This window comes from Lontra canadensis, unplaced genomic scaffold (genome assembly GCF_010015895.1).
Source record: "Lontra canadensis isolate GAN:19392208 unplaced genomic scaffold, GSC_riverotter_1.0 scaffold12, whole genome shotgun sequence".
NCBI lineage: Eukaryota > Metazoa > Chordata > Mammalia > Carnivora > Mustelidae > Lontra > Lontra canadensis.
The window spans coordinates 10,966,946-11,100,359 of NW_022631006.1; the positions used below are offsets into that span (position 1 = coordinate 10,966,946).

Sequence of the window (133,414 nt, forward strand, 5' to 3'; positions counted from 1 at the left end):
GTAAGTATCTTGATTGCTTCCGTGGTTACTACAGGCTACACATTGACAAGGTTGTATAGAGCTACACACAAACATATACACAAATGAATGCATATATAACTAATGAAATTTAAGTAGACTCTGCAGATTGTGTCAGTGTCAGTTTTCTGGTTTTGATATTGTGCTGTGGTTAAATGAGATGTTGTGGGGGTGGAAGGGGAAAAGATACTGGGGAAGCTTATTTGTACTTCCTTGTGTATTTCTTTGCAAACCTCCTGTAATTCTACAATTATCTTAAAGTAAATTCTAAATACACAAAGAAGAAAATCTAAGAATTGGTGCAGTGCCATGGTTTCTCACCCCCCCCTTTTTTTTTAGAAGATTTTATTTATTTATTTGAGAGAGAGAGCAAGTGCATTAGTGGGGTGAGGGGCAGAGGGGAAGCAGACATTCCCACTGAGCAGGGATCATGACTTGGGGCTCAATCCCAGGACCGGAGCTGAAGGCAAAAGCCCAGCCCGTCAAGCCACCCAGGCCCACTGCTTTTTCATTTTTTAAAAAAGATCTCGTATAACACTTCACTTACTACTTTAAACAAACTGTAGCAGTAAATGTTTCTTGAATTGTTGCAAATAATTGGGGGGAAGGATAGGGAGGAGAATGAGTATGTGATCCAGTGAGAGTGGGAAATAGATATGTCATTGACCAAAATGGAAACAGAGCCCCTATGGAAAAAAGGGAGACAGAAAGAGCATTTAATGAACATTTTCTGAAACACTGAATGTATCCGTCTTGTTCATCACTGAACATTAAAGAGGGCTGTTTCTGATACAGTCTTAGGAACTCAGTACTTTTTTTTTAATGAATAAATTCAGTCCCCAAATTGATTTTTTATGAATAAATTCACTGAAAGTCAACATGTGTGAACTTCAGGGCTTCTGATAACTTGTGAATTAAAAATTTTCATTAGTTCAATTAAAGAATAATTATATTCCTCATTCCTTTTTTTATTTTAAGACTATATTTATTTATTTGACAGAGAGAGATCACAAGTAGGCAGAGAGCCAGGCAGAGAGACAGAGGAGGAAGCAGGCTCCCTGCTGAGCAGAGAGCCGGTGTGGGGCTCAATCCCAGGACCCTGAGATCATGACCTGAGCCGAAGACAGAGGCTTTAACCACTGAACCACCCAGGCACTCCAAGAATAATTATATTCCTCATTTCTAACTCTAAACTAAATGCTCCAAGGGGCACCTGGGTGGCTCAGTCAGTTACATGTCTGACTCTGGATTTCAGCTCAGGTCATGATCTCTGGTGGGGTTTTAAGATTGAGCCCTGCATCGGGGTTGGGCATGGAGCCTGCTTAAGATTCTCTCTCCTGTCCCTCTCTGCTCCTGCCCTCGCTCTTTCTCACAACTAAATAAATCTTAAAAACAAAACAAAACAAAACAAAACTGAATGCTCCTATTTAGCAAGAGTTCAGGAGATCAAGTGTCATGGAGCTATTCTTACTACCTTTCTACATCATCCAAACAAGGGGTGAAGCACTTGTGGGTACAAAAAAGGCCAAAGTCACAAAGACTCAGGAAAACAAAGCACTTTTATCTCATTGTATTTTGATCTTCTGGTTTGTCTCCACCTTCTAGATTATAAACTCCCTTAAGGCAAGAAATGTGTAGGCCCAGCTGAGATCTAGAAAATAAACCTTTATTGAAGGGACGGGTAAATTAGACAAAATCCCTGCCCCAAGGTGCTGATAATCTAGTAGGAAAGGTATGACACATATAATAAAACATTTTTGTTTTAACCTCGGTCCTGCTGGACCCGCCAGATGGGGAAGGAATACAGAATACTTGAAGACTGTTCATAAGCATGGCCCAAGCTTGTTAGGTAAAGCAATGGGAAGATTAGTTTTGTTGGAGAGAAGATCCTATTTCACTGAACTGTGGGTCATAACATTATGCCCAAAGAAACCAGAACAACAACAAAAAGTACATACTATATGATTCCATTATATAAATCCCTGAAATATGCAAACTAATCTATATTGGCAGAAAGCAGATCTGTGACTGCTAAGGGATGGGAATGGGGAAGAACAGGATGGAGGGATTACGAAGGAGGGGAAGAAACGTGGGGGGTGATGAACATGTTCACTCTCTTGATCATGGTGATTTCGGTAGTGTATACACATGTCGACACTTGTGAAATTGCACATTTAAATATGTGACGGTTCTTGTACATCAATTATTCATCAATAAAGCTGTGTTTAAAAAAGGGCTGCGATTGAGCCAGGTAATAGAGGGTCAGACCGACAAACTTCTTCCTTGGGAGCAGAAAGGTCTTATGCGAAAAACAAGTCAGTAACCTAACGCTGTTAGTCAAACCCGGGCTTAGGGAAGGAAAACAAAAAGCAGAGAGGCTGGTATTAGGCCCGGGAACAATCCGCAGCCTTTGGTTAAGGCGGGTGGTGTATGCGTTGTCTGTGGGGGACATCTCTGGAAGGAAAGGATGGAGCCCACAGTTAAGTGTGGGAGAATTTTTTTCTGGCAGAAACAGAGGAAGTTGGAGGAAGAAGGTGATCTAGGGTGAGAAGATGATGTGGCATTTTGGACGAGGAGAGTAAGACTTCTCGCTAACGCACAGAGAAGAGGCTGGGAAACGCCGCAGGACAGCGTAGGCAGGGGCCAGGCCCAGTTGGTGTAGCGGACGGCGGCCAGGCCCGGTTAGCGGAGATGAGACCACGCCGCAACTCCAGGCTAGATCCCAGAGGCCCGGAACCTTACGCCTTCACTATAGCTCCTTCGAGTTCCATTCCCGGAGCGGGGGACACATGTCAGTGCGAGTGCCGCCCAGGTAGCCAATGGAGACCCTGAGCAATCACCCTAGCCTCCACGGGAAACCCGGAGCAGTAGGCGGAGGAGCCCGTGCCCGGCGCGTGCGCGCGGCACGGAGGGAGGCGGCCTGGACGGGAGGGAGCGCGCGCCCTTCACGTGACCCAGCCCGCGGGCGGCGACGCACACGACGCGCCCCTCACGTGGTCTGTCTCCAGCCCCGTCGCCGGCGGAGGCGGAGGCGGGCGCGGGCGCGTCCCTGTGGCCAGTCACCCGGAGGAGTTGGTCGCACAATTATGAAAGACTCAGCTTCTGCTGCTAGCGCCGGAGCTGAGTTAGTTCTGAGAAGGTTTCCCTGGGCTGTCCTTGTCCGGCGGCCTCTGCTGCCGCCTCCGGAGACGCTTCCCAATAGATGGCTACAGGCCGCGGAGGAGGAGGAGGTGGAGTTGCTGCCCTTCCGGAGTCCGCCCCGTGAGGAGAATGGTACTGGACCCACGCAGGCCCCGGCGGGGGAATGGCCCTGAAGGGTGGCTGGCAGGGAAAGGGGCTGGACCTGACTGGCAAGTGTGCGTCCGGATCCGTGCTTCCTGGGGCGAAGGAGCCCGGAATTGCCTTGAGGCTTCCGGACTTGCCCTGGCGGGACGGGAGTGCAGTTCGTTCGGGGGTGAGGGGCAGGAAGCAGGTAGCAAATCTGGCACGACAGCTCGCCGCGGGAATGCCCCGAGCGGGGACCTGGCTCCAGCGAGGGCCCCTCGAGGAGGCAGAGGCGCGAGCCAGGGAGTACCTGCTAGAGCCGAGGGGCCGCAGCGCGCCAGACGCAGCGCTCAGCCTCCAAGCTCCGCATCTCCCGGGAGCGCGTTCCTCCTGGCGCCAGTTGCTGGCAGATAAGGGAGCCAAATGCTCTGCTCAACTTCGGCTTGGAAAGGGAAGGAGGGCTGGGAGGAAACACAAAAGGGATAGAGGACACGGGATTGAGCTGTGCCGTATTTGCTTGCGCAGCGGATACTCCACAGGTACGTTTTCCTTCTGGAGCCAAAGAGGAGGGATTTGACGATATTGATGGTAGATCTGGTTTCCAGTTTTCCTTAGCAAGAATTAAGGATTTTTATTGGGACGCTGCTGTAGGTACCGAGGCGATGTGTTACTGGTATTTATGTCGAACTTTCTCATCCGTTGCCCTAGAGAAGGGTTTTAAACCTACCAAGTACAGTGGAGACAGGGATTCGGTGCATTGCAGCTTTTGATGGAGCTTTTTGCTGTTGTTGTTGTTGTTAAGGCCAGGAATCAGATTGGAAGTTTACAAAGAAAGTAATTTAGATCAGGGACTTGAAGAACAAAGTGTTTTTCTTTCTGGTCAGTATTTGATAGGTTTCATGCAAACGTCTCTCCCTCTGCTGGAGTCTGGCAGGTTTTACTTTTCTCCAGAAGTTAATTCAAGTGCCATACAAAAGTGAAACCACGAATATTGTTATACTCTGAATAAATAGTGCACCTTACACTATTTTCCACCTTCTGTGGTAATGTAAAGTCAACAAAAGCGTCATTTAATTTTTTTTCCTTAATTTAAAAAAAAGTGTTACTGACACCAGATTTTTAAATTTATTAATTAAATGGGTGTTAAGAGAATCTATTTTGGAGGGAAAAGTTGAACCATAGTGTCTTTTTAATGAAAAAAAGCAAACCATTAATACTGACTCTTCAGTTATGTGTATAGATTTTTTTTTGATGGTAAATAGCATATATCTGAGCACACCCCTTTCACTATTTTGAAAAACGTTTTTAGATACTTTAGAAAATGGAAATCAAGATGATTCATCATGTTCAAACCAGATAGCTTTATTTCTAATGACTTTCTAGTGAAAGTCTATAATTTCTTAGTCTTACCTCAGATGCTCTTCTTAAATTCAGCCTTTTAATGTCTTTTTCATACCTGCCTTGAAACCCAACCTTCAAAAATTAAGATGTAGTGTGAATTTCTCCTGTTTCTGCTGTCTTTTCATTTATGTCCAGGTTTTTTTGGTGGCAGATGCCCCCCTCCCCCAACTTAAGCTTATATACATAAGTTGTGCACTGTCTGTGGCACATAATATTAACTCAGTGTTGGTTGTACATGCATACAATCCTGTTGATTCTCCAGGGAGAAATTCTCATTGTAAAATTCGAAATTGAGGGTCTGATTTTATTTTATTTATTTTTTTTTTTAATTTTTTTTTTTAAAGATTTTATTTATTTATTTATTTGATAGAGATCACAAACAGGCAGAGAGGCAGGCAGAGAGAGGAGGAAGCAGGCTCCCTGCCGAGCAGAGAGCCGGATGCGGGGCTTGATCCCAGAACCCAGGGATCATGACCTGAGCCGAAGGCAGACGCTTAACCCACTGAGCCACCCAGGCGCCCCTGATTTTATTTTTTACATTGCTTGAGTCCTAACTGCTGCTATGTTTTTTTTTTCTTTCTTTACAATTTCCAATTAAACCATAGTGAAAACTTAAAACTGAAAACTGTGGTTGTCCAATAATAATTTGTTGAGCCTCCTCAAATTTTAGGTCAAAGTGTGACCTAAAAGTTCAACAAATTGTGTTCTATCTACACTATAGTTCTTGTTGTACACTGTTAAAGTATTTGATTCTGGGGGCCACCTGGGTGGCTCAGCTGGTTAAGCATCTGACTTTTGGTTTTGGCTCAGGGTCCTGGGATCGAGCCCTGTGCCAGGCTCCCCACTCAATGGAGAGTCTGCTTGTCTCCTCTCTGTCCTTCCCCCAGCTTGAGCACTTGGCACTCTAGCTCTTTCTCTCTCCCTCAAATCAGAATAAATCTTCAAAAAAAAAATAAAGTATTTGCTTCTGGTAATCAGTTTTTTCTTTGACACTAAAAGAAAGCATACAAAAGTTTCCTGCATTTTAAAAAAAAAAAACATTTAAGCAGTCAGCCAACCAAAAAAACACAATACAAAACAAACAAGATACCAAAAACAAAGTTAAAAACTGGAGTGGAATCAAATTTTGTACAAAATTGTCCACCATGACTACAGAAATAATTTGTTTTATTATTTGGTATTTGGTTATTTAGTGTTTAATATATTCTTTTTTAAAAGATGTTATTTATTTGTCAAAGAGGGAGAGAGCACAAATGGGGAGCAGCAGACAAAAGGAGAAGTAGGCTCCCCGCTGAGCAAGGAGCCTGACGAGAAACTCAATCCCAGGACTCTGGGATCATGACCTGAGCTGAAAGCAGATTATTAACTAACTGAGCCACCCAGGCATCCCAGTTATTCATATATTCTAAGCACTGTGATAGGCACTGGAGTGCCATGTGTTAGACAAGTTTTCCGCTTTCAAACAGCTTATGTTCTAGTTATTGATAAAAGATCTAGTTGTTGTCAGTGGAAGATGTATACATCATAAAACAAAAATTTAGCGTCTACTGTATTGCAGACACTGTGGTACTTAATAGTTTTGAAAGGCAGTACAGATAGGCAAAAGCAGAAGGGTGGTACGATACTATTGCATAGATTACTTTGAAAATATGGAGTAATAAAGGAGAGAAAGGAAAGTCTGGGTGGGGTTGCACAAAAGCTGATGGTAGAGGTGAGTCTTACAGAGTTGGTAGGAATTGGAATTAACCTGGAAATAGGGGCATTGAGTTGGTGGTTTTAGTCTAAGGAAACCGAGCTTTAGAAGAGAAGAGCATCCTTAGTTTATTCTGGGAACTACTGTACATGTACTTTAAACAGTTTGGAATGAGTGGAGTATGGGATGATATTGGGTACTGGTGGAAATGTTTTAGAGACAAAGACCAGGTTCCTTTTTCTTTTTTTAAGATTTATTTACGTATGGGGAGCCTGGGTGGCTCATTCGTTAAGCTTCTGCCTTAGGCTCAGGGACGATCCCTGCATCTGGCTCCCTGCTCGGTGGGAAGCCTGCTTCTCCCTCTCTCACTCCCCCTGCTTGTGTTCCCTCTCTGTTTCTCTCTCTGTCAAATAAGTAAATAAAATCTTAAAAAGAAAAGATAGATTTATTTTAAAGAGAGAGCATGCGTGAGTAGGGGCGGGGGACAGAGGGAGAGGGAGAGAATCTCAAACAAAATACACTGCTGAAGACAGACTCTGATGCAGGGTTTGATCTCAGAACCCTAAGATCATGACCTGAGCCAAAACCAAGAGTTGGACCCTCAACTGACTGAGCTGCTCAGGTGCCCCAAGGACCATATTTCTGAGGACAATGAATGTTGTAAAAAGAAGTTTGGATTTCATACTGGAGATGTTGGGGATCCACTTAAGAAAATAATATGGGGGTGAGTGGAGTGTGTTTAAATTGGAGAGACCCATAAAGGAGGAGGCTATAGCAAGACTTTGACCAAGTGTCAAGGTCTTGAAACAAAGAAGTAGTGGAAGGAGGAACAGATTGATTGAGATGTTTAGGATTTAGAATATTTAGAACTTGGTTACTTTTGTGTGCTCTAAAGTATATGTGTGTACTGGCAAATGTCAGTAATAAGAACCAGACATAAAATGAAAGCATGTTTTACTTGAAGTCATTACTTAAAATATGTAAATGTAATTCTTTTTTTTTTTTTTTAAGATTTTTATTTATTTGAGAGAGAGAGAGTACAAGTAGGCAGAGAGGCAGGCAGAGAGAGAGAGAGGGAAGCAGGCTCCCCGCTGAGCAGAGAGCCCGATGTGGGGCTCGATCCCAGGATCCTGAGATCATGACCCGAGGCCAAGGCAGAGGCTTAACGCACTGAGCCACCCAGGCGCCCCTGTAAATGTAACTCTTAAAGGCAATACTTAAAATGTACATTTTTGGGTTTTATTTTTTAAGATTTTTTTTATTTGGCAGAGAACAGGAGAGTACAAACCGGGGAGCAGCAGAAGGAGAGGGAGAAGCAGGCCCTCTGGTGAGCAGGGAGCCTGATGCAAGGCGAGGGGCTCAGTCCTAGGACCCTGGGATTATGACTGGAGCCGAAGGCAGTCGCTTAACCAACTAAGCCACACAGGTGCCCCTGGTTTTGATTTTTTTTTTTTTTTAAGATTTTATTTATTTGTTTGACACAGAGAGAGAGATCACAAGCAGGCAGAGAGGCAGGCAGAGAGAGAGCATGCTGGGGCTCGATCCCAGGATCCTGAGACTATGACCTGAGCCGAAGGCAGAGGATTAATCTGCTGAGCCACCCAGGTGCGCCCAGTTTTTATTTTTAAATGAAGGTCTATTGAGGCGCAAGCAGTTGTGAAAATTTGAGAGTTCCACCAATCAGATGTTTTTGGTCTAGTGCTCTGATATTCTCTTTATCGTTCTGATAGAGGAGATTTCATACATAAAGAAATATAATAGGAGAATGATTCACCATACATCCATGACCAGTTTTGACAGTTTGAAATGTATATTTTGGGTCTTCTATTACTCCCCCCATTCCTCCTCAAATGGATAACTTAAAGCAAATCTCAGACATTTTTTATCTGTAAATACTTCATTGTGTATATCTCTAAAAATGATTCTTAACACATCCACATTACTATTAGCACACTTGAAAAATTAGTAATTCTTTAATATTATCAAATATTCAGCCTATTTCCCTGATTACTTGTTTTTCTTCTTTTGGTTTGTTTATTTAAATCAGTATCCGAAGAATTCCATACAGCATCTGGTTGATAAATAAATCTTTCAGTCTGTAGCAGCCCCCTTTTTGTGTGTGTGTGTGTTGCCACTTACCATTTATTTAGTGAGAAAAATCCAGATCATTTGCCCTATAGAATTTCCCACAGTTTGGATTCTGTTGGATGCATCCATATCGTGTGATGTAACTTGTTTCTCCTCTATTTCCTGTGGTTAATCTGGGGATTTGATCAGATTGTAATATGATATTTTGGCAAGAGTACTTCACAGGTTGTGCTATGTATCTTGTATTGCATCACAAGAAGCACAAGCTTTCTGGGTTTTTTTTTTTTTTTTTTTTTTTTTTTAATGTTAGGATTGACCCGTGGGTTTGCTGTTGTTAGCGGCCCGATCTTTCAGTGGTAAAGTTCTTCATTAGACATTTACACAATAGTTTTAGTAGTAGCCATTGGTGATTATTGCCATTGATCTGTTATTTCATTCTAGGTTTCTCTTTCCTTTATTTTTTTAGAGGTAGTAGGGGAGGGGCAGGGTGGGAGGGAGAGACAGAATCTCAAGCAGGCTCCACACCCTGTGCAGAGCCCACGTGGATCCTGAGATCACAACCTGAGTGGAAGTCAAGAGTCCAGTGTTTAACTGACTGAGCCACCCAACACCCGTTGCCTTATTTTTTTGAGAAACCTTTCAGTATATGATAAATTTTACAGTCTTTTAAGTGACTCCTCCTTAAGTGCCTGTTTTTGTGTTTTTTTTTTTTTTAAGATTTTTATTTATTTATTTGACAGACAGATCACAAGTAGGCAGAGAGGCAGGCAGAGAGAGAGAGGAGGAAGCAGGCTCCCCACTGAGCGGAGAGCCCGACGTGGGGCTGGATCCCAGGACTCTGGGATCATGACCTGAGCCGAAGGCAGAGGCTCTAACCCACTGAGCCATCCAGGTGCCCCTGTTCGTTTGTTTTTAAAGATTTATTTATGAGAGAGAGAGCAAGAGCACTAATGCTTGAGTTGGGGGCAAGAGCAGAGGGATGGGGAGAGAATCTCAAGACTCCCTGCTGAGTGCAGAGCCCTATGTGGGGCTGGATCCCAGGACTCTGAGATCATGACCTGAGCTGAAATCGAGTGCCACGCTTAAATGACTGAGCCATCCAGGCTATTAAGTGCCTGTTTTAAGCTTGGTATCTAGAGGTACCCAAATGCAGAAAAATAGAGATTAGCTTAGAATGAGCATTATTTGGCTATCTGTGGGTCTTGATATGAGTTACTTATTTGAGTTGATATAAAATAACTTAGATAAATATCACTTTTAGAAGGAGTTTTGCAATTATTAGATTAGTTTGAATATGAAAGAAATATTTGACTTGGAAAATTGGACCTCTTTTTTTTTTTTTTTTTTAAAGACTTTATTTATTCATTTGAGAGAGAGAGAGACACAGAGCACGAGGGAAGAGGGAGAGGGAGAAGCAGACTCCCTACTGAGCTCAAGTCATGACATGGGGCTTGATCCCAGGACCTGGAGATCACAACCCAAGCCAAAGGCAGACACTCACCCACCTAAGCCACCCAGGTGCCCCCTGGTTTTTCTTTATAAAAAATGATTGGTTCAAATTTGAATTAAGCTGGTAACTTTCAGTCATTTTGTTGAATCTTTGGTTCCATTTATCTTAGATTTGGAAAATTACTCTGGGTCTTTTGAGGGTATGTGTATTAAGTTTCTTGACCATTTAAGGATTTTAGAACCTTGTTGAAGAAATTTCGGTGTATGGAGGTAAGCACTTTTTTTGAAGTTGGTAGACCTGGCTCTTCACATAAGCATCTTTGCCCAATCATACCCCCCCTTTTTTTTTTTTTTTTTGAAGATTTTATTTATTTATTTTGAGAGAGGGAGAGAGGGTGTGCAAGCAGAGTGGTGGGGCTGGGCAGAGACAGAGGGAGAAGCAGACCCCTTGCTGGGCAGGGAGCCTGATGTGGGACTTGATTCCAGGACCCCGGGATCATGGACTGAGCCACCCAGGCACCCCCAAATCAGACTCTTTTATGAGCACTACTGTTATCCTCTGTCTGTGAAAAGGAGATGATAATCTTTCTTCTACTTGATCTAAGGAGTGATTATAGTATTGAATTTGTGAGGCACTATTAGTCCCGCCTTGCATCATGAAAACATGATGTTGATACATGTTGATAACTTAACACCTCAACTGTTTAGCTACCAGACTGCTGGAAACCACAACTTGTGGAAACCCAGCTCTTCATGGAAAGAAAAAAACTTCTGAGTTAGCCATTATTGGGAATATAGCAACCTTTAGCCCAGAATTCACTGTTTGAAAAATACAAAGTGAAATTTATTAAGTTTAGTCACCTAATTTCCTCTGACAGTTTGGTAGTACATTGGGAATACATAGAAGGAAAGTTATCTGAGAGGCAGACTATTACTGTAAGACTGAGGAAACATTAACTAGGCTGGAAAGATAGGGTTGTAAATTACTCTTCAGTATGTGAACCATTGGTCTTCCTTGTCTTGAAGGGTATCATATACAATACCTAATACCCAGAAGGCACTCTTGATTAAGGAAAGTGTGTAATAGGCTTTAGATAGATTTTCACGATACTAGCTAACATGTATTAATATTTAGCTGTGTCATTGTTCTAAATGCTTTACATATATCATTGCATATTGTTATGCTCAAAATTCTATGAAGTAGGCACTGTTTTTTCCTCCATTATTTATAAATGTAAGTAACAGACAGGCATAGTCACTCACTAAAGGTCATAAGGCCAATAAGTGGTAGAGGAGGTACTGACTCATCAAATTAGGCACTTGGAGAAGGACCTTAATATTCAGAGGCATATATATTTGTGAGATCTAAGATGGCTGATGTTGTAAGTAAAAAGTTAAGGTCATTTAATTGTGTCACCTTAAAATTTATCTTACCATATTTTTTCCTCAAATGCTATAAAAGTTTGAATTCCCTTTATTACCAAATTCCTTTATTTTTTTTTTTAAAGGTTTTATTTATTTATTTGGCAGCACAAGCAGGGGGAGTAGCAGAGGGAGAAGCAGGCTCCCTGGTCAGCAGGGAGCCCGATGTGGGGCTAGATCCCAGGACCCCGGGATCATGATCTGAGCCAAAGGTAGCTGCTTAACTGACTGAGCCACTCAGGCACCCTATTACCAAATTTCTATGTAATAATCTTAGGAGAGATTGTTCAAAATTCAGTTATATACATTATATTTGACAATTACTATATACATTATATTTGACAATATATTGACAAGTACAGAGAATTACTAGTCAGAAGGCATCATTAGTAGTTGGAAAAGTTATTAATTAAACTAAGTAGATTTTTATGATGGGTCGAACTCCTGAGTAAAAACTCTAGAAACCTAATATGAATGTTATCAACAAAGTATCATACTACTTAGGGATAATAGTTTAATATGGTTTACTGCATATGAAGGCTGCAGTTTTATAATACAGAATGTCCTAATATTTTCTTCAGATTTCTCTTTTTCAGATTAGCTTTTGTGGCATCATCTGAAACATATCAGTTGTTACTAGATTAATGTGATGGATTCATCTAATTCAACAGATTTTGTCACTTTGGGAAAAATATTTTATTAGGCAACAAGGAGCCAGGAATAAAAGTGAAGAATTTAAATTGTACTGTTTGCTGGTATGTTACATTTTAAATTAAATGTATGTAATTTGAATTCTTTAGTAATTGTTTTTTGCTCTGGAATCCAGTTAGATGAAAGTGTGATCATAATACAATAGGCATCCATGTTCCTACCACACAGCTTGAGAAATAAAATACAACCGATAAAATTGAAACCTCCTATGTATTCCATCTAAAATCCCATTCCAGGGGCACCTGGTTGGCTCAGTGGGTTTAAAGCCTCTGTTTTTGGCTCCTGTCAGGATGTGAGTGTCCTGGACGAGCCCCCTATCGGGCTCTCTGCTTGTCAGGGGGTCTGCTTCCTCCTCTCTCTCTGCCTGCTTCTCTGCCTGCTTGTGATCTGTCTGTTAAATAAATAAATAAAATATTAAAAAAAAAAATCCCATTCCACTTTCCATTTCTGCAGACATAACTATCATCCTGTTGTTCCTTTGCATGCTTTTATAGTGTTGTATATATACAAACATACATATATGCACACACATATGTCTTTAGAGAGAGAATATATAACACATATATTTGGTTTTTGTAAGTTTTTGATATTTGTAAGTTTTATATATATGGACTTTTTGTGGACTTTTTAAAAAAATCAATATTAGGTTTTTGGAGATTTATTCATCTTAATAATACATGTGAAGTCTAGTTTACTCCTGTTATTTTGTTTTTATTTATTTTTCTTTGTCTTTATTTCCATTCAAAGTTAACAGTCTACTTCTCTGCACAACAGCCTTGCCGTGCGTACTTAGTTTGCCTCTTCTAACTGCTGTATGTTATATGAATATACTGTTGTCCATTTTACTGTTACTAGGCAGTTTGATTATTTCCAGTTTTTTACCTATAATGATAAAGCATTCTTGTATGTGTCATCTTTTGTACAAAAGTGAGAATTTTTCTAGGATACATATATATAGAAGTGGAATTGTAAATCATAGGATAGGTGCATCTTCAATTTTATAGATATTGCTAAAGTGTTGACCAAAGTAGTTGTGTGGTTTATATTTCCTGTAAAATATATGAGAGTTCCTACTTTCAATATCTTTGCCACACTTCATTGATTGGGTTCTTTTATTTTGCTGGACTCATGAATATGAAATAGTTCCCCATTGTTTTAATTTGCATGTCACCAGTAATACTGAGTATTCTCTTGTGAATTGCCTATTTATAATCTTTTCTCAGTTTTCTATTGGATTATCTTTTTCTTATTTATTTACCTGTAGAAGTTCTTTAGGTGTCCTGAAAACTTTGGCGGAGAGTGGTTTATGAGCTGCAAATATCTTCTCCAGCCTGTAGCTTTTTAATTTTTCACTTGGTTAATAGTAGGCTGTTTACTTATTTTTTAGGCTGTTGATGTTACATTGCTTTTTAATTTAGTGTAATAATTTATCAGTATTTTCTTGTTTTTTTAAAAGTTTTATTTTAGTAATTTCCACACCCAATGTGGGGCTTGAACTCAACCCCAGCTGAGCCAGCTTGTGTCCCATCATTGTTTGCTTTATAGTATATGCCTTTTTTTCCCCGAGGTCATAAAGTTACTCAGTTTTTTTGGTAGAAATTTTATTTTATTTTATTAAATATTTTATTTATTTTTTTTGAGAGAGAGCGAGAGAGAAAAAGCACACAAGCAGGAGGGAGGGGCAGAGGGAGGGGGGAAGCAGACTTCCTACTGAGTAGGGAGCCTGATGCTACCTGGAGTCTGCTCCATATACACATACGTTATAGGTCTGCTGGAGATTTGAGCAGAGTTAATATGCAGTATTTAGGATACCCTTTATGTGACTTTCTCCTTTGAAGACCTTTTCCCATCTCTTCAGCTGCTATTGTTACCTTGGACTTGATATTGTGTTTTTTTAAGCCAGTAAGATTGTGAGATTTCTTTTGGAATTTTAGCTGTTCAGTAGTGGGGAGCAGAGCTTGTTATCAGGCAAAAAGCCTTAAAAAATAAGAAGGTCGTTCAGTGCTATTCTTTAATTTAAAGTGTAGGCTCCAGTCAATTTCAGTCTGCTTTTGGTCTTTAGTACTGTTAATTAGTTGTTTTTTGTTTTTATTTTTGTTTTTATTTTTTTTTAAAGATTTTATTTATTTATTTGACAGAGAGAGATCACAAGTAGATGGAGAGGCAGGCAGAGAGAGAGAGAGAGAGAGAGGGAAGCAGGCTCCCTGCTGAGCAGAGAGCCCGATGCGGGACTCGATCCCAGGACCCTGAGATCATGACCTGAGCCGAAGGCAGCGGCTTAACCCACTGAGCCACCCAGGCGCCCCTGTTTTTTGTTTTTATTTTATACAGAGTTTATGGTTGTTATCTGTAGGAGGGTTAGTCTACTAGAACTAACATAGCTTGCAGCTCCTTTCTAATATTAATATGTAGAATCATAGAGTATTTAGTTGTAAAAATAGACTGATTTCCACTTACCTTTAAGTAGAATTTTTTTTTAAGAGCTTTTATTTATTTGACAGAGCGATCACAAGTAGGCAGAGAAGCAGGCAGAGAGGGGTGGGGGGAAGCAGGCTTTCTGCAAGCAGGCTCCCTCCCTGCTGAGCAGAGAGCCCGATGCGATGCGGGGCTTGCTCCCAGGACCCTGAGATCATGACCTGAGCTGGAGGCAGTGACTTAACCCACTGAGCCACCCAGGCGCCCCTTGAAGTAGAATTTTTAAAACAGTCTTTAATTCCCGCCCCCCAATTTTTGGCGTTAGCATCTAGGCAGGAAGGATATGCTGGTATTAACTTACAGAGAGAGTAAAATGTTAGAAGTTTTATTTATAATGTATGTGCCCCTTATTGCTGAAAGACAGGAAGAATTTATAACTTAACGGAATTTTGAAGCATTAAAAAAAATTGTTGAGATTTGACAGTGTGTCATGCATTATGCTGAAACACCTTGCATGGATCATTTTATCTGTAGAGCACCCCTCTAAGGTAGGTATTATTATTAGGTCAGGTCAGAGACTTGTTTTAGGTTCCGTGGGTAGTAAATAACTAAGCTAGAGTTCTAAGTCAGGTTACTCTGACTCCAGAATTTCAGTCCTTTAACCACTGAAGATCACAAATCTTTATGTTTCTTTTTAGGGCTGGGGCGCCTTGGTGGCTCACTCTGTTAAGGGTCAGACTCTTGATTTCCCTCAGGTCATGATTTTGGGGTTTTGAGATTGGCCCCTTGTTGGTCTCTGTGCTGAGCGTGACACCTGCTTAAGATTCTCTTTCTTCCTCTCCCTCTACCCCTCCTGCCCATTTGCTGTATCTCTCTAAATAAATAAATAAATAAATAAATAAAATCTTTAAATAAAAGTTTCTTTCTAGTGCTAACATTCTGTGTTTGTATTTAGTTTTTACTTAAAACATTTAAGTTTAGGAATTTTCAGGTTTGTGTTTAGAGTGTGCCACCTCTTGGTAAAATTCAGTAATGCAGGTGAGCAAAAGAAGTATAAATCAGAATTTATGTGTTGAGAATTAAGGGCACATTTCATTGGGTATCTGATGGCAGAGCAGAAACAGAATTTCAAAAAATGCAGAAACCTATTATTGGAAAGGATTTGTAACTGTTACCTGGGGTATGTGGCTATCAGGTGTGTGAAGCCAATCCCTAATGCAATAAACGAGGGCCATGAACAACAGGAATGCTGTGTGTGGGGAGAATATATTTACATTTGACAACTACACAAACAAAGTGAAAGGCAGTAAGCCCTTAAACAAAGTTGGTGAATACTTAATGTTGAGGAAGCTGTAAGAGATAGTTTTGAAACATACAAGTGTAGGCACAGAATTTGGTAAAAATTTGCGAGCATCAAGAGTAATTAACAATTTAAGTGACTTAGCAGACTATTTCATTAAAGTTTTGGATGGATTTGCCAATTAGAAACTACTATGGAAGATTTGAGGTTGTGAAGGGATAGTACTGGCTGTTTGTTTAGAATTAAGAATGGTAAAATGAAACTAATCTGTGAGCAAGATTTGTACTAAGACCTGAAATCCCAACAGCATTCCTGTTTTGAGTAGTTATATATTTTATCAAAATACTCAAAAAATCAATACCTAAAGTGACTGAAGTGTCTTAGGTTGATGGTGATTAGAAAAGACCATTGTTTCTGGAAAAAAGCTAGATATTTGTACTCAGAGTACTAGATTTTTTGCTCATTGGTGTTCAGGTTTTGTGTGTGTGTGTGTGTGTGTGTGTGTATAAATATAAAATATATATATATATATGCTTTATTTAAATGCTTTTGGGAGTGGGTAGGGACAGCACAGAATCTGATGTTGAGGCTCAATTTCATGACCCTAAGATCAGACCTGAGCCAGAACCAAGAGTTGAATGCTTAACTGACTGAGCCACCTAAGCACCCCTTAAATGCTTTTTCTATTCAATTTGCTGCAAGAAAAATAACTTCATTAATGAACACCTAAAATTCTTTAACCCTATGCTTTCTTCCCCTGTCACTGAAAAGCAACTCTTACTTAATACAAGGATCTGCTGGGATTGTAGAAGTGGGTAGAGGTATATTAGTGTTGAAGAAACCATGTAGAGGAATATGAAGGGCGTGGTACATGCTTGTTGGATTGAATTGACTCAGAGGAACATGAAAAGATCCACACTTTTGTGGGATTCAGAGCATGGGTTGATGTACCATGCCGTGTTGGCCAAATCTGGCCAAGGCCTGTTTTTATGATACATATATACTTGTGATTCATTTTTAGGAGTATTTCAGTGAATATATATCCAAAGTTTTGCAAACCAGCATTTAGACTTAACTAGGCCATTAGTTCATTGCTGTAGAGCAGTCATTTTGAAATCTGTTGATCTGATTCCTCCATCCCTACCCCAGCCCTATTTGAACTATTAGCTAGCATTGTTTCAGGCAGGCTGCAGTTAAGGAGCAGAATAGGGGAAAAGCTAATACTAGTTATCAGTAGTTAGTATTTAACAGTACCTTTTAGGGAGAAACAGAACTGAAAGACACTATGAGAAGAACTTGCCTTCCTTAGCCACTGGTCCCAGAAAGAAAATGAGACATACTTGGAGTTCCTTTGAGCCAGCTGGACCTGAAGCTGAAAAGTGGAGCTTGGGTCTGCAGCTGGCTACTAGCCCAGCAGAGGTAAAGAAAGGAAGAACAGATAAGGGATCTGAAGATCAGAGAGTTTTGGAACTTGCCTGGGGTCACAAAGAACGTAAGCAGCAGAGCAGGGGTTTGAACCTGACACTCTGACTCAAAAGCCTCAACTCTTTAGCTACATAGCTGCAGAGAAGTGAGGAAGTATGCTCATGTTGGGACTTTGAAAAACAAAAACAAGAAAATGATGCCTTTTAGAAGTATGTTAGCCCTTCTGTTTTCTTTTTTTCCATGTTCAGAAAATTATATACGGAATGATCACATAGGAATTCCCCTTTTAATGTATTTCTGCTCAGTGGCTTATTTAAAGCATGTCATCAAGTGGTCTTGAAATCCTTACTTTAAATTTTTCTTTAAAAATCAGTAGAGGGGGGCACCTGGGTGGCTCAGTGGGTTAAGCCTCTGCCTTAGTTCAGGTCATGATCTCAGGGTCCTGGGATCGAGCCCCGCGTCAGGTTCTCTGCTCAGTGGGGAGCCTGCTTCTTCCTCTCTCTCTGCCTGCCTCTCTGCCTACTAGGATCTCTGTCAAATAAATAAATAAAATCTAAAAAAAAAAAAAATCAGTAGAGGTTTTGGAGTCAGGGCAAACTATTAGCTGTGTGACTTTGGGCAGTTTCCTAATTTCTATGCCTAAGTAGTCTCTGCATCTATAATGTGGGGATACTAATAGTACCCAATTTATAGAATTACTGTGAGCATAGAATGAGTTAATACATATAAAATATTTAGAACAGTGCCTGACAAACACACTGTATCTACTACCTAAAATTATCTCTTGTTATTTGTATTTTGGGCAGAGGGTTTACAAAAGATGCGATGTGAACTATTTTTTTAGGCAGCATCTTTTATATGATGTATGGGTAAATTATATGTGGATTGGGAACTTATATCTAGTTATAGAGGAGTCATAGCTTTGGGTTTCCCTTTGTGCAGTGACTCCTGAAACTGAGTATTTTCCTTGTGGAGGACTTTGAAATCTACTACTCATTGTGTATCTTATCATCTTGCACCTAGCTGTCTGCCGCATGGTTGATCTAGGGTCTCCCACCAAAGTAGAATAGTTGATGCTGCCTTGTGTGCAATCTGTGATCCCAGTTTGTTTTTCTAAGAGACCATGCCAAGTGTAGCTTGTGGTATTATGGGAGTCCTTATTTCGTTAGCACCTAGAAAGACACCCCTTGCGGCCCTCCTTCTCCCTCCCCAATTTGTATTCCTTTGACCTTCATTTGTTATACAGAGCAAATTCTAAACAACCACTGTCTGGGGTGCCTGGCTTGGCTCAGTCAAAAAGCATGTGATTCTTCATCTAGTGGTTGTAAATTGGATCCTCATGTTGGGTGTAGAGGTTACTTAAAACAAAACAATAAAACAACCACTGTCTTCAGGGAGTTTGCATTTGAAAACATATGCCTCAAGGCATTTTATGAACTTGTAACTGTAGTAGATCACTTCTGGAATATTCTCTTTCTGACTTACTCTAAATTAACTGTATTTTAAGGTTTTTTTCTTTATCTTCATGTTGGGTTCTCAGAATCTGCAGATTGGTGTTTTTCATCAGTTCTGGGAAAGTCTTCTTATCTCTTTAAACATTGCCTTTGCCCATTCTTTCCCTTTTCTCCTTCTGGAACTCTGATTAAACATTCATTTGACCTCTTCATTCTGTTTTACATGTTTCTTAACAACCTGCCTTTCAGGCAACTTCATTTTGGTATAATGCACATATTCTAAAATTTGCCCTTTGTAAGTATATATGTTTGATTTTTTTAAAAAAGATTTTATTTATTTATTTGAGAGAGAGCATGAGCAGGGTGGCAGGGAAGGAAGGAGAGGGAGAAGCAGGTTCCCTGGCTGAGCGTTGGGGGAGGGGAGGCTGGATCCAAGGAACCTGGCATCGGGACCTGAGCTGACGACAGACACTTAACCGACTGGTTCGCAATACATTTGTTTAGTTTTATAGCCACCACAATACAGTTTCAGAACACTTCTGTCCTCTCACAAAGTTCTCTTATATTTGTTTGCAGTTTATCACTGTTCTTACTTTCAGCCTCAGGCGTTTACTAAACATTGTTTCTGTGGTTTTGTCTTTTCTAGAAATTTCATGTAAATGCAATTATGTGATCTTATGTGCCTTACTTTTTTTACTTAATGTTTTTGAGGTGTAGCTATGTTGCATGTTATCCTTAGCTTGTCCCCCTTATAAGTAGCTAAAGCCAACAGCACCACCCAGGCAACCCTTTTTATTTTTCAAAATATTACTTTATGCTTAAGACTTAGCTAGGTTTCCATTTAGATCTTCATCTCTGTTGCATGGAAGAAAGTTGGAATCTTGGCATAGAGTTGTACGACATGTAAGATTTTGTGTATTAATGGTTGTTAAAATAATTTCATATTGTATATCCAAATACGCACCGAATAAACTCTTTATATTCTTTCAAAGGAAAATATTACTTTATCTGATGATGAATAGACTGTAAGGTGGCAAGGGTGACATGAATGGATTCTGGTAAGCCAGGCAAGAAGTGATGATGGCTTGGCCTAGAATAGTAGCAGTGGAGGTGTGGGAAGTGGCTGGATTCTGGATATGTTTTGAAAGCAAGTTGTCAGGTTTTGCTCATGAGACTATTTATGAAGTCGGTAAAGAGAAAATCAAGAATGTCACTAAGATTTTTGCCTTAAGAAAATAGAACTGGAGGAATAGAGTTGATATTTACTGAGATGAGGAAGACTATAAGAAATGAGTAGATGAGGGGCACCTGGGTGGCTAAGTGGGTTAACGCCTGTGTCTTCCGCTCAGGTCATGATCCCAGGGTCCTGGGATCCAGCCCTGCATCAGACTTTCTGCTCAGCGGGGAGCCTGCTTCCTCTTCCCTTTCTCTGCCTGCCTCTCTGCCTACTTGGGATCTCTGTCAAATCAATCAATCAATCAATAAAATCTTTAAAAAAATAAATAAAATCTTAAATAGAAAAAAAAAGAAGATGCCTGTTAGACATCAAAATGAAGCTGTTGAGTGGGCAGTTGGCTATATGAACATGGAGTTTAGGGAGGGATCTAGCCTGGAAATAACAAATTTGGGAGTCATCCAGTATATTGTGATAAACTGTATGTGAGCACTGAAAGAGTGAAAGTAATTGGGGGAAAAAAGTCCAAAGTATGAATGAATATAATTGGAAAAAAAAGAAGTCCAAAGATTGGGGAGAAAGAGGGGTGCCTGGGTGGCTCAGTCGGTTAAGCATCTATCTTTGGCTCAGTTCATGATCTCAGATTTGTGGGATCAAGCCCAGTGTTGGGCACCCTGTTTAGTGGGGAGCCTGCTTCTCCCTCTCCCTCTGCAGTTCTCCCTGCTTGTGCGCACACATGCTCTCTCTTTCAAATAAGTAAATAAAACCTTTAAAAAAAAAAACAAAAACAGAAAAAGATTGGGAAGAAGAGTGGGGGGGATCAGCAAGGGAGATTAATGGAGTGACCAGTGAAGAGAAGACCAAACTAACTGATGAAGATGTTTAAAGAAGGTTGAGAATGGTAACTTTGTTAAATGCTGCTGGATAGATCAATGAAGATGAGCCCTGAAAATTGAAGTTTGGATTTAGGGAAAGTCATTGTTGATCTTGTTGGAGCTTCTTTCTTTTTTTAAAGATTTTATATATTTGAAAGAAAGAGCACACACAAGCAGAGGGAGCAGCAGAGGAAGATGGAGAAGCAGGCTCTCTACTGAGCAGGGAACCCGATGTGGGGCTCATTCCCTGGACCCTGGGCTCATGACCTAAGCCCAAGGCAGATGCTGCAACTGACCCAGGCATCCCTTGTTGAAACTTACTTAGAGTGGTTGATTTGAAAGCCTGACTGGAGTGAGTTTTAGAAAGCATGGGAGGAGAAGAAAAGGGAAGAACTTCTACCAGTGATCTGTACCGTAGATGGAGGCAGAGAAATGGAGTGTTAGCTTGAGGGGAAGCAAGCAAAAGTTTGTTGTGTTTTGTTTTTTAAAATGAGGAGAATAACATGTTGTGTGCTGATGGGAGTGAGTTAATAAAGAACAAAAAAAATTAAGGAATTGGTGGAGAATGTCCTTTAATGAGGTTTATGGGATTTAGGGCACAAGAGGAATGGTTGGACTTAAAAAGAAGTACGAATAGTCACAGGAAAGAAGGCAGAATATGTGGGTATAGATACTTATTGGTGGATATATATGATAGAAACTTGTCCATGTTCTCTTCTGGTTGTTTATGTTTCTCCAGTTAAATGGGAAGTGCGTTCATCTGTTGAGAGTGAGTATGGAGAAGAAGGTTTGGAGGTTTAGGAGAGAAGGATGTAGTGTGAAATCATATAGGAGAATGACAAAATGGACTAGGGATGTATAATGTGATTATTGGGCATCATTAAGGAGCATTTGAGGTTTGTGGTCCTTGTTTTAAAGTGAAACTAGAGGGCATTGTTCTCTTTTGTCTAGTTAAATTAACAGTAAGTAAGCAGTTATGGAATAGTTGGGCAATAAAATTGAATCAGGGTTGGGTTTGCCAGGTGTATTCTAGAAGCAGACACTAATTTTTGGTACAGTGATTCTAGAGAGAGTCCTGTTCCCCCTGCCCCCAGGTGTAGGGAAAGCAAGTTTTTCAAAGGAATACTAGATTTTAATTGGAATAGAAAGGTGGTGGAGGAATTACGCTAAGTGAGCTCTAGTACATAGGATATTTTGCTGATACAGGGCCCTGTGTTCTAGAGGTTATCCTTTGATTTTTATAACGAGGGTATCATGATGTAATTTGTTCCCACCTGAGTGAGTCTATTTAAAGAACCATTTAGGGGACCTGGGTGGCTCAGTTGGTTAAGCTGTTGCCTTTGGCTCAGGTCTCGATCCCAAGGTTCTGGGATGAGCCCTGCATCAAACTCCTTGCTCAGCAGGGAACCTGCTTCTATCTCTACCTGCTGCTCCCCTTGCTTGTACATGTACACACACTCTCGCTCTCTATGACAAATAAATTAAAAAAAAAATCTCTCTTTTTTTTTAAAGATTTTATTTATCTATTTGACAGAGGGAGACGCAGAGAGAGAGCGGGAACACAGGCAGGGGGAGTGGGATAGGGAGATGCAGTCTTCCCATGGAACAGAGAGCCTGATGTGGGACTCTATCCCAGGAGAGATGTATTTTGGCAGATTTTACCAGAATTAGCAAGCATTAGGGGAGTAGACTAAGGTTTATTATTGGGGTACCTGAAGGTTTTGAGAGGAACCTGCAGACCTTTACCAATCATAATATTATCTAGAATGTCTCTTCTCTCAGAGGTTTCTTTTTAGAACATTGGCTCTTCCTTTTTGGACTGTCCTGATGATGTTGTATGGAGGATGGATTCTGTGGTTTTTAATCTACTTTGTTATAATTTATAAAAGTTTCATCTGAGCCAGCACGTAATGCCTCTTCCTTTTTAATCAGTCACAAGTAGCGGATGAGGATCCAGAGTCTGAGAGTCTAAGGATCTAGGCAGAAACTTAAATCGTGGTATAAAAAATTAATTTAAAAATACCTTTTAAATTTTAAATATTATTTCAGATTTATAGTAATTGAGGAAAAGGTGTTACTCTTCAACTGTGATCTTAGATTTGTCTTATGCTGTTACTTTTTTGCATTATGAATTTGCGACTATTTGGTTATACATATTTAAGATTGTAACTGCAGTCTGGTGAATCAAACATTTGTAATCATGTAATAACCTACCCTATCCCTGTTGGTGTTAGGGTCTATTTTTCCTGATATTATTTTTCTTTTGATTAGGAGTTACTTGGTATTTTTTTCTGTCTGTATACCATTAACCATCCATGCCCTTATGTTGTATATATTTAAATTAGAAATAAAATATAGCTGGGTATTATTTTTTTAGTTAAATCTTACAATCACTTTTAATTCATTTCTAAGTGATCCACTTCCTGGGATCATACCAGCCCCTCTTGAGGTATTTGGCCCATACTGGGAATCTGAAACTTGATGTTCCTTTTTTTATTATGTGAAGCAACAGTATCTTTACAGTATGTTGTTTTAGTAATCTAAATCACAGTGGGCTTGAATAGAATGATTGTTATATTTAAGTGTGTTGTCTTGAGTAAGTCTTTACTATATACTCTTGGTAAATGCTTAGTGAATGGATAAAAAGTTAAATAGTATAGAACTATTTCTTTTTATGTACTTATCTTTAAATTATTTCATTGTATTATCAGTGGGTTAATTTATAAGCCATCTTTTAAAACTTTTTGTTTCAGTCCCAGAAATCCTGGATAGAAAGCACTTTGACCAAGAGGGAATGTGTATATATTATACCAAGTTCCAAAGACCCTCACAGGTAAGCATACCCTTGTTTTTTGGGTTCTTCTAGAAAATTAGATGTAAATTACATTGCTGTTTGCTTATTAAAAACCAAAATTATTAAAGTATTTGTAGCTACTATTAACTTTTGTCCTTACTTACCCATTTAAGATTGAGAGGAGAGGGTGACTGGGTGGCTTAGTTGGTTGACGTCTGTCTGCCTTCGGCTCAGGTCATGATCCTGCGGTCCTGGGATCAAGACCCATGTTGGGGTCCTAGCCCAGTGGGAGCCTCCTTTTTCCTATCCCTACTTGTGTGCTCTCTCTCTCTTAAATAAAAAAAGTAAAATCTTAAAAAAAAAAAAAAAAGAGAGAGGAGATATCATTAGCACAGTAAAGGTATTCTGGAGTTCTTAATGATGTTTGCAGCATAAAACCTCTGAATTCTTCAGAGTATTATTCCTTTTCCCTAAGCTCCCCCAAATCATACTGGTATATTTCAAAGATAGGGCAGTTAAGACTCTTTTAACTGATCCACTGATTTTGAGAACTTAAAAATGTGTTTTTATTTATTGAACATCTGTTGAATACCCAATACTATGGTTCGTTCATGTTAAAGAAATCAATACAAACCTAATAGTTCCTGTATTTGTCAGAATATAGATACAGCTCAGCATCTGCTAAGAAACCTATCATCAGAGATTGTAGACAATTCTGACCGACTTTGATGTTTCACATGGCTTTGATAATAGAAAAATTTAAGACACTAGTTAAAATTTAAGAAAAAGTGACCTCTTGAGGTATTTATTGAAGTAACATTTTTCATAAATTTTTTTCCTGAGGCCTAAAAATAGATAAAAACTTAAAAGGGCAAATCAAACAAAGAGTTATTTTCTAGAATACAGAGCACCTCTCTTCATAGACACTTAGGAAAAATTAGTTGAGAAAGGCATTTACAAGATTTTTGGATCTTCGTACCTTTCTCATTTCCTATCAAACCTTGTTCTCTATCCAGTTAACTTCTTTGCAACTTTTACGTCTGTTTGATATATGACTGCTACAAAGACATTGTCAAGTTCAGAGCTAGAACAAATTAATCCTAAAATGAAACCACATAAGACCCTGTGTAGCCAAAGCAATCTTGAGAAGGGGAAATAAAGTTGGAAGTTATCACAATCTCATATTTTTTTTTCAGTTTTTTAAAAAATTTAAATCCAATTAATATATAGTGTAGCATTGATTTCAGAAGTCAAGGTCAATGTTCATCAGTTTTACATTAATACCCAGTATATCACATGCCTTCCTTAATGTCCATTACCCAGTTACCCCATTTCCCAGTTACCCCTCTCCCCTCCAGCAACCCTCAGTTTGTTTCCTATGATTAAGAGCCTCTTATGGTTTGTCTCCCTCTCTGATTTCATTTTGTTTTAGTTTTTCCTCTCTTCCCCTATAATCCTCTGTTTTGTTTCTTAAATTTCCACATATTGAGTGAGAACATATGATTGTCTTTCTCTGATTGGCTCATTTCGTTTAAAGTAATACCCTCTAGTTCCATCATGTTGTTGAAAATGGCAAGATTCAGTTTTTTGATGGCTAAGTAGTAGTCCATTGTGTGTGTGTGTGTATATATATATGTGTGTGTGTATGTATATGTAACACCACACATCTTCTTTATCCGTTCATCTGTTCATGGACATCTGGGCTCTTTTCATCGTTTGGCTATTGTGGACATGCTGCTATAAACGTTGGGGTGCAGGTGCCCCTTTGGATCACTACATTTGTATCTTTGGGTTAAATCCCTAGTAGTATAATTGCTGGGTCATAGGGTAGCTCTATTTTCAACTTTTAGAGGAACCTGCATACTGTTTTCCAGAATGGCTTCACCAGTTTGCATTCCCACCAGCAGTGTTAAGAGGGTTCCCCTTTCTCTGCATCCGTGCCAACATTTGTTGTTTCCTAACTTGTTAATTTTAGCCATTCTGACTGGTATTAGGTGGTATCTCATTCTGGTTTTGATTTGTATTTCCCTGATGCCAAATGATGTTGAGCATCTTTTCACGTGTCTGTTGGCCATTTGTATGTCTTTGGAGAAATGTCTATTCTATTCTTCTGCCCATTTCTTGACAAACCGAGATTTCAAGATACACTATAAAGCTGTAGTAATCAAAATAGTATGGTGCTGGGATGCCTGGGTGGCTCAGTCAGTTAAGCATCTGCCTTCTGCTCGGGTCATGATCCCAGAGTCCTGGGATTGAGTCCCACGCTGGTCTCCTTGCTCGGTGGGGAGCCTACTCCTCCCTCTTCCTGCAGTTCCCTCTGCTTGTGCTCTCTTTCTCTCTGACAAGTAAATAAAAATCTTAAAAAAAAAAAAATACGGGGGCTCCTGGGTGGCTCAGTGGGTTAAGCGTCTGCCTTCGGCTCAGGTCGTGATCTCCTGAGATTAAGCCCCGCATCGGGCTCTCTGCTCAGTGGGGAGCCTGATTCCCCCTCTCTCTCTGCCTGCCTCTCTGCCTACTTGTGATATCTCTCTCTCTCTGTCAAATAAATAAATAAGTACATCATTAAAAAAATACACAATACATATTTTATTTATTATAAAGATTTACTTAATTAACGTACAGTATATTATTAGTATCAGAAGTAGAGTTCAATGATTCCTTAGTTTATATAATACTCAGTGCTCATTGTATCACATGCCTTCCTTCTTGTCCATCATCCAGTTGCCCTATCCCCCAACCCCATTCCTCCAGCAATGCTCAGTTTGTTTCCTGTGATTAAGAGTGAGAAAGAGAAGAATCTTAAGCACTCTCCACACCAGCGTGGAGCCCATTGTGGGGCTGTATCCCATGACCCTGAGATCATGACCTGAGCCGAAATCAACAGTCAGACCCTTCCTTAACTAACTGAGCCACCCAGGTGCCCCAAGGCAGTTATTATTTTTATTTGTTTATTTACTTATTTATTATTTTAATAACATTTTGGTGCATTTAATTGTAATAGTTCCTCAGTAGGTTTTGATTTAAAAGGTTGCTACATTCAGTCTATGTAAAATACTGTATGTGCTCTTTTATAAAATGTTATAATATATTTTTTGATATTGCAGATATTTTATAAGAATGGTGGTTGGTATTCTGTTAGTGTATATGCCACAATTTATATACTTGTTCCATTATTGAGCAAAATTTGGGTTGTTTTCAATTTTTAGCCATGATAAAGTAATGAAGACCTTAGTGGATAAAACTTCCTTTGTGTTTAGTTTTTTTTCCCCCCTCTTAACATATGTAATGCCAGAAAGCTTTCCAAAAGGGCTAGAGCAATATATGTTATTACCAGTAGTGACAAGAATGCCTGTTTTACTGAATATTGACTAGAATAACATTTTTTTTGTCCGTAAGGAAAAGTGATTAGTAGGAGGAAGTGTGTCTTAAATTTACATTTACTTGATTATTGAGAAAATATTTTTTAATGTTTTTTAAATATTCCTTCAATTTTTGGTAGATCTGGTAAATGTTAGATAATTAAAACAGATATCCTTAGTATCTCTTCCAGTCATTCTGTGAATTTTTAAATTTCTTATTAAAGATGTTTTGTTACAGAGTGCCTGGGTGGCTCAGTTGTTAAGTGTCTGCCTTCAGCTCAGGTCATGATCCCAGAGTCCTGGGAACGAGCCTCACATTGGGCTCCCTGCTCAGCGGGGGAAGCCTACTTCTCCCTCTCCCTCTTCCTGGCTTGTGTTCCCCTTTTCATTGTGTCTCTCTCTGTCAAATAAATAAATAAAGTCTTAAAAAAAAGAGAGAGATGTTTTGTTACAATGTAACATTACATTTCTTTCTTTCTTTTTTTAAAGATTTATTTATTGGGGTACGAAGGTAGCTCAGTCCATTTGACTTTGGCTTGGGTTATGATCCTGGGGTCCTGGGATTGAGCCCGAGTCAGGCTTCCTCTTTGGCAGAGAGCCTGCTTCTCCATCTCCCTCTGCCTGTGCATGCTCTCTTGCTCTCTCTCTCAAATAAATAAATGAAATCTTTAAAAAAAAAAAAAGATTTATTTATTTATTAGAGAGTGCCTGCACGTGAAGTGAGGGGTATAAGGGAGAGAATCCTTAAGCAGACTCCCCGCTGAACGCAGAGTCTGACATGGAGCTTGGTCCCAGTAACATTATATTTCTTAACCAGAGAGCAGAAGGGACATTTCCAAGGTCACATGGCTAATAATTCATAAAGGTGGAATTAGAATTTAGATCTCCTTAGTTCAGTATGCCAGTTCTAAAGTAAGATACTGTTCTTTCTTTGGGAGAAAATTAAGGTTTTGCTTTATTAAAAAATAGATAATATTGTTGAGGAGTTATTTCCTATACTTTTGTTCATTTTTGTTCATTTTGTTCATTTCATTTTGCCATAGAAATTTAATATTAGGTGTTAAATCTCATTCCGTTACTAAGTATCTTTGGCTGTAGCCTCCATATGAGACATAATTTTCAAACACTGGTAGCTGGTCATTTCTTTCTGTGCTAGTTGAAATTTTTTTTTAAAGATTTTATTTATTTATTTGACTGAGAGAGAGATCACAAGCAGGCAGAGAGGCAGGCAGAGGGGCAGGGAGTAGTAGTAGGCTTCCTGCTGAGCAGAGAGCCTGATGTGGGGCCTGATCCCAAGACCCTGAGATTGTGACCTGAGCCGAAGGCAGAGGCTTACTGAGCCACCCAGGCACCCCTGACATTTTTTTTATAAGATTTTATTTTTAAGTAGTCTCTACATCCAACATGGAGCTTGAACTCACAACACTAAGATCAAGAGTTGCATACTCTTCCAAAAGGGCCAGCCCTTAATACTAGTTGAACTTGAAAATTAGTTTAGTTTAGTTTTTTTTTTTTTAAGAATTTATTTATTTATTTGACAGAGAGACACTGGGAGAAAGAGAGCACAAGCAGGGGGAATGGGAGAGGGAGAAGCAGGCTTCCCACCAAGCAGGGAGCCAGATGCGGGGCTTGATCCCAGGACCCCGGGACCATGACCTGAGCTAAAGGCAGACACCTAATGACTGAGCCACCCAGGTGCCCTGAAAATTAGTTTTTTATGTATAGATTAATACATGGATTTACAAGATACCAAAATTTATAAGTGAAAGCCTCCTTTCTACCACTGTACCTTAACTATAAATTCCCCTTCCTAAAGAAAACCAATGTTAACTATTCTTTGGAATACCTTCTAGAAATAGCTAGATACAGTCTTTGCATGTCCTAGCAGATGTATATTTACTCCTCTCTCTTATTTTAAGTACATACTGTTAAACCCATCATGTTTATTATCTTGGCAGTAACCCACTATTTTTAGTTATTGCATCCTTTTAAATTATATATCTGGATCATAGTTTTTTTTAGTAGTTCCTTAGTTTCTTTTTAAAGATTTTATTTATTTAACAGAGAGAGCACACACACAAGCAGGGGGAACAGCAGGCAGGGGAGCCTGCTGAGCGAGGAGTCTGATGAGGGACTCAATCCCAGGACCCTAGGATCATGACCTGAGTTGAAGGCAGCTGCTTAACCAATTGAGCCACCCAGGCTTCCCACCTTATTTATTATTTATTTTTAAAGATTTTATTTATTCTTTGAGAGAGAAGGAGAGAGAGAAAGCACAAGTAGGGGGAGCAGCAGAGGGAGAGGGAGAAGCAGGCTCCCCACTAAGCTGGAAGACAATGTGGGGCTTGAACCCAGGGCCCTGGGACTATGACCCAAGCCAAAGACAGACGTTTAACCAACTGATCCACCCAGGCGCCCCTTAGTAGTTCCTTACTGATGAACATTTTAGCTATCCTGTTTTTCTTTTTGTTACTAGAAAAAAAAAATTACATAGTGAATGAATAACCTTGTACATTAATCATTTTACACAAGTGCTACAAATATTTTTCAGCTTACAGTTTTAGTACTGGAATTGTAGTTTGAGAGGGAATCTACATTTTTTTCATTGTGATGAGTATAACCAAGTTGCCTTCCATCAAGATTATACCAGTTTATACTCCCACCAGCATAAAAGACTATTCTATTCCTTAAGATAGTGTCTTAAAGGATCAAAAAAATCTTTTATAATCAAATGGTCTTTTCATATGTATGTTTTTTACTTGTGAACGGTTCATGTGTTTTCCTTTTTTAATGTAGATTTGATGAAACTATATATATATATTAGGGAAGCTAAGCTTTTGCCTGCAATAATTTTTTTCCTTTTTTGTCTTGAGACTTTGAGTGGCATATTTTTGTCATGTAGAAATGTTGTATTTTTGTGTAGTTAAATTTGCCAGTCTTTTTCTCTTTAGGTTTGTAACAACTAGTTGTACTTAAAAAAAATGGAAACTATTTTAAGTATTAGGTGGGTGAGGGAATGGGTAAAATAAGTGAAGTGGGGATTAAGAGGTGCAAATTTCCAGTTATAAATAATAATGGAGATAAAATTACAGTATAAGGAATATAGTCAATATTACCATAGTAATATTGTATGGTAGCAGATGGTGACTTCTCTTTATCTTGGTGAATACTGAGTAATGTATAAAATTACTACATACTGTGTTGTGTACCTGAAACTAATGTAATGTTATATGTCAACTACAACAAAAAATGTGGAAACTGTGAATTTTAAAAAATAGTTATTTGAGTGTATAATCAATGTATAAATGACCTATGTTGTCTACTGAACAATTAGGCTAAGATATAGTTTTCCTTTGTTTTGTATTATTATATGGATTTTATGTAGTTTAAATTCAAAAAAATTTTTTTTTAATTATTAAGTAATAAATTTACCTTTTTTTATAGATGCCTTCCAGGATGTCAGATTTGTCAGCAACTCGTCAGGTAAGTTTAATAACAAAACTGTTGTACAGAGTTTGAAATATAAAACTATTTTATTAGAAGCATTAGTTAGATGGGATAAAACTCAGAGGTTATTACATTTGAGGGTTACTTTACTCAAATTTGGGAGTTGAAGGATTGGACGAGGCTCCTTGAAACTCAGTGAAGCTAGTTTCACTGAAACTTGGCTCAGTGAACAGATTTCTAAAGTTGAATGTGAATTAGTTAGGTAAAGATTGATTGAGGAAAAGGGATTTAGGCAGAGAGAAGAGGATGTGGGAAGGCCTGGCAGTGAAAGAGATTATGGTTCTGTAAGCAAACTGCAGAATGTAGAATATAACAGGGATATTGGAGAGATTTGATCTGGAGAAATAAGTAGGGACTAGATCATTTAAACTTGTGTACTATGTCACATAGTTTTGTTTTCGTGTTAAAAAGATACACAGGGAAGTAAATTGCTTAGCTTTTCTTCTTTGGTAAAAGCAGTTGGCATCTTGTGGAGATTCGATTAGGAGAAAAAATAGCTTAGAAGGTTTTGTAATAATTCTGGAAAAAATGAGAGCCTGAATTAAGATAGTGGCTGTGATGATGAAGAGAAGTACACATATTTGAAGGGATTAGTAACATAAACTCAGTAGGATTTGGTGAATCCTAATTTTCTTGACCAGATACTAAGTAAATACTAATGTTGTTCATTGAGATCTGATGAAGGAATATAAGATTTAGGAGGTCTCTGGTAGGTAGGCTAGGAAGAAAAGTGCACAGAGTGAGTTCATTTTTAGATATATAGAGTTGTTTTTATTTTTACCATTTCCTGTCCCATTCATTCCTTCATCTAGACGCAGAGTTTCAGGTGGTATCTTTTCACTCAAACCAAAGATCTTCCTTTAGTGTTTGGTATAATGGAGATACAATAGAGATGAATTTTCTCAGATTGGTTAATCTGAAACTATGTTTTCATATTTTTATTTTTCATGTTTATTTTACTGTCTTTTTGAGAACTATTTCCCCAAGATACAGAATTTAGCTCTTTTGAGCCATTGGACTCCTGGGACCCATGCCCAGGCCATGGCCATCTTTGCCTTCCTCTCGTAGCAGATTGTCTTTCCTCATTTAAACTCTATACTACAGGTTTTTATCCTATATATTTTTATAGTGTAAAGTATATATATATGACTATGCTTTTACACTAAACACTGTATAGTTGCATCCCATATGCTTTGATATTTTTATTTTTATTTTCATTTTGTTCCACATATTTTCTAAGTTCTTCTGTGACTGTCTTCGATCTATGAGTTAATAAAAGTGTGTCATTTAATTTCTGAATACTTGAAGAATTTCCCAGTATTTTCTTTCCTTTTAGAGAGAGAGAGTGCACACAGGTGAGTAGGGGAAAAGACAGGAGGGGCAGAGTGGGAGAGAGAGAATCTTAAGCAGCTTCCACACCCAGCACAGAGCCCCATGAGATCATGACCTGAGCCGAAATCAAGAGACGGTAAACGGACTAAATCATCCAGGAACAACCCTCTCCCTTGTATTTTCTTTTTTTGGTTTCTCGTTTAGTTTCACTGTGGTCTGAGAAAATACTTTGTATGATTTCTATCCTTATTCTAGTTTATTGAGACTTATTTTATGGCCCAGAATATGTTTAATCTTGGTAAATATTTCTGTGCACTCAAGAAGAATTTTTATGGGGTGCCTGGGTGGCTCAGTGGGTTAAGCCTCTGCTTTCGGCTCAGGTCATGATCTCAGGGTCTTAGGATTGAGCCCGCATCAGGCTCTCTGCTCTCTCTCTGCCTGCCTCTCTGCCTACTTGTGATCTCTCTCTATGTCAAATAAATAACATCTTAAAAAATTTTTTTTTAAAAATTTGATGTTATAATTTGGGTGAGATAAGGGATGCTACACAGAGAAGATAAAGGTTGACATCCTATTCCTTTTGTTCCTCCCCTCCCCCCGTCTTTTCTCTCTGTGTTTCATTTCGGATAGATTCTATTTTGTTTCAGGATTTTATTCATTTATTTGATAGAGTTTATGTTTTTAGGGTGCTGGATTTTATCTTTCTGTTAGGGGAATTTTGACTTGTTTTAGGATGCAATTAAGTTACTTTGGGCTAATTTGATCCTTTCAAATATTGCTCGTACAGTGTGTCATGGCACATAGTGGTGCAGGTCTAATTTAGCCCTTCTTGTTAGGCATTGCTATTCTGAGGACCCTTTTATAGGTCTTGTGTATTGAGATCTCTTACTCTGGCTGGTAGCAACACAAACTATTCCCTGTCCTTTATGAACTTCAGGAGTTATTTAGCCTGCTGTTGTCTAGTAGGTTTTACGTTCGCCTTGGGTAGTTTGTTTTTATTCATGTTTAAGAAGATCCTTCTGCAGATATTGGGAAATCTCATGTAGCTCCTTCTTGTTTCTTTCCCTACAGACTCTAGCTTCTTGGCTTCTACAAACTGTGATATGATTTTTTTAAAAAGATTTATTTATTTTAGAGAAAGAGAGAGCATGTGCACATAAGCAGGGGGCCAGGGGAGAGGGAGAGAATCTATAAGCAGACTCCCTACTGGGGGGGGAGCAGACACAGAGGCTCATTCCCAGGACCCCAAGATCATGACCCAAATTGAAATCAGGAGTCAGATGCTCAAGCAACTGAGCCATGCAGGTGCCCCTGTGATATTTTATCAAATTAGACTACCTGGCTTCAATGGGACCTGCTTCCTACGTAGTAGTATCCTGTAGTGCTACTAGGTAGAATAGAATATAGTTGCTTTCTGCCCTTGACCCTGGGCAGCCCTTGTCATCACTGTATAGATTAGTTTGCATTTTGTTGAATTTTGTATACATGAAATCATAGAAATATGTACTGTTTGGCATTGGATTCTTTCATGAAGCATGATATTTTTGAGATTATATTGTGTTTAATATTCTAATATGAGATATTCCCATGCTGAATACTATTCTGTTATATGGCTATACTACATTTTGTAGATAACCCCACACTAGATATGGAGGACTGTATCATCAAAAAAATGTACTTATACTTTTTTTTTTTTTAAAGATTTTTTATTTATTTGACAGAGATCACAAGTAGGCAGAGAGGCAGGCAGAGAGAGAGAGGAGGAAGCAGGCTCCCCGCAGAGCAGAGAGCCCGATGTGGGCTTCGATCCCAGGACCCTGGGATCATGACCTGAGCGGAAGGCAGAAGCTTTAACCCACTGAGCCACCCAGGCGCCCCTACTTATACTATTTTAATGCTATGTTAAAAGTGTTAATTCATTGGTATTGTAAAATTAAAAAGTTAAATTATTTTTATACTCTTAATTGGCTTGTTCATTTTAATTCAGTTTTCCATTGACTAATTTTTTGAAAGGTCTATTTAAAATTTCATTTCTTTCCTTTAGGTGTTTTTGTGGTCGCTTGGTCAAGCAGCATGCTTGTTTCACTGCAAGTCTTGCCATGAAATACTCAGATGTGAAATTGGGTGACCATTTTAATCAGACATTAGAAGAATGGTCTGTGGAAAAGCATACAGAACAGAGCCCAACGGATGCTTATGGAGTCATAAATTTTCAAGGGGGTTCTCATTCCTACAGAGCTAAGGTATGTTACATACTTGATTTTTAAATTTCATTTATCTTGTCTAAATAATACATAATACATATGTTGTCTGAAAATTTATATAGCAGTAGATCAGAAAGTTAGTCTCAGTCATTTCTTTATATATTTTAAAGTTCTTTGTGTAGGTGCATATACATATAGAAGTGTTACATCTTCATATCTTCTGCTCATTTTTTGATATGATTATCTGTTTTGTTGAGTTTGAGGAGTTCTTTATAGATCCTGGATATCAATCTTTTGTCTGTACTGTCATTTGCAAATATCTTCTCCCATTCTGTGGGTTGCCTCTTTGTTTTCTTGACTGTTTCCTTTGCTGTGCAGAAGTTTTTGATTTTGATGAAGTCCCAAAAGTTTATTTTGGCTTTTGTTTCCTTTGCCTTTGGAGACATATCTTGGAAGAAGTTGCTGTGGCTGATATCGAAGAGATTACTGCCTATGTTCTCCTCTAGGATTCTGATGGATTCCTGTCTCATGTTGAGGTCTTTCATCCATTTTGAGTTTATCTTTGTGTACGGTGTAAGAGAATGGTCGAGTTTCATTCTTCTACATATAGCTGTCCAGTTTTCCCAGCACCATTTATTGAAGAGACTGTCTTTTTTCCACTGTATATTTTTTCCTGTTTTATCGAAGATTAACTGACCATAGAGTTGAGGGTCCATATCTGGGCTCTCTACTCTGTTCCACTGGTCTATGTGTCTGTTTTTATGCCAGTACCATGCTGTCTTGGTGATCACAGCTTTGTAGTAAAGCTTGAAATCAGGTAACGTGATGCCCCCAGTTTTATTTTTGTTTTTCAACATTTCCTTAGCGATCCGGGGTCTCTTCTGGTTCCATACAAATTTTTGGATTATTTGCTCCAGCTCTTTGAAGAATACCGGTGGAATTTTGATTGGAATGGCATTAAAAGTATAGATTGCTCTAGGCAGTATAGACATTTTAACAATGTTTATTCTTGTGATCCAAGAGCATGGAATGGTCTTCCATCTTTTTGTGTCTTCTTCAATTTCTTTCATGAGTGTTCTGTAGTTCCTTGAGTACAGATCCTTTACCTCTTTGGTTAGGTTTATTCCCAGGTATCTTATGGTTCTTGGTGCTATAGTAAATGGAATCGATTCTCTAATTTCCCTTTCTGTATTTTCATTGTTGGTGTATAAGAAAGCCACTGATTTCTGTATATTGACTTTGTATCCTGCCACGTTACTGAATTGCTGTATGAGTTCTAGTAGTTTGGGGGTGGAGTCTTTTGGGTTTTCCATATAAAGAATCATGTCATCTGCGAAGAGAGAGAGTTTGACTTCTTCATTGCCAATTTGGATACCTTTTATTTCTCTTTGTTTTCTGATTGCTGTTGCTAGGACTTCTAATACTATGTTGAACAAGAGTGGTGAGAGTGGGCATCCTTGTCGTGTTCCTGATAATCATATCAAAAAATGGGCAGAAGATATGAACAGACACTTCCCCAATGAAGACATACAAATGGCTATCAGACACATGAAAAAACGTTCATCATCACTAGCCATCAGGGAGATTCAAATTAAAACCACATTGAGATATCACCTTACACCAGTTAGAATGGCCAAAATTAGCAAGACAGGAAACAACATGTGTTGGAGGGGATGTGGAGAAAGGGGAACCCTCTTCCACTGTTGGTGGGAATGCAAGTTGGTGCAGCCTCTTTGGAGAACAGTGTGGAGATTCCTCAAGAAATTAAAAATAGAACTTCCCTATGGCCCTGCAATTGCACTACTGGGTATTTACCCCAAAGATACAGATGTAGTGAAAAGAAGGGCCATCTGAACCCCAGTGTTTATAGCAGCAATGGCCACTGTTGCCAAACTGTGGAAAGAACCAAGATGCCCTTCAATGGACGAATGGATAAGGAAGATGTGGTCCATATACACTATGGAGTATTATACCTCCATCAGAAAGGATGAATACCCAACTTTTGTATCAACATGGATGGGACTGGAAGAGATTATGCTGAGTGAAATAAGTCAAGCAGAGAGAGTCAGTTATCATATGGTTTCACTTATTTGTGGAGCATAACAAATAGCATGGAGGACATGGGGAGTTAGGAGAAGGGAGTTGGGGGAGTTTGGAAGGGGAGGTGAACAATGAGAGACTATGGACTCTGAAAAACAATCAGAAGGGTTTGAAGAGTTGGGGGGGTGGGAGGTTGGGGGAACCAGGTGGTGGGTATTAGAGAGGGCACGGACTGCATGGAACACTGGGTGTGGTACAAAAACAATGGATACTGTTATGCTGAAAATAAATTTAAAAAAAATGATTAAAAAAAAAAGTGTTACATCTTGGTGAATTGAACATTCTATCATTATGAAATGTCTTTAATCTTGTCTTTTTTTTTTTAAGATTTTATTTATTTGCGAGAGGGGGAGAGAGAGGGCACGAACGGGGGTAGGGGGAAAGTGAGAAGCAGAGGCAGACTCTCCCTTGAGCAGGTAGCCCAACGTGAGGCTTAGTCCCAGGATCCTGGGATCATCACCTGAGCTGAAGGCAGATGCTTAACCAACTGAACCACCTAAGTGCTCCTAAGTGGTTTCTTTATAAGCAACACATAATTTTTAAGTTTATTTTATATGTCTCACTTTTTCTTTGTTCCCTTTTCTTGTTTGCTTTGTTTTTTTGTTTTTTTTTTTTTTTAAGATTTTATTTATTTATTTGACAGAGAGAGAGAGATCACAAGTAGGCAGAGAGGCAGGGAAGCAGGCTCCCTGCTGAGCAGAGAGCCCAATGTGGGTCTCAATCCTAGGACCCTGAGATCATGACCTGAGCTGAAGGCAGAGGCTTAACCCATTGAGCCACCTAGGCATCCCATCTTGTTTGCTTTAGATGAAGTGTTTGCTTTGGATTAAGTATTTTTTTATTATTTCCTTCCTTATTAGCATCTTACTTATACATTCTTTTTCCTGTAGATTAAGCTTATAATAAACACTGGTTAAACATATTTTGATTTATTGTAAACTAGTCCTTTCACTATTTTTTGGACAGTGTGAGAACCTTTAGAATACTTGTAACTACACTTATTTTTCTTATGACTTATGTGCTTTTGTTGGCATAATTTTATTTTATTTGAAGATTTTATTTATTTATTTGACAGAGAGACAGCGAGAGAGGGAACACAAGCAGGGGGAGTGGGAGAGGGAGAAGCAGGCTTCCTGCTGAGCAGGGAGCCCAGTGCGGGGTTTGATCCCAGGACCCTGGGATGGGATCATGACCTGACCCGAGGGCAGCCGCCTAACGACTGAGCCACCCAGGTGCCCTGTTAGCATAATTTTAAACCCCACAAATACTATTTTTAATTTATATTTATCAACATTTTACCTGTTATATTGTCTTTGTTCTACCTGCCTCCCTGCCTTGATGGGAAAAGCAGTGGTAAAGGTGGGCACATCTCTCTAAGTTTTCTTCTTCTTTTGGATTCTGATTCCAGTTTCTCATTGTCTTAGTAGATTTCTGATGCCTTCATACACGTTATTTATTTTCTAGTTTCTCTATTCTTAGGGGCAGAGTTAGTTCAAAACCGTCTAGTCTACCATTGTCCAAGGTGGAACTTCTCATTTATTCCTTATATAATTTTTTTTTAACTTTAAGCTGCTTTCCAAATACTTTATGCTAAATATAATAATGAGTTAAACAAAACTAACATAGGAAGACTTGGTATATCTCATTACAAACTTTTTTTTTTTAAATAATATTTATTTGAGAGAGAGAGGGAGCACTACCAGGGGGCTTGGGGGAGGGTGGAGGAAGAAGCAGATTCCTTGCTTAGTGAGTGGGGAGGGGGAGCCTGATGCAGGGCTGGATCCCAGGACATTGAGATCACTTGTACTGTCACTTAAGACAAAAATACATTTTTTAATCCTGTAAACCAGAAGAAGTTACTTCACAGATGTGACGGCTTATTTTCTATAGAATTTTTAAAAAATTAAACGTGTAAAACTATCTGAACAACCTTGAAATATTGAGTAGAAAATATCTTTGTTATTTTACTTCATAGTCACAATTCTGTTATAAATAGACCCGATCATTGACAAAACTTTCAGATAAACAATATTTGTCTCTCCTAATATCAAGAGTTGTAGAAGCTTCCATTTTTTTTTCATTCCTCTTTCTTTCTTTTTTTAATATTTATTTATTTATTTAGAGAGAGAACACAAGTGGGGAGGGGCAGAGGGAGAGAGAGAAGCACACTCCCCACTGAACAGTGAGCCCGGCTTGGGGTTCGATCCTGGGACTCTGGGATCATGACCTGGCCTAAGGCAAACCTTAACTGACTGAGCCACCCAGGCACCCCATTCTTCTTTCTTTTCCCTTTTCTTATCACGATAGCTAAGCTTCAGCAGTTTGCACTACTGCATGTTCAAAGTTAAACAAGTCAGTAAATAACTGGATAAATTTGTAAATCGAATGAATGGTAATCAAGTTTATATAAATTGGAAGAGTTTATGTTTTAAAGGTTAGCAATTAGAGTATCACTGCTTCTATAGCTCTTACAGAATCATTTTCCAACTTTAAGGTCATTTGTTATTGCTTATTCCTACGGGTATTAAGTATATTAAAAGTAATCTATCAAATCTACTTCATAATAATCGGATCTAAGTAACATTTTTATAATACTGTATAATGTTGCATTATGAAACCTATGAACATATTCAGTTATTTTGTCCTTTGAAAATCTTTTTTAGTATGTGAGACTATCATATGACACCAAACCTGAAGTTATTCTGCAACTTCTGCTTAAAGAATGGCAAATGGAATTACCCAAACTTGTTATCTCTGTGCATGGGGGCATGCAGAAATTTGAGCTTCACCCACGAATCAAGCAGCTGCTTGGAAAGGGTCTCATTAAAGCTGCAGTTACAACCGGAGCCTGGATTTTAACTGGAGGAGTAAACACAGGTAATGTGATGATTATAGCAATTTTATTTGGTGTGTTTGTAAATGTTTCATAATATCAGTTAAATATTTGAAATAATAATCAACACCAAATATCAACATAAGCAGTTTTTCTGTTAAATAATATATATAGTTCCTGAGTATAAATGGTAACTGAGTTCCTGAGTATAAATGGTAAAAGTATTTGGTTTTCATTTATTTTTAAAAAAATAATACACTTTAGGGATGCCTGGGTGGCTCAGTTGGTTAAGCCACTGCCTTGGGCTCAGGTCATGGTCCCAGGGTCCTGGGATCGAGTCCCGCATCGGGCTCCTTGCTCAGCAAGGACCCTGCTTCTCTCTCTGCCTCTGCCTGCCACTCAGCTTGCTTGTGCTTTCTCTCTCTCTCTTTGACAAATAAACAAAATAAAAAAAAAAATACACTTTAGAGCAGATATTGACAAACTGTAGTCCCATGCATCAAATCCAACCCATTCCTTTTTTTTTTTAAACGAAGGTTTGTTGGAACACAGCCACACTCATTTGTTTTTGTATTATATATAGTTACATTTGTGCTGCAACAGTAGAGTGAAGAGTTGTGTCAGAGACTGTTTACCTTGCAAACGCTAAAATATTTACTGTATGACCCTTCACAAAAAAAGGTTGTTGATCCCTACTACAGAGCCAGCTGTTACTTCTGACTTCTGGTAAATTGATATAAGAATGGTAATCCATTGCCTAGACAGTGGTAAGAAGTAGCTTTCAAAATTAATTATTAATATACTGTAGTTTTTCTTTTTTTTTAATACTATAATTTTTCATTTCAAATCTTCTCTGTGACATATACAGGTTAGCTATAAGAAAAACAAATTGGGGGCGCCTGGGTGGCTCAGTTGGTTAAGCAACTGCCTTTGGCTCAGGTCATGATCCCAGAGTCCCAGGATCGAGTCCTTTATCGGGCTCCCAGCTCCACAAAGCATCTGCTTCTCCCTCTGACCTTCTCTCTCTAATGCTCTCTCTCACTGTCTTTCAAATAAATAAATAAAATTCTTAAAAAGAAAAGAAAAGCAAATTAACTTTAATATCTAAAGTAAAATGTAGTTATTATTTAAGTTAACTTGCAGACATCTGATTCCTTATGAACAGCTGGTTTTTGAGCCTCATTGTGTGTCAGGCATTCTTCTGGCTGCTGAAGATATATTATCCCACAAAACAAAGAAAGTATTTACCTTCATGGAACTTGTATTCTAGTGGAGGAGATGCAGATAATAAACAGATAACTAAATATGTTATATGTTAGGTGATAAGTGCTATGGGGACACATGAAATACAGAGAGAGGATGGTGAGGGATGGTAGAGGGGACTTCATTAATAAGGTGACATTTAAGTAGAGATTGAAGGAAATGAGGGTGCATGATAAGGATAATGTGAGGCAGAGCATTTAAAAGAGAAAAAAACTGCTGGTGTGTTGGAAGAATGGTAAGGAGGGTCCATTGTAGCTAAGTGGAATGATCAAGGAGTGCTAGGTGATGAGTTTGGAAAGTTAATGGGGTGCGGTAGGGGATGGGATGGGGTGAGGTGGGGTAGGGTGATGAATAGCAGGAGCAATAGGCACATCGTTATATAAAGCCATATAGGCCATTATAAGCACTTTTGCGTTTACTCTGAATAAGAAGGGAAGATTTTAAGCAGAGTTGACAAGAGCAAAGATCACTTGGATGATGTTTTGAAAATAGACTGTGAACAGGCAAGGCAGCAATTGGAAGACCAGTGAAGATGCTCTTTCCGTAATCCAGGTGAGGAATGAGATCTCATGCATTATAAAAACCCAATTGAGTGTTGTGTTGGTTTTCTAGGGCTGCCATAACAAAATATCACAGACTGGGTGGGTTAAACAAGATTATTTTCTCACAGCTTTGGAGGTCCAAGATCAAAATGTTAGCAGGTTTGGTTTGTTCTGAGGCCTCTCTCCTTGGCTTGTGGATGGCCACCTTCTCATTGTGTTCTCTTCACCATACATGTGCATTCCTGGTGTCTCTTTTTGTGTCTAAAATTTTGCCTTCTTAGAAGGACACCAGGCACATTGGATTAGGTTCCACCCTAGTGGCCTCATTTTTAAAAGCACACCCTCTTTAAAGGATCTGTCTCCAGATAAGGTACGGCACTCTGAGGTACTGGGATTAGGATTTCAGCATACGAATTTTGGGAAGGATACAATTCAACCCATAAGTGATAATGAGGAGTCCTGTGTTCTTTTGAATTGTCTTTTTCTACTTTTCTTCTAATTTTCGATTCAGTTGGACAACTTTTGTAGTTGCTTATTGTGTGTGTGTTTTGCTTATGGTCCTGAGCCATACTCTTCATTTTTTTTTAGATGATGTGTAGAGCAATAACAAAAAACTACAGTTACTTACAGGAGGAATCTAAGAGAGGACTAGGCCTAACAACATGGTAAAAGTTACTTTTACGTGTGTTTCAGGCAGTTGTAGTGATTTGACATTGTGGGGTTTTTTGTTTTTTTTTGTTTCCTTTTTGGTCCTTGTGTTTTCTTTTGTAAGTTTGTCTTTTGGACCTTGTTGATTTTTATCTTCTTTGTGTAAAGAAAAATATCAACAATTATAATGTTACAGGATTGTTCTGAAAACAGTAACTACTTTCACATAAAGTAACTGAATTTTATATGAACAGGTGTGGCAAAACATGTTGGTGATGCCCTCAAAGAACATGCTTCCAGATCATCTCGAAAGATTTGCACTATTGGAATAGCACCCTGGGGCGTGATTGAAAACAGAAATGATCTTGTCGGGAGAGATGTAAGAATGATTTTAAAAATTTGTTATATTTGAACTTCTATAAACAAAATTAGAGCAAGAATAGTGCAAGTTACCTTAAACTATTCACGATCATACCATACTTTTCAAATTATGTTTGAGAAATACTTTCCTGAGGTCTTTTCTTTTTTTTCCCTTTCTTCCTGAGGTTTTCTTATGATCCTTCCAAAAATGCATTTATAGGTATAAATAATTGTCATTATAGTATTAGTACATTTTGGTTTTGGCCTTTCTCTGTAACTGTTTCATACTTTTCCAAATCATGCCAGTCTTTGTAATTAAATTTTTAATGACTATATGAGATTAAGAATTAATTTTACTGTCACTAAGAGTAGTAATCAAATGCTAGCATTTTATTTCAGTAGGTTAAGGACTGTGAATTGATTATAATTATCAAGAGAGTACTGAAAAGGAATTACTGAATTATAACGATCACTTTAAGTGAGATTAAATTTCTAATATCAGTTTTAAAGATTTATGAGGGCTAGAAAAATAGAAAAATATAATTGATATTAGATTGTTCTTATTCAGTGTCCTTTGTATATTGCACTTTATTCATTAATAACCTAACCATTTCTTTATGCTATATACTCATTTATTTTGTTTCCTTTGCATGTGATAAAATAATAATATGTATTCTGCAATAAGAGTTGAAATACAATTGTATGGTCTGTCCCATTATTGATTAATCATCAGCTGGGTTGAAAACTTGTGCTTTTAGACATACTTTTTGATATTTTCTATTTGTTACTATATTGTAAATAGAATTTTACCTCCTATTTTCCTTTACAGATTATTTCAAAGTTTATATTTTCTCTATATTATATTTAAGCCTGCCCACTAACTCTTATATTTGCTCTTTTTTAGGTGGTTGCTCCTTATCAAACCTTGTTGAACCCTCTGAGCAAATTGAATGTTCTGAATAATCTGCATTCCCATTTCATATTGGTGGATGATGGCACTGTTGGAAAGTATGGGGCAGAAGTCAGATTGAGAAGAGAACTTGAAAAAACTATTAATCAGCAAAGAATTCACGCTAGTAAGAAAACTTATAAATTTGTTATTGTTGAAATAATTCTAGGTATATTAATGGCCAGTAACATTCTAAAAAGGTTCTTTAAAGTGCTCATTTCCTTTTGTAGCAAGACAACATACAAAACGACAAAAATGACTGATGTTAAACAAAATAGAAAGACTTCGGGCAAGAAGTCTGAGGCCAAATAGGGTACTCAGATATTGATTGCAAAGCCACAGAGGTTCATTGGAAGCTCTGTTGCTATGTAATCCTATTGCAGCCCAAGGATTTCAGAAATACTTGTAATGTGTGATATATTCTAATACATGACTTGAAATTCACGATTGAATAGGAGAAAAGAATACTTCATTGCAAAGTAAGAATCATCTTGTTTAAAGTTTATAACATGAATAGGTATCACGCTTTAGTAGATAAGTCTTTTTTTTTTTTTAGATTTTATTTATTTGACAGAGATCACAAGTAGGCAGAGAGGCTGGCAAAGAGAGGGAAGCAGGCTCCCCGCTGAGCAGAGAGCCCGACGCGGGGCTTAATCCCAGGACCCTGGGATCATGACCTGAGCTGAAGGCAGAGGCTTTAACCCACTGAGCCACCCAGGATCCCCAGTAGATAGGTCTTGAAAGTTAGTATTCTTGACACTTGTCTTCCGTTCCATCCACAGTCATACTTTCTGGTTCAACATCTAGATTTTTCTTTCAAAGAGAAGTAATTTTATAATCCTGGGACGCCAAGAAGGTGGGCTCTCTGACAAAAGAAATAGAAATACAAAATTATAGAGTGATGCATTCAGATATGATGGAGTCATATCCTCTCCTAAACTTCAGGACCATTTTAGAATCCTACAGTTACTTGCATTTCACATTCTCTCATTGCATTGCGGGCTATTATAAAAACAAAAATTGGTATTCTTCACTATCTTTTCTGTCATTCTTGAAGAGGTCCTAGATTTTATTGATCCGTTCCATTTATGTAATCCTGACTCTGTCGTTAACTTCTATATTAATGTTTCAGTGCATTTGAAATCTGAAATACACATTTTAAAAGTGAATAAAAACAAATACACATTAGAAGTTCAACTCAGGGCCGCCTGGGTGGCTCAGTGGGTTAAAGCCTCTGCCTTCGGCTCAGGTCATGATCCCAGGGTTCTGGGATCGAGCCCCACATCGGGCTCTCTGCTCAGCGGGGAGCCTGCTTCCTCCTCTCTCTCTCTCTGCCTGCCTCTCTGCCTACTTGTGATCTCTGTCAAATAAATAACTAAATAAAATCTTTAAAAAAAAAAAAAAGAAGTTCAACTCATTCATTATTGAAAAGCAGACTTGGGGTGCCTGGCTGGCTTAATGGGTGGAGCATGTGACTCTTGATCTTGGGGTGTAAGTTAGAGCCCCACTGATTACTTCAAAAAAAATCTTTAAAAACAAACTAAAGGGGCACCTGGGTGGCTCAGTGGGTTAAAGCCTCTGCCTTTGGCTCAGGTCATGATACTAGGGTCTTGGGATCGAGCCCCACATCAGGCTTTCCTGCTCAGTGGTGAGCCTGCTTCCTCCTCTCTTTCTGCTTGCCTCTGCCTACTTGTGATCTCTCTCTGTCAAATAAATAAATAAAATCTTTTAAAAAAATAATAAAAACTAAAAAACGAATTGGTGTTAGAAATTTCTTCTTTTTTTTTAAAGGTGAATGACTTCAATTTTTTTTTTTTGAAGATTTAAGTTATTTATTTAACAGAGCTACACAGTGAGAAAAAAAACCACAAGCAGGGGGAGTGGGAGAGGGAGAAGCAGGCTTCCCGCCAAGCAGGGAGCCCGATGCAGGGCTCGATCTTAGGACCCTGGGATCATGACCTGAGCCGAAGGCAGACGCTTAATGACTGAGCCATCCAGGCGCCCCGATGTTATAAATTTCTTGTGAAGATTTCAATGAGTGAAATATACAAAATAATTTTTACTTTTCAGTGAATGTAAATTCTGGTGCGTGCTTAATCATATATTGTATCTTCTAACTTTGTCATTTAGAACAGACTTCACTCGGTATTTGATTTACTTAGGCTAGATTGCTATCATGTTGAATGTTTGACATGAAGTCAAAACAGTCTTAAAAGAAATTTTATTTTGGCTCTTTATTTTGTGTTTTGATTAAGTAAAAAATAAGATTAAATGACTGTATTTTGCCTAATATCTTGTAACCTTTTACTTTTTTAAGGAATTGGACAAGGTGTCCCTGTGGTGGCACTTATATTTGAGGGCGGGCCAAATGTTATCCTCACAGTTTTAGAATATCTTCAAGAAAGTCCTCCTGTTCCAGTCGTCGTTTGTGAAGGAACGGGCAGAGCTGCAGATCTCCTAGCATATATTCATAAACAAACAGAAGAGGGAGGGTAAGTGTGTGATTACAAAAAGATTTCAATAGCTATGTATAGAGGCTTGTGGTTTTCAGAGTATTAGATTCATTTTATGAACATGAAAATTTAAAGTTTAATATAATACCTTATAGTTCGAGGAAATAGCTTATCTAATACATTATTGGAATGAATTAAAGTATAACAGTCTACACAGAGGACAGTTTTGCAAGATCTGTCATACAGGGCATATATCTTTGGACCCCTTAGTTCCATTTCTAGGAATTGTTTATACAGATATACTTTTTCATACATGTGAAATACATTTTTAAAAACATGAAAGTTACTCATTACGATGTTTATAAAGGTAAAAGACTGGAACAAAATAGAATGTGTCAAGAAGGCTAGATAAATGATGGTGTATCTACATAACAATAGTTTGTAGCTAAGAAGTGTTGTTATCTATGTACGATTTGGGGAAATTACCAAAGTATATACATGGAAAAAGGAAAGCAGTTGACATGGAACTGGGCGGATGAAGATAGTAGGAAGGATTTTCACGATGAATTTTCATTTTTATGTTTAATATCATATTTTTGAGCCATATAAATATATTACCTGTTGAGGAAAAGAGAAATATATGAATGTGCTCATGTGTAAGACATCTTGGTAAAGTATTTTTTAATACACCCTAATATCTTAAAGTTATCTTTAAAGAGTATCTTATAAAATGTGAGTAGTGCTGTTGCAACACGTGCCTTGTAAAACTATTTAAAATAATTTAAAGAGAAAAATAACTCCCGTTTATTTTTCCCCCATAGGGGAGTATAGTTGGGAGTCTTATAAGGGACAATATTTCACTCAGGGCCAAGTATTTAATATTAATACATTGTCTCTAAAGGTCTTATATGGATTCATTTATACTTCATATTAGATTCTACAAATAATAGAAATTGAAATCAGTGAATTAAGTTAGGTTTCCTCTCACTCCAGCAATCTTCCTGATGCAGCAGAACCGGATATTATTTCAACCATCAAAAAAACATTTAACTTTGGCCAGAGTGAAGCAGTTCATTTATTTCAGACACTGATGGAGTGCATGAAAAGAAAGGAGCTTGTAAGTAGATTCCAGCAGAATAAGACTTTTTATTTCATTCAAAACATGTTGGTGAAATACTTTTTTTTTTTTTCTGAAGATTTTATTTATTTATTTGACAGAGATCACAAGTAGGCAGAGAGGCAGGCAGAGAGAGGGAGAGGAGGAAGCAGGCTCCCCGCTGAGCAGAGAGTCTGTTGTGGGGCTCAGTCCCAGGACCCTGAGATATGGCCCCAGCCGAAGGCAGATGCTTTAACCCACTGAGCTACCCAGGTGCCCCGAAATACTTTTTTTTTTTTCATTAAAGATTTTTAAAATTTATTTAAGAGAGAAAGAAAGAGAGAGCACAAGAAGCAGAGGGTCAGAGGGAGAAGCAGACTCCCTGCTGAGCAGAGAGCCTGATGTGGGACTCAGTCCCGGGACTCCAGGATCATGACTTCAGCCAAAGACAGTCACTTAACCAACTGAGCCACCTAGGGACCCCAGTACTTTTTTAAAAAAAAGATTTTATTCATTTTAGGGTGTCTGGGTGGCTCAGTTGGTTAAATGACTGCCTTCGGCTGAGGTCATGATCCCGGAGTACTGGGTTCGAGTGCCACATAGGGCTCCCAGCTCCATGGGTGTCTGCTTCTCCCTCTCACCTTCTCCCCTCTCATACTCTCTCTCTCTCTCTCTCTTTCAAATTAAAAAAAAAAAAATTATTTAGAAAGTGCTTTGGGGCAGAGGAGGAGGGAGAGGGAGAAAGAGAAAGAATCTGAAGCAAAATCTGCACTGAGCTCGGAGCCCTATGTGGGGCTCCATCCTGCGGCTCGATCCTGTGACTGCGACTGTGAGATCATGACTTGAGCCAAAACCAAGAATTGCACACTTAACCAACGAAATGAGCCACTCATGTGCCCGGAAATACTTTTGTTTTTAATTTGGATTTAAAATTTTGTAAAATATTTTTAACCATGTAAAGATGTTATTTATTGTTTTGTTCAAGCAGAGTGATATCAGAGAAGGATTATGGTTTTTATATGGTATTGAGACATAGACTGCACTTCTGTTTGAGGGCAAGTTAATAACGGGCCTCAACAGAGTATATCTAGAACCAAGGAAAAACTGTAGAGAGTATTTTCTATCTCTCTGGCTTCTCGAAAATATATTTGGAGGGGCACCTGGCTGGTTCAGTTAGTAGAACAGTGCAACTCTTGATTTCAGGGTTGTAAGTTCGAGCTACACGTTGGGGTATAGAGATTACTGGGGAAAAAAGTCTCAAAAAAACAAAGAATATATTTGGAAAAAAGTTTATTTTACTCTGATTGATTGCTCAAATTAAAGATCAGTGTTGCTTAATTTCAGTTATCTAAACATGAGCTTAATTTTCAGAGATAAAATTTTTTAACAGTGATGATAGATAGATGATGACATGGTTTGATCTGTTTCTCATGCATTTCCTTTTGTACACAATAAAGTTGCAAAGTGTGTATGGGGTTGTAATAGTCTTTCAGTTTATGAAGAATGTTATTAGATAAAAACCTTTCAAGTGGCATTTTACTTAAAATAATTGAAAGAAATTTCCAGTAAAAGGATTGAAGAAAACATTTTTCATTCAAGAACATAAACATATATATTACTTGAATTAAATGTTCACTCTGTAGAAAGAACATCAGGATTTACCCAGACACATAATCTGTAGTCTTAGGCCATAAGTTGCTTACTCTAGTAAAGGACCTAAGATAGGTCAAGAAGTGAATATAATGTGAAACTAAATATTTTTAGGATACTTGCCATTTTTATTTGGTAAATTATAGGTTTTTTAATTTTGTGGGGATTTTTGTTTGAAATGAAGTAATTTCTGATCAAAGCCCCAAAAAACTGTATCTCCCAGGTAGTTGGAAATTACTTTTTGTTTTATATACCTTATTACTTAGCTTTGAAAATACAAAGGTATAATACTATGAATTGATCTTTAGATCACAGTTTTCCATATTGGATCAGATGAACATCAAGATATAGATGTAGCAATACTCACTGCACTGCTTAAAGGTAAGATTTAAGAATTTTTAAATTTTTAGTATCTTATTTATAGCCTATTTATGTAAGATAGGACTTTTCAGTATAGGTAAATGTTTAGGACTGAATTTTTCAATAATTGTTCTTTGTGGAAGGCACAGTGGTAGCTTTCTGTGACAGTAAATGGGTTTTTGTTTTTGTCTTGTAGAAATTTAAAAAATTTTTTAATGTCTAGCAGGGTTTTTGTCACCAGACTCATTTAATTATAGTATTAAGAATGTTTCACATTTTTAATTGTCTGAAAGCAAGTGTTTAAAGGTAATGAGGTCTTGATGGATAGAAATTAAAGCATTCTTAAACATGCTGTTTTCATTCTGAAAGGAAGTTTGGAAAGAAAGCTAGTGGTATCTTTGAGGACCAAAGGGTCAGTGCACATCACATTGAACTGTGTTGTCCTCTCATCTTGCCAGAGACATCCAAATGATAAACAGAATTACAGTGAAAAATCTTACCAAAAATTAGAAGCTGAAACTGTGTCCCATCTGGGTGGGTACTTGAAAGTTCCAAGTATACAATGAAGTGGCGGGAGCAGAGCAAGAGGACACTATGCTGTTGTCATTCACAAGAATTTGCCAAACACTAGACCATGATAAATTGCCAGTAGATCAAACATTTTAAAAATACTATAATAAAATATATGTACATCTTGGGAACAAGACATAATAAGTAATAGAAAATTCAGAAACGATAAATGGGATTGCATATATACAAAAAATAAAATGAGAACACCTAATATTTGCTATATACTTACTTTCTGCTAGCCACTGTTTATACTGTTTATCATTTACTCTCAAAACAACCCGAAAAGACAGATTTCCTTTTATCTCCTCATTTTATAAATGAAGAAATTAAGGAATAGGAATCTGGAGGCACCACAAAGTTGTTATAAATGAATTAGTAAGATGATGAATACCTCATGGAAAAATGAGTTGGAATTTATGTAAAAGATGTTAGCGGAATAATATAAATGCTTAGGGAAAATATGGAAAGATGGTCAATATTATAATTAAAACAAAGTGAATCTTAATACAGAAGCATTTTACTCCGCTATTGGGTATTCTTAAACCATTGATAGATGGTATCACCTTTTTGGAGCATATTTTGGCAGTATATCAAAAGTTATAAAGTATATATTCTTCACCCAGTGTTTTGGCTTCTACAGAATTATCCCATTTAAATAATCAAGCACGTGCATGAAAATATACTCAATAAAAAATTAACCTGAATGTCTACTAGAGTATTTGTTGAAGCAACTTATTTCACCTCTAAAAGTTATTATTAATATGTATATAAGATAAATTTGTATGCATTGTTCTACAAAACTAAGGTATGATGTTAAGGTACATAAAGTAGGCTACTAAATACTTTGTATAGTATCACTTTTGCTTAGACAGTTTAAAGTATTTGTATGAATTTATATATGTACAGAAAAGCACCTGTAAGTGTGTTTTTCATAATCTTAACATGGTACTATCTCAGTGATGGAAAGAGATCATCTTTGCTTTATTCTTACTGTTCTGCATTCTGAATTGTTTGGAATGAATGAGGGCTGTGTGTTTTCTGTAGTTGGAAAATAGAAGCCCTCAGCCCTGGGGTAACCTTACCTCTCTGAGGCAGGCTACCTCTGAACAGTGACTGAAATGAGCTGTGTAAGTTAATTAAAAGGGAAGAGGGGGAATTCATAAGTGTTCACATTTTAATGGAGATAAATTAATTGAACTTGTCAACTGTTTTCTTTATTCAATAAGGCACTAATGCATCTGCATTTGACCAGCTCATCCTCACGTTGGCATGGGATAGAGTTGACATTGCCAAAAATCATGTGTTTGTTTATGGACAGCAGTGGCTGGTATGTAAATAATCTACATACACTATGTCATTAAATTATGCTGTGTAATAATAAAGTATTTGCTGGAACTGTGTTTTAACTTGACATTTTATGCCTGCCTAAAATGAAGAATTAGTTTAGTTAACATTTCTATAACATCCAAATCCATTTAGGATCCTAGAAATGAAAGAAGTCTTAGAAATAGTGCCTGTATATCTGTGTTTATCAGGGATATTGGCGTGTAATTGTCTTGGGTTATTATCTGATTTTGGTATCAGGATAATGCTAGCCTCATGGAGTAAGTTTGGGAGAGTTTCCTCCTCCTGTATTTTTTGGAGAAGATTAAGAGGATTGGAATTAATTCTTCTTTGAATGTTTGGTAGTATTCACCAGTAAGCTGTCTGGTTCTGCTCTCCTATTTGTTGGTAGGTTTTGATTATTGATTCAGTCTTCTTACTAGTAATTGGTCTATTCACATTTTCATTTCATTGTGATTCACTCATGGTAGGTTGTGTTTTCCTGGGAATTTAGCCATTTCTTCTAGATTGTTCAATTTTTTTTAAAGCTTTTATTTATTTATTTGAGAGAGAAAGAGCACAAGCAGGAGGAATGGCAGAGGGAGAGGGAAAAGCTAGCTCCCCTCAGAGCAGGGAGCCCGTAGGTTGTCCTTTTTTTTTTTTTTTTTTTTTTGTAAGATTTTATTTATTTGAGAGAGAGAGAACATGAGAGAGAAAGCATGAGCAATGGGGAGGGGTAGAGGAAGAGGAAGAAGCAGACTCCTGCTGAACAGGGAGCCTGACTTGGGGCTCAATCCCAGGACCCCAGGATCATGACCTGAGCTGAAGGCAGATACTTAACCAACTGAGCCACCCAAGGCCCAGTTGTCTCAATTTTGTAGTGTATAATCATTCATAGTAGTCTTTTATAATCATTTGTATTTCTGTGGTATTAGCCATAACATCTCCTGTTTTATTTCTGATTTTGAGTCCTCTCTCTTTTTTTTTTTTTTTTTGGTGAGTCTAACTAAAAGTTTTTCAACCTTTTATCTTTCCAATGAATCAGCTTTTAGTTTCATCTTCTCTATTGTTATTTCAGTTTCTATTTCATTAATTTCTATTTTAATCTTTGTTATGTCCTTCTAACTATGGGTTTTGTTTATTCTTTTTTTAATTCCTTGAGGTGTAAAGTTAGGTGTTTGAGACTTTTGAGATTTCTTGAGGTAGGCATTTATTGCTATTAGCTTTTCTCTTAGAACTACTTTGGTCGGGGCGCCTGGGTGGCTCAGTGGGTTAAGCCGCTGCCTTCGGCTTGGGTCGTGGTCTCAGGGTCCTGGGATCGAGTCCTGGCTCTCAGCTCAGCAGGGAGCCTGCTTCCCTCTCCCTCTCTCTCTGTCTGCCTCTCTGCCTACTTGTGATCTCTGTCAAATAAATAAAACCTTTAAAAAAAAACAAACTACTTTGGTCCATTCTACAAATTTGGTATGTTGTATTTCCATTTTTAATTGTTTCAAGGTATTTTTGTTTGTTTGTTTCTTCTTTGACTCATTGGTTGTTCATAGCATGTTGTTTAATTTTCACATATTTGTAAATTTTCCAGGTTTTTTTTTCATATAACTAATTTCTGGTTTCATACCACTGTATGTTTCATACCATTGAAAAGATGATTGATATGATTTCAGTTCTCCTAATTTTACTAAGACTTGTTTTATAGCCTACCATATGATCTATCCTGAAAAATATTCCATATTCACATGACAAGAATATGTGTTCTTTGGTTTTGGATGTGGGTGTTCTGTAAATAACTGTTAAGTCCATTTAAGGCCAGTGTTTTCTTACTGATTTTCTCTCTGGATGATCTATCTATCATAGATAGATAGGGAGGGGGTAGTATTAAAGTATCCTACCATTACTGTATTGCTGTCTCTTTCTCCCTTTGTGTCTTTTAATATTTCCTTTATATATTTAGGTTCTCCTGGGTTGGATGCATAAATATTTACAAATCTTGTATCTTCTTATTGGATTGACTCCCTTATTATTATGTAATACCTTGTCTTATTACAGTGTTTGTTTTAAAGTCTGTTTTGTCTGAGAAAAGTATTGCTATTCCATCTGTCTTTTGGTTTCCATTTGTATGGAATATCTTATTCTGTCCCTTCACTTTTAGTCTATGACTTTACATCTAAAGTGAGTCTCTTGCAGGCATCATATAGGTGATGAGTCTTGTTTTTTTTAATCCATTCAGACATTGTTTTTTGGCATGATGGATGAATGGGTAAGGAAATTGTGTATATATATAATGGAATATTATTCAGCCATAAGAAAGAGTGAAATCTTGCCATTTGCAACAACATAGATGTACCTTGAGATCACTATGCTAAGTGAAATAAAATACCATATAATCTCTTTTGTATGTGGAAGTAAAAAAGAAAAATCAAGCTTACAGATAGAATAGATTAGGGGTGGGGAAATGGGGAAGATGGATGAAGAGGGTCAAAAGGTTAAAAGAAGAAAGGGAGCGGGGGGTGGAAGGGAAAAAAAAGAAATAGTCCTCTGTGTACAAGAGAATTCATTACAGTGTTATCTTAGATATTTAGACCAGTTCCTTCTGTGGTCTTTCCCATATTTCTAAATGGCAGCAACCTTTTCCCAGTTTGGGGGATAAGAAACCTTGGTGTCATTTTTTTATTTTCTCTTTTTCATATATTCTAGTCCAATTCCATTTGTAAGTGTTTTTAGATCTACTTTCAAAACACCCATTTTTTTTTTTTTAAATCATCCTGGTCCATTCTACTATCACCCTTCTATATTGCTTCGTAGCATCCTGTTTGGTTTCCATGTTTTTATTGTTCCTCTCCCTCTGGACAGAAGATGGATCACATCACATTTATGCAGATGATAATCCAGAGCCCTTATGGTGGCCTGTAGGGCTTCATATCTTCTGCCCTGTTACTACCTCTCTTACCTTACATGTTAATACTATTCCCTTTGCACTCTTTTATGTCGCCATAAATTGGTATGTTCTTAAAACATACCAAGAATGCTCCCCTGATGTTGATACTTGCTGATTTCTCTCTGGAACAGTTTCCTCTAGATGCCTGCCTGGACTTGATTCCTTTTTTTTCATTTCCTTTTTATAAAAAACATTTATTTATTTAAGTAACGTCTACACCCATTGTGGGGCTCAAACTCACGACCCCGAGATCAAGAGTTGCATACATCTGTCTGAGCCAGCCAGGCACCCCTCTTTTTCTGGTTTCTAATCAAACATGTTCTTCTCAATTAGGCTTTTATGGTTCACCCTGTTTTGTTTTGTTTTTAAGATTTTTATTTATTTATTTGTCAGAGAGCGAGAGAGCAAGCAAGGGTAGCAGCACGCTGAGGGAGAAGAAGGCTCCCTGCTGAGTAAGGAGCCTGATACGGGACTCGATCCTCGGACTCCAGGATCATGACTTGAGCTCAAGGCAGACACCCAGCTGACTGAGCCATCTGGGTGTCCTCACCCTATTTTTAAATTTTATTATTTTAGGTTTTTTTACTGTAGAGAGAGAGCATGCTGGAGAGCACTAGGGTGTGGGTGGGGATGGGGCAGAGAAGAGAGGGAGAGAGAATCCCAAGAAGATGCCATGCTGAGTGCAAAGCCTGACTGGGGGCTTCATCTCATGATACTGAGATCAGAACTGGAGCCGAAACCAAGAGTCAGTCTCTCAACCAATTCCACCACCCAGGCGCCCATCCCTTCTTTAATAGTACTCCCCTGTGATAGCATTTTCTGTGTTTTTTGCCATTTTTTCCTTTAGCATTTATCATCATATATCTTAGCTATTTTTTTTCTCTTTTTACTTCTAGAAAGCAAATTTTATAGAAGCAAGAATATTAAAAAATATTTTTGTTAACCTGCTGTATTCACAGACTGGCATAGTAAACACTGGACAGATTTTTGTTACATGTCTGAATCACTAGAAAGCTTGGCAAAATAAATATTCATCCCCACCTTGGATTATTTTACCTTGTCTTTTATAGAGGATGAGCTAGATCTTATCTGTCTACAAAATGTAAACAGAAAATTACAGAAAAGTGTACATAGCATAAACTTCATTGTAGCAAATTCTTTTTATCGACAGATATACATTCAGGGGTATCTACAGGCATTATGTAGCCATAGAACCTTTCTGAAAACTGTTTTTATGGGGGTATGTTTGTAGAGATGAGGGCCAGAGAAGACAAAGCTTCCTTTTATATCACTTTAGTATTTGATTATTTTTTTAAACCATGGAAATGTGTTTCCTATAAATAATAAAAAAGTCACTTCCATTCTTACAGGACTACAGAGGAAAAAAATTAATGTTAATCAGCTGTGGTAAAACTGTAACAGTAAACCAACCTTTTGTTCCATGAAGAGTTTCATTGGGTTTTTTAATCTCACATGTAAAGGCTTGGACAAAGCCTTTATCTTCTGTGTATATGTGGTTTATCTCGTGGATTTGTTCTGCACAGTATTATCTATTTGATTTTGTGCTTTCCTTCATGCTAGAATTTGCAGCATAGTTGTTTTACTCTTCATTTTTTGGGAGTTCAGAATGCACCGACTATATGAAGAAATGTGGAACAAAATAGATACTTTTTATTTAAATCTTTTTTTCTCAGATGTGGAAATTTTGTCAGGCTTTATTGTTTTAAGGCAGTGGTTATAAACCTAATTCAGATAGAACACTTCTTTTTGTTCAATTCATATAGAACATATCAGTTTTGTTATGACATTTTTAATTATTTTTAAAAATATTTAATTTATTGATTTGACAGACAGAGATCACAAGTAGGCAGAGAGGCAGGCAGAGAGAGAGAGGAGGAAGCAGGCTCCCTGTGGAGCAGAGAGCCCAACTCAGGGTTCTATCCCAGGTCCTGGGATCTTGACCCAAATCGAAGGCAGAGGCTTTACCCACTGAACCACCCAGGCGCCCCATGACCTTTTTATTATATGAAAATTGAGTTTCATTGAGTCCTTTCTATACAAACTTTAAAAGGCAATCAATGCCCTATTGTCATAAAGACAAATCAAAGTGATTTGTAATAAAAATACTCAGTGCAGAGGTGCTTAAGAATGCAACATATAGATGGCATAAGTAATTAGATACTTGCACTTACTTTATGTAGAATCAGTGTAAATCCTGCAGTTGTGATGCACACTAATACAGGAATATTGTTGGTTCTTAAATTCCATGGGAGCAGAAAAACACCCACTACAAGTACAGGACCAAGGAAAGAGCAGGAAGAAGACCAAATAAGAATTAGAGTAAAAATAGTTAATGTTAGAATAAGAAATAACTTATCAGAATTATTTGTATGTGATGAAGACTCTTAACTAAGAGGAATAACATGCCATGATTAATTACCAGTTGTCAGTATGAGAAAATAAAAAAAGTTTTACATTGTTACTAATTAGTTTGGCCTCATCTTTAAGTGCAGTGTCAGAATATTTCCCTTGTTATCACATAGAACCAAGTGCTAAAAAAATACTGCAGAAAAAAGATCTTTCATCTTGAAAACCCATCATGTATAAGGTTTGCATTTAGTCTGTATCCTTCAAAAGATCTTGTGACCAAATCCTTTGCTGAATGATGAAAATAGAAGATAGGTTGGAGAAAGAAATGTTGTAGAAGCTAGTCTGTAGAAATTGTGCAGGTGTCTAGTAAACTTCTGAAGACAGAGATTGAAAAACGAGACGTTAAAAAAAAAACAATCATTTTGATACTGATTTTTCACCACAAAGTTTTCTCTTATCATATGGTATATGTATAAAGTATATTAACATTAAATATATTATGTTCTATTAATAAAATATCCCTTCTTAACAATACTCAATGAAATCTCTGTATTTGTGTCTCCATTAATTTAATAGCATTTGATTCAGAGTTTGTTGAAATCTATATAAAGAGTCCCTAAAAACTTGAAAGGTATAGCTTGTAAATGTTGACTGATACACATGTGTTACATTAAACTCAAACAGCACAGATGGTGTTCCTATTAGGAGATGTAATTTTTCTCTAATAGTGAATAATTTCTGTTAAAGTTCTAAAGAAGGCTAAGTACCATCTTATCTAATTTATATGGTAGTTGTATTTTTGGAAAGTTCATTTTGTAAAACAAACCATGACAATACTTTGTGTTTATATGTAAAGCAGAACTATTGTATTTTTATTCATGAACATCTAACAGGATAACAAAATTGTGTGAGATATGGGATAGTTCCTTTTGAGTGAAATTGTCTGGCATGTTGTATGATCTCTGGTATCCTTTGAATGTTAGTAATGGCGCCCTCAGTTATTGAAATGATCCCTCCAAAGAAACCTTTCCTAAACATTAAGAACTGTTGCTCTAAGGTATTTTTCCCCTAAATTTACTTGATGGATTCTCTTTCTCTCTCTCTCTCTCTTTTAATCCCTGTGTAACTCTCCTGCAGACATACTGCTTATGAAATGTTCTTTGGGGAATGCTACTCTGTAGAGGTCTTTTCTTCTATTCTCTTTATACCTTAAGCCCTTGCCTTTTACTATTTTGTGTGTGGTTTTTTTCTTTTGAGGTAGGGGAGGGGCAGAGGAAGGAGAGAATTTTAAGCAAGCTCCACGTGCAGCACAGAGCCAGATGCGGGGCTTGATCTCACAACCCTGAAATCATGACCCAAGCCAAAATCAAAAGTTGGACACTTAACTGACTGAGCCCCCAGAGCCCCTATTTTGCAGCTTTTCAATTTTGTTCTAAAACCGTTCAGGAACAAATATGGACTTGTATTTAGAACTATTTGTGTAATTGGATTGTGAAACATATTAATTAACATTTATATTCTTTTAGGTTGGGTCCTTGGAACAAGCTATGCTTGATGCTCTTGTAATGGATAGAGTTGCATTTGTGAAACTTCTTATTGAAAATGGAGTAAGCATGCATAAATTCCTTACCATTCCTAGACTGGAAGAGCTTTATAACACAGTAAGTGCATGTTAAAATTCTTTGTTGACTAAAAGCTTTATCGCCTTTGGCAAGTGTCATTTTGCTTGAACATACCCAATTTTACTGCTAAAACCTTTAATGATTTGCTTGTTACTTGGAAGAAGTAAAGCCAGTCTTAGGGTGGATTGACAGTCTGAAACCCTTTCCTTGTTTCTGGAGATTTTCCCTGTCACCATAGTCACATAGGAAGGAGGTAAATTGTTACTAACCTTGTCTTCCATTCCTTCCTGTCACCCCTTTTTAAAACCATAGGATCAGGATCAGCTTCTTCTTCTTCTTTTTTTTTTTTTTTTTTAAGATTTTTATTTCTTTGACAGAGAGAGAGGCACAGCAAGAGAGGGAACACAAGTAGGGGGAGTGGGAGAGGGAGAAGCAGACTTCCCACCAAGCAGGAAGCCCGATGTGGGGATTGATCCCAGGACCCTGGGATCAGGGCCTGAGCCGATGGCAGACACTTAACAACTGAGCCACACAAGCGCCCCTAGGATCAGATTCTTTTTTTTTTAAAAAACATTTTTTTTTTTTTTTTAGATTTTATTTATTTATTTGACAGACAGAGATCACAAGTAGGCAGAGAGGCAGGCAGAGAGAGAGAGGAGGAAGCAGGCTCCCTGCGGAGCAGAGAGCCCGATGCGGGGCTCGATCCCAGGACCCTGGGATCACGACCTGAGCCGAAGGCAGAGGCTTAACCCACTGAGCCACCCAGGCGCCCCCTATGATCAGATTCTTAATTATAGTTATTATATTTCCTTCTTTTTCCTCTTGGTAGTCATTTGTTACACCAAACTTCTTTTGATGCCTTTTCTTTTCTTTTTTTATGCCTTTTCTTAAAGGAGAAACTACACGTTGTTTTTTCTTTTCTCCTTTTTGTTTTTTACGTTCATGACCTTGTGGTATCCACCTTTTAGCTTGCATACCATTTTTCTTTTTTTTTTCTAAAGAGCTCCTGAAAACTATTACCTTTACAAAGCCTTTCTCATTTCACATGTCTAGCATTGGAGAGAGTAAATACTGCCCTTGTTACTGGTTTTCCTTGTTAACAACATTAATATAATTGTATTATATTTTGAGGTAAACTATTAACCAAATCCTTGCTTTCTAACTTTGACTTCACTGCAAAGCTCTGTTCATTCATCAGTTCCTGCCTGTTTATCTCCTCCTTTTCATTCCTGTCTTTGTACTTTTTTTATAATAGTCATACCACTTCAGTAATCTAATCTCCTTGTCCTTTATTCAAATCATTTTTAAACTAGTTACTATAATCCTATGTTTTACCATATCTTTCCCCAGTTAAAAAAAAAAATTTTTTTTAAGATTTTATTTATTTATTTGACAGGCAGAGATCACAAGCAGGCAGAGAGGCAGGCAGAGAGAGAGGAGAAAGCAGGCTCTCTGTCGAGCAGAGAGCCCGATGCGGGGCTCGATCCCAGGACCCTGGGATCATGACCTGAACCAAAGGCAGAGGCTTAACCCACTGAGCCACCCAGACGCCCCCCACCAGTTAAAAAATTTTTGCTAGCTCCCCGGTGTGTATAGAATAATACCCAAGCCCTCAGCTTGATTTCCAAATTTCTTCAGCTTATGATATTTTGCCCTAGCTAACTCTTATCAATTGGCCTTTTATTCCCACCCCACCTTCCCATACTGGATGTTTCAATTATGTTGCCTATGTACTGTTTCCCAAAAATAAAAACTTCTAAAAAAAGCTTTTCTTGTTTACATACTGCTGGTGTGTGTTTTTCTCTCAGCTACTCTCTACTTACTGGTATTTTATTCATTATTTAGAATGTAGTTCTAATGCCCTGCCACTGCCTCCATGAATCCATTGGCATAGTTAGTTGAGGACAATTATATCTTCTCTGTGGATTGTAGATTTCTTTTGAGTAGGGAGTATATCTTTATTTTCCCCCATTTTTTTTAATAGTATCTAGCAGAATTAGATTGAACTTTGTTAGCATTCTACTCTTTTCTAGCAAACAGATAAAAAAATTAAAAGGATTATTCATTGTGCTGAAGTAATAAGGTTTATCTCTGAAATGTAAAGCAGATAAAAAAAATAAAAAATAAAAATTGATCCCATTAGCAAGGCAAGTAATTTTTTAAATTGTGTAACTCAGAGTTATTAAGATGATAGTTACTTTTCAGCATCAATTATTGATAAAATTTTTTTTAAGGTTAAAGGATTATGTACCAAAGTAGTGGAGGGTCTTCTCCATTTCTCTCTGCTATGTTTATGCTCTCTTTCTCTCAAGTAAATAAATTTTTTAAAAAATTTTTAAAAATGAGAGGGTACAGCTCCGTTATCGTTATCTTTCTTTCCTTCTTTCTTTTCTTTTTTTTTTTTTTTTAATTTTACTTATTTATTTGACAGAAACAGAGATCACAAGTAGGCAGAGAGGCAGGCAGAGAGAGAGAGGGGGGAGCAGACTCCCCGCTGAGCAGAGAGCCCGATGTGGGGCTTGATCACAGGACCCTGGGATCATGACCTGAGCTGAAGGCAGAGGCTTTAACCCACTGAGCCACCCAGGCGCCCCTACAGCTCCGTTATCAATGAAAGAAATGTAAATTAAAGATAGAATTAAAAGCTTGCAAAGTTTGCGTGATTTATTTATTTTTTAAAAACTTCATTTATTTGACAGAGAGAGACACGTGTGAGAGAGGGAACACAAGCAGGGGCTGTGGGAGAGGGAGAAGCAGGCTTCCCGCCGAGCAGGGAGCCTGATGTAGGGCTCGATCCCAGGACCCTGGGATCATGACCTGAATTGAAGGAAAACACTTAACGAATGAGCCACCCAGGCACCCCAGTTTGTTTGTGAGATTTAAAATTTGTGTTTTTGCATAAATAAAACATAACCTAAATTATACATGTTATTAAAGGTGAGTATGACAATATGAAATGGTTTATCTTTTCCTTTGTTCCATTTTATGAACAGAACTTATTTAGCTGAAAAACAATGTAATTTGAGCAGGAGGGTTCATAAAGTCCTATAAGTAACAAAAAAGTTGTTATATTATTTTAGAAGAAAAATAATAGTTTGCTTTAATTTTTTCTCTTTAAAGAAACAAGGTCCAACTAATCCAATGCTATTTCATCTTGTTCGGGATGTCAAACAGGTAAGAGTTCCTTTTTATTTTTGAAAATGCTATTTTAAAAATTGGTTACCTTTCATCTGTTTCTAAAACACATTTAAATATCGTACGCCTTAAAAATAGCAATAAAATGACATTTAAAAAAAGATTATTTATTTAACAGACAGAGATCACAAGCAGGCAGAGAGGCAGGCAGGGTTGGGGGTAGGGCAGGAAGCAGGCTCCCTGCTGAGCAGAGAGCTCCATGTTGGACCCTGAGATCATGACCTGAGCTGAAGGCAGAGGCTTAACCCACTGAGCTACCCAGGTACCCCATAAAATGACATTTTTTAGAACAAGATAAAATAGGGGCTAAATCTGTGGTGACATGGAAATAAAGAGCGTAATATATCAGAAGTCAAGTAAAAGAAAAGTTTATGAAATAAGACCAAGTTACCTGAGTTTCTGGTTATCTGAGATTGAGTGTGATGACTTTCATGATGCTCATTGTCTATAAAGAAAGATCATTGACAGAATGTATCTTTCTCTGTGTTCCAAAGAAACTTGTTACCTTGACCTGTAAAGGATATTGAGTAAATACATTGAAGGAAACACTGGATAGTGATCTTTGTGGCATATTTTGCTAGGGAAAATGGTGAAATGTTGAAATCATCCATGAATGCTCTCTTAATATCCATACTGACTGTGATTAAATAGACAACACTATTACATGATCTAAAGCCATCCTGTGGTGACCAAATTTGATATACTAATATCCCCCTTCTCTTCTGTTGGGATCCTTTGTGAATTAATAGTTTTAGACATTTACTTATTTTTTTTTAAAGATTTTATTTATTTATTTGACAGAGACAGAGATCACAAGTAGGCAGAGAGGCAGGCAGAGAGAGGAGGAAGCAGGCTCCCTGCTGAGCTGAGAGCCAGATGCGGGCCTGGATCCCAGGACCCTGAGATCATGACCTGAGCTGAAGGAAGAGGCTTTAACCCACCTAAGTGCCCCAGTTCTAGACATTTATTAAAAATGTTATAGTCATTTAAAATACTGATATCTAATAGTTTTGCTTTCCTAAATGAAAAGATAATCATTTAATGAAATGAAATATTTTTTAGTTTCTGAGCTAAAATGTTTGTTTTCTAGAATTCTTCATTCAGACTTCTACTTGCTGTTAAATGGAGTTTACTATTAAAAAACTGAAAAATTAAAATAGAAATGTCATTTTCTGTTTTAACTTTTTGTTTTGTCACTTATTTAATACTAAACTAAGATCCCATGGGGAGAACCTAGACTTTATTATATTTAAAAATATTTTTTCTTTAATTCAGTTTTTTAATCTGTCATTAAAACATTTTACATACCATAAAATTGATCCATTTAAAGGGTTTAGTTCAGTGGCTTTTAGTATATTCACAGTTTTGCAACTATCACTACAGTCTAATTTTAGAGTAACCCTGTACTCCCCATTAGTAGTCACCCCCCATTTCTGCTTTCTTCTCTGCTTCCTGCCACTCTCCTGCCTTAGACAACTGTTAATCTACTTTTTATCTGTATGGATTTGCCTATTCTGGACATTTCACACTGAATTGTGTTTTTTTTTCGTTGTTGTTAAAATAATTAAGGCTTTTTTTCCCCCCCAGAAAGCTTGAGTGATGGGGAAACCTTCAGTCCAGGGATTTCTAAAACACATTTGCATTATGATTTACTTATGTGGGTTAGCAGAAGGAACTATAGTGTTTTTAATTCTAGAAACAAGTAAGAGATTTGTTATAGATTGACTATTTTTACATTGTTGGCTATACTAAATAAGTCAAGTTTTTTTATTTCTGTAAGTGAAAAATCCTAAAGTAAAGTAGTAATTGACTATTATCTGATTCAAATTAATAAGTGAGTATTGTAAGTAGTATTTGTATAGTTTGAGAAATTGCTTATCATACTTTTTTTTTAGGTAACTCATGTTATTTCCTTTAATTTGAGTATTTCCCATTTAAGTGGGGTCATATCATGGTATTTCTCAAATTTTTAAAAAAGATTTTTATTTATTTATTTGACAGAGATAGAGACAGTGAGAGAGGGAACACAAGCAGGGGGAGTGTGGAAGGAGAAGCAGGTTTCCTGCTGAGCAGAGTCTGATGCGGGGCTCGATTCCTGGACCCTGAGATCATGACCTGAGCAAAGGCAGATGCTTTGCGACTGAGCCACCAAGGCACCCCTTTGTCACATTTTTAAAATTTATTTTTTAAATGTTTTTTTGTCAAAAAATTTTTAAAGAAAACTAAAAACGTACATGATAATCCTCATTCATAAAGCATATTTTGAGGTTGCTCAAAACAAAAAGAAAAATCTTGCATTTAAGGTGAAAAATGTGTTTTAAATATTTATATGAGAGAGAGCGAGCATGAGCAGGGGTAGAAGAAAAGAAGAAGCAGAACCCCCACTGAGCAGGGAGGTGGACACAGGACTTGATTCCAGGCTGATGGGATTAAGACCTGAGCCAAAGTCAGACGCTTAACTGATTGAGCCACCTAGGCATCCGAAAATATTTTTTGATTAATTTCAAATCAGAGATTTAAGGAATATAAGTATCTAGAAATTTAAAACTTCACAGATGAAACCAAATTATAAAAGGTATAAATATTTTTTAAAGTACTGCTGCACCTAGGGGCCCCTGGGTGGCTCAGTCAGTTAAGTATCCATTTTGTAAAGATAGATTTTTCTTGATTTTGGCTCAGGTCATGAGCTCAGGGTCATGAGATCCAACCCTGCATCAGGCTCTACACTCAGCATGGAGTCTGCTTGAGATTCTCTTTCTCCCTCTTCCTCTGCCCCTGCCGGCCCCTGCACTGTACGCGCGTGCATACTTGCGCGCGCTCTCTCAAATCTTAAAAAAAATTTTTTTAAAGTACTAATTTTATGAAGTTATAATTAGGGAAATGGAAAGAATGGTGATGGTAGGAGGGTAGAATTGGTTGATACATGTAAATTACCTAATGATTAAACCCTTTTAAGATTATTTAATGAGATTAACCAAATATTTGATTCTGAACAGGCAATCTTCCAAATTCACAAATGGCTCAGGTTCCAAAAAATTGTTGCCCTGGGAAAATGAATTCTTAGTTCTACACAGTGTTATAAAGTGGTGGTTTAAATCTTAGATGAAGCTATAGAAACTTGTGTACTGTATAATATAACCAATATAGTTTTGGCTAAAAAATACTTATAAGTACTTTTGGGCCTGTCTAGAAACATAATTAACATTTATAGCATTGTTTTTGCAGGGAAATGTAATTTATGATAACGTGCCACAGTGAAAATAGAGTACTTGGCTCTTGGAAGCTCCTTTGCTTCTATGCGTGAAGTATTAGGACAATGGAAAGATCGAATGATCTTACTGCTATAAGCCATGCTTCTGTCACAATACCTTTGTGACTTTAAAACTTCAGAATCACTTCTTTTTACAGAAGGAAATGAGAAACAAGTTACTTCCTTCTCCTGTAAAGTTAGCTGCTGGCAACCCCAGCTTCCTGTAACAAATAAACATTTATCATTTTAGAGAATAGGTGTATTTCTAGGCATGCTTGGAAATATTGAGAAATATCCTATTTAAAACTAATGTTTTGTTTCCAGGGGAATCTTCCTCCAGGATATAAGATCACCCTAATCGATATAGGTCTTGTTATTGAATATCTTATGGGAGGAACCTATAGATGCACCTATACTCGGAAACGTTTTCGATTAATATATAATAGTCTTGGTGGAAATAATCGGGTATGTAATATTTTGGGGGAAGTCTATATATGTACTTTGTATTGTATACTTTATAAGCTAAAAATTCTTAAAAACTCACATACCTTAAAAGTTTAAAATTACTGATATTCTTAGAATGGTGAAAGTAGCATCTTAAAATATGATATTTTCAACTGTAAGACTACATAGAAATATTTTGTAATTGAAATCCAAATCATTTTTTTTCTGTGTGTGTATAAACACATTTGTACATATGTATGAATTAATTCTCGAATTTTTATGACATCGGTATATTTAAATCTATAAAAACTTAATAAACTTTCATTTTCAGAGGTCTGGCCGAAATACCTCCAGCAGCACTCCTCAGTTGCGTAAGAGTCATGAATCTTTTGGGAATAGGGCAGATAAAAAGGAAAAAATGAGGCACAATCATTTCATTAAAACGGCACAGCCCTATCGACCAAAGGTATGTTCACATAAATTTTACCTTTTCTGGATTTTGTTCTGTATAATTTACTAGTATTTATGAAACAGAAAACTACTTGTTTTAGCAAGAATGAACTTTTGTTCCTAGATACATCTTTGATTATTCAGTTTGCCATATACAGAAAGATATTTATTATGAGTTAACAATTCTATCAGGTTTTTTATATTTAGCTATAATAAAAATTTTTAAATGTTTTGATAAATGCTTAAGTGCCTCCTTTTATTCCACTTTAACTTGATTAACAACATGTAAGTGTTTCAGGCATACTCTTCTTCCATTAAAATTGTTTTATCAGATACTAGTTGAAATATTTAGGCCCTTTAATTTCAGAGAACTTTATTACAGTGTTTTTTTTGTTTTTGTTTTTGTTTTTTTTTTTTTTAGAAATACCATTTCTATAAAACCTGAGCTGTAATAAAGTATATAAAATTTATACCATTTTGATTTGTGCAGTTATATGAAGTTGAAGAAAATATAAAAGACTTTATAAAAATTCTCACATTAATGTCATATGGCCTTATTATAATGAATCTTAAACATTTGTTTTTCCTTGAAGATTGATACAGCTGTTGAAGAAGGAAAGAAGAAGAGAGCCAAAGATGAAATTGTAGATATTGATGATCCAGAAACCAAGCGCTTTCCTTATCCACTTAATGAACTGTTAATTTGGGCTTGCCTTATGAAGAGACAGGTCATGGCCCGGTTTTTATGGCAGCATGGTGAAGAATCAATGGCTAAAGCATTAGTTGCCTGTAAGATCTATCGTTCAATGGCATATGAAGCAAAGCAGAGTGACCTTGTAGATGATACTTCAGAGGAATTGAAACAGTATTCTAAGTAAGTTATATTTTATCATTTCAAACATTTAAGAAATACAAGATCATGTTTAAGTGGAGGTTATAGTGTCATGCAGTAAATGGATATATAAAGGTATAATTTTATTGGCACAATTAAAATGTATTAGGTAATATTTATTTATTTTTCTTATTGAAAATAGAGGGAGCGGGGAGAGGGAGAGGAAGATAGAGAATCTTAAGCAGGCTCCTCACTGGGGCATGGACTAGGGCGAGTCTTGGGCTTGATCTTCCAACCCTGAGATCATGACCTAAGCCAAAATTGGGAGTTGGAAGCTTAACTGACTGAGCCACCCAGGCACCCCAAAATTTATTAGGTAATTCTTAAAATTCAGAAGGAAACTTTCCTGTTTATGCATGTAAATAGAAGTTATTGTTTACAATTCAAGAGTTAAATATTTTGGCAAGAAAGAAGAAATGCCAGAAGTCAGTTTTAATGCACATACTAGCAATTAATTAGATTAAAAGTTCCATTTGAAGTGGTAAGGAAAAGAAGAAAGTAAGGTTTTTGAGCTGTGTTCCAAGGAAATGAATTGAATTCAACCAGGTCATTTCAGAATGTGGATGTACATCTATGGAAGAGTAAAACAGTTCACAGATGTTTACACTTAGGGTAATAATGAATATTAAGCTGGAAAGATGGTTTGTAGGAAACTTAATGATAGAAAATAGGACTTACCTCTCCCAAAATGGGCTGTCTTTGGAAGAGAGTTAGTGTTATTACTGAAAATAACTCAAGCCGGGAGGGGTGCCTGGGTGGCTCAGTCAGTTAAGCATCTGCCTTCAGTTCAGGTCATGATTCTGGAATCAAGCCCCACATTAGGGTTCCTGCTCAGTGGAGAACCTGCTTCTCCCTCTCCCTCTACTGCTCCCCCTGTTTGTACACTCTTTCTCTGTGTCTCTCTCTTTCTCTGTGTCAAATATATAAATAAAATCAACTCAAGCAGGGATCTTATGATCACTTAACTCTGGGGATCTAAGATTCAGATATTTTTCATGATTAGATTAGTGTCTATTCACATTTTTCTTTCTATGGGGTACCAAACCTCTTTTATTTATTTATTTATTTATTAAAAGATTTTATTTATTTATTTGACAGAGATCACAAGTAGGTAGAGCAGCAGGCAGAGAGAGAGGGGGAAGCAGGCTCCCCGCTGAGCAGAGAGCCCGATGCGGGGCTTGATCCCAGGACCCTGGGATCATGACCTGAACTGAAGGCAGAGGCTTAACCCACTGAGCCACCCATGCTCCCCTCTTTTATTTATTTTTAAAAATATTTTATTTATTTATATATTTGAGAAAGAGAGATGGCAACAGAGGTAGTGAGAGAGAACACAAGTGGAAAGGAGAGGGAGAAGCAGGATCCCTGACGACACGGGGCTCCATCCCAGGACCCTGGGATCATGACCCATGCCTGAGGCAGTTACCTAACCAGCTGAGCCACCTGGGCACCCCTGTGTTTGAAATACTATATAAATAAGAGTTTTTGTAGAGAGCAGCTTAACATTGTCAGTTTGGGTTTCCTGTGAGACTAGAGTTTTTATTTCCAAGACCAATGAAAAATTCTCTGTAGTCTACCTTTTCAGACTTGTTCTTAATGTGACATATTTTAATATTTTGTGACATTTGCGTAGTAATAGATATCTGGAAACAGAGCCACTATGATTCTAATGCCTCATAATTCCCTGAGTATATGTTAAAATATTAAATGTAAATGTTATTATATTAAATATAAACATTAAATTTAAAATGTTATGAAATTGTATAAAAATAGTGTCTAAAACTGCAGTTTGGTAATACGAATGTTTTGGCTTTTATCTTTTGATAGTGATTTTGGTCAACTAGCAGTTGAATTACTAGAACAATCCTTCAGACAAGATGAAACCATGGCTATGAAATTGCTCACTTATGAACTGAAAAACTGGAGTAATTCCACCTGCCTCAAGTTAGCAGTGTCTTCAAGACTTAGACCTTTTGTAGCTCACACCTGTACACAGATGTTGTTATCTGATATGTGGATGGGAAGGCTGAATATGAGGAAAAATTCCTGGTACAAGGTATAACTTAGAAACAATTATATAAAGTATGTGATTAGATAAAAAGAGGAATTAGCCCAGATATATAGTAAAATGCCTTGATTTATGAGGGTGGTAGGGGTGGCATTGTTGGCATTTTATCTCTGGTGGCATGAAGTAGCCTTTTTTTTCCTTCTGTTCTTCACTCTGAATCCTTTTCAAGTATGATTATTGCCCCTCTCTGAGCCAGAGCAAGAGGGCAACAAAGGAAGTATTGGTATTTACAGCCCTGAGCAGCCATGAAAAAAAATTGCTTCTTTATTAAAAGATGATTTCCAAATTCTAAAATTGAGCTCCTGTCTGCTAACTTAATAATTTGTTACTTTTTTCTTAAATAATTTACATGAAGTATATTGGGTATGTGTAGTTTTGATGGTTAAGAATTTGGGTAAAATATTGGCTGGTACTTTTGGTTTCATCATAGTGAGAGATACTACTTTAAACTTTCCTTTTCATTATCTTAAATCTAAAATAAGGTACAGAGATGTAGAACGCAGAAATCAGGCAAGTGGTTTAACCATTGTAAGTAGATAACAAATACTGATATCTAATAAAAATAATGGTGAAAGATTAACCAGTAGAAACCCTGATACTCAATTATAATTTCTTTATGCTGTAGGATTATGCAGGTAATAACATAAAATTTTACAAATAAACCTCTTTGTTTATAGAGGCACAAGCTGAGTAAACATGTGATGACATGGAACAGTTGCAAAGAGATTAAGGATAAAATTATGCACATAATAACTTCATAAGGCTTAAATTTTCTTTAAAAAAATGTATTTTCTGAACAAACAAATAATTATTAGATCTTTTCTATATCCTCACATCATAGTGCTCAAATGTTTTGTTACTCCTTAAATCAATTCAACCTGGGCCTCTTTAAATATTATACGCAATTATAAAAATGAAGTTCTTGCTTTTTCCTATACTAATGGGCAGATTGGCTAACAAAATATTTAATACCTTTTTATTCTTGAAGTTAATTAATTTTAAAATGTAAACTTACATGTTTCTAAAATTTTTAGGTCATACTAAGCATTTTAGTTCCACCTGCCATATTAATGCTGGAATATAAAACAAAGGCTGAGATGTCTCATATTCCACAATCTCAAGATGCCCATCAAATGACAATGGAAGATAGCGAAAACAACTTTCAAAACATAGCAGAAGAGATTCCCATGGTAAGGAGGAAGAATATTTTTAAGTAAATATAAACTTTTGTGAATAAATATATGATGTGTTATTTTTATTTTAGGAGGTGTTTAAAGAAGTAAGAATATTGGACAGTAGTGAAGGAAAGAATGAAATGGAAATACAAATAAAATCAAAAAAGCTTCCCATTACAAGAAAGTTCTATGCCTTTTATCATGCACCAATTGTAAAATTCTGGTTTAATACGGTATGTTATATGTTTTTTAAATTGTGTGAGCATAATGTTTTTAAAGGATAAGCTTTAAGGGATCTTGTCTAAAGTCGATATTTATCTTGATATAACTTAGACCATTGACAAGCCATTTTCCACTTAAAAGAGTATAAGTTTAACTTAGTTTTATTCCAGTTGGCATCATATATAATGATAAATGCTAACAAACCTTAATTCTGATTGGAACTAGAAATTGTCTAAACAGAAATGTGATAACCATTTATCACCTGCCTTTGTAAGCAGGTATCAAATACTAATCAAATCTATCAAATCGACCAATAACATTGGTGAGGATTAACCAGAGGAGACATTGATATATCTTTGTGCTTTAGGATTTTGCAGAGAATGTGTAAAATTTTTGAAATGAACCTTTTTGCAGTGTTAATTTGAAGGTAAAAAGTAATCTGGATCATTCATGAAGTTTGTTTATCAGTGGCATAATAGCTTATTTCCTTAATCATATTATGGTACATATTATATCTGACCCTTAATTGGCTTTTGTTTTGTGGAAGAACGGTTTATTCTCCTAGATCTAAGAGTACATAGTCCATGGGGTATGGACTAATATCAGGAAACACATGAGATTAGCCCCAGCTTTTAACCATGGGTTGAATTAGTTTTTATTCCCCTTCCCAGAAAAAATCTTAAGTTGTGTATTTTCTTAGTGTTTTGTTGTTTTTCATTCTCATCATGTTTGCATTCATGTGAATGACTGTTTAAAAATGGACCTGGGACATCTGGGTGGCTCAGTCGGTTAAGTGTCTGCCTTTGGCTCAGGTCATGATCTCAGGGTCCCGGGATCGAGTACCGTGTCAGGCTCCCTGCTCAGCGGGGAGTCTGCTTCTCTCTTTCTCTCTGCCTCTCCCCTGGCTTGTATGCACACGCTCTCTCTCTGTCGCTCACACTCTCTCAAATAAATAAATAAAATTTTAAAAAAAGAACAACCCTGTTGGCCAAATAGAAATTTCTTTTTTCTTTTCTTATTTATTGGGAGTTTCCTGCCCTGCTTTGCAATAGCTTAAATCATGAATGTGATTGTTTTAACGCTGGTAGAGGCAAGGAGACTGATGAGAGGATTCTTAGATACAATTGTCCAAGGATAGACAAATCTGGGTTTTCCTCTGAAACGAAATAACTCTTCAGATGTTATTATACATAGAGCTTACATAGTATAATCTTTTTTTTTTAATTAATTTATTTATTTCACAGACAGAGATCACAAGTAGGCAGAGAGGCAGGCAGAGAGAGAGGAAGGGAAGCAGGCTCCCTGCTGAGCAGAGAGCCCGGTGCGGGGCTCGATCCCAGGACCCTGGGATCATGACCTGAGCTGAAGGCAGACTCAACCCACTGAGCCACCCAGGCGCCCCTAGTATAATCTTTTTTGTTGAGAGTATCAAAGGTGGTATGTTCCCGTACCTAGGGAAAATGCTTTCCATATCTGTTTTTATTTCTTGGGATTCAACCTCATTGACTAGGATTTAGGAGAATACCAGTTGTGTGCTTTCTTCAGCAGCACATATACTAAAATTGGAAGGAAAATACCAGTTGTCTTTCCTGGGAGTAGTATTTGATTGGAGGAAGGAGGAAGCAGGTGGTATGTGTTTCTTGATGATGATGGTGATGAAGTTCTTTAGTATACTTAATATGGTACTTTAGGTGTAGTATAAATTAAGTGGAATTATATAAGCTATGCTGAGAACATAAATATTTTATTATAAAATTCTTCTTACAGGAAATACTAAAAAGTCATTGAAGTTCTAGAACACCATAGTGTTCTGCTCCAGGAACCATTTATTTATTTATTTATTTATTTTAAAGATTTTTTTATTTATTTATTTGACAGAGATCACAAGTAGGCAGAGAGGCAGGCAGAGAGGGAAGGGGGAAGCAGGCTCCCTGCTGAGCAGAGAACCCAATGCGGGGATCGATCCCAGGACCCTGAGATTATGACCTGAGCCAAAGGCAGAGGCTTTAACCCACTGAGCCACCCAGGCGCCCCACCATTTATATTTTGATTGATAAATGCAGTGTCTGCACTGAAGTTACTTGTAAAACTTTTTTTTAAGACTTTATTTATTTTAGAGAGAGAGCACACATGAGCAGGGGGAGGGGCAGAGGGAGAGCGAAGACTCCACCACAAGCATGAAGTTCTTCTCACAACCCCGAGATCATGACCTGAGCCAGAACCAAGAACCAGACGCTTAAACTGACTGAGCCACCCAGGCACTCCTAAAACTGATTTAACAAATGAAGCTTGGAGATAGTTCACAGGGGTTTATTTAGTCTCTTTTGTGTGTTGGATTGAAAATTTTGATAGTAAAAAATTTTATCGTGTAATTAATATTCATATTTTGTGTTTTTCTAGTTGGCATACTTAGGATTTCTGATGCTTTATACATTTGTAGTTCTTGTACAAATGGAACGGTTACCTTCAGTTCAAGAATGGATTGTTATTGCTTACATTTTTACCTATGCTATTGAGAAAGTCCGTGAGGTATGTCTGTAGTTTTTTTTTTTTTTTTTTTTTCCCAAAGATTTTATTTATTTATTTATGTCCTTAGTTTTCGTACCAGTTACTTACTGTATATAGGGAGGGTGTTTGGTTTTTGACATGTATGTGGGTATGTGTATGTGTTATTCATAATCAGTAGGTGATAACATAGAAGTGTATAACATGTTTATTTTTGATATTCTAAAAATTACAACATAAGAATAGAGACTGGTAAGTTAACTTTGTCAGTTACAAAGTTGATGATTTGTCTCAGAAACATAGCCTAGATCTGTTTTATGTTTTGTTTCCTCAACATTTATATTAATGCTCTTTGTCACTCTTCAGAAAGTATTAATTACACATATAGCCAATCAGGTAGGTAAATTATAAACTGGTTTTTACTTTGCTGTTATATTGAATATCCCACTGAAGTGTGCTATATTACCTATTGAATCGTCATTTAGATTTAGATTCCTGTGTCTATCACAGTTTTCAGTTTAAATTTTCTAACATCTTGATTTTGAAAAATTCTTTTTTCCTTAAATGTTTATACTTTTTATTCAAGCAATTAACTGCATAATTACAGTTTTATAACATACTAACTTAAATACTTTGAATTATTTCATGTCTTTGCTGTAGATTTAGAGAATACATTATGCTGTAAAAACAAGTGAAAGCCTTGTACTTCCTTCCACTTGGGTGTCATAGGAATTTGTCTTCTTAAATAGTTTATTGTACATTTTTAATTCCTCTGAGTGCCATGGTTTATATGTTTATGAAATCTGTTGTTTTACCAACATGTTTAAAACATTAAATTGTTAAATGATAAAAAAAAAGTTTAAAATAATTTTTTTTAAAGATTTTATTTATTTATTTGACACAGAGAGAGAGATCATAAGTAGGCAGAGAGGCAGGCAGAGAGAGAGAAGAGGAAGCAAGCTCCCTGCTGAGCAGAGAGCCCGATGAAGGCCTTGATCACAGGACCCTGAGACCATGACCTGAGCTGAAGGCAGAGGCTTAACCCACTGAGCCATCCAGGCGCCCTCAAATAATTTTTTAAATGCATATTCAGAAAAGAGTTATACAAGGACTCATTAGATTGTAACAACTGGTTGCCTCTAGTGTGAAGGGAAGTTAATTGGCTAAAGGAAGAAGAATGGAAGGGAGACTTTTCAGTGCTTATTTTTATATACACTGTGATTTTGAATCTATAAATATATTACCATTCCCCACAAAGAAGAAATTTTAATTTTTTTTTAAGATTTATTTATTTGAGAGAGAGCAAGCGTGATTGGGAGGAGGAGCAGAGGGAGAGAAACTCAAGCAGACTATCCGCAGAGTGTGGAGCCCAGCACATGACCGTGAGATTATGACCTGAGCCAAAATCAAGATTCGGTCACTCAACTGACTGAGCCACCCAAGCAATGCAAATTTTTAATTTTTATATTCAAGAGAAGAGATAAGTACAGATACTTAAACCATCGAGTTGTTTGCTTTCTGTAAATAAGACACCTTTGGAAGATCCTATCAGGATATCCTGTTGTTTCGATGAAAAATAAAACAACTTTCAGAAGTATCTCACTTTCTAGAGAGCTCTGTTCTAATTTAAGATTTTCAGCTTCTTAGTAGAATGACCTTGGTTGAATAGGTCATTTATTTGTGGGTATATGTATACACACACACACACACGTATGTAGAATGAGGATATAGAAGTATCTGTCTCTGATATCTTACTGAATTGTTTTAGTGATAAAATACATCATCAGATCCCAAGATAATCAAACATACTTTGACAAATACTATATAATTTAATTTATATGTGAGATTTAAGAAACAAAAGCAGAAACAGACCTATAAATACAGAGAACAAAATGATCGTGGGGAAGGAGGAGAGGAGAGATGGGTACAGTGGGTAAAGGGGAGTGGGTAGCACAGGTGTTTAGTTACGGAATGAGTAAATTCCAGGGATGAAAGATAACAGCACAAGGAATATATAGGCAGTTGTATTGTAATAGCATTGTATGGTAACAGGTGGTAGCTGTACTTGTGAGCAGAGCATAATATATAGAATTATTGAATCACTATGTTGTATACCTGCAACTAATGTTTCACACTAACATGTGTTAACTGTACTTCAGTTTAAATAAATACTTTGAGGGGTGCCTAGGTGGCTTATTTGGTTAAAGTGACTGCCCTTGGCTCAGGTCATCTGGGATCGAGCCCTGAGTTGGGCTACCTGCTCGGCGGGCCGTCTGCTTCTCCCTTCTCCACTCCGGCCATGCTGACTCTCTCTTTCTCTCAAATAAAATCTTAAATACAAAAATACTTTGAAATACTAAAAGATATGTAAAATTCCATTGTGATATTATAATTGAATGCTGATACATGTTTTAATAGGAAGAAATTGATTTCTTAAACAATTCAGTTTAATTTCTTTTTTTTTTTTAAACCTGTAGATCTTTATGTCTGAAGCTGGAAAAATAAGCCAGAAGATTAAAGTGTGGTTTAGTGATTACTTCAATATCAGTGATACAATTGCCATAATTTCTTTCTTCATTGGATTTGGACTGAGATTTGGAGCAAAATGGAACTTTGAGAATGCATATGATAATCATGTTTTTGTTGCTGGAAGATTAATTTACTGTCTTAACATAATATTTTGGTATGTGCGTTTGCTAGATTTTCTAGCTGTAAATCAACAGGCAGGACCTTATGTAATGATGATTGGAAAAATGGTAAGTTGAGAGGCATCTGATAATACTCATGGGTTTATTGATATTTTTTCTTGAAATCCTAAAAACCTGTCCTTAATATAGTTTCATTTGAACTAGAGTATGTTATTTCATGTTTATTTGCCTCATACTTCATATGGGCCAATCTTCAAGATACTGATTTTTGAAGAAAATACGTGATGGGATAAGATTAAGAAAACCATATTTTATTCATTTTATCTTAAAATGTCTTATTTTTTAAATGCTACTTTCTAGGGCTATTTGAGATCAGAATGAAAAAAAAACAAATTTGTTAGCTACCATTTGTGAAGTTATTTTCATCTTTACTAATGCTAGCCTAGTCATCTGGCACCTGCAGCAATCTAGTAAAATCTGTTTACTCACAACCACTGCGGCCTGTCTTCAGTCTACATTATAGCTAGAGTAATTTCAAAATGCGTATCTGAGTATGTTACTTGCCTTCTTAAAAAAAACTTACACTTTCACATTACCCCTAGAGATCAGTATACTTAATGAAATCCATGAGTTCTGCCCAGTTTGACTGTTGCTTTTCTTTATTTTTCCAATAGGAACATCTTTGCTTTCTTTTAAAGTGTCCTCTCTTATCATTTTTGACCTCTGGTCTATGCTATAGTGACACAGGCCTTTCTATGTTTTCTTTAACATATCCCCTACCAAGGTACCATAAACTAATGTTCTTCTTTCTGCCAGGAATGACTACCCTCATCTACACTCAGATCATTAGCTCTTTCAGTTACATACAGATCACATTTTCAACATAATTTTTGTTTTGGGGAGAGCTTTTTTGGTCCTTTCCCACTAGATCAAGTTTATTTGCTTTGAAGTTTTATGGGACCTGTGTTCCTCTACAGAATATTTATCTCTGTGTCTAACCGTATTTTAAACTATTTTTTACTAGATTATTTATGTACTTCTCTAGACTATAAACTCTTTGGAGTAGGACCCTTGTCTGGAAAAAAAGACATAAAAATAGTGAACATTCATTGTGTTTTAATAGGTTGATTTCTCTTAATTTTACATGCTTAGCAGCAGATTATAAATTTTAAAATCTATAATCTTCCAAGTAGTTTTTAATGTTTATTTTATTCTCCTGTGCAAGATAGTATAATAATTAATAGGATAGTGCCTCTGAACTTCGTGAAATTACATTTCTCCTTTTTGATTTTACCAGTCCTGTAGTTATTTTAAATAATTGTATAATCTAGTTTGGAGCTTGTCCTACATAAGTATTTTTAGGAGATTTTATATGGTATTAGTAAACTATCCATGTGGTTTATTGATGAAATTAGTGAGTAGGGGACATAGGGATTCATGGAACAAGATAAATCTGGATGCTTTTATTAAAGTAGCGGGATCTGATCTGTTCTTTGAAAGCTTAAGATAGATAGGAGTAAAAAGGCACAACCTGACTGGAACTTTTTTTTTTTTTTTTTTTTTTAATGGTACAGCTCCTTTTTTTTTTTTTTTAAGATTTTTATTTATTTAATTGACAGATCACAGGTAGGCAGAGAGGCAGGCAGAGAGAGAGAGGAGGAAGCAGGCTCCCCACTGAGCAGAGAGCCCGATGCGGGGCTCGATCCCAGGACCCTGAGATCATGACCTGAGCCGAAGGCAGAGGCTTAACCCACTGAGCCACCCAGGCACCCCTGAACTTCTTTTATAAGGAGTTGTTGGTTAGCTGTCAAATTGGATAAAAGGGCCTAGCCTGGATAACATAAAATATTGAAAATTGGGACCTTAGGAAAGGAAAATATAGGGGAAACCACTGAAGAGTTTCCCCTCCACCAAATTTGAGTTTTCTTTTCCGTAGGAGAAGTGAGTTGACATTTCTTTATCTTCCCTTACTATTTCAGATAGTCTTTTCAGTGCATGGATGCTAAAAGCAGCTACTCAGATTATTTGTTAGATGATGATTTTCAGTCCTTGGGGAGAGACTGAAAAAATCTCCCAAGTGTTTCTTTTGCAGGGCTCAGGTTCCCCACACTAATCTTGTTTCATTATTATGTATTTGCAAGATAATGCTAGCTAAACAATGCTACCTGTGGTTTATGTTTTTAGCTTCCTCTTTTCTCCTCTCTTCACTGATTCAAACTATTTTTTAAAGTTACAGCCAGAACATCTTTTCCTGATATAATATGTCCAATATCTTGCTTTCTTACTGGCAGGGTGGTTTTTTTTTTTTTTATGTAAATGTCAGGTTTAATGTGTAATTTCTTACACATTGAACTGAAAAATCTAAAGTGTATTGTCCCTACTTCTGCCGTAAATTGCTTTCAGTTTCCAGTGGTCAAAAAGGCAGACACTATTATACTATTGTTTGTTTCAGTTTTATTTGTCAGAGAGGGAGAGAGTGCACAGGCAGGGGGAGTGGCAGGCAGAGGGAGAAGCAGACTCCCCACTGAGCAAGGAGCCTGATGTGGGACTTGATCCCATGATTCTGGGATCTTGACCAGGTGAAGGGCAGACGCTCAATAGACTGAGCCATCCAGGCTTCCCTATACTGTTGTTTTTGTAAAAGTAACTTTTCCTTCCTTATTCTAAATTTATTCATTGTAGAAAATTTTAGTAAATACAAACTACTGTCCAGAGGCATCCACTGTTAACAGTGTGGCATATACTTTTTCCATCCTTCAAGACATACAGGAATACATGCTTGTATGTTAAACTCCACACAAATAAATGTATATAATAGCTTTATCAAAGTAGGCTCGTTGTATGTGCTGTTTCTCAACTTTTTTTTTTTAAAGATATGCTCCCTTTTAATAAATGTAAAAGTCTATTCCTAGAGTTTCTGAAACCCCTTTCCTTAATTGTGGAAAATCTTTGTCTTCTAATTTAAATTTTCCTTCTGAATAATCCCACTAGCTCAAAGGATTACTACCATTATCAAAATGGGATTTTTTTTAAAGTTTTCTAGATATAAAGTTTAATTATTTGCTTTCTTGGCTACACATTTCCCTTCCAGTAGAATATGTCCTCTATTTCCCCAATCGAGAATTACTGGTTTACTATTTGTCATTTCAGAGAAGTACTCATTATTTATCTATTTTATATTCTTTCATAAAGTTGTGTTTGCAGGAAAAGTTAGGGGATTTAGGCTTGTGGGAAAAAATTAGTTTTAGCAGGGCACCTGGATGGCTCAGTGGGTTAAGCCTCTGCCTTCAGTTCAGGTCATGGTCTCAGGGTCCTAGGATCAAGCCTCGCATCCGGCTCACTGCTCAGCAGGGAGCCTGCTTCCCCCCCTTTCTCTGCCTGTCTCTCTGCCTACTTGTAATCTCTCTCTCTGTCAAATAAATGAATAAAATCTTTAAAAAAAAATTAGTTTTAGCATGCAAAAAGGTGCTCCAGCTTTCGTTGCCTACCAGATTATTTAATGATTTAGTGGCATCGGGTTAATGTAATGGTAGTGTACAGTAAATTAGAGGTATAGGAAATACAGAAGTGAACAACCATAATAATAAAAGATGGAAATTGGGGAAGTAGGGAGAAGCCAGGAGAAAGAAATAGGAGCTGTCTGGATTTTCATCTGAATCTTGTCTCTCACATGCTTCCAGCACTCCTGCCAGTTTTCCCATCTAAGTTATGAGGAATTCAAATATATATTTCATTTTCTTCTTTATCTGTGATCCTTAGAACTATTCTCCACCAGGATTATTTGTCTTTCCCCTCTTCAGCCAGTCATTTATCACATCATTTTCTGTTTCTCCTAGTGCCATTTTCCTTTTCTACCCCGTTTAGAACTTTCAAAATGGTTAATATTCTAATTTCCCGTTTAACTAGGTGCTGCGGAGTGTAAGAAATTCTTCATTAAAGTATACCTTTAAATAATAAAGGAGATGAGTTTTATAATAGTAGGTTTCTAGATTAATTTAACCTTGTTTCTTTTGTCATTATGTATCTGTTATATGCTATGCACTATACTAAGCTGAAACTACAAAGATGAATAAAACATGGTGCAGAGCCTCGTAGAACTCAGAGTTTAGTACATAAGACAAGCGTGTGAACAGATTAATAGCTACAGAAAGATAAACTTGTGTGAAGACTGATGAGAGGGGCGCCTGGGTGGCTCAGTGGGTTAAAGCCTCTGCCTTCGGCCCAGGTCGTGATCCCAGGGTACTGGGATCGAGCCCCGCATCGGGCTCTCTGCTCAGCGGGGAGCCTGCTTCCTCCTCTCTCTCTGCCTGCCTCTCTGCCTACTTGTGATCTCTGTCTGTCAAATAAATAAATAAAATCTTAAAAAAAAAAAAAAGACTGATGAGATAGTACTATTTCTGTCATGAAGGCTTTCACAAAGAATATGGTATTTGAAAGTTTGGCAAATAGGAACTTTTCCTGAGCAGGGAATTTCTAATCAGAGAAAAGGCTTTGAAAGGTTTAAAGATACAAAAGATGAAAATAGAAGAAATATTCTTTATTAATATCATTAATAAAGATCACACTTAGGAAAACTGTGTGGTAAATACTAACCTTTTCCCATTCACTCCATGTATCTGTATCTTCAAGCTAGAAATCTTCATTTTATATATGTGGAAATGAGATATTTAAATGTGTTTAATTAAATTTAGATCAGGTGTAAGGAAGGTTTTCAAATAGGCTTTATGTGAAAGGTGTGAAATCCAGAGACTTCTGTGAATCATTAGTTATAGACTTTGAATAATTTTAGGATACCTCAGTACAGATTTGAATATGGTTTTGAATTTTTGACTTGGCCTTTTTGTTTAATTACAGATAAATATTTGGATTCCATAGTATTTCAGATGTCATGAATAATGTTTTGATGATTTGTCTTTTAAACTATTTTATCCCAAGATTATGTTGAAACCTTGTTATGACAGCATACATTCTCTTAGTATGTATGTTAAACCCTCAAAGAAGGCATTATTTGACTATTTTACAAATAAGAAAACTGAATCTTGGAGAGTATTAGGACTCTTCGATTGCAGGTCTCAGAGACTAACTCTAAAAAGTAAATTAATAGGCAGATTTGTAAGAATTTTTAAGGTGAAGAATCAAGTCTAAATAATTACATATAAATATTTTGTAATTTTAAAAATTAAAAAAAAAGCAGAACTATGGTCTTTACCTTTCACATTCCTGCCTTCCATTTCTACTCACTATTTATTTGTTTGAAAATTTTATGTAAATGTCATAATAATTTTTTAGGTTATTTTATTACAATTATTGGTTTTTTAGGTTGGTTTATTGTAGTCATTGGTAAAGTACAGATTTATCATAAGTGTAGTCTACCTTGATCTGTGTGGATTTTCCCCTCCTAGATTATTTGTGGATAAATACTACATCGTTGGAATGAGACAACATTCACTTTTTTAGATATAAATGCTGAGCGCTTGTACCCCTAATTAAGTGGATAGAAATTGAAGTTCTATTATGGGATTTCAATTCACTCTTAGGTTTCTTGAGTAATGACTTCGAAGTTCACATTGTGACTTAATAAAAATTATTTTTCATTGATTTATTAGGTGATAGTCCAATTAGGCTTTTTTTTCAACTTTGTTTAAATTAAAGAATTGCAGACTACCTGATTTGTGAAAGGGCTTTTTAACCAGTTAATTGGTGTCACTTATTTTTTCAACACCCATGCTGATAATTCCAGTTTATTATTTTATTTAGCTCCTAGAGGTTTTCACAGCCCAGGATAATGCATCATGGTATAGGGTTCAAGATGATTGAGAAGAATGTCTTTCTGTGTATGAAGTAGGCAAAGGACAGTTATCAAAGGGAGGTAGAAAAGTGAGTCTGAACCTCCAATACAACAACACTACAGTTTTAGGAAAGAGCACTTACAGAAATTGATTCCATGAATCTGCTCATGTATCTATACCTCTTTAAATCTTCATGGAGTCAAGATAGGCAGACTCCAGTTGGAACCAGTGATACAGTTCGTCATATAGAATGTGCCCCTGACCTGTCTAGCTTCACACATCACCTTTTACCATAATCTTGATGTTAAGATTTATGTCGTGATGAGATTTTCCTGAATGCTAGTACTAGGAGTGAAAAGAAACTCAAAGACTCCAGTTATTTATTAGAACATTAGAACTATTTTAAGATGAAAAAGTTATCATTGTTTTTAAATTCCCATGTATTTTAACAGTGTTCATTTTTTAACAGGTAGCCAATATGTTCTACATTGTAGTGATTATGGCTCTTGTATTACTTAGTTTTGGTGTTCCCAGAAAGGCAATACTTTATCCTCGTGAAGCACCATCTTGGACTCTTGCTAAAGATATAGTTTTTCATCCATACTGGATGATTTTTGGTGAAGTTTACGCATATGAAATTGACGGTAAGGGTTTATGTTTATAAATTCATCTTTTGGTTATTTTGTGTTTTAAAGTCATAATTGCATTACAATAATATTACATATTTTCACAAGTCAAACTGTTATTACGAACCTAAGCCTCCCAAAATACATTCATTAATAAGCCCAGAAAAAAATCTATAAACATTAATCCAAAAAAGTACTTTAGAATTTTTTCAGCCACAAATGGGAATCTGGCCTAACCTGGCTTATACAATAAGGATATTTATTAGCTCATGTAACACAAAGTTCAGAGGTAGAATGGTCTTTGGAGTTTGTTAATTCATAGTTAAGAACACCTGTTCTTTTTTATTCTACTGCTTTGTAATCACAGTGTCTGATTGATAGGGGTTTCCTTTCTGATTAGAAGACTGTCACTAGCAGTGGGAGGAAAGGGACAGTGTTTCCCATGGTTCTCTTAAGGCTAAAAAGTCCCTTTCTCAAAAAGCTCCTAGTAAACCTATTCCTTAAATCTCATTAGCTCAAATTGGCTTTAGTTTGCGAATCTATGAAACAGTTATGGCAAGGATGATAGGATTACAGTGATTAGACCAGTCATGGTAGGTTGGATAAACTCTTAAATTAACAAAATCCAACTGTGAATACATTTTCTGCATAAGGTAATAAATTTTTTAAAAAATTGTTTTAGCTAATGAGGCTAGATAACTTGTGGACATAGGTGATGTTGCTGGCTTTCGGGGATGTTCTTCTACTGAGGTCCACAGTTGCACTTTAGAATCTTTATTTGGTTAGTTTGCTCTTGATCTCTTTTGCAGTTTCTCTCGTACCTCCCTTACCCCCACTGGTTGTTGCTCCCTACCTACCTATTTACAGGTGATTAGGTCAGGAGGTGGGTACCTAGTGGTCTTTAGTTGTTACCAGGTTTTGCTTAAAACAGTGAAGTTTTACCAGCCTGGTCAAACTTTGTGTTCAGTGCTTTCCTGTTCAGTGTCATTTTCAGGTTTTCATTTTCTGCCCTTTTTCTAACGTGGCTCTGGTATAGTTGTTATAAAGCATTGGATATAGCTTTTTAGTCTCCCTCATCCTCTTCCTTGGGTATTTGCTACATCATACAAATCTGAATAGAATGAAATGCATTGATAAAACTTTTTAAGATTGAAAGAACCCTGTGCATTCATTTGCCTGTGAAACAATTTGAAAGGAATGATACCGCCATTGAGTGTTTTAATGGTGTGTATGTTCTTAAATGATTGCTATAGAAATACTAATTGTAAGCATTTATATAAAACTTGTCACTAATTCATGATTATTTAATTCTAATCCTTACACTACTTAACTTGTTTTGCTTAATTCTTTAATACTCTGCTGGGTACTAAAGCTCTTCTTTTCCTTGCTTTTTTATTCAGCTGTGTTTTGGCTTCAGAAACATTCCTGGTGGGGTTAATGAAAAGCAAGGAATTCAGACCTAATCATTGTATATATTGACCACTCTTTCAACTCTCTTGTGACATAATAAGATTAACTCAGTGATCTTTATATTTGTAAATTTACTATGAGTTTACTATACTATTTTATAGTTCAGTTATTTTTCTTACAGAAATGATAAAGTGTGGCTGAATCTGCAGATTTTATTCTACTTACTGTTCCTCAAGCTAAACTCTTGTGCAGATATAACGTACAACTATGTACCTCCTCCTCTGGAATAGAGTAGTAGAACAGATACCCATATCCCTCACAAAATTTTTCTGTGTTGCAGTATTTTTAAGTTTGTATTCCAAGTGCTTGCCCATAAGCTTTTTACTAGAGTCTGAAACAGATTTGTACATATTGAAACTTCCTTCAAACAAACAAATACTAATCAAAAATAGTTACTGGTGTGATTACTGTATCTAATTTTTGTTCTTCTTTCTAAAGTGTGTGCAAATGATTCCACTATCTCTCAAATCTGTGGTCCTGGAACATGGTTGACTCCATTTCTTCAAGCAGTCTACCTCTTTGTACAGTATATCATTATGGTCAATCTTCTTATTGCATTTTTCAAGTAAGACTTTTATTCAGTTGCTTATTGTAATGAGATTTAATATATAATTCTTATTTTGAAGGAATTATACAAAATTTCAAGTCTAAAGATTTTCTTGAAGTTTAAACTACTATAATTATCTTAGAAAATTACAAATGAGAAGGCATACTTTTTCAAATCAAATGAGACTTTAAAGTTGAGACTTAATTTATCTTTCAACATGTAGTTCTTTTATAAATTTAACTTTTATTTGGGAGTTATACTAAGTTGCCAAGGAATACACATGTTCAGTATATAAAACAAAAAGGCAAGTCATCAAAAATCTCATTAATATTTTGGCATATATCTTTCTGTTTTTTTATGAATATATATGAATCATTTTTTCTCTTCAAAAATAAAATTCTTAATATTTTGTATACTGTTTTTGACTAAGCAAAACATGAATATTATTCCACATTAATAAATATCTCTATTTTATTTTTAATGCCTACCTGGTATTCTATGATGTAAAGACCTTAATTTTTCAAACAATATGATAACATTGTTCAGTTAGGTTGTTTATAATTTTTTGTTCCCAGAAAATATGTTGTGGTTAAATTCTTGATCATTCCTTAATTATGTCCTTAGATTGTTTTCCTAAGAGTAGAACTGTTCAGTACACATTTTTAGGACTTTGCATTTAAGCTAAAGTAGGCGTGCATCCCCAAATCTCTGCCGACACTAGGTATTATTATCTTTAAATTAAGGTTGCTAATTTGATAGTACATAAGAGTATCTTGTTTTGGTATGCACATATTTTGTTGCTACTGAGATTGAATATTTTCTTATAGTTATTTACATATAACTTTAAAATCGTAAGATCATATTTTCTGCCCATTTTTCTGGGAGTTTGTAATTATAAGACCCTCAACAATACCAAACTTGTGCCTTATACTTACTGCATATATTTTTTCCAGTTTCTCATTTGCTTTTTAGTCTTGTGTATGGTAGAGTATTCTTTTGAATCCTTGTTTAGAGCAGAACTGCAGTAAAATCTTTAGTATTTAAAATTTTATTATGTGATTTAGCTATGTTTTATTTTAATTCTTTGTTATTCAAGCAATGTATATTTACAAGTGAAGGCAATTTCCAATATTGTATGGAAGTACCAACGTTATCATTTTATTATGGCTTATCATGAGAAACCTGTTCTGCCTCCGCCACTTATCATTCTCAGCCATATAGTTTCTCTGTTTTGCTGCATATGTAAAAGAAGAAAAAAAGATAAGACTTCAGATGGACCAAGTAAGTAAAATATATTAAGGGAAATGTTTTTATTTTATCATTTAATCAGTATTATAGTGAAAGTTAAGTATTAATTTTATTCAGAAGACTTAATTGGTTTATTTTACTAATAAAAAGCTTTTGTTGAATTTGCCTGAGCATAAAGGAATTTTAAGTATAATACAGTATCTATAAAAGTGTATTTAGTATTAAACTTCTTTTTGAATATGGCATGTCAGTTTGTTTTTGTTAAAATGGTAATATAAACCATGACATTTGCTGTTCTACAAACCATTTTTTTGCTGCTCTGTAAACAACACTTTCAGTTTATTCTGTATACTACATGAGACTAATCATCATATCTGTGCTTAAAATTTTATAGTGACTTTCTATTCTACAAAGTTGATTCTTAAATCCTCTACCTGGATAAGTGAGGGAGAGGAATAAAGAGAGATAGGGGAAGAGTGGTTTTTTTTTTAAATTATTTTTATTAACATATGTATTATTTGCCCCAAGGGTACAGGTCTGTGAATCACAGGCTTACACATTTCACAGCACTCACCATAGCCCATACCCTCCCCAATATCCATAACTCAACCAGGGGAAGAGTGTTTTGTAGGAAGAGGAAATTAGAAGAAGAAAGGTACCTGAAACTGTTCTGCTGAAGAAAAAAAATGGAAATACTTGTCTAGTGCTTTAGAAACATTAGAGTAAAAAGAGAAAAAAATTACAGATGATGGATATAGTCTTATGAACCCTAAATCATAAGACTCATGAGCTGTAATTTGATATCTTGATAGTCTTCGTTGATTTTTTTTTCTTCTTTTCCCTCCTTAGAACTTTTTTTAACAGAAGAAGATCAAAAGAAACTACATGACTTTGAAGAACAGTGTGTTGAGATGTATTTTAATGAAAAAGATGACAAATTCCATTCTGGGAGTGAAGAGAGAATTCGTGTCACTTTTGAAAGGTTCAGAAGTTCTTTAATTATAATTGATTATGTCACAGTGGATTCTGATATGCCTTATACATGATCATTGTTCAATTTATGTCAAATAAGTAAGCTTAGTAATAGTTCTATATATCAGAAGACAATTCACTTCTAATACTTAGTATAAGTCAGTAAGTCAGTTTCTTATTATTTTTTAACATTTGTTACAGAGGACAGAAGAATTAATGTTCTTTACTAGTCAGTGAAGAAAAGTGAAACTATATTTTAGAGCTTTTTTTTTTTCTAATGGCTTTGCTACATTCTGGAAGCAGATAGTATAGTTATAATGGTAATGGTATTTCTATGTATATGTAATTTTATACTCATTTTCATGTGTCTTACTTTGATGTGGGCAAATTATAATAATAACAAAAATGTTTTTTGAAATCTTGATTTTATTATAATAAAATCAGCACCAGACCCGTTTTAAACCGTAGGTGTGTCTTTTATAAAGAAATAAATAATCATTTTATTTTATATCTTAGCTTATTTGAGTGCATGTAAAATTTCTTTTTACTGTTGTCATTTATTGAGATTACAAAAAGAGTCTCTAAAACATTAATTTTTAACATTTATAAAAAGCCTGTGTTTTTCCCTACAGGGTGGAGCAGATGTGCATTCAAATTAAAGAAGTTGGAGATCGCGTCAACTATATAAAAAGATCATTACAGTCGTTAGATTCTCAAATTGGCCATTTGCAAGATCTTTCAGCCCTGACTGTAGATACATTAAAAACACTCACTGCCCAGAAAGCTTCGGAAGCTAGCAAAGTTCACAATGAAATCACACGAGAATTGAGCATTTCCAAACATTTGGCTCAAAATCTTATTGACGATGGTCCTGTAAGACCTTCTGTATGGAAAAAGCACAGTGTTGTAAATACACTTAGCACCTCGCTTCCTCAAGGTGGTCTTGAAAGTACTAATCCCTTTCTTTGTAATATTTTTATGAAAGATGAAAAAGATCCCCAATGTAACATATTTGGTCAGGATTTACCTGTAATACCCCAGAGAAAAGAATTCAATTTCCCAGAGGCTGGTTCCTCTTGTGGTGCCTTATTCCCAAGTGCTATTTCTCCTCCAGAACTGCGACAGAGAATACATGGGGTAGAAATGTTAAAAATGTTCAGTAAAAATCAAAAATTAGGCAGTTCTTCTAACAGCATACCACATCTGTCATCTCCTCCAACCAAATTTTTTGTTAGTACACCTTCCCAGCCAAGCTGTAAAAGCCACTTAGAAACTGTAACCAAAGATCAAGAAATTGTTTGCTCTAAAGCTGCAGAAGGGGATAATGTAGAATTTGGAGCATTTGTAGGTAAGTTTGGCAAACTACTATTTGTATATCAATATTCTTTTATTAAAATTAATACCTTAGAGATAAAATAAATAGCTAATTAATAAAACTATGCACTTGTATGGTTAAGTGGGGACTGCATTTCATAGAATATAGTTCTAAAACTTTTAAAAGGAATCAGGTGGGGGAAATAGGTTGAATTGAGCTGTAATGGTTCTGTTAGCACATAACCTCTTCAGTGAATTTACTCTAATAACATTTGTATATAAAACTTACTTGGTCTCTTACTTTTGATTTTGAGAATCTTTTATTGAATTTGGTTAACTTGTTGAAAGAACCTGAGTGATTCATAAATGTTAGATACTTAGGGAATAATAAAAAAGGTACAGGGGAGGCTAGATAGAAATAACTGGAAAAGAACAGTGTCTTATAAATTGGGTGACCATATAATTTTTCATCTCAACCTGTACACTTTTGATAGTGAAAGGGTGTGCTAATAATTACAATTAGGCTAATAGGGAAAGCCAGGACTCTACTTGGAAAGTGAGGATTTATGGTCAAACCACTATTACCCAGAGAGGAGAGCATTTCAGAAAGGAATGATTCATTCTTACACTTCAGATAGCTAAAGTAAAATAAGGACTGAAAATATATTTATTTTGGCAATGATAAATTGATGGCTTTGGTGGAATCTGTTTCAGTAAGTGGTTGAGGGAGAAGCCAGATTATATTGAAATAAATTGTGAATGGGAGGAGGGAATGTAAAGAGGAGTACTTGGGGAGCAACAATAAAGCTCACTGTGAAGGTAAAAAGAAAGAAATAACTAATACTGTGGTTCGTAGGTAAGGTTTTTTATTTGTTTTGTTGTTAATGATGGAGAAGACCTAAGCACATTTTAATATTGACAGTGTGCCATTGGAAGAAGGTGAAGAGAGAATATTTCATAGAGCTAGCTAGGTCTCTATTATTTGGGAGAATATAGTGTTCTAACAGTCTTCCTATTAGATTAGTAAAGTTTAAAGTATTTAACAAGTTCTTAGATGGGGTGCCTGGGTGGCTCAGTGGGTTGAAGCCTCTGCCTTCGGCTCAGGTCATGATCCCAGAGTCCTGGGATTGAGCCCCGTATTGGGCTCTCTCCTCAGCAGGGAGCCTGCTTCCCCCTTTCTCTCTCTCTCTCTCTCTCTGCCCTGCCTCTCTGCCTACTTGTGATCTCTGTCAAATTAATAAATAAAACCTTAAAAAAAAAAAAAAAAGTTCTTAGAAAACAACTTAGGTTGTTTGTGGGCATGACCAGAATGTTCTGAGGCATGAATGAGGCCCTCTGTCTCTTCAGGTTTGAATTTTTCCATCAGGTAGCTTCCTAACCTGGTCTTAACATTTGTTTGAGCCTTCCTAACTTAGAAGTTTACCTAGGAATGAAACATGTATGGAGATTGGTCAGAGAATATGGTATGTCTATATAATCTCCACATTGAGGTAAACCCTGTGAGTTATCTAGGTACTGAGCATCCTGATCTCTGCTGCTAGACTGTGTGCATTTCACTGTAGATTTATAGAGACAACTTTTCCTACATAAAATCTATCGCAATTTATTTTTTAACAGTATAATACAATCTGTATGCTAGTATATTGTCACTTGAATGAATATGCATAGATAACCTACATATTTATTTCTAGATACGATGTGTGTGTGTATAGTGGATATATTATATGTGTGTGTATATAGTGGATGTATATGTGTAGTAAATATTATATATGTAATTTTATATTTTTAAAAATAATTTTTAAAAAATTTTTATTAACATATAATGTATTATTAGCCCCAGGGGCACAGGTCTGTGAGTCGCCACATTTACACACTTCACAGCACTCAGCATAGCACATACCCTCCCCAGTGTCCATAACCCAACCACCCTCTCCCTCTCCCTACCCACCCACCCACAACCCTCAGTTTGTTTTGTGAGATTAAGAGTCTCTTTGTAATTTTATATTATTAATATTGAAAGTAATTGCTTCCCTTTTTTCTTTCTAAATTTCAAGCAATTCATATCACATGTAGGGTTGTTTGAGGAGGCCTTTGACTTTTGCTGTTACTGTATACTGAACTAATCTTCTCTAGCTTCTTGACATATTTTTGATATATATCCAAAGATCTACAGGAAACTTCAAAACTACTTAGAAAACAATACAAATCACTTTTTTATGTAGACTTTAGGCAATGACATTATTTTGATAAGAAAAAAGTATATATTTTATGTTGTAATTTTTTTTTTCTCTTTAAGGACACAGAGATAGCATAGATTATTTACAGAAGTTTAAAGAAGCATCAAACAAGATAAAAGAAATATTATCTGTAAGTAAATCCTTACAACAGCACAATTAAATCTTACTTTGCTATTTGGGGATTTAGTTCAAAATAGAATTGAACATTTCAGTAGAAACAGTTTTAGCAGAGACCATCATCAACATGATTATCCCAAGTATTTAAAAGCTGTACACCATATAAAAAGAAGAAACAGAGCACCCAGGTGGCTTGGTCAGTTAAGCATCTGCCTTAAGCTCAGGTCATGATCTCAGGGTCCTGGAATCGAGTCCCACATCAGACTCTCAGCTCATTGGAGAGTCTGCTTCTCCCTTTCACTCTCCCTTTGTGCTCCCCCCCCTTACTTGCTCGCTCACTCTCTCTCAAATAAATAAAGTCCTTTAGAAAAAAAAAAATATGAAAAAATCTGTGAATAACCTGCATTTTTAAATTGATGAAAATAAAAAACACCTATTTAACATTTCTCTTTTTAAAAATGCTTCTCCCTGTACATTTCCCCGTGACTAAATACTGAACTGAACTCTTTCCCAGGCCCAGAATTTTATTAGAACATAAACCTATCAGGGAACCTGTAGCCAAGCAGTAAAAAGCTAAATATGGCAATAACTACAATATAATGTGCAGGTGTAAGATACTCAATAAAATGTTTAAGTAAATTTTTAAGTGTATGGAATAATGAGTAAGAAGTATTTCTTAACCGTTGCTTTCATAAATACCCATAATGATAGTCTTAATATGAGGGAAAGGAACGAGTAGGGAATCCAGTTTTTTTAAAGTTGTATCTCTTGTTTTATCTTTCAGTTTCGGACAGGGAGGGAGGGCTGACTGGGAATTATAATTTAAAAACAAGAAGACATGGATGGAGTGAAATTGAGCATTCAGATGATAAGAATTAACAAGTATAACTTCTTTTATGGGAAGACTGACAAAATTGTTGCACAGGTGTTTTGAGTTGGAAAGAAAGACTGCTAAAACTGTTCTCTAACTTACCATTTAGGAATCTGTGTATTTCATCCTATATAAACTATGCAAACCCTTTTTAATATTAAAGGGGATTAAATAAAAAAGTAGTCTGGGGAGGGTGCTTGGGTGGCTCAGTTGTTTGGGCATCTTCCTTCGGCTCAGGTCATGATCCCAAGGTCCTGGAATCGAGTCCTACATTGGGCTCCTTTTTCAGCGGGGAGCCTTCTTCTCTCCCTGCATGCTGCTCCTCCTGCTTGTGTGTGCTCTCTGTCTCTGACAAATAAATAAAATCTTTAAATTTAAAAAAAAAAAGTGATCTGGGGAGTTGTTGGTACTCTTAAGGCGTTTGTTTTTCTAGTAAGGCTGGTGGAAAGCACGATGAAATACATGAGAAAGAGAAGGTTCAGAGTAACCATTGTGTAAAGTTATTAAGAAGTCAAGAGAATACCAGGAATATAATTTCTCAGCTATAGAGTTGAAATAGCATGAATTCTTTTACTGGCCATATCAGCATTTGGATTTCTGCCAGGAAAACCGAAGGCTAGGAAAACCGAAGGCTAGGGAAAGTAAATCTTTGGAGTGATGCTGACTAGAGGATTGGCATGACACCACAGTAAAAGATTAGAACTGCTAACTAATTGGAAATCTTAAGAGTTGTCAAACTCAGCAGTCAGAACCTTAAATTCACCATCTTCTTGCTCAGAAGACATATTTCTCCTCCTGTATTTCCTGCTTCTGTTAATAACATTAACATTTTGGTTTACTAGGACAAAACTGCACTCCTACTTTCTTCCATTTAATAGCCAAGTCTAAGTCATTTTGCTTCCTAAATATTTTTTTTAGTATCTGTGCTTCTCTCAGTCCTCAGTAACAATTACAGTTACTCTGACTTAGGCTGTCATTCTCTAATACGTATTTCATTAAACTTTTTTTTTTTAAGATTTTATTTATTTATTTGACAGAGATCACAAGTAGGCAGAGAGGCAGGCGGTGGGGGGGCGGGGGGAAGCAGGCTCCCTGCTGAACAGAGAGCCCGATGCAGGGCTTGATCCCAGGACCTTGGGATCATGACCTGAGCTGAAGGCAGAGGCTTTAACCCACTGAGCCACCCAGGCGCCCCTTTCATTTCAACTTTTAAAATGTCTCTACACATGTCACAGTGGCAGTTGAAAGAAATGTATCAGCACATTCTCGTGGCATCATTTTGCTATGATGAAGCAATTGGTGTACACAGGAAGTCATTTAGGATAAATGGATGTTCCTTAATGGGGAAGGGTATATGTGAAGGTTTCCCCACAGATTTCACCTTTTAACAACAAACCTATTAAATGAACTTAAAGCCAGGACTATGCTGAAAATTTATAAATGGGCAGGTAACTTTCTGGTAAAAGCAAGAAGAAATTACACATTTCTGTGAGGAGGCAGAAAACTGGTGGTTGTGTTTTGAATTAAACAATTTTGAGTAATTTACTTAGAGAAAAAGAACTCAAACTGTAAGAATAATGAGCTCTAGCTCATGGTCATCAGAGACTTAGAGTTCTTGAATGTTTATGATTTATACACCCCTTTGAAAATCAAATGAAAGCTATAGACCCTCTTCCCAGAAAAATGCACATACACAAAATTTTTATCTGTTAAGGTACATGGAGTTTTACAAATACCTTGAAGCACATCACCAATCCTGCACTAGAATTTCTGTCACTAGAATGAAACCGATATGTCATTGCATCAAAGAGTTTATATCAAGGAAAGCACTTAAATAAAACAAATAAAAAATAGCTAAAACTGGTTTCAAAAGAAATCAGAAAAGAAATTGGAGTTGCTTTGTGGCTACAGGTAAAAGTGAGAGCATTCTCACTTGACTGTATAAATCAGCTATATATGAAGAGTGCAGAGCATCAAAGGTAGAAAAGCTAATTTTCTTGAGATGTAAGCTAAATCTACTTAATAAAAGTAATAGTTTATTGTAGTAACATTTTAAAACTCACTGTTTCTGAAAGGTGGTAGAGGTTTGGGAATAATTTTGAAGTTGCATAATAGTGTGTGACATGTTTATAGTTGAAAAGAAAACAGTATGAATGTATTGGATTGTCCCCACATTAAGTTTAATGCAGTTTGTTCATCCAGGAAAAAGTACAGGTAAAAAGAAGAAAGGAAGGGAAAACTAGACTATAAAATACTATTCAGGTAGAACAGTTGAAATAATGAAGATTTAGCTAAACATTTTGGTGACTCCAAAATAACCCTTCTGCAAATAACAATTTTTTTTTTTTAAGATTTTATGTATTTATTTGACAGAGAGATCACAAGTAGGCAGAGGGGCAGGCATGGGGGCGGTGGGGGAAGAGGGGGGAAGCAGGCTCCTTGCTGAGCAGAGAGCCCGATTGGGGGGGGGGCTTGACCCCAGGACCCTGAGATCATGACCTGAGCCTAAGGCAGAGGCTTAACCCATTGAGCTACCCAGCGCCCTGCAAATAAGAATTTAATAGGAAGGATTGGATCAGAAATTGTTGAGAAGGAAAATGCTTTGTCAGTAAACACAAATTGGGTAATTGAGTAGAAATTTGGAAAAGTCTGTTTATGTTTTTTTTTTTTTTTAAGATTTTATTTATTTGATAGAGATCGAGCACAAGTAGGCAGAGGGGCAGGCAGAGGGAGAGGGAGAAGCAGGCTCTCCCCTGAGCTAGGAGCCTGATGGTGGGGCTCAATCCCAGGACCCTGGGATCATGACCTGAGCCAAAGGCAGCCCCATAAGTGACTGAGCCACCCAGATGCCCCTATTTATGTTTTTCTATCACTTCATAAGCTCAGATGAATTCTAACTTTAAATGTAAAAACTCAAATCATTTAAGAAAATAGAAATATTAAGTCAGTAAAATCAGGAGGACTTTCTAAACATTCAAGGAATTGACAATATTGAAGGATGTGAAGAGATTTAAGTACCAAAAAATGGAAATCATAGATAAGTCAAAACAGATCTGGAAAAAAATTGAAATGTGACAAATAATGATCAAATAGATCTTTGTTATATAAGCAGCTCATATAATCAATAAGAAAGCTACCCAGAACCTCCCTTCTTTCCCATAAAAACCACTCTTCCACCCTCTAAACTGTTATAATCTGTCCATGTTGGTGTAAAATAGCTTTTTGTTTTTTAGGTGAGCTGATAAATGTTTTATTATTTTCCCTACAGCTTTTCCTATTTTCCCCCAATTTTTTTATGAAGTTGTATCACTATGAAAAACAATTCATTCAGATGGATTTATGAACAATAAGCAAGTAGGATATTTTGATGTAGCTTTTTTAGATTGTCATTGAAGAAAATTAACCGTGACTTTTTTGGTCACAGTTAATTTACTCTTTGGTGTAATTTACTCTTTGGTGTCCAGATAGATTAAAGCATATTGAACTAAATAAATACAGAGACTCTTTTGCTACTTAGAACAGTTATTTGAAATTCAGTTTGTTTTTAAATTGTGTATTTGTACAATATGCAGAATGATGTTCCTTCTGAAAACACTTTGAAACATGTGAGTTCTCATGGTGGATTTACTGAATGTCGCAAAACTTCTATTCCTCTTCATTCAGAACAAGGTAATTTTTGACTACATGAATTATATTACCAAACATGCTCATTTAAGCTTTAAATGTATTTTATGTATGTCACACACCTGAGGAGTAAATGTTTTCAAGAGTCAGAAAGTGATGATTCTGGTCCATCACTGTTGCTTTAAGCTTGAATAAAATACATAATCCTAATATTCTTTTTTTAATTTTTTAAACAAATTGTTCAGTACATAAAGATGAAATATATAAAGACTTGATTTTTAATGAATCTGCTGATTTTAACTTTTACAAATGAATCTGTATTTTAATCTATATAGTCATTTAGTTAACATATTTTTCTAATTTAACTTTTAAAAATAGCTAATGCATTTATTTGTTTCAGAATTGAAATACAAACACATTCAAGCAGTTTGAAAATAGCCTCTCATTTCAGCCTCACATGTAACCACTTATTTTTATTTATCCTCTAGAGTTTCACACCTACGCATTTTTTACGGCAGAAGTCTTTTCTTCCTCTCATTTTTTTTTTTTTAAGATTTTATTTATTTATTTGAGAAATGGAGATCACAAGTAGGCAGAGAAGCAGACAGAGAAAGAGGAGGAAACAGGCTCCCCGGCTGAGCGGAGAGCCTGATGCGGGGCTCGATCCCAGGACCCTGGGATCATGACCTGAGCCGAAGCCAGAGGCTTTAACCCACTGAGCCACGCAGGTGTCCCTCTTCCTCTCATTTTTACACAGAAAGTAACATATCATACATGCTGCTCTGTACCTTTACTTTTTCACTGGGTAATATAAAGGCCTGGGGATGTTTTCATATCATACTTTGTTATGAATCAGTTATATATGCATATAAATTTATTAATCACCTTCTTGTTAATGTGCATGTAATCTTTATAAGGTTCCTTAAGAAAAACATCTCTACCATGTCCACCTGACCATCATTTCCCTTTTCACTCTCTTTTGGTATAGATCAGTATCAACTTGGATGTTTTCCAGGAGTGCAAGTTGGTTTAACATTAACATAAAAAATATAATTGACTAGGGGTACCTGGCTGGCTCAGTCAGTAGAGTATATGACTCTTGATTTTGGGGTAGTGAGTTCAAGCCCCATGTTGGGTGTGGAACTCACTTTAAAAAAGTACACACACACACACATATACATATATATGTATATATATTTTATCTCATTTTAAAATAATTATTTGTGTATGTATCATTGAGGCATGATAGTAACAGGTTAGAGGAGAAAAATCGTTTGATTGTTCCAGTAGCTGCAGAAAAGGCATTTGATGAAATTCTGCATCCATTCATTATTAAAACTAGCAAAGTTAGAATGAAGTTTCCTTAATATGAATAAAGGGTATCTATAAAAAGTTATCACAAATACCGTATCTTATAATGATACTTTGAAAGCCAGGTGGGGAATCAAGGCAGGGATTCTGGCTGTTACCATTTCTATTTAACATTGTAGCTGGAGAAATAAAGTAAGAAAAAGTAATGGTAGAAGGGTTAGGAGGGAAGAAATAAAACTCATTTTCAGTAACATGGATATTATTTCTAGAGTTAGCATGCTTCTAATTTTGCATCCTCATATTTCAGTTTTAGATAATAACTATTGACCTCCCATTAAAGAAGGCAAGGATAGAACTCTTCCTCTCTCTGTTCCCCAAACACACACACACACACACACACACACACACACACACACGTGTGCACATATACACTCACATGTTTACTCTTTCCCACCAATGTAGTCCTGTTGTCATTTTGGCTAGATCAATACTAGATTCTCTGCTGTTTAACTACATTTCTTCAGGATACTTAGATGCATAATACATCTGTCAGTTTCATTATCTTGAAAAAGTTTTGCCCAGACTCTTTTAATGAACTTAAATCTGACCTTCCCCCCCTCTACATTTGGAATACAGGTTTTGTTCTAAGTTTCTCCATCACATTCATTCTGAGGTTTTTCTTTACTATATCATAAAGTTGTGAAATCTAAGGTACTTTAGAATTTAACATCCTGGCTTTTTAAAATAGGCTTAATCTTAAAGTTTATTTAGGATAAAAAAACCAAGATATGATAAAGATGGTATCTTAAATCACAAGAGAAAAGATGAGATATTTTTTTCCGTTACTGTAAAATGATGTATGTATAAGATTATTATTTGCAATGTTGTAATGGCAGGAGATTGAAATCATACCAAATGTCCATCAATAGGAGTTTGGTTATTATTCTGTACTATAATTGTGTACCCATAGTATGAAATTCAATATAGCATCAAAATAGAATAGAGAAATTTTCTGCGTACTGATAATGGAAAGATCTCCAAGCTTAAAGTTATAAAGCCAATAAGAAAAAAAACCCAAATATATAATAAATATCATCCTACCATTTATGGTTTAAAAAATGGTAGGTGTGCATACACACAAAATATTCATGGTAGGATATACAAGAAGTGGAAATACGAAGAGTAAGACTTTTTCCTTCATACTCTTTTTTACTGCCTTTTTACAAAAATAAATAATTTTGATGTCCAGTAAAAAGACCTCTGTCCTTATGCAGTTCTTATCTTCAGCAATGTTGGGGAGACAATAAATTATCTTACGAAAGTTACAATGTGTAGAAACACTTGCGTTTGGTAGTTAATATTAAAAAAATTTTTAGTTTTGTAACTTATGTTTTAAATTTTTCTTCAAGTGGAAAGTAGCAGTAGAAGGCCATCTACACAAGAAACTCATGAAGTAGATTCCAAAGCAGCTTTACTACCGGTTTGTACATTTCAATTAAATAAATGTGTATTTTAAGGTACATATATTTATGTATTTAGGTACATATGTATGTATTATTATTTTTATACTTTTATGTATTTCATCATGGTAAATGTAGTCTTTAATCCCCACCCCCTATTTATCCCATCCTCCTACCCATCTTCCCTCTTCCCAAATCATTAGTTACTCTCTATAATTAGAGTCTTATTTTGTCTATTTCTATTTTTGGGGTTTTTTTTTTTTTGCTCATTTATTTTGTTTCTTAATTCCACATATGAGTGATCATACAGTGTGTGTCTTTCTCTAACTTATTTCACTTAGCGTTACACTCTCTAGCTCTATCCATGTTGTTGCAAATGGCAAGGTTTTATTTTTTATGAGTAAATAGTATTCCGTTGTATATATACCATATCTTCTTTATCCATTCATCTATCACTGGACATTGGGCAGCTTCCATTGTTTGGGTGGTATAAATAATGCTGCAGTAAACATAGGAGTGCATATGTTCCTTTGAATTAGTGTTTTGTATTTTTGGCTAAATACCCAATAGTGCAGTTACTACATCACGGGGTAGTTCTGTTTTTAGCTTTCTGAATAACCTCTGTACTGTCTTCCATAGTGTCTGTGTCAGTTTGCATTCCCACCAGCAGTACAAAAGAATTCTTTTTTCTTCACATTTTCGCCAACACTTGTTTCTTAATGTTTTTGATTTTTGGCCGTGCTGACAGATGTGATGTGATACCTCATTATAGTTTTGGTCTGCATTTCCCAGTTGATGAGTGATGTTGAGCATCTTTTCATGTGCTTGTTGGCCATCTGTATGTCTTTTTTGGAGAAATGTCTTTTCATGTCTTCTGCCCATTTTGATTGGATTATCTGTTTTGGGGCTATTGAGTTGTATGTCTATGTATATTTTGGATGCTAACCCTCTATCAGTTATGTCATTTGCAAATATATTCTCCCATTCCATAGGTTGCTTTATAGTTTTGTTGATTGTTTCCTTTGCTGTGCAGAAACTTTTTGATGTAGCCCTAGTAGTTTATTTTTGCTTTATTTCCCTTGCCTCAGGAGATAGATCTAGGAAAATGTTGCTACAGCCAGTGTCAGATTACTATCTGTGCAGTAGTTAGAAAATTTTAAAGAAAAGTTTATGCAAAAGAAAGAAAGGCAGGAATCTCTTGTTTGTACTGGAACTAATTATATGAAGTTATTCCCAGCCAGCTGAAGTAATGTTTGATTTTAAAAACACTCTTTAAGAGCATACTCTGGCAAGCAAGACAAATAGCTTGGGAAAAAGCAGAAAAATTGCTCCTTTAGTCAGTCAAGTATAGAAACCTCTAAAAATTTTTCTGGATCATCAAGAACATGTTAACTTACATTGTTCTATAAGGAGATAGATAATATTATTGAAAATCCTGTTATCAAAAAATTATTTCCATGAGGAAGGGGAATTAGTGAACACAGTTTCACAGTAGCAGTTCCTCTTTTCTGGAAGGACCCATTGTGAAACTAAGCAGCACAATTTTGCCATAAATAAATTTCCATTGAAGATGACTTGAAAAATGCCAAATAACAAACTTCTGGGATTTGAGTTACATAAACAGTATTGAGCCTCTAATAACTTAAGATAGTAGAATTATTGGCTACAGATTTAAAACAAGTATGATTAAAGTGATTAAAACCATAAAAAAAAGAAAAGATACTATTCAAAAAATTCTGGAAAATTAGAAAAAAAATCTAGAATAAAAAGGAACTCATTGGGAGATATGATAACATAGATCAAGGATAGCTGAATAATTACTAAATTGGATCAGAACATGCAATTATGATTTTATTTAATCCTATTTCCAACTTGCTGTTGAATAAATTTATTCAAAGATCTACTTTGACACTTTAGCTAGTTATAGTTAAAATTGGATGAAAAATCTGCAGAATAAAAACAATACACACATATACAGAAAAGAGCTTCATTGAAATATGCCTACATGTTTTTGGTAATTTGTTTATAGTGTGCATGATTTTAATTTTACTCTCTATGTTTTGTTGTGTTTTTCTTTTGACGGTGGGCACATATTATTTAAGAATATAAAATTGTCATCAGAAAAAAATGAGCCAGACTGTAATTATGTTGTAATAAATAACAATCATGAAATTCTTTATTCTGTCTTGTGCAGTGGCCTTAGGGCAGTTATATCCATTTATTATTTTATTAGTTCATTTGTATGAAAGTCCTTACTTCACATTAATTTTTCAGCCTTTATTCTTAAAACATAGTGTAGGAAACAAAACAGGGTTAACCATTTATGCTTCATCTGAAGATTTTTTTCTTTAACCTTTGTTTTGTGTTTGTTTTGACTAAAGGATTGGTTACAAGATAGACCATCAAACAGAGACCTGTAAGTAAGCCTTTTCTTATCATTAACCTGAAAGTATCATAGTTATTTGAATGTTGTCTTTTTTCTGTTCTTTATGCCATTTCTTAAAATACCCCTTTATATATGGATCATGATGATTTATTTTATTACTATTTTTTAAAAGATTTTAATTTATTTGAGAGGGAGAATGAGAGAGAGAGCACAAACCAAGGGGAAGGCAAAGGGAGAAGCAGACTCCCTACTGAGCAGGGAGCCCAGTGTGGGTCTCAATCCCAGGACCCTGGGATCATGACCTAAGCTGAAGGCAAACGCTTAACCAATTGAGCCACCCAGGCGCCTGATGATTATTTATTTTAGTGCCTTTTGTCTCTACATAGAAGAGATTGGGAAAATCATTTTTTATGAGTTAATGTATATATTTTAGTTATTTTGTATAGTTACACTGTTATTATAGCCATACTGTAATTACTACTCTACTAAAATCTTCCTTATGATGATACAATTATGATTTTATTTAGTCCTATTTCCAACTTGCTATTGAATAAATTTATTCAAAGATCTACTTTGACACTTTAGCTTTGCAGTTGGCTGACTTCTGTGCCCATCATAAGCAACAAGCTTGCATCTGCTTTTGGAAAGATAATTAGAGTAGTAATTACACAGTATACATTAGAAAGTCTGCATATAGGAAGATCCATGACAAAGCTGACATGATAAACCAGAATCCAAAGTAGAAACAAAAGGCAATCTGATAGGTAATCATCCCAGCAAAATAAAAATTTTTAGTACAGATTAAGCATAAAGATAAAGAATCAAAGATAATCTATGTGTTTCCAGCCTGAGAATTAGTATTATAGAATTCTAAAGAACATTAAAAAAAAAAAAAGGTCCTCATGTTTTGATGCCCATTTAATCCAGGAAGCATGGTTAAGTTACTTTCATATATGGGCTACCTGAGAAAGAAATTATATATTCCACAGTGTTCCCTATTTTCTTCTGTCTCCCAGAAATATATGTGAATATATAGAGAAAAAAGTAAACCAGGTGCCACATGGATATGCAATATTCGGGTTCTTTGGATATTCAGGGCTTGCATGGCATTCAGAAGACTAAACTATAGTTAGAACTCTTTAGAGTGTACGGTCTTTTATAACCAAAACCATAGGATGTAAATGCAGAATAGGTACTTGAAGTTAACATTCACTCAGCTAACAAAAGAATGTCTCATAGAATGTTGAACCATAGAAATACCCAGAAAGGTGGAGTTGGTTAGCACTCTTTGGTTCCTGAGAAAAGAGTAGTTCATTAGCAAGGGGATGAGGGTGGGGTCAAAATATTTAGTATGCTAAAATATTTATATTGAGGTGAAAACCAATGGGAAACATCAGGATCACATCAAGTTAAGAACTAGAAAGAAATGCAGAAGTTCCCTACTTCAGAGGACCTTTCTGAATCTGGTCTTTTTAGTCCTGAGCAAGGCCCCAAAGCAGTATGATGGGAAAGCTAAGTGTCTAACCCATTTTGTTTGATTCTTATTGCATTCTCCTTTCTATTATACCTGTCTAATTTGCACTGGAATTCATGGAATTAATAGACCCTCCACTTGGTATCAGTATATGTTGTTATAACTAAATATATTCAATATTGGAAAAAATTTTTCAACATTAGAAATTAAGCTATGCCAAATGATGGCTGTTTGCTGTTCTCTCAGTTCTTTGCCCATCAATTCTGTTGGAAGTATTTTTAGAATTTTGCAGTTATTTCAAGGCATTCTTAAGGTATAGTACAGAATTAATCTCCATGAATAGAGAAGTCATGGAGCAATTTATTAGTACTGGAACCTTCAGTTTGGCAGCAAACCACTAATAATATTTATGTAAGCATAAATTGGAGGTACAAGTTGATAAAGTATGTGTATATTGACATTCATATCTGTGTATAAATTTGACATTGGCTTGAGGGAAATGGCATATGCTCAAACAAAAGTGAGTCTAGATCTCAGAATTACTCTATAAGTATTCTATTAAATAATCATAATAACCATAAAATTAAAAATTGTGGTAGCCAAAACAAAAATTCTGTCACAACTTATATTTTTGGTTTTCTTTAGGCCAACTGAAGAAGGAACATTAAATGGTGAGTCCATGTGGTAGATTTAATGTGAGAAAATGAGGATTATATGTGATCTGTTATAGCAAATACCTCATTCTAGCCAAGAAACTTTAGACTTCATGTTTAAAAGAGCCAAGGTAGTAAAAATTTCTAACCTCAGCTAGTTTTTCTTCTAGCAGCTTCACAAATACATGAACTCTCCATGTAAATGCTGCCATGTCTTTACTGTCACCCCACCCCCCTTCATCCCTGTGACATAGTCTGCACTTTCCCTTGTACTCCCTGTTTCAGGGAATGATACTCTTTCAGTCAGTTGGGTCAAACCCAAGGAGGAGTTATTCCTGACCCCCTTGACCTTGTCCTCACCTAGTCCGGTTGTATTTACCTTTTAAATATCTCTAGAATCCATCTTCCAGTATACACCATGCTGCTGCTTTCCATTCACCCTCTTCATCATTTTTTAAACCTTCTACTGAAGTGTATAGTATGCATACAAAAAAGTAGAGATAAACCTCCACCTCAGTGAATTCTCACTAGGTGAGTATATCCATGTAATTAGCACCCAGATCACAAAACAGCTCCTCATGTCCTCTTCTCGTTGTAAGCTCTGTCCCTAAATAACACAGTGTATTACTTCTGTCTGTGTGTATGGAATCATAAAGTGTGTACTTTTTTGTCTGGCTTTTTCTTCCTAACACATGTTTGTGAGATTCATCAGTATTTTTGTGTGTAGTGGTAGTTGGTACATTGTCATTACTACATAGTATTTCCTTGTGTGAATATATTGAGTATATCCATTCTATTATTTGAAGGGTATTTTAGTAGCTTCCACTGTATGATTATTATGAACAGTGCTATAGTGAGCATTCTTGTCCATGTTGTTTGGTACACATATGTATTTTCTGTTGGGCATGTACCTGGGAATGGACTTCATAGGTTGTAGGGTATATATGTGTTCACATTTAGTAGATAGTGCCACGTAGGTTTTTTCCCTTTTTTTAACTATGTTATATTGGTCACCATACAGTACATCATTAGTTTTTGATGTAGTTTCCCTGAGTCATTGTTTACGTATACCACCCAGTGCTCCATGCAATACGTGCTCTCCTTAATACCCATCACTGCCAGTCAGGTTCCCTTGCATTCTGTCTTCTGTGCTGCCACCAGACTGAATCTCTTCTGCTTTACATTTCCTCCCTGTCATTCCTTCCTTAACATGGCATATTTGGTTCCTAACAATTAAGTATTCCCTGATTCTGTAGCTTTATTTCCTATAGGTATGCCTGTACTCTTGCTCATTAATTTGTAGTCTTGGTTACATATCCAGGTACTTGTGGAGAATCACTTAATGCCAACACATAACTACAGAATTAGAATATTTTGGAGTGATATCTGGGCAGGTGCACATTGAAAAAGCCCCACAGGTGATTCTGATTTGTATTTATTATAAATTTATATATTATATAACATTTATATATAAAATTAGTATTGAAAACTGCTGTTGTAGTCATACTAAACAACTTGCAGTTTCTCAAGTATAGCATGCGCTTTAACAATTCCATGCCTTTGCAGATGTTGCCGTGACCACACCACTGCCTTCCAAACTACACTCGTTTTGTGCTTCTCTTTTCTGAGACATTCTTCAACCTTCTCTCAAGCAGGAGGCATTTGGTACCCCTCCTCTAAAGTCCTATTAGTATATACACATCATACATACACGTCTATATGCTATAGTCCATATGTATGTATATATTATATATATAATGTGTATATTTCATAGTTACTACATGTATTAAAAATGTTGACTGACTTCCTTCTCTTGCAAGACAGTATTTTCTTTTTCATTTATAGTCTAAAAACTTAACACATAGCAGATTCAGTTTATTCTCCACTCTCCGTATTATGATTAAAAAGTGAAGTCCTCAAATACATTTAAGTATGGAGCAGGGGCTTTGGGGGTATGTTTCATATTCCAGAGTTCATCTTCTTATGGTCAGCCCACTTAAATTGGTTTCTTGGCTATAGGCCCTGCCTCCTAAAGGTTGAAAACTAAAAGATATTTTTCTTTTTGACCAGGGGAGTATAGGAAGAATACAGTTTATGACAGGAGAGTATCAAACGTGCTTTTTTTCTTTTCAGGTATCCCAGTGCACAGTTAGGACTAATCTGGCATAATAAAAAAGAGTAATATAGCAAACATGTGATGAATATATTTTACTGTTTTTTTCTGTTTTTGCGAAAAGAGCTTACATGAAGGAACTTAGGATGATTATAAGAGAATAAGCAAAAATTTATGCCACATTAGTACTTTTAAAAGGGTTTCATTTGTTTATTTGCCATTTTAGGTCTCGCCTCTCCATTTAAACCAGTTATGGATACAAATTACTACTACTCAGGTCAGTACTATTAAAAACAAAATCTTAACAATATTTTGAGCTTTTAGGGATTTCATTATTTTTCTCTCATTTTTGTGCAGCTGTGGAAAGAAATAATCTGATGAGATTATCCCAGAGCATTCCATTTACTCCTGTGCCTCCAAGAGGTAAATCCTAAAAGTAAAGAAGTGAAAGGGAAAATAAACCTTTCATTAATAATGTGATATTTAACTGTTGTATAGAACGTTAGTGGTGACAGAAGGAAGGGTCACATTAAGTATCAATTACATATAAATTTTAATTAGCAAGAGTCAAGTATCAGTCATCAGAATTATTAGATTTCTCTGTTTCTGGCTTATCCAGAAGTAATAGTGTATTCTAATTCAGCAAGGCTCTTAATCCATTGTCTAGTAAAGAAAGCATAGATAATTTGACATCACAGGGTTGTGGAACAGTTGCTTTCTTAAAAAGTTTTTCTTGAAAATGTTCATAATTTCAAAAATGCTTATCATTACTAAATACACATGAATTTTAGAGGTATTAGTAGATTCTTGATTTCTGAGAATTTGTTGCCCTTAAACTTCTTTTATAAAATGACACACAACTTTGTCCAGTTCACTTTCTGTTCCTTACTTAATCTTAAAAAAGATAACCTGCTAATTTTTATCTACTTTGTCATTTTAAGAGAGTCATAATTTGACCTCAGAATGTGTCCATTCATCTTGCAGGTGAGCCTGTCACAGTATATCGCTTGGAAGAAAGTTCACCCAGTATACTGAATAACAGCATGTCTTCTTGGTCACAGCTCGGCCTCTGTGCCAAAATAGAGTTTTTAAGTAAAGAGGAGATGGGAGGCGGTTTACGGAGAGCTGTCAAAGTACAGTGTACCTGGTCAGAACATGATATCCTCAAATCAGGTCATCTTTATATTATCAAATCTTTTCTTCCTGAGGTGGTTAACACATGGTCAAGTATTTATAAAGAAGATACAGTTCTGCATCTCTGTCTCAGAGTAAGTGCTAGTGAATGTGTAACAGTGGAAGATTATTCGAGGTTCATCTTTTCACTTCTAAAGTTTGTTAAGCCAAATAAGATCTTAGTTTCAGTGTTCAACAAGGTGTTTTTTGTGTGTTGTTGTTGTTGTTGTTCTATAGGAAATTCAACAACAGAGAGCAGCACAGAAGCTCACATTTGCCTTCAACCAGATGAAACCCAAATCCATACCATATTCTCCAAGGTAAATCTTGAAATATTTCTTAACATCTTTTGGTTTTATGTGGGTAGCATTCTTTTTGACCTTCATTATTAATGCTGAATATTTAATTATTTACCCATTTTAAAGCTCAATTATAATTTTGTTCTAATTTGTTTAACTATTAATTATTGTAGTTAGTTAAAATAGTTAAATATAGTTAAAAATTCAACTATTTAAATTATTTAAATTAAAGCTACTTAAATTTAAATAGCTAGAAATTTATTAATTATAAAACTATTAATTTCTAATCTATTTAACTATTTTTCGTAAGGTTCCTTGAAGTTTTCCTGCTGTATTGCCATTCAGCAGGACAGTGGTTTGCTGTGGAAGAATGTATGACTGGAGAATTTAGAAAATACAACAATAATAATGGTGATGAGATTATTCCAACTAATACACTGGAAGAGATCATGCTAGCCTTTAGCCACTGGACTTATGAATATACAAGAGGGGAGTTACTAGTACTTGATTTACAAGGTAAATTTATTAAAGTATTGCTAAAGTGAAATTGTACAGTAGATTCTCAACTAGTTGTATGTTATGAATGATAAACAGAAATCCACTAACTTATAGATAGGTAAAACCATGTGTCAGTAATGAAGCTATTACTAAAAAGTAAGTAACAGCCATAGCATATAGCCATCAGGGCCCTGAATAGTGGCATCTTGTTATTTCAATTGTTATTTAGGTGATACAGATGTTTTGATAAGCAAAAACGTACGCAATCCACTATTCTACTCTTAGATGTGTATGTAGCCCCAGTCTTTCTTTCTTTTTTTTTTTTTTTTAAGATTTTATTTATTTATTTGACAGAGAACACAAACAAGGGGTATGGCAGGGAGAGGGAGAAACAGGCTCCCCTGCTGAGCAGAGAGCCTGGTGTAGGGCTTGATCCCAGGATCCTGGGATCATGATCTGAGCCAAAGGCAGATGCTTACCCAGTTGAGCCAACCAGGCACCCCGTAGCTTCAGCCTTTTAAAATTATAAAGAGGGAGCGCCTGGGTGGCTCAGTGGGTTAAAGCCTCTGCCTTTGGCTCAGGTCATGGTCTCAGGGTCCTGGGATTGGGCCCCGCATCGGGCTCTCTGTTCAGCAGGGAGCCTGCTTCCTCCTCTCTCCCTGCCTGCCTCTCTGCCTACTTGTAATCTCTGTGTATCAAGTAAATAAATAAAATCTTTAAAAAAAATTATAGGGGCACCTGGGTGGCTCAGTGGGTTAAAGCCTCTGCCTGCGGCTCAGGTCATGATCCCAAGGTCCTGGGATTGGGCCCCGCATCGGGCTCTCTGTTCAGCAGGGAGCCTGCTTCCTTCTCTCTGCCTGCCTCTCTGCTTACTTGTGATTTCTGTCAAATAAATAAATAAAATCTTTAAAAAAAATTATAGACTTTTTGAAACAGTAACAAGTGTATCTGTTGTTCCTGATGTTTATGTTATATATTATTGTGACTTAAACTACCTAAATACTTAATGGATTAAAACAACCATTTTATTTGATTACAGTTCTTTGGTTCAGGAATTTGGATGGGACATAGTGAGGATGGCTCATCTCTGCTGTCTTCTCAGAGGGTTTGAATGGTTAGAGCCTAAGCATGGACAGCTTGCTGGAGTCAAATGTCTGAGGTTTCTGTTCACTGACATCTGAATCCCTCAGTTATCCACCATGTGATCTCTCCCCATGGCTATTTAACTGGGGACTTTCTTATAGCATGGTAGTTTCAGGTAGTTAGACTTTTACATAGCAGCTAGCTTCCTCCAGAGAGAAGGCAGTAACTCTTAGGACTAGGTCCAGAACTGGTGCAGATCTCTTCCTCTGCATTTTACAGTCCAGGTGATAAGGATAACTCAGATTCAAGAGGTGGTGAATGGCTTCTGAGTAAATACTACTTCTTGAGTAAAGTAGCGTGTATACAAAGAAGGAAAAAGTGATCATAACCGTTTTTGCAGGTAAAAGGGGGAAAAAAACAGAAATTGTGGCTGGGAGAGGGCCAATTTGCTTACAGTAATGTCTGAAGCTTCACAGCAGGGTCAAAGGAAAGTAAAATTTTATGAGTAATTTGCCAACTCTGCCTGAGTGGTACTTTCACATGATAGCTTCCATAATTGTTTTTCCTTAAAGAGCAGCCTTAATTTCAAATGTCAACACAGACCAGATCTCAGAATCACAAAGATGATTATTTAGAATGTTTATCACTTGATGGCTTTTTTATTATAGACATAAGTCACAAATATCAAGGATTGTGCTGAAAAGCAAATGGCATTGTTTCGAGCTCAAGAAAGAAAATCTGTAAAAATAACTATCCTTTTTTTAGTAGTTCACCATTTTATATAAATGATTTAGTAGTATATATAGTGACAACTGGTATATATTATTAGATGGGTCAATCCAGTTAAGTAAAAAGGATCTTCAAGTTTATTCTTTTTTTTTTTTTTTAAGATTTTATTTATTTGACAGAGATCACAAGTAGGCAGAGAGGCAGACAGAGAGAGAGGAGGAAGCAGGCTCGCCACTGAGCAGAGAGCCCGATGAGGGGCTCGATCCCAGGACCCTGGGATCACGACCCTAGCTGAAGGCAGAGGCTTTAACCCACTGAGCCACCCAGGAGCCCCTTAAAGTTTATTCTTAAATAAGTATTATTTAATTATCTTCAAACATGCATAGGGGGTAAAGCCAAATTGATTTTGTCTGAAACAGTTAATTTGAAAGATAAGAGTTAGTGTGCCAGGCTGGGTCATTTAGTAGGACTTGCAACTCTTTTTTTTTTTTTTTTTTTTTAAGATTTTATTTATTAATTTGAGAGAGTGTGTGTGTATAAGCGGGGAAGGGGCAGAAGGCAATGGAAGCAGGGAGCCCAATTCAGAACTCCATCCCAGACCCCCAAGATCATGACCTGAACTGAAGACAGACACTTAACCAACTTAGCCACCCAGGCGCCCTAGGACTTGGAAACTCTTGATCGCAGCATCATGAGTTCAGGCCCCATGTTGAGCGTAGAGCTTACTTTGAATAAATAAAACGATGGAAGTTCTTTTCAATAAGCAAAGTAGTTGTGTTGTTCTTTACATCATTAATATGTTCCTGGAGCCATTTTTCTTAGGAATATTTGACACAGTTACTACAGACAAGTTAAGCACTATAGAAATATGTAAAGAACAGTTTTCCATCTTTACTGTTTTCTCTTCCTCTGTGAAGACAAATACACAGAGGCTTTTTTTTTTTTCCTTACCTTTTTTTTGTCTTTTTCTTAAGAGAGAGCGTAAGTGGGGAGGGGCAGCGGGAGAGAAAGGATCTTCAGCAGGCTCCATAGTGTGGAGCCCAACTCAGGGCTCAATCTCACGACCCTGAGATCGTGACCTGAGCTGAAATCAAGAGTTGGACACTTCTGAGCTACCCAGGAACTCCTTTCTTCCTTATTTTTAAATCATTTTGTTTTGTGTTGTGATTTTCCTCCAACTAGGATGATGCTGTGTGTGTGTCTGTGTGTGTGTGTATTTCACTTGTTTTTTTCCTAACAGTATATCATGGGCATCTTTTGGGTCATTACTGATAAATCTAAGTTATTCCTTTTAATATCTGCATAGCTTATAATATAGAGGAGTGACATGATTAACTCTTTTTGTTTCTTTTTTTTGCTACTACAAACAATGCTGCAACAAGCATACTCATGGACTACTACTTTTATTTCCATGACGTAGATTCTTGAATTGGCTTAGTAAGAAGAAGAGTTGAGTGCAATTTTTAAAAAATATTTATTTTTGAGAGAGAGAGCACGAGCAGGGGGCTAGGGTAGAGGGGAGAAGCAGACTCCCTGCTGAACAGGGAGCCTGATGCAGGACTCAGTCCCAGGAGCCTGAGATCATGACTTGAGCCAAAAGCAGACGGCTAACCAACTAAGCCATCCAGGTGCCCCTAGATAAGTGCAATTTTAATAGCTGCTGCTGAGTTACTTTTCTAAAAGGGTAAGAGCACTGGAATTCATATGTAAGACTTTATGTGAGTGCCCGTTTCTCCACAGACGACTTTTTTTTTTAAGGATTTATTTATTTATTTATTTATTTATTTTTTTTTAAGATTTTATTTATTCATTAGTTAGAGAGAGAGAGAGCATGAGCACAGGCAGACAGAGTGGTAGGCAGAGGCAGAGGGAGAAGCAGGCTCCCCGCTGAGCAAGGAGCCCGATGTGGGACTCGATCCCAGGACGCTGGGATCATGACCTGAGCCGAAGGCAGCCGCTTAACCAACTGAGCCACCCAGGCGTCCCAAGGATTTATTTATTTTATTTGAGAGAGAGAGAGCGTGAGCAGAGAGGAAGGGTAGTGGGAGGAGGAAAGAGTCAAGCAGACTCTGCACTGAGCACGGAGCCAACGGGCCGGGGGCTCAATCTCACAATCCTGAGATCAGGACCTAAGCTAAAACCAAGAGCTGGATGCTTAACTGACTGCACTACCCAGATGCCCCTCCAGTATTGAATATTCTTAATCTTTGCCAATCTGATAAGTAGTAGGTCAGTACATAGTCTTTATTTATATGAATAAGTAGATAAGAGAAACTGAAAATATTTGACTACACTTTTAATACCGCTGGGAAAGGATGAAGGTAAAGGAAGATGTTTGCAATCTTACTCTTCATGTAACCTGAATTTTGCAAGAAGATCTATTCGTGAGTTAATGTATGAGTTTTAAATATCCAAAATACTTTTTAAATGGCCTATAAATTACCTAATTGTTCTTTGCTAACTAAGTTGTAAAAAGGGATGGGGCACCTGGGTGACTCGGTTAAGAATCCGACTCTTGATTTCAGCTCAGGTCATGAGATTGAGCCCTGCATCCAGCTCTGTGCTCAGTGAGGAGTCTGCCTGAGGATTCTCTTCCTCTTCCCCTCCCTCTACTTGCATTTGCTTGCTCTCTCTCTCTTAAATAAATAAATCTTTAAAAAGGTGGGATCTCGAGATCATGTAGACCTTTTTTTTAACATAAGTAGATGTTTATTTGCAACTTTGTCCCTGTTTGCATCACAAGCAAGTGCCATTGACCAACTCTGACAATTAACTCTATTCCTGGTGTAGGAGCTGTTTGTCTTTGGTACAGTGTTAAGGTCTTAAGTCAGATTATGAAATAACAAGAGAAAAACTACAGGCTTGAATAGTTTAACAGCATATATGTTTGATGCTGTAAAATCTCATGACTTTTCATTATGCAAATGTCAGTGTTTATATCAATCATATAAATTGTCTTTTTTTTTAATATATATATACATATCAAGGTGTGGGTGAAAATTTGACTGATCCATCTGTGATTAAAGCAGAAGAAAAGAGGTAATAAATTTTAATTTCATTAAGATAGTTTATAATTTCAAATTCTACATTTGTTTGCATCAACTGCCTTTTTTTTTTTTTTAAACTACCAATTCTGCAGATCCTGTGATATGGTTTTTGGCCCAGCAAATCTAGGTGAAGATGCAATAAAAAACTTCAGAGCAAAACATCACTGTAATTCTTGTTGTAGAAAGCTGAAACTTCCAGGTAAACATTTTCTTAACCAGTCTAATTTATAAGTTGTTAGGAAATTTGGTTACTACTATACTTCATAAGACCAAGGGCACAAATACACATTATTTAACAAATGGATCTATGCTTTTTTTAATTGCTTATAAAAATACAAAGTTCATTGATTTAATACATATTGATTATGTGTCTGTTGGATGCCAAGAATTGTACTAGATGTTGACAATACAGTAGTGAACCAGACAAATGCCCTCTATGGAATTTAGTCAAATCTTTAATACCGGGGCACCTGGGTGGCTCAGTGGGTTAAAGCCTCTGCTTTCGGCTCGGGTCATGGTCTCAGGGTCCTGGGATCAAGCCCCGCATCGGGCTCTCTGCTCAGCAGGGAGCCTGCTTCCTCCTCTCTCTCTCTCTCTCTCTGCCTGCCTCTCTGCCTACTTGTGATCTCTGTCTATCAAATAAATAAATAAATAAAATCTTTAAAAAAAAAAAATCTTTAATACTGACAGGATTAACAGGGAGTTATAGGACTGTATAAATGCCAAACAGAAAAACTAGAACAGGTAAGCAAATCACTTAACACAAACTTAAGAGGTTGGGGAATCCTACCTGGGGAACTGACAGATTGCCTAAAATTGAAGGTTAAATAGACTTTCAAGTTAGCCTGGCAGAGTTGGAGAAAGACTAGTCTATGAAGCAGGAACAGATACATTCTCTCAGGATTGTAATTTTTTTATATTTAAATAATTATAAATTATGATTGAATCGAAGTTAAAGCACAAACCTGTGGTTCTCACCCTGTGGTGTGCATCAGCATCCTTGTGGAACTTCTTAAAAATTATAGGTCTCTGGAACTCAGCCTTGTGTTGTATTTTTTAAAGTCCCTGTCATTATGACCAATAATGCAGTAGTTGGAACTAGACTGCATGGCTCCAGAAAATACCTGCATTATAGAGGTATAGTTTTGCTTGCTTATTTATTTGAGGATTAAATGAGTTGGTATTTGTGAAGTATTTAGAACAGTGCCAGGCATATAGTAAGCATGTAAATGGTATGTTTTTTAACTTCTTACTTGTTCATTATGAGTATACAAGAAATACCATTAATTTTTATGTTTGTTTTTTGTTTATTGACTTGTATCCTGCAACCTTTCTAAACTCACTTAATTCTAGGAGTTGTTTTTGTTTTGTTTTATAAACTTCCTGAAATTTTCTGTGTAGATAGTAGAGACAGTTAAATTACTTCCTTTCCAACCTACATACCTTTTTTTTCTTTTTCTTGACTTTTTGCACTGGCAAGGAATTCTAGTACAGTGCTGAATAGGAATAGTGAAAGTAGACTTGCTTTGTTCCCAATCTTAAAGGGGAAGTGTTCAGTCCTCCATCATTAACATGATGTTAGCTTGTAAGGGTTTTGTAGATGTACTTCATGAGGTTGAGAAAATTTTCTTCTACTTGTTTCTTGAAAATGCTTATCCTGAATGGTGTTTAATTTTGTCAGGGTTTTTTGTTTTGTTTTGTTTTGTTTTTTGACGTCTATTTATATGGTCATTTGTTTTTTCTTCTTTAATAGGTTACTATTACGTTGTATTGCATTGATTTTTGAAATGTTGAACCAGTCATTCAGGACAAACTGCTTTGTCATAATATATTATCCTTTTTTATGTATTGTTGAAATCTGTTTGCTCATATTTTGTTGAGGCTTTTTCATCTGTGTGCATAAATAATATTTTTCTATGTTTCTTTTACCTTGTACTGTCTTTTGGTATCAGAATAATACTGACCTTAAAAAGAAGTTAGAAGTTTGTTGTGGGGAGTTGATTGTTTAGAATGGATACTTTCCCCCTTTTAAATGTTTGATAGAATTGTCTGGTGAAGCCATCTCATTGTAAAGTTCTTTGTCAGATTGTTTTAAATAAGTTTAATTTTTTAGGCAGATATATGACTATTGGGGTTATCCATTTTTTTTTTAGTGAGTTTTAGTAGTTTGTGTCTTTTAAGGAATTGGCTTATTTAAATTGTCAAATTTATGGGCATAGGATTATTTATATACTAATCTTATATTTTTAATGTTTGGGGTCTCTTGAATCCTCTCTGTTATTATGGTAATTTGTCTTTGTTTCTTGGTTATTCTGGTTACAGTGTCATTTTTATTGATACTTTGAAAGAACAAACTTTTCATTGTTTTACTCTACTTTCTGTTTTCAATTTTACTGATTTATTCTCTTTATTATTTCTGGTTTTTTGCTGGCTTTCATCTAGTTTGTTCTTTCTCTCATTTGTTAAGGAAAAAAGCTTAGATTATTGATTTAAGACCTTTTTTGTTTTTTTTTTATTTTTTATTTTTTAAAAGATTTTATTTATTCATTTGAATGAGAGAGAGAGCAAGAGGGAGAATACAAGCAGGGGAAGTGGGAGAGGGAGAAACAGGTTTCCTCTTGAGCAGGAAACCTGACACACAGCTCCATCTCAGGACCCTAGGATGATGACCCGAGCTGAAGGCAGACGCTTAAGGACTGAGCCACTCAGGCACCCTGAGACCTTTTTTTAAAAATTTTATTTATTTTTATTGACATAATGTATTATTTGTTTCAGGGTTACAGGTGTATGATTCATCAGTCTTACACAATACACAGTGCTCGCCACAACACATAGCCTCCCCAGTGTCTATCACCCAGCCACCCCATCCCTCCACCCTCCTCCAGTCCAGAAACCCTCAGTTTTTGTTTTTGAGTTTTTGAGTCTCTTATGGTTTGTCTCCCTCTCTGGTTTCATCTGTTTCATTTTTTTCCTCTTTTCCCCTATGATCGTCCGCTTTGTTTCTCAAATTCCACATATCAGTGAGATCATATGATAATTATCTTTCTCTGATTGACTTATTTCCTTTAGCATAATACCCTCTAATTCTGTTGATGTTGATGTAAATGGCAAGATTTCATTTTTTGATGACTGCCTACTATTCCTGTGTGTGTGTGTGTACATCATCTTTATCCATTCATCTTTTGATGGACATCTGGTCTCTTTCCATAGTTTGGCTATTGTGGATGTTGCTGCTATAAACATTGGGGTGCACGTGCCCCTTCAGATTACTACATTTGTATCAATGGGGGATTTGAGACCTTTTCTAAGAAAACATTTACTGCTATAAATTTGTCTTTAAGCATTATACTGACTGCATCCCATAAATTTTGGTATGTTTTATTTTTGGTTTTATTTAAAATATTTCTTATTAAAAAAAATAATAATAATTAAATAAAATGTTTCTTATTTTTCTTGACCTTATTTTCTGACCTAGGGACTATTTAGAAGTGTTTTTCTTAGCTCTCAAATATATGTTAATTTTCCAGATAGCTTTCTGTTGTTGACTTTTTTTTTGTTTAATTCCATTATGAGAGTATGCTTTTGTATGATTTCAATTTTGACAGTTTTTTTTAACCTTAATATAGTTTCTCTGTGAATGTTACATATCCACTTGAAGAGAATATTATAATGTTGATGGAATGTTCTATAAATGTTAATTATGGAAAGTTTTTTGATAATGTTCAGGTTTTCTGATATCCTTGATGTTTTGTCCCCTTGTTCTGTTGATTACTTAGAAAGGAGGTCTTAAAGTACAGTTATGGATTTGTCTATGTTGCCTTTCAGTTCATCAGTTTTTTCTTCATGTGTTTCGAAGTTTTGTCCTTAGGTACATACACATTTATAGTTGTTATGTCTTCTTCGTGAATTGATTCTTTTTATCATTATAGAATGCCATGGTAATTTTCCTTGTTCTGAGAAGTCTACTTTGTCTGATATTAACATAGCTACTCCATCTTTTTTTTTTTTTAAGATTTTATTTATTTATTTGACAGAGAGAGAGAGAGCACAAGTAGGCAGAGAAGCAGGCAGAGAGAGGGAGAGGCAGGCAGAGAGAGGGGGAAGCAGGCTCCCTGCTGAGCTCGATCCCAGGACGCTGAGATCATGACCTGAGCCGAAGGCAGAGGCTTAACCCACTGAGCCACCCAGGCGCCCCCCACCATCTATTTTTTGATAAATGCTTTTATCAAGTATATTTTCCCATTCTGTTTACCTACATATATTGTTTTTAAAGTGGGTTTCTTTAAAAGAAAGAATGTGGGATCCAAGCATATAGTTGAGCCTTAGGTTTAATTTGTTTTTTGTTTTTAAGTTTACGGTTTCCATTTTTAACTGGCATTTCAGACTTTTTACATTTAATGTAATTATTGATGTGGTTAGATTTAGGTTTTCTTGTTTTCTGATTGACGCCTTTGGTTTGTTTTTTTGTTTTGTTTTGTTTTGTTTTGTTTTGTTTCCACTTCTCTTTTCTGTTTCAGTATTCTGTTTTATCTCTCTGTTTAGTTTTTTAGTGCTTGCTCTTAGTTTTTCCTAACAAGAATATGTGTGTTTTGCTTTTGTTCATGAAGGGTATTTTTACTGGATCTAGAATTTTAGGTTGATACTATTTTCTTTCAGGGCTTAGAAAATGTTCTGTCTCTGGCCTGTGCTACCTCTGATGAAAATTGCACAGTCGTTTGAATTGTTCTTTCCCTATATGTGATGTGTCATTATAACCTAGCTCCTTTCAAAATTTGTATTTTTAGTGGTTTGATTCTGATACATATAGTTATAGCTTTGTCTGAGTTTATCTTGATTCAGGTTTACTTAGCTTCTTGAATTCACAAATTTATGATTTTTATCAAATTTGGGGAGTTTTTAGCTCTTCTTCAAGTATTTGTTCTGCATCAGTCTCTTTTCATCTCTTTCTGGAACTCCCATAAGAATATTAGACTTTTTTTTTTTTTTTTTTTATTTGATAGAGAGATCACAAGCAGGCAGAGAGGCAGGCAGAGAGAGAGGAGGAAGCAGGCTCCCTGCTGAGCAGAGAGCCCGATGCGGGGCTCGATCCCAGGACTCCGAGATCATGACCTGAGCCGAAGGCAGCGGCTTAACCCACTGAGCCACCCAGGCGCCCCGAATATTAGACTTTTTGATATTGTTTCACAGGGACTTGAGTCTCTGATTTTTTTTCCTTAAAAATTATTTTTTATCTGTTGTTTAGATTGGATAATTTCGATTGATGTATCAAGTTCACGGACTCTTTCCTTATTCTTCATTTCTTGATTCTCCTACCCATGCACTGGATTTGTTGTTTCAGTTATATTTTCCAGCCCTATAACTTCCTTTTGGTTCCTTTTAAACTGATATTTCTCTGCTGAAAACTTGTTTTTCTATTCTTCTTAGGTCTGTTTGTCATGGAGTGTGGTTATAGTAGCTGGTTTAAAGTCTTTAATCGTTCCATCTCAGTAATCTTGAGGTTGGCATGTCTTGTCTTTTTTGAGATTCTTTGAGATATTTCTAGTTCTTTGTATCTCTAATAATTTTAGCTGGATATTTTGAAATTATGAGATTCTGGGTCATATTAAAAATACTCTAAAGAGTGTCGATTTTTTTTGTTTATGTTAGTAGACAGCTCGGTTAAGCTCAGTTTACAATCCCCGTCTACTTTTTGTATATGTGATTCCAATGTCAGTTTGGTTTTCAAAGCCTTTGCAGTATTACTCTGATTTCTTTCACTGTAAATAGACATGGTCAAGTCTAGGAACTGACTGGAGGTTGGCACCATCGTTTAGTCCTCAAAGCCTCTCCTGTGCTATCTTTCCAAATGTGTGCCATTGGAGGGTGAACTTGGGATTTCTTACACAAATTTAGAGTGCCCCTCTCCATTTTCTTCCATTCCATGATTTCTTCCATACTTTGTGATTCTGAAGGGCCTCTTTTTAGGCAGGGTAGAGGGGCCAGGGACAGAGCAGGTACTCTGATTAGAAAGCCAGGATTGTGGCCTCCCTATATTGTCCCACATTTCCTTCAGCTGAGTCCATTTCTGATACTAAGTGTCAAGGAAAAAGAGAAACTTTTTAAATCATAAAGATAGTGATTTTTAGTTCTTGTGGTCCCAGGGAAGGGTTTTTATCTTGGAATTACAGGTACTTGCTCAGCTGCCACACCCTGAGTCCCTCTCCATGACTGGGCGTTGTCTTATGTAACATCCAGAGGAGCAAAAAGAGAAAAATAAGAAAGAGGGCATTTCCCTCAAGATTCTCCATTCCACAGAGTCCTCCTTCCTGATGTCTGGCCAGGAAATTCTAGAATTTTTTCTGTACATGCTCACTGTACATTTCTGAAATTAAGCTGTATGTAATTCTAAGCCTGGAAATAAGAGGGGGAAAAAACCCCAAAACACTCACCACTAATCGAGGTCATTCTTCAAGTTTTGATCCCCTTCCTCCATGTGTTTGCTCACTCTTTTCAGGAGTCTCAGATAGTGGCCTTATGTTTATGTGAAGGGTTTTAACTTGTACTCTGTGGAAAAGATAAAATTGAATGTGCTTAAGTCCATTTTAGCCAAAACTAGAACATAACAGTGGTGAATTTAATAGGCAGCCCAGATACAATTTTTATTTGGTTATTATATAATAAAGTATATTACTTAAAATGGTATATAAATTATGTGTCATTTGGAGCCAATGTTATTTTAAATATAGTATATCTATTTTTTAAATTATTATCATAATTAGTATTTTATAGCTTGAAAGAGACCTTAAAAGCAATCCAGTCAAAATCTGTCATTATCCAGAACATATCATTAGAAGTGACATGATTTGTTCATGGTTACACCATAAGTTAACATTTTCAGGACTTGAATTATAATTGGGTTTCTCTCCATTGTTCTTGGTGTACGATATAGCTATAAGTTAATTTGCATTCCCTAAGACCATAGTGACAACAATCTTGGAATTAAAAATTTATCAAAACTTACTCATATAATGTAGCAAGTATGTATTTGGATATTGAATACAGGCTATCACTCAAAATAAAGAGTTCATATTCTGAGTGCCAGTTATATTTTATGTAGAGATAAAGAAGTATATGGATATATGTAGGACTGTGGTTAGTTTTAAGTTAAATTTGTTATTATTGCATTGTTTTCCAATTTTGCAGCCATTGTCTATAACTCCCAAAGTGATTTCATCCTATCCCATAGCTATAAATATAATCCAAATACTGATAATATCAAACTTAACTGAAGACATACTGTCTTTCCTGAGCTCCTGTTTCTGTATTCAGTTTCCTACATCTCTACTGGGATACTTTATAGCATCTTTATAAGTAGTACGTCCATTGCAGAACTCTGGACTCATTTCCCACCCCTACACTTCCCTATCTCATTGTTTACCCAGTTGCTCAGGCTCAAAACTTAAAAGCTAATTGGTTTTTCTTCTCTCACCTTTCATAGCCAGTCTGTCAAATTCTGTCTACTCTTTTTCTGAATGAAGTCTTTCTAGAATTCATCCATTTCTCTTAATCCTAATTGCCACCATTCGTTTCCTGTGTTCTTGCCAAATGCCCTTAACAAAGCTTCACATGACAGAATAGTCACTTAAATTTGATTATGTTCCTCCTTCAACACTATTTAATACTGTCAGCTTCATACCTTACCATAGCTAGCATCCCATAGATCAGGGGTCAACAACTTTGCTGTAAAAGGCAAAGTAGTAAAATATTTTAGGGTTTGTGGACCATATGGCCTATGTCACAGCTCCCTGGCTCTACCGTGGTAGTACAGAAATAGACAAAGGCAGTCTAAACAAATAAGCATGGCTCATTCCAATAAAACTGTTTACATGATGGACATTGGGGAGGGTGTGTGCTATGGTGAGTGCTGTGAATTGTGTAAGACTGATGAATCATAGATCTGTACCCCTGAAACAAATAATACCTTATATGTTAATTTTTAAAAGTTTAAAAAAAAAAAAGGCAGCCGGTGAGATTTGGCTCACTGTATTTTGATAACCCTTGGCCAGTAACTTCTGCTTGACCCCATTTTCTACTAGTCTTCCCCTTAGTTACTGCATTTGCGCATGCTGTCTTCTTGCTATTTTTAGGAAACACCAAGTCCATTTCCTTTTTACAGTCTGCAGTTAATCTTCCCGCTACCTAGAACACACTTCCTAGAGCTTTGAGTCATTTCTCAGTATTCGGGTCTTCACTCAGATACGACCTCCTGTGCCTCTTCTGCCTAACTTTAAAAGAATCAGCGTATACCATCTTCTCTCTGGCCCTCATCATACTGTTTCCTTCAGAGCCCTTATTATTACACAATTCTGTTATTTTTTTGTTTCTCTTCAGCCACAAGAATATAAGCTCCATGAGAGCAAGGACTTTGTCTGCCTTGCTTATTACTGTGTTTCCACTCTTACATAAGTTACTGAATCATGGGCGCCTGGGTGGCTCAGTGGGTTAAAGCCTCTACCTTCAGCTCAGGTCATGATCTCAGGGTCCTGGGATCGAGTCCCGCATCGGGCTCTCTGCTCAGCAAGGAGCCTGCTTCCCTCTCTCTCTCTCACTCTCTGCCTGCCTCTCCATCTACTTGTGATCTCTCTGTCAAATAAATAAATAAAATCTTAAAAAAAAAAAAAGTTACAGAATCATGGTCAGAACATAATACTTATTTGTTGAATGAATTCATTTTTATGTGTGTAAATTTTGTGACTTTTGGATTTAAAACAACCTGCTAGACTGTAGATCTGTGGCACATTTAGAGGAAAATTGATTTAGAAAATGTTAATTTTTCATTTCTGTGAAATACTGACTCTTTTATCTTTTTTTTTGTTGTTGTGGGTGTGAATATAGATCTGAAGAGGAATGACTATACACCTGATAAAATTCTGTTTCCTCAGGATGAGCCTTCAGATTTGACTCTTCAGCCTGGAAATTCCACCAAAGAATCAGAATCAACTAATTCTATTCGTCTGATGTTATAATATTACTGAATCATTGGCTTTGCCTACACCTCACAGAAATGTTACCTTGTCATTTTTCCTTCAGGAGGAAATTGTTGAGTAATAGAGAAAAATGTATGCAAATGAACGTACTAATTCAGGCACAGTTAAAAGGTCAATATTCTTTTGACCTGATTAAAGTTGTTAGTCAGGAACTCCCTATAGGATACAGCTGGCAGCTGTTAAATTTTTAAGGTAAAGGAAAATTAGTATTTATAACTTTTTAAAGGGCTCTTTTTAGCAGAAGATTCATTTGACTTCGTTCTGATGAGGGTGATACCCTCTGTCATGCGGTGCAATACCATTAACCAAAGTTAAGTGTCTGTGCAGATTTTCTTGGCAGCTGGTTTACTGCCATTCAGCTAGTGAAATGAAGAAATCACCCAGCCTTTTGGTTAAATGGCAAGATGTCTTCCTCAGTGTGTTTTAGTGTGTTCAGTGGTGATGTCACTAGTTCCCAGCTAGATGCTTATTGGCCATGGGAAAGGAGATGACTTACTATTCTAGATCCATAGGGATACAAGAACCCTGAGCTGAAAACCATTTTCTAAGAGGACTTTTATGAATCAGGATTAGGCTCCATATTTAAAGATGGAGGCAGTTTTTTTGTTAAATAGAGCCCAAATTGTGCAGAAGTATTAGTTTTTTTGTTTTGTTTTGTTTTTTTTTAACATTGTTTTATCAAGTCCTTGTTAAGTAGAAGAAAGCCATGGTAGACTGGTATAATCTAAATATATCAGAGAGAAACCTAACTCACTGTTGAAGAGAAGTTACCTTGTAAAAAAAGTTCAAGTGCTTTTTTCCTATCTCTATTTATAGTGACAACCTGGAAGCTACATACTTCTCCAAAGATTTTATTGACCAGTATATCAAATCAGAATGTAAACATAAATTCTTGCATATATTTAAAATTGTGTAGGAACATCTGAACATGAGTATTGTTTGTGGTACTTACTTAAGAAATTGAGTTGGATTATCATTATGTGATGTCGGGAGATTGCAATGTAACTTTATGCAAATAAAATGTAATTTAACTGTCCCAGATATTGTTGAATACTCAACAACAAGAAAAGCTTTCATCTGACTAAAGTTTTATGCTTTTTTTTTCTTTTTGTTTGTTTCCTAGGTACTAATTTTAATTTTTATTTAGGAAGGAGCAGTGTAAATCTTACTTGTATTCAGTAGTGTATCTCATAGATACAGACAAGGCAAGAAGAGATAAGCTGTTTAAATAGTGTTTAATATTAAAGGGGGGGAAGAAAAAGTGTATTAAAGATATTATACTATATACATTTTGTATATCATAAAATCTTTAAAAGAAATTAAATAAATTTATTCTTGTTTACAGATGTTTAGTGAGTTTAATCATTCTGAAAAATTGTCTTATGTTTTCAGAGTGTCTTGGTTTTTTTATTTTCAGAGTATCAATTTTTTTAAATGAACCATTTTGTATACTTAAGCTTTTTCATTTCCTGTCCTGTATATTGTTCAGAGTGGTCTTGTTTCCTACTGTTTCTCTCTTTTTTTATAGATTTATTTTTAAAGAGAGAGAGAGAGATCAAGCATGTGCAAGCCAGGGAAGGGTTAGACGGAGAGAATCTCATGCAAACTCCCCACTGAGCATGGAGCTCAATGTGGGGCTTGATCCCATGACCCCGAGATCATGACCTGAGCTGAAATCAAGAGTCAGATGTTCAGGGGCACCTGGGTGGCTCAGTGGGTTAAAGCATCTGCCTTCGGCTCAGGTCATGGTCTCAGGGTCCTGGGATCGAGCCCCGCATCGGGCTTTCTGCTCAGCAGGGAGCCTGCTTCCTCCTCTCTCTCTGCCTGCCTCTCTGCCTACTTGTGATCTCTGTCTGTCAAATAAATAAATAAAATCTTAAAAGAAAAAAGAGATGTTCAACCAACTGAACTACCCAGGCGCCCCCCCCCAGCCTTTTAAAAGTCTGTTTCTTGTTCTGTCAGATACAGAGATAGGGGTTATCACTATGTTTAATTTTATGTTGATTATTCTCACCAGATAATAATAGTAGAGAACATTTATATAGTACTTAATATATGCCAGGCATTAATTCTAAGTACTTTACATATGTTTACCCATTTAATCCTTAAAATAGTCTTATGAAATAGCTATTATATTATCATGAAATTAGAAAATAAAAGCATTAGGTAAAGTAACTTTCCTAAGATTCTTATAATTAGTATGTAGCAGCACTAGGATTCAAACCCAGGAAGACTTGCTTTTTTGTACGCTTCTGAGCTTCATGTTATGTTGACTTTTCAAGCATGATGATGAATCATTTCTGTACCAGTTCCTGCTTTCTTTTATAAATCTACTCCATAACTTCTCTTTGCTAATTCTGGAGAGTAACAGTTTTCCAGAAAACTCTATTTCTCATTCCAAAGAAGTGTGATCTTTCTTTAGATTACTGAATTTCATCATTATTACTCTGGTCCAAAAGTGTCATTTGCTTAATTTCTTTAATATTTTTTTCTCAGGTTCTTATTACTGAGAACAAAGCTCCATCTCTTTACCAAACTACTTCTTAAAACATTGCAGATGTTCTTTGATAATATGCCTTCATCAGCCTGGTTACATATGAGCCATCATCATTTTAAAAGTAATGCATGGTTGGTTGTATTGGAACTAAGGTAAAGATTCTAAAGTGTAAAGAAAAAAATATAAAAATTACCCTCATTTCCCATTCTTAAGTTGAACTGTGTTGTTTTATAGTTACATCTCTTTTTACCCCATTAGATTATACACTTCACAGAGGAAAGAACCCTTCAAATTTTTCACTACTATAGCACCCAACACCTTACATAGTACATGATTTGTGATAGGCACAACATTTAGAAGAAACTTTTTAAAAATGTTCTTCTGCAATACCAAACTTTGTCTTGAGGAAGATAGATCATAGTGATATATAGTCTTTTGTGTTTAAGTGGACAATCAAGGCAAGAGTAGCCAATAAATAGCCATTTATCACTCAGATCAAGTAATTACTTGCAGGAAAGAATAAATCTACAGGCAGGGGTTTTTGTGATCCTCCTTACTTACCGGATCTGCTCTCATTGTTTCCTAGCTAGGTTTCACATAAGGTATCTGTATTTGAGGAAGCTGACCCCTCAGATCTGTCACAACTAGCACTGTTAATGTAATACTTAGTAATTATGTACTGGAGTGAAGCCTCTCAACCACTCTATCTCTGAAAACTTGGTCTGTGTTACCAGCTGAGAGCTGTCTTACTTATTTTTGTATTTCCCTTAGAGACTTGCTGGCATGTGTGTCATAGACTATAGATGGTCAATAAATACATGTTGAAGAAGTACCACAGAATATTTCCAATATTAGACCATCTGTGAGCTTTTCCTTAGGTAAAATCCCAAGCTGTTGTTTTGAACCTCTCTGAAATATGTTTTTCTTCTCTTTGGAAATTGCTCAAACTGGAGTTTCTGACTGGGGTCCATGATAATGCCTTAGTGGTCATGGGCAGGAAGCAGGGAGGGAGAGCACATGGTTATTCTTCAGAAAAGCTGCATCTCCAGTCCACAATGAAGAGCACCAGTCAAAACTGCGTGCTGTCATGTGCTGCCCCACCGCACACGTAGCCCTCTCCTTTACTGTTCTGTTCTTGGGATTTCTATGTAGTCTCCATCAGTGGAACTTCTCTTCCTTTTTTTTTTTAATATGAGGAAAACTTTTTTTTTGAAGATTTTATGTTTTTATTTGACAGATCACAAGTAGGCAGAGAGGCAGGCAGAGAGAGAGGAGGAAGCAGGCTCCCCATGGAGTCGAGAGCCCCATGCGGGGCTCAATCCTAGGACCTTGAGATCACAACCCAAGTCAAAGGCAGCGGCTTTAACCCACTGAGCCACCCAGGGGCCCCTCTTCCATTTTAATTATAAATGCCTTAGTATGTGTTTTTAAAATATGAGAACTATGATATATTTACACCTAAAAAATTAAGTTTCTTAGTACCAGAAAGTGTCATTCTCAAAAAAAAATTTATTTTTACAATTTGTTTCAGTCAGTACCCACCTGAGATTTATTACACATTGCAGTTGCTTGATTTGTCTTTAAAATTTTAATATATAGGCTTCTCTTGCCATCTCCCCCGCCCACCACAACCTAGTTTATTTTTTAAAGAACCCAATTGTTTGTTCTAAGAAGTTTCCCACATTCAGGGTTTTGCTGATTATTTCCCTTAGGTGCCATTTACATCTTTCTGTTTCTTGAATATGCCATGAACTGTTAGGCTGAGGTTTGGTCAAATTCAAGACTGATTTTTTGTCAAGAATGTGTCATCAGTGGTAGTGTATACTTCCATTAGGAAATGCAGGAAGTACACACTTTTTGATGGGCATTAATTAGGTCAGTAATTCTTGAAGTACCCCAGGGTACTTTCATGGGCCCACAAGGTCAAAACTAATATAATCTGGGACGTCTGGGTGACTCAGTTAAGCGTCTGCCTTTGGCTCAGGTCATGATCCCAGAGTCCTGGGATAGAGTCCCACATGGGGCTCCTTGTTCAGCAGGGAGCCTGCTTCTCCCTCTGCCTGCCACTGCCTCTGCTTGTGCTTTCTCTCTTAAATAAAATCTTAAAAGAAAAAGTAGCTGTGAGCACAAATGCAAAGCTAAAACATCAAGATAATTCAAATAAAGTAACATCATATGAGGGCTCAATCATAACACATGTAAGAAAGTAAAAAAAAATGGAAAATATTTGGTAAGAGTTGAAAACAATAAATCCAAGTGATCAATAGATTGTAAGCTATGTGAGGGTAAAGATTTGTATTTTATGCTATTAAATATCTAGCACAGTGACTGACATGAAGTAGATGCACAATAAATATTTTCTGGATTAATGAATGAGATGCAACAACTGTTTGATGCAAGACCTAGAAAGGAGGAAATAAAAGTCACCTACTTCATGCCACAGTTTGGTTAACTCTGCAAATAATGGCAAAAATAGTAATGACTTTACAAAAGAAAAAAAAATTGGATTGGCAAAAGAATTCTCACCTGTCATATAGTATCCAGGAGGTAGGAAAGCACAATTATTAGGAGAAAGGGAGGTTTTGAACACAGCCATGTGATGGCATTCCCAGAAAGTTTACCATTTTCTCAGAAAATGTCAATCGAGGATATATTCAAGCAAAAAGAAAGACAGGACCCAAATAGGAAGACATGAGATAAAAGAGGCAAACAAATATTCATAAAATACACAAATTCTAATACTTGCTGGCAAATACTTATACATGGTAAAAAATTTTAAAGGAAACTAGAATAAAATGTTTTTAAATATTAAAAGATTCACGGGAAGATGATGGTTAAGCACACTAATGGTCTCATCTATTTGGGTAAAGTTAACTGATTTTAATTGATCAAAAAGTACTTTTAAGTATGGGTACTATCCTGGCTGATTATATGATCTCAAGGAACTAAATACAATTTCACACACAGTCATTACAAGCCATCTAGAACTTAAAAACCAAGTAGACTGGCAAAATAATGGTATCCCTTGTTATTCAAACTTTGGACCCAAATAAATGAAGGTAATAAGGGGCTACTTGTACAATTGTTGAAATATTTAAAAGAAACAATCCAAGAATATAAAAACAATGTACGACTTCTAGACAAGAGTAGGAAGGGAGGTTTTAAAAAGTTAATCCAGGGGTGCCTGGGTGGCTCAGTGGGTTAAGCCTCTGCCTTCAGCTCAGGTCATGATCTCAGGGTCCTGGGATCAAGCCCCGCATGGGACTCTGCTCAGCAGGGAGCCTGCTTCCCCCTCTCTGCCTGCCTCTCTGCCTACTTGTGATCTCTCTCTGTCAAATAAATAAAATCTAAAAAAAAAAAAAAAAAATTAATCCATCAAAGAAAGAAGCAAAAAATAACAGAGCCAGATTCCTTTCTTTTCTTCCTTTAGACATTCACAATTTGGTTTAAAAACTATTAGTTGAGACCAATTTTGGTGGGCCTGGGATTGTGGCTAAGCAGCAGTGATCTAGTATGAGTGTCAAGGAAGCAGGGTGAGGATAAGGTGTGTGTAGTGTAATTGGGGGTGGAGGGGGGCAGCAGCAGGAGATCAGTTGCATGCCTAGGGGTTGATCAAAAGGAAACATACTGAAGATAACAGCGAGCTGTGACTCTGTAATAGCATGAGTACATCTAGCTTCTAGATCTTGGCTTCTATATACTAATCTCTAAAAGGAACCAGGGCTCTTAAAGAAGAGGACTGGGGCAGGTTAGTCTAGAAGATCTTACTTTGCCAAAAGTAAGGAAGTGTTCAAAGAATGATGGGGACATGTCAAACAGGTACAGAAAACATCTTTTTTCATTTTTTTCATTTTAAGATATTTATTTATTTATTTGACAGAAAGAGACAGCAAGAGAGGGAAGGCAGGCTTCCCTCCAAGCAGGGAGCCTGATGTGGGGCTCGATCCCAGGACCCTGGGATCAGGACCTTAGCTGAACGCAGATGCCTAATGACTTAGCCACCCAGGCACCCTGGCACAGAAAACATCTTAAAGAATCCCTCTGCTGGCTAATCTTGAAAAAATTTGTGATCAAAAATAAATGTTAATGGATTATAATCTACTGAATAATGTAAGAATTAATGAGTCCACACTGTTTTTTTTTTAATCTTTGAAGATTTTATTTATTTATTTGACAGAGAGATCACAAGTAGGCAGAGAGGCAGGCAGATAGAGAAAGGGAAGAAGGCTCCCTGCTCAGCAGAGAACCTGATGTGATGCGGGGCTCAATCCCAGGACCCTGAGATCATGACCTGAGCTGAAAGCAGAGGCTTAACCCACTGAGCCACCCAGGCACCCCTACACTGATTAAAAGAATAAATGAATGGGGAAAAAAAATTCTCTTTATAATAGGTTACCAGCTGATGAATGTAGTTGGAATAATGGCATTAGAAAAATCACCATTTGGCAAGCACTATAGTTATAATTAATCCAGCCAAGCAACACCAATTAATGTTAAAACTAGTTTGTGAAAGTTTGATGAGAAACAGATCATTTACATTGTCTCAAAGTTCTCCCTACAGAATACTGATTACAGAAGGGAGAAGTAACTACAGTAAAGGAAACTGGCAGACTTTTTTACTTAATCACTTTTTTCACTTAATCACTTTTGGATGATTACAGTGAACACCAGTGTTGGAACAATTCAAAATTGTGTAGTACCTAGTACAATGCAGTAAGAAGAACACAGCATTACTACTGTGATATTCTTACTAGAAATGTATAGTGTGAATCTGATCATGAGCAAACATCAGACAAATTCAGGGATATTCTTTAAAATAACTGGCCAGTAGTTTTCAAAAGTGTCAAGTTCTTGAAAGTCAAGGGGATGCTTAAGAAAGATTTCAGGATTGGGAAGGAGTCAAGATGGCGGAGAAGTAGCAGGCTGAGACTACTTCAGGTAGCAGCAGATCAGCTAGATAGCTTATCTAAACATTGCAAACATCTACAAAACCAAGGGGAGATTGAAGAGAACAAGAACAGCAATTCTAGAAACAGAAAATCAACCACTTTCTGAAAGGTAGGACTGGCAGAGAAGTGAATCCAAAGCGATGGAAAGAAAGACCGCGGGGGGAGGGGCCAGCTCCCGGCAAGCGGCAGAGCAACAGAGCACAAAATCAGGACTTTTAAAACGTCTGTTCCGGGGCACCTGGGTGGCTCAGAGGGTTAAGCCTTTGCCTTCAGCTCAGGTCATGATGTCAGGGTCCTGGGATCGAGCCCCACGTTGGGTTCTCTGCTCAGCGGGGAGCCTGCTTCCCCATTTCTATCTGCCTACTTGTGATCTCTCTGTCAAATAAATAAAAAATCTTTAAAAAAAAAAAAAAAAGTCTGTTCCGCTGAGGGACATCGCTCCAGAGGCTTAACCGGGGTGAAGCCCACGCGGGGTCAGCGTGGCCTCAGGTCCTGCAGGGTCACAGAAGGATCGGGGGTGTCTGAGTGTCACAGAGCTTACAGGTATTAGAACGGAGACAGCCGAGGAGTGAGCTCTAAGCTCGGGGTTACCTTGAACCAGTCGCAGGCTTGGTCAGCTCGGAGCGTGGCCGGAGGCCAGGGTGACGGGAGTAATTGGGCGCTGTTCTCTGAGGGCGCACTGAGGAGTGGGGCCCCGGGCTCTCGGCTCATCCGGGCCGGAGACTGGGAGGCCGCCATCTTCATTCCCGTCCTCCGGAACTCTACGGAAAGCGCTCAGGGAACAAAAGCTCCCGAAAGCAAACCCGAGCGGATTACTCAGCCCGGTCCCTGGTAAGGGCGGTGCAACACCGCCTGGGGCAAAGACACTTGAGAATCACTACAACAGCCCCCTCCCCCAGAAGATCAACGAGAAATCCAGGCAGGACCAGGTTCACCTACCAAGGAGTGCCGTTTCAATACCAAGGAGAGCAGCGGAATTCCAGAGGAGGAGAAAGCAAAGCACGGAACTCATGGCTTTCTCCCCATGATTCTTTAGCCTTGCAGTTAATTTTTTTTTCTTTTTCAATTTTTTTTTCTCTTCTTCTGCCAAAATTTTTTTTAACTTTTACCCTTTTCTTTTTTAACGTTTTTTACCTAGTTTATCTAATATATATATATATATTTTTCTTTTTTATATTCTTTCTTTATTCATTTTCTTTTTTTAATTGTTTCTTTTTTTTTTTTTTCTTTCTGAACCTCTTTTTATCCCCTTTCTCCCCCCTCATGATTGGGGATCTCTTCTGATTTGGTTAAAGCATATTTTCCTGGGGTCTTTGCCAACCTTTTAGTATTTTACTTGCTCCTTCATACTCTTATCTGGACAAAATGAGAAGGCAGGAAATTTCACCACAAAAAAAAGAACAAGAGGCAGAACCAAAGGCTAGGGACCTAATCAATACAGACATTGGTAATATGTCAGATCTAGAGTTCAGAATGACGATTCTCAAGGTTCTAGCCGGGCTCGAAAAAGGCATGGAAGATATTAGAGAAACCCTCTCAGAAGATATAAAAGCCCTTTCTGGAGAAATAAAAGAACTAAAATCTAACCAAGTTGAAATAAAAAAGCTATTAATGAGGTGCAATAAAAAATGGAGGCTCTGACTGCTAGGATAAATGAGGCAGAAGATAGAATTCGCGATATAGAAGACCAAATGACAGAGAATAAAGAAGCTGAGCAAAAGAGGGACAAACAGCTACTGGACCACGAGGGGAGAATTTGAGATATAAGTGACACCATAAGACAAAGCAACATTAGAATAATTGGGATTCCAGAAGAAGAAGAAAGAGAGAGGTGAGCAGAAGGTATATTGGAGAGAATTATTGGAGAGAATTTCCCCAATATGGCAAAGGGAACAAGCATCAAAATCCAGGAGGTTCAGAGAACCCCCCTCAAAATCAATAAGAATAGGTCCACACCCCATCACCTAATAGTAAAATTTACAAGTCTTAGTGACAAAGAGAAAATCCTGAAAGCAGCCTGGGAAAATAAGTCTGTAACATACAATGGTAAAAATATTAGATTGGCAGCAGACTTATCCACAGAGACCTGGCAGGCCAGAAAGAGCTGGCATGATATATTCAGAGCACTAAACGAGAAGAACATGCAGCCAAGAATACTATATCCAGCTAGGCTATCATTGAAAATAGAAGGAGAGATTAAAAGCTTCCAGGACAAACAAAAACTGAAAGAATTTGCAAACACCAAACCAGCTCTACAGAAAATATTGAAAGGGGTCCTCTAAGCAAAGAGAGAGCCTAAAAGTAGTAGATCAGAAAGGAACAGAGACAATATACAATAACAGTCACCTTACAGGCAATACAATGGCACTAAATTCATATCTCTCAATAGTTACCTTGAATGTTAATGGGCTAAATGCCCCCAATCAAAAGACACAGGGTATCAGAATGGATTAAAAAAAACAAAACCCATCTATATGTTCCCTACAAGAAACTCATTTTAAACCCGAAGACACCTCCAGATTTAAGGCGAGGGGTGGAAAAGAATTTACCATGCTAATGGACATCAGAAGAAAGCAGGAGTGGCAATCCTTATATCAGATCAATTAGATCTTAAGCCAAAGACTATAATAAGAGATGAGGAAGGACACTATATCATACTCAAAGGATCTGTCCAACAAGAAGATCTAACAATTTTAAATATCTATGCCCCTAACGTGGGAGCAGCCAACTATATAAACCAATTAATAACAAAATCAAAGAAACACATCAACAATCATACAATAATAGTAGGGGACTTGAACACTCCCCTCACTGAAATGGACAGATCATCCAAGCAAAAGATCAACAAGGAAATAAAGGTCTTAAGTGACACACTGGACCAGATGGACATCACAGATATATTCAGAACATTTCATCCCAAAGCAACAGAATACACATTCTTCTCTAGTGCACATGGAACATTCTCCAGAATAGATCACATCCTAGGTCCTAAATCAGGTCTCAACCGGTATCAAAAGATTGGGATCATTCCCTGCATATTTTCAGATCACAATGCTCTGAAGCTAGAACTCAACCACAAGAAGAAATTTGGAAAGAACCCAAATACATGGAGACTAAACAGCATCCTTCTAAAGAATGAATGGGTCAACCAGGAAATTAAAGAAGAATTGAAAAAATTCATGGAAACAAATGATAATGAAAACACAACGGTTCAAAATCTGTGGGACACAACAAAGGCAGTCCTGAGAGGAAAATATATAGCGGTACAAGCCTTTCTCAAGAAACAAGAAAGGGGGGCGCCTGGGTGGCTCAGTGGGTTAAAGCCTCTGCCTTCAGCTCAGGTCATGATCCCGGGGTCCTGGGATCGAGTCCCGCATCAGGCTCTCTGCTCAGCGGGGAGCCTGCTTCCTCCTCTCTCTCTCTGCCTGCGTCTCTGTCTACTTGTGATCTCTGTCTGTCAAATAAATAAATAAATAAAACCTTAAAAAAAAAAAAAGAAACAAGAAAGGTCTCAGGTACACAACCTAACCCTACACCTAAAGGAGCTGGAGAAAGAACAAGAAAGAAACCCTAAACCCAACAGGAGAAGAGAAATCATAAAGATCAGAGCAGAAATCAATGAAATAGAAACCAAAAAAACAACAGAACAAATCAATGAAACTAGGAGATGGTTCTTTGAAAGAATTAATAAAATTGATAAACGCCTGGCCAGACTTATCAAAAAGAAAAGAGAAAGGACTCAAATAAATAAAATCATGAATGAAAGAGGAGAGATCACAACTAACACCAAAGAAATACAGACAATTATAAGAACATACTATGAGCAACTCTACGCCAACAAATTGGACAATCTGGAAGAAATGGATGCATTCCTAGAGACATATAAACTACCACAACTGAACCAGGAAGAAATAGAAAGCCTGAACAGACCCATAACCAGTAAGGAGATTGAAACAGTCATCAAAAATCTCCAAATAGACAAAAGCCCAGGGCCAGATGGCTTTCCGGGGGAATTCTACCAAATATTTAAAGAAGAACTAATTCCTATTCTCCTGAAACTGTTCCAAAAAATAGAAATGGAAGGAAAACTTCCAAACTCATGTTATGAGGCCAGCATCACCTTGATCCCAAAACCAGACAAGGATCCCATCAAAAAAGAGAATTACAGACCAATATCCTTGATGAACACAGATGCAAAAATTCTCACCAAAATACTAGGCAATAGGATTCAGCAGTACATTAAAAGGATTATTCACCACGACCAAGTGGAATTTATTCCAGGGCTGCAAGGTTGGTTCAACATCCGCAAATCAATCAATGTGATACAACACATTAATAAAAGAAAGAACAAGAACCATATGATACTCTCTATAGATGCTGAAAAAGCACTTGACAAAGTACAGCATCCCTTCCTGATCAAAACTCTTCAAAGTGTAGGGATAGAGGGCACATACCTCAATATTATCAAAGCCATCTATGAAAAACCCACCGCAAATATCATTCTTAATGGAGAAAAGCTGAAAGCTTTTCCGCTAAGGTCAGGAACATGCAGGGATGTCCATTATCACCACTGCTATTCAACATAGTACTAGAAGTCCTAGCCTCAGCAATCAGACAACAAAAGGAAATTAAAGGCATCCAAATCGGCAAAGAAGAAGTCAAACTCTCACTCTTCGCAGATGATAGGATACTATATGTGGAAAACCCAAAAGACTCCACTCCAAAACTGCTAGAACTTGTACAGGAATTCAGTAAAGTGTCAGGATATAAAATCAATGCACAGAAATCAGTTGCATTTCTCTACACCAACGACAGGACAGAAGAAAGAGAAATTAAGGAGTCCATCCCATTTACAATTGCACCCAAAACTATAAGATACCTAGGAATAAACCTAACCAAAGAGACTAAGAATCTATACACAGAAAACTATAAAGTATTCATGAAAGAACTTGAGGAAGACACAAAGAAATGGAAAAATGTTCCATGCTCCTGGATTGGAAGAATAAATATTGTGAAAATGTCTATGCTACCTAAAGCAATCTACACATTTAATGCAATTCCTATCAAAGTACCATCCATTTTTTTCAAAGAAATGGAACAAATAATCCTAAAATTTATATGGAACCAGAAAAGACCACGAATAGCCAAAGGAATATTGAAAAAGAAAGCCAGAGTTGGTGGCGTCACAATTCCGGACTTCAAGCTCTATTACAAAGCTGTCATCATCAAGACAGCATGGTACTGGCACAAAAACAGACACATAGATCCATGGAACAGAATAGAGAGCCCAGAAATAGACCCTCAACTCTATGGTCAACTAATCTTCAACAAAGCAGGAAAGAATGTCCAATGGAAAAAAGACAGCCTCTTCAATAAATGGTGTTGGGAAAATTGGACAGCCACATGCAGAAAAATGAAATTGGATCATTTCCTTACACCACACACGAAAATAGACTCAAAATGGATGAAGGACCTCAATGTGAGAAAGGAATCCATCAACATCCTTGAGGAGAACACAGGCAGCAACCTCTTTGACCTCAGCCGCAGCAACATCTTCCTAGGAACATCGCCAAAGGCAAGGGAAGCAAGGGCAAAAATGAACTATTGGGATTTTATCAAGATCAAAAGCTTTTGCACAGCAAAGGAAACAGTTAACAAAACCAAAAGACAACTGACAGAATGGGAGAAGATATTTGCAAATGACATATCAGATAAAGGGCTAGTGTCCAAAATCTATAAAGAAGTTAGCAAACTCAACACCCAAAGAATAAATAATCCAATCAAAAATGGGCAGAAGACATGAACAGACATTTCTGCAAAGAAGACATCCAGATGGCCAACAGACACATGAAAAAGTGCTCCATATCACTCGGCATCAGGGAAATACAAATCAAAACTGCAGTGAGATACCACCTCACACCAGTCAGAATGGCTAAAATTAACAAGTCAGGAAATGACAGATGCTGGCGAGGATGTGGAGAAAGGGGAACCCTCCTACACTGTTGGTGGGAATGCAAGCTGGTGCAACCACTCTGGAAAACAGCATGGAAGTTCCTCAAAATGTTGAAAATAGAACTACCCTATGACCCAGCAATTGCACTACTGGGTATTTACCCTAAAGATACAAACGTAGTGATCCGAAGGGGCACATGCACCCGAATGTTTATAGCAGCAATGTCTACAATAGCCAAACTATGGAAAGAACCTAGATGTCCATCAACAGACGAATGGATAAAGAAGATGTGGTATATATACACAATGGAATACTATGCAGCCATCAAAAGAAATGAAATCTTGCCATTTGCTACGACGTGGATGGAACTAGAGGGTATCATGCTTAGCGAAATAAGTCAATTGGAGAAAGACAACTCTCATATGATCTCCCTGATATGAGGGAGAGGAGATGCAACATGGGGGGTTAAGGGGGTAGGAGAAGAGTAAATGAAACAAGATGGGATTGGGAGGGAGACAAACCATAAGTGACTCTTAATCTCACAAAACAAACTGAGGGTTGATGGGGGGAGGGGGGTTGGGTGAGGGGGGGTGGGGTTATGGACATTGGGGAGGGTATGTGCTATGGTGAGTGCTGTGAAGTGTGTAAAACTGGCGATTCACAGACCTGTACCCCTGGGGATAAAAATATATGTTTATAAAAAATAAAATTAAAAAAAAAAAAGATTTCAGGATAAAGGACCCTAAAGAGATAAGACAACTGAATGCAACATATGATTCCAGCTAAGCCATGCCTGGACCCTGACCTATAGAAACTGTAATCAACATGTGTGTGCGTGGTTTTTAAAGATTTTATTTACTTATTTGACAGAGATCACAAGTAGGCAGAGAGGCAAGCAGAGGGAGAGGAAGGGAAACAGGCTCCTTGATGAGCAGAGAGCCCTATTTGGGGCTCGATCCCAGGACTCTGGGATCATGACCTGAGCTGAAGGCAGAGGCTTTAAACCACTGAGCCACCCAGGCGCCCCTTGTGTTGTTTTAAACCACTAAGTTGGTGACAATTTGTTACACAGCACCGAACACTACTACATGGGTTATTTTACTCATGAACATGGATATAAAACTCTTGAACCAAAGATTAACAAATAGCAGCAATTCATGAAAATGATACATCTCTAACAAGGTAAGTTTATCTGAGGAATAGAAGACTGGTTTAATATGTGACCCATCAATTATTAACCACAACAACAGACTAAAGAAAAAAATCTCATGATTAAATCAAAAGATACATAAAAACCTGATCACGCTCAATGTCTGTTCATGATTACAACTCTCAAAAAAAGTATGCCTTTAGGGGCGCATGGGTGGCTCAGTCGGTTAAGTGTCCAACTCTTGATTTCCGCTCAGGTTGTGATCTCAGGGTCTTGAGATCAAGGGCCACATCAGGCCTCGTGCTGGGTGTGGAGCCTGCTTAAGATTCTCTCTCTCTCTGCACCCCTCCCTACTCTCTCTCTGCCCCTCCCCCCTCTCACTTTCTCTGTGCCTCTCCCCCTCTAAAGAACAACAACAAAACTATGCCTTCATTCATACTTACTGGTGAATTATTCAAAGCCTTCCCTCTTAGTTCAAGAGTGAGCTAAGGGTGACTACCATCCCCACTTCTATTTGGCATTTTACCAGAGATGCTAGCTAGTTCAAAGGGTAAGAAATAAAAAACATAAAGATTGGAAAGGAAAAAAGAAGACTGATTTTTTTTTTTTGCCAATGACTTGAATGTTTGTAGAAAATCCAAAGAACCTATATAAAAATTAGACTTCAAGTTTTGAAAGGCCCCTGGATATAATAGTGTCAACATATGAATATGAGTTGTGTTTTTACCTGTAAGTATCAATCATAAAATGAAATTTTAACAAGACTCCATTGATGAGAAACAAGTATTTGGAAGTTCACTGACTGAAGGAGGAGCAGGGTGACAGGATTTAAGTCCTGCAGAATCACCACTGAGGTGACTTCATGAAACCCCTTTGTAAATAGACCACAAATACAAAAGAGCTGTAAGACTCAGCACCTCTAGTTGCCAGCATCCCTTATACGGGCAGCAAAGAATGATCGTTCTTAATGTCTCTCTGCAGTCTGACATAAAT

The 133,414-nt window shown here is 36.7% G+C and overlaps 1 protein-coding gene across 6 annotated transcripts; it reads left to right on the forward strand.

Moving 5' to 3' along the window:
• Positions 1–3,042: 3,042 nt before the first annotated feature.
• On the forward strand, positions 3,043–119,218 carry TRPM7 (transient receptor potential cation channel subfamily M member 7). Of its 6 annotated transcripts, none has more exons than XM_032856499.1 (40): positions 3,043–3,291; positions 23,443–23,522; positions 30,287–30,325; positions 33,726–33,924; positions 38,649–38,862; positions 41,526–41,650; positions 42,536–42,707; positions 44,898–45,072; positions 46,027–46,150; positions 48,088–48,160; positions 49,936–50,036; positions 56,861–56,995; positions 60,077–60,130; positions 63,726–63,866; positions 64,177–64,311; positions 64,889–65,169; positions 67,015–67,243; positions 68,290–68,445; positions 68,520–68,663; positions 71,053–71,181; positions 73,635–73,913; positions 80,064–80,238; positions 82,129–82,255; positions 83,334–83,518; positions 84,335–84,467; positions 85,090–85,805; positions 88,068–88,138; positions 92,569–92,665; positions 95,341–95,411; positions 97,773–97,807; positions 99,897–99,922; positions 102,244–102,294; positions 102,375–102,440; positions 103,002–103,285; positions 103,428–103,510; positions 103,800–104,005; positions 108,787–108,838; positions 108,939–109,045; positions 112,187–112,217; positions 117,768–119,218. In XM_032856499.1, exons 1-40 carry the CDS (start codon positions 3,289–3,291, stop codon positions 117,784–117,786), a joined length of 5,523 nt encoding a protein of 1,840 aa, XP_032712390.1. In that variant the 5' UTR covers positions 3,043–3,288; the 3' UTR covers positions 117,787–119,218. The 6 variants fall into 6 exon arrangements, 5 of the variants coding, with proteins under 5 accessions (XP_032712390.1, XP_032712391.1, XP_032712388.1 ...); XM_032856500.1 differs by having other exon boundaries at positions 117,721–117,799; XM_032856497.1 differs by lacking the exon at positions 112,187–112,217 and having other exon boundaries at positions 117,721–119,218.
• The last annotated feature ends 14,196 nt before the right edge of the window (positions 119,219–133,414 follow it).

Bases quoted from the DNA above. Each gene is read 5' to 3' on its own strand.
- TRPM7 (XM_032856497.1), top strand. The intron at 68,446-68,519 runs GTAAGGAGGAAG...TTTTTATTTTAG, and splicing joins TAGCAGAAGAGATTCCCATG to GAGGTGTTTAAAGAAGTAAG. The intron at 103,511-103,799 runs GTAAATCTTGAA...ATTTTTCGTAAG, and splicing joins TCCATACCATATTCTCCAAG to GTTCCTTGAAGTTTTCCTGC.